Raw genomic sequence first — 143,309 nt, 5'->3', positions numbered from 1 at the left:
TGGTCTCCTCCACTCACCTCTGGGTAAATGATGGTGCTACAGAAAATAGTGGAAAATGTGGCAGAAACGGTCCAGCTCTTCCTACAGAAAAATTGGCTTGTTAATTTAACTCTCGGCTCGTGTCCACCAATGCGGAGGTGCGTTACTTGTCCACAGGGGAGGTAACGCTTCGTGCGAATTTCCCACCCAGTTGTAAGTTCTCAGTCCAGCTCGGTGATTCTTCTGCTGAAGGCTCTACGGGGCACCTGGGCCATTTCAGCGTTTTTTTATGAAATCGGAGGCGGTTGCAGGGCCGTCGGGTGGTAAAATGGGACCTTTTGCACTTTTATATCTAATAAAATGTTTTCTTCCTCTGCTGGTTAAGGTGACCAGGTTTGTGTGATTATGCCGTGATGTTTCCTCGTGCCTCGTGATTCTTATTATGAACCAAGTTGAGCTGTTGGTTTCGGAACATTCGTACCTTCCGGAATTGTTGAGGTGCTACAGCTGGAAGTATTTTTGTCCGCAGTGGTGTGCTTCGATGCCAAAATCAACTTCGATGACAACGCAGAATTCCGTCAGAAGGATGTCTTCGCCATGGATGACATGACTGAGAGCGACCCCACCGAAACGGAGGCGGCCAAGTATGACCTGAAGTACATCGGCTTGGACGGGAACATCGCCTGCTTCGGTGCGTTTCAGCTCGTACAGATGCAACACTCCAACCGTACAAATATACACGTAAAGTAACATGGAAAGACCTGACCGGTGCCTTGGAAGCCACCAAAGTGACGACTTGTCCCTTTATTGAGACGTCTGTCACAACACTTACGTTACGACGTTAGTTGGGGGGAAGCGGCTTCTCCGGGCTGCCGACTGCCGAGGAGGCGGGGCATTCTAATCAATTTTCAATCAATTATCCCTCCCAGTCGGACAGATGTTGTCCTCCATCTGTTGGCGCAGTTTAATTCTCCGAGCTCATCCAGCCTCCTCCCTTCCCTTCAGTCAACGGCGCCGGCCTCGCCATGGCGACCTGTGACATCATCGACCTGCACGGCGGAAAGCCCGCCAACTTCCTGGATCTCGGAGGCGGGGTGAAGGAGAGCCAGGTGTACCAGGCCTTCAAGCTCCTCACCGCTGACCCCAAGGTAAGGAAGAGGATGTTTTTAGGTGTCATTGTTATTAAAATGATCTAAATATAATTTACTGTCTTTATAATGAGTTGCGTTTTGGTTTGGTGAATTTTGCCAATGGCAGACGTATGACCAGCATTATGGGTTCGTTTTCTTCTCATTATTCACAAAACACAATTGTGACGCCAAATAAACTCCAGGCACCTCTCCACTTCTCCCAGAGTGCATCACTTCACTTTCCCCTGGCTTCCTTGTTTTATAGACGCTCCGGTTAGTAGATTAATCACTCGTAATAACACCAGGTTTACAGTATTTACATGTACAGAAATGTCCTTTTTTTGGTATTTGAAATCATATTCAGTCCACAGTAAGCGTATTAAACACGACTGCGACTCGCTGGATTTTTCAGGACCGCTGCTCCTGATGTATCGCTTTCCTCCGCTCTGCACTTTTATCATTTTTCATCAATACGAGAATTTATCAGCACATCCTGGAGAAGTCCTGGAGCCACGAAAGGGACTTACTCACTACTTCATGCTCAGGTACATCCCATTAATCAAATTTAATGAGATATTACCTGCATCCACAACATGTATACACCAGGGAAAGAAACTACGTCCGTCACATAGAGATTTATATATTAGCGTTGTCAATCGATGCAAAAATGGACCAATTAATTTCACATTTAGCAATTAGACTGATATTTCTAGCTCTTACAGAGACGTGTGGTGTAAAGGAGCTCCGGATGGGGCGGTCTGGCCCTTCACTTGTTTGTCAGTGGGGTTTATTGCAGGTTAAGCGCTTGTTTGGACGAGAATGATTGGTTGCCGCTCCTGTCCTCCCTTCACGACAGACACGCCCACATTCAAGTGCTGCCATGACACCAAACTAGACGCAGCTGCTTATTTTAATTTTTAATTGAATAAAACGTCCTCGTTTCCTCCCTCTTCGACACAGCTGCTGTACAGGAAGTGTTAAGGCGGAATCATACTTGCTGTTCTCTATGTACGTACGTACATGCGTACGTGCAGCGGTCTGTATGCTGAGTTCTTTGCGTCAGTTCTTGTGCACGTACTCAAAAATGAATGGATTGCATTGCTGTTTTTTTTCTGTCGTTTGGTGTGTGGAGCTGAGTTGTGGTGATGGAGGTGGTGGAGCTCCTCCCCCCGTTACCTCCTGTTTCCTGACAGCACGTTAAACAATTATCAGTCGAAGTGATGCAGATGAGGGCGGCTGGAGGCCATACCTGGACGTCAGCTGTGAAATGCATTATGGGCCTTCCAAGAGTCGGGAGCAAAATCAGGCTGCTCTTGGTTTACAGCTTTTACCAGACAGTCTGTAGTTACAGGGACAGTCCCCCCCTGGAGACACTCAGGGTTAGGTGCCCTGCTCAGGGACACCATGGTAGTAAGTGGGGTTTGAACCTGGGACTTTGTGGCCTTAGAGGCGAGTGTTTCACCCGCCAGGCCACTTCCAGATGGTGCCTACTGCTCACTAAGGGTGACTGTTAAATACAGAGGACACGATTCACCGTGTCACCGTGTTCAATGTGTATCACAATGACAAAAACCTTCACTTTCACTTCTATTTCACATCTAGCTAAAGAAAGACGTGTTTTATGAAGATGTGAGGATCCAGTAGCTGCTAGAAGCCACTTACTGCCCCGTTTACTAGAACCTCACATAATGTTCTCAACACCTCTTGTGTAAGACATGATCATTCTTTTGGAGTACTGAGATGAGGGCCGTGCGACCCGAGAGAGAGAGAGAGAGAGAGAGAGAGACAGATGTAGGAGGAGGAGGATGATGATTCTGTTCTTCTGTTGTCACTAATGAACCAGTATAGTTACTTCTAGATGTTACTGAACACGTTTTATTAAAACTGCAGATTTGTGTACAGTGTGTACTGTCAGCGAACCAGTTTTTATTTATTTCACCATGCCTTCACCACGCCTTCACTTTCACTTCTAGCTAAAGAAACGAAGAGCCTGTTACGCAGCGCTGTGTTGGAGAACCTTCTACCCGTCAGATGATGTGTGGTGAATTGGTCTGGTTTTTAATTGAGACCAGTTAATCTAGTTTATATATATGATGGTTCTTATGCCAAATACATTTACATTTACAGCATTTATCAGACGCCCTTATCCAGAGCGACTTACAATCAGTATTTACAGGGACAGTCCCCCTGGAGCAACTCAGGGTTAAGTGTCTTGCTCAGGGACACAATGGTAGTAAGTGGGATTCGAACCCGGGTCTTCTGGTTCATAGGCGAGTGTGTTACCCACTAGGCTACTACCATCCTACTACCAACTGTTCTGTCATTATTTTGGTCACATTTGTAACTTAACACAATGACGTTCTATGATTAGTTGTGTAACCTGCTCAGTTATTTAACTCTGACAGATTCTGAAGGTCGGGGCCCTGAGATGTACCGTTTTCTCTAGACTGGGTGACAGAACCAGGTCCTGGTCACCAAATGACACGTTCCTTCAGTTTTTAAATAAGAGCCCTCTGCAGCTCGTCAGGATTTCGTGTTAAAAGGCAGCTTCTGTATCTCCAGCTCCTGTCCCAGCTCTGGTCGTCTTGAAGGAAAATGAACTCATTTTTCCCTCCGTTTCTGAGCAACTTGTTGTGGTTTTGTGTGTGTGTGTGTGTGTGTGTGTGTGTGTGTAAATCCTTCCCCTGCCTCCTTCTCCCTTTGTTCCCGTAAACCCGGGGCTCAGTGTGAGATTTCTCTCTCCTCCGCGGTGGTCTGATGAAAAGAAGGGTTGCTGGTATTTATGTCCTCGTCTAAAAGTTAATTTCATGCATTGTTCCGCGAGCCTCCCCGACCATTTGTGCGATTGATCCGTCTGCCTGCGGTCGGAATGCTCACCTATAAGCGGAGGACGCAGCATCCGGGACAAATGGCATTTCAGCCGTTTTGAATAGAGCCTAAATGGCTCCGTGCCCCATGGTGATTAGTGTATTCACATTTTATAGAGACTTTTAATTTTTTTATGTTTTGAATCAATGGATTTTTACCTCCTGTGACTTGTCCCCACTGATTCTGTCAAAGTGTCACTTGATTTGAAAAGCCTCTTTTTCTGTGGGCCTTCCTGTCAAGAAGATCAATAAGAAACTTGGGGTTTCATCTGGACTTATTAAAAGTCCTTCTTCCCTACAGAGAAGGGTTCTGTCCCCAGGCAGGGTCCTTCCAGAGAGGGTCCAATCAGAGGACGAGTGCAGAGGAGAGACCAGAAATTTACATTCCTTTTCGATTTATGTATTTGCTATTTATTCCCATAATTCCCGACGTTCTGACATCCGGAGGCTTGTGTGATGGCGTTATAGTATAAAAAGTGGTGAAGATCTGGAGCAGCTGTTCATCTTGAGCCGCGTGTTCCCTCGTTCGTTCTTTATTTGGAATTCTGCAGTGACGGGACAGTGACGGGACAGTGATGGGACAGTGACGGGATTTGCAGATTTGTGTCCTTTTAAAAGTACAAGCACAGTTATGACTACTCACGCCTGTAATAGCGTCCTTATGGAATTACTTTTGATTGTTATAATGATGTATAATGACTAACTTGCTCTTATTTGAATCATTAAAGGTGATTATTGGCTGTTAGTAGATGGTGGCTTTTCGCTTCTTTTAAGTATTACAGCTCCTGTCCTTGTTGTTTGGGGTTTTTAAACCTGCGTTCAGACAGAAAACATCCTTTATCCTTGCTACACTACCTCATTGGATAATGGATTAATTATTAAATTAAATGTCCATGCGACCCAGAGGTGTCTCGTTGCTTCATGTCTGAATTGTTCAGACGCTGTAGCTGCTCAGCGTTTGCCTGGAAGCTCCGAGGTGGGGACAGAATATGACAGGACCTGTTTTGTGTCTGTTCTTTAAATGTCCCTTTCATTCTTCAGCGTGTAAGTGCGGCAGACTGGACCGGGGGTCAAGTTGTGGGTCAGGTCACAGGTCGCAGGTCATGGGCTCGCGTGGAGCAATTTCAGGTTTCATTATCGTTCGTCCGCCGGGCCAATTGGCCTTTCAACAACCGTGGAAGAAGATCATTGACCAAGTGACCAGCACTGGCTGCTGCTTTTAAAAGCTCCACAGTAATAAATCCATCGTTTGACTCTTCCCCGCCCCTCGAGACTGGAGCCTGATGGAGAGATTTCTACCTACAGCCCTGTTCTCAGAGTCTCTCTCTTTTTTTTTCCAGATATTTGGCAAACATTTTAATGGAATGAGAAGGCATTTATAACCCAGTGTGTTTTATAAAAGGGTTGAGTCAGGAAGAGCATCCGGCATGAAGTCATTGTCATTGTGAAACACTGCAGCACAGCGTTTCGAACCGGCAACCTCCCGATTACGGGTCCTGGTGACCCGCTAGGCCCCCACTGCCCCAGACTGGTTTATTCAGTGTAACGACCCCTGACGGGAGAAGCTGGAAGGAACCAGACACGGCACACTTCCCGCCCGGCTGCCCTCTCCGCCGTTTTCTCTGTATGCAGAGCCACACCGACAGCAGTTCACAGAGATTATTGTCACCGTAATTGGCTTTTCTCGGCCCGAGTTGATACGAGCCACTTGTCTGATCTGTACACCTCTTTGCTTCTGTAATGGGAAAGGCGATGAGGCTCACCTGAAATATTCCTTTCATTACAGTTCAGCAGAAACAACCGGCTCTGGTTCCACTCGTCATGTTCTGTCTGCTGGCTTCACATATGACGAGGGGGGAAGAAGAACAGTGGCGCTCTGCATGATCCTCATTCAAATAACCAGTCAATAAAACACACATACACAGTGACACTGGATCTGGAGATTTATTGGGACTGATGTACAGTAGAGGCCATAAGTTACACACACCTTCTCATTCCACGTGTTTTCTTTATTTTCATGACCATTTATGTTGGTAGATTCTCACTGAAGGCATGAAAACTATGAATGAACACGTGGAGTTATGGACTTAACACAAAGTGGAGACCTGGTCTCCACAGTCACCGGACCTGAACCCAATCCAGATGGTTTGGGGTGAGCTGGACCAACAAGTGCTAAACACCTCTGGGAACTCCTTCAAGACTGTTGGAGAAGCATTTCAGGTGACGACCTCTTGAAGCTCATTGAGAGAATGCCAAGAGTGTGTAAAGCAGTAACCAGAGCAAAGAAACTAGAATATAAAACATGTTTTCACTTATTTCACCTTTTTTTTGTTAAGTACAGAACTCCACGTGTGTTCATTCATAGTTTTGATGCCTTCAGTGTGTCTAACTTTTGGTCTGTACTGTATCTACCATGAATTTGTTTATTAATGAATATCAGCATTTTTACGATCAGCAAACTAATTCTCAGCTGCAATGAATTCATCAGTATTTTGTGGAAGCACCACTAGATGGCGCTCTCTGAACATCAACGTAATGTAGTCCAGGCTTGCAGATCTCATTGCTCCTCCTCCTGAGTGGAGCAGTGTGTGGGGACGGTACCTTGATCAAGGGGACCTTGTGGCACCTTGGTGATTCGGCATATGAACTCGCAACCTTCTAACTGGGGCAGTGGTTGCCTAGTGGTTATCAGAAGGCAAACAGAAGGTTGCCGGTTCGAATCCCGATCTGCCAAGGTGGCACTGAGGTGCCACTGAGCAAAGCACCGTCCCCACACACTGCTCCCCAGGTGCCTGTCATGGTGCCCACTGCTCACTCAGGGTGATGGGTTAAATGCAGAGGACAAATTTCACTGTGTGCACCGTGTGCTGTGCTGCTGTGTGTCACATGTGACAATCACTTCACCTTTTTTTTTTTTTTTTTTTTCTAATCCCAGGGGGGATACGATGGGAGATTTTGTAAGATCTGGACTCCAATTTTTCAGTGTGCTGTCAGGCCCCGTCTGCCGCCCCACGCCGGCGTCTCAATAAAGTCCAGAAGCGATTACGCCGTCCATCAGCGGCCACTAGCAGCAGCATCAGCCACCAGATTGATGTTTGACAGAATAATTAGAAAAGTGTCTCCACCTGAGTCTTCTGGAGCTCATCTCTGGACGTCTGGGTGCAGGGGGTCGGTGAAAGGTGGGCGGCTGTCAGGCCGGGTGACCCCCTCACCCTTCATGGAAACGTGTTCATTAGTGACATCAGGGGCTCCTGCTGCAGGTCTTCTTACCTCGACAGCTCCGTCTCCTCCTGTGGATTTTAGTGCCACGGCCAGCATGTCTGACTACCTCACCGGAGGTGGCATGTGGGCACTAGTGAGGTAGTGGGATCTCCTCCAGCCGAACATCTGGTCAGCTCACATGTCCATGTCCAGCGGTTATCTTGACTACGTCCATCTGTTTGCCCTGCATTTGATGGTTTCTGTCCAGACCTCCAGGAGCTCCAATGTGGACGAAGCCGGTTCTGTTCATTTAATAAATTGCTTGTTTGGTCTGAGCCCAGTCGCCCAGATGGTAAGATCAGAATAGCCTTCCATCCATCAGAATTAAAGCTCCTCCAGCTTATTTCATCCCGACTAAATGACTTCTCCGGCTAAACAGTAGTAGAAAGTGGATCTATCATGATCCTCCTCTGCCTCCGCCCAAATACGCTTCCTCTGGGGCGTTTTATGGGTTCCGTGGGAAGCAGTTACAGCTGTAGAGCGCTGTTAACGGGGGCCATAAAATCTGAACGTGTGTGTGTTCAGACGCAGCTGGTAGAACGATGTTCCTGGTTAAATGTCTGCCTAGCTGTGGAAGCTTAGGGATTGATGCATTTTTTTTTTGTCTGAAAAGGTTTCCATTGATGCAGATCAGCATTTTCAGATGAACAGATGACCCAAAACTCTGTAGGTGGAGTGACTTGTCAGTCGTACCTGTAGATCTCAGATCTTCATACGGCTATGGAAGTCCATCTGGATTTTTCTCAGGAAAGAACACACAAACTCCCAGGAACTCCTGGTAAAACCATGCGAGGCATCACCTCACGTGACATGCTCGGGTGAAGTGTGGATAATTGCATGAGAAGTCCATCAGAAGCATTTAGCGGTGGTCATCCTGGAGTACAAGTGGCCTGTGATGGGATGGCGAATGTCACACGGCCACAGTACATGCTGTGGAAAAGCGTGATTATTCAAGACACTAATGAATCAGCAGTAATGAAGTGGCGCGGCAGTGGTATAGAAGTCACCTTCTTAATCCACCTTCTTTTGGACGAATCATGTGGACTTCAGTTAATTGTCACTTTTTAATGTGCATTAGAAGCACAGGCTTGTCGGAGCAGAGAAGATCCGATCTTGTGGTGGAAGTGGCCTATAAAAGCGTCCCTGAGTGTGTCCAGGGGGACTGTCCCCGGAGCTGCTGACTGATCTGGATAAGTATGGCCGGTCGTGCACCTGTTATCAGGTGGAGTTTACAGGTTGTGAACGGAGGCTTTAAACTGAAAGGCGGCGATTTGACTTGCAAAAACGCACAGCTGCCCTTTAAAAGGCTCATTGGCTCCCAAGATCACGTGCAATCGTAACTGGAATCGTTCGGATAATTGACCTTCTGTGCGAATACATTAGAATGAATTAATTTTGATTGGCCGTGTAGCTTCCTGAACAAAGTCAGAATGGCGCTCCTTTATATGCGGCGCCGGGTTTGTTGTGCCCGGTCTCGGAGGTGATTATGGATCCCGTTATGCATTCCTCCACGTTAATAAAGTAATTCCGGCTCGCCTTTAACTTTCTGGGTTTTCCGACTTTTCTCTTCAGAAATCAAGGTGTGAATTCAGACTGACATCTTCAGCACCACTGGTGGAGTCTCAGTGATAAACGTTTAGACCATCAAAGTGGAGTCAAGATTTTGCACAGTTCTGTATGATGTATCTGCAGATGCTTTTGGTTCCAGCGCTCCGATCAGTTCCATTCGTATCCGTGTCCAGACTCTGGTCCTGGAGCAGCTCACGGGCCTGGTGGTTGAGGGTTGAAGATCCCGTGATTAGATATATTCCTCATCCTCTCCACAAAGGGTTAATATTACCGTCAGTCTGCCACCGGCATCTCGTGGGAGGAATAATGTGCCCGTGGTGTTTCTTCAAACCGCCCAGGCAGCTCCCTGTATTGGAGATCTCGAGAAGACTGCTCAAATACTTGACAGACGTGAGAACATCTGGCGTCCATCACTCCATCTCATCGCTCGAACAGTGTTTCACTCTCCATCCTTCACCACCTCTTTAATATCTGCGTCTCGCTTGTTCTTCAGCGTTAGACCTCCTAGGTGGGCATGTTGGCGGATGTTCTGGGATGTTCTTGTCGGGCTTCACGCTCTCTGATCTGATTAAAAACGGTGAGGGACGTGGTTGAATGGGACCTGGCGACCACCAGCACGTTCTTCATTTAGATCCTGCCACGGTGGAGCCGCGCTGTCATCTTCATAACATGTGTGTGTATTTTGGAGCAGGCGGGAAGTGAGTTGTGCCTGTTGGTTTTTACGTCGCCCCCTTGTGGTCTCCCAAAACTGTCAATCAAGACCAGACGAAAATGGTGAAACACTGCAGCACAGCACATGGTGACACAGTGCAACGTGTCCTCTGTATTTAACCATGACAGGCGCCCGGTGAGCAGTGTGTGGGGACTGTACCTTCATCATGGTGACCTCATTGGCACCTTGGCGGTTCGGGATTCTACCATCTGATTACGGGGCCGCTTCCTTAACCGCTCGGCCACCGCAAGTTGTCTGATCAATTTAATAGTGATGTCCTCAAAACCACATGGAGAAATAACTTTCTGAACTCCACAGACAACATGTGTACCATATTTTCAACGTTCACTACGTTCTTTTAGAAGCAGCTGGAGCGATGCTGAACTGGGACCCATCTGATGCAAAATAAAAAATAAAGAACTTTCCTTCAATGAAAAGCCACCAGCAGGAGAAGAGCTTTGGTCCGTCCATCGATCGGCGCGTTTTCCTCGCTTGGCTCCTGGCGAGGTCGGTGTCGAGACGGCTCTGTGTTGGTGAGCCCATTTTTGGACATAATGCTCCATCCCTTTCACCGTGGGCCGAGGAGGAGCTGCCATGCTTCAGCAGGCCGGGTAATTATTTCCCCCTTATCCCCTCTTGTCAGGCCCAATTCCGGCCTTCAATAGGAGCGCGGGCCTTGTCCTCGCGCCCGGGCGGCGACAACGGGATTGTTAAAGCAGGGGGAATGGGATTGTGAGGGGAAAAATAGCTTTTAGATCTGAGGAGATATTGCCAAAGGGAGGGTGATGAAAGCATCAAAACCGGAGCGGTGGCTGGAATGAAGCTTTTTGTTATTGCAGGAGAAATATCTCCCCTACTTCCATGTTGTTGTAACGTGGCGCTGGGGAAGAAGTGTCGCTTCTTGCTGTTAATGTTTCATCGGAGACTGGCTCTGAACCCCGACCTCTGAACCCCGATCGGAACGGTGGCAGGAGAACGGGAGGACCGTCTGCATTCAACAGATAAAGCAGAACAATGGCGCTAATAGTCCGCGGAGAGATGAGTGCCTGTCTGTTCTAGAACAATCTGCTCACCGTGTATTAAAGGGCGGACTCCTTCCCATGTGTTGTTGGACAGGGGACGCCGCTGTCCACCGTTAGCGAGGCGGTGAACTTGTGTTGGGACGGCAGCGCACCACAGGCAGCCTGGCAGCATCTCTATTATTTCGCTTAAAAGTCGGCCAATTCGCTTGCCGTGTTGTAATCGTTTCATTCGGGGCTCCTGTGCCGGATGGGACGCGGTCCTCAGGGCTCTTTACCGGGCAATGCCCACAATGACCTGCACGATGCCACCATGTGAAACGTAACAACCGCTCTCTCTCTCTCTCTCGTGTTACATCATCTAAGTCGCTGGTTATTACATTACAGATTATTACAGATTTTACCATCAGTGTTACCGTCAATGAAGTAGTCAGTTCTGGTTCATTAGGACTCAAACATACATAAATCGAACTATAAGAACGTTCCAAGTTAGTTTAGGTATTCTCTGTTATAATTATATCTGCCTCAGCATGGCTGTACGTTGTGTAGAATGTTGAGCTAATATCTATTATTGGTTTATCAGTATTTACTGTCGAACCACTAGATGGCGTGCAAAGGAACAGTGATTCACAGAAGACTGATATCGCCCCCTGGTGGTCTCCAACAGCTGTTACTACATTGTTTAATGGAAAACCAATTAACGAATTTCAACGTTTTCATATTTAAACAACACATCAATGCCTCAAAAACATCAAGGCATTGAACCAGCATGCCAGTCAGTTGTGGGTATAATGAGATGTGTGATTTCTTGAAACCCGTGTATTACTTTGTTGATGGGCGTGTGATGGAGAGTGATGCATGTTCATGCTGATGTTGGTATTATTTAGTGATTATCCTGGTGAAGAATGCGCCGGGTTCCGCCAGTGAGCCTTTACCAGTGCCAGCAGGATAAATAGTTTTTTTTTTATAAGTTGAAAGCTGCGAACGGCGTGCAGAATTCAGCTGAAGGGCCTGATCTTCACATCCACAACTGAAAGAACCTCGACAGGTTATTCAGCAGCTGACTGCCATGACCAAATTATGCAAAATTTGAATCATTCATGGATTCCTGTTGGAGGAACGCTGGTGCAGGAACCTTCAGCCTCCACTTTAGTTCATTATGCTGATAAATAACTTGCTTATGGTCGTCATGCAGCATAAATTCACGGTCAGTGGCAGCTGTTTCTATCCACACTTTTATTATCCTATATGTCTGGTGTTTTGGTATAATTTCTAATTATGCTGTTTGTCTTTATGATTTATTTTTGTAATAATGCAATTTTTATTATTGTTCAATCTTGGGCTTCGATTCAATTCTCATTCTGTAATAAATAATTTGGTCCATCATAAAAAACTAAATTATATTATTTGATCTGCGGAGGTGGATCGTAACAAAGTAAATATTTGACTCCATCCGAGTCCCAAATTGATGGGATTTATTGTAATGCATCGATAATAATAATTGAATCGTGAGTCCAGTGATGGAAATTGTGCACCTGCAATGTTTTGTGCTTCTGATCATTTTAATTTCTGTCTTTGGTTACGAGACTGATGTGCCAAAATTGACTGATTTGAAGGCAAATACTTCACTTCTTTTACACCGGTTTTAAAGTGGGATTTTTACTTACGTTGGAGTACATTTGGACCTTAAGTATCTTCATCCACTGCTGATTTCTCAGTTTTCTGCTACCATTCGATCCATCTTAATTTAATGCATACATAAATAGATCAGTTAGGATTCTACTTTTCTATTTTGATGTGCTCCAAGTTTGACTGCTGCTGATGCGTACATCATAATATTAATAATTTCTTACTGACACCTGTCAGTAGTCGCTGCTCTAGGATCGACCTCGTATTGGCACGTTTTCGCTGTCAGTGGTGACCGCCTCGCTGGACCTTCTGAATTAGAATGAGGGACGGGTGACCTGCACTGTGTCACCTGGCCGCTGTCCATCGGGAAGATCCGGTGAGGGTGTGCGAGTACCGTACAAGCCGCGTTTACCGCATGTCAGTGAAATACAGAAACCGTAATCCCGCCATCGTTAATATACAGCGCTGCCAGTAGGCAACGCCTGGTGGGCGCGGCGCGGCTCTGATCTCCACTGCCCTCTAGTGTCCGATGGACTGTAGTGCAGCGGCTTCCTGAAATCAGACATCCAACAAATCCCAGATAAACATTCCCTTTTGGAGGATCAGCAGAAGACCTCACGTACATCTAGAGTTGCTGTGTGTGTGTGTGTGTGTGTGTGTGTGTGTGTGTGTGTGTGTGTGTGTGTGTGTGTGTGTGTGTGTGTGTAAGGCTTTTATGCCAATTGATGTGAGCTGCAATCTGAACTGTTACATGAACTGAAGACTTGAAGCACACACACACACACACACACACACACACAGATGTAGACACACACATACGCACACACAGAGAGAGAGAGAGCGAGAGAGAGAGAGAGGGTTCTCACCCAGCACATTTCTGTTTTGTCATATTCCATTCCTCTCGTCTGAAATAAGCTCAGACTTGGTGTGTGTGTGTGTGTGTGTGTTTGTGCGCGTGTGTGTGTTTGTGCGTGTGTGTGTGAGACACGCTGATGTCGCCGCTTCGCTCCCCGTCTCTTCGACTGGATGTGTTCACCCCCCTGGTCTCCCCCCCGAGCCGTTTTTTGAGGGTGCGGCGGCCCTCTGTTCACGCTCATTTTTTTACTTTAGCCGGAACGTCACCACGCTGCTTCTCCGGAGTGTTCCGTCTGCTGACCCATGTGACCCCGGATGTAAATTCCGCAGCGTGTTCGTCTTCGCAGGAAAAAGCTGCGGTTTCATTCAGCCGATGGAGTCCAGGAAGAACCAGAGTCGGAGTCTCGTTTCTCCACCTTCGTTACCGCCGCCATTGAGTAAAATTTTGTTTGCGTGCAGGTGGAGGCCATCTTGGTGAACATCTTCGGCGGGATCGTGAACTGCGCCATCATCGCTAACGGCATCACCAAGGCGTGCCGGGAGCTGGAGCTGAAGGTGCCGCTGGTGGTGCGGCTGGAAGGTGGGCCTGTCGCGCAGCACCCCGTTTTTTACCGGTTCACCGCGCTCGGGATCAACAAGCCAGCGCAGGACACGGAATTACATCCAGAAGTTGGGTGGTAATCGCACTTACTACCACCCTGTCCCTGAGCAGGACACTGAACCCCGAGTGTCCCCGGGGGGGGGGACTGTCCCTGTACCAGGATAAGGGCGTCTGGTAAATGCTGTAAATGTAAATACTCATCAGGTAGTTTTGTGTTGGTTTTGTTGGTTGAAATGAGCAGATATCTGGCACCGTAGCTGCAGCTGCTGCTCCTGGGACATGTGACGAAGAGACATTCGTCCAGAATGCGGAAGTGGGTGGTGACGGCTGTCAGTCACGCCTCAAAGTTCATTTTCTGGGTGTCTGAAATACTAAAGTGAAGTAAAGTGAAGTGATTGTCACATGTGATACACAACAGCACAGCACACGGTGCACACAGTGAAATTTGTCCTCTGCATTTAACCATCACCCTGAGTGAGCAGTGGGCACCATGACAGGCGCCCGAGAACTACAGAAGATCTAAAATCTTCATGTTTTTTTTTTTTTTTATCAAATGTTCACCACATCTTACACTCGCTGGTGGAGTGCTCACACAGACTGTGAAGAAGGTGTGTGTGTGTGTGTGTGTGTGTGTGTGTGTGTGTGTGTGAGCAGCAACATGTATAAATATGGATTAGACCTGTCACCTTTTGTGTGCTAATGCTGACACTCTTGCTGTGTGTCAGTGGCGCTCTCTGCATGACCTTTCACCCCTGCGTCTTCATGATTACGCTGGTGTGGAGTTTGTGACTGTGGGTGTCGGCCCATCTGCTCGTTAGGATAATTGGCAGAAAACAGCTGACTGCTGAGTCCTGTGAAAAGCGTCCAGTCCTCCTGTCCACGAGACTTGCGTCTCTTCATTTGTCCCCTGCAGTTCTCTCTCTCTCTCTCTCTCTCTCTCTCCGTATCTCTCTCTCTGCGTGTGAGTCTCTCTCTTTTTCTGTATGTTTTTCTATCTCTCTCTGTATCTCTCTCTCTCTCTCTCTCTCTGTATCTCTCTCTCTCTGCGTGTGAGTCTCTCTCTTTTTCTGTATGTTTTTCTATCTCTGTATCTCTCTCTATCTCTCCGTATCTATCTCTCTCCCTTTTTCTCAGTGTCTCTCTCTCTCTCGCTCTTGTGTTTGAGGGGTCAGGAGTTACAGCAACTCTGAATTGATAAAGCTGATCTGCTGCAGATCAATACGTTGTTCTGTTCAGTGATGTTGTCCAGGTCCCTCTAGTGCCACTAGAATGTCTCTGACCTGTTGATGTGACTCAGGACTTCATGGTCCAGACCACACTGGACTGAGATCTGGGGCCTTCAGAGGTCAGAACCTCAATATCGTCCTTCAAGCTTGTTTGCTGTGTGCCAGGCAGGTTTCTCCTGCTGAAGAAGTGGACATATTTGGTCAGCTGGAGGACACCGCCTGCCATAATGGGGACATTAAATCCATAATGTACAAATCATGAAATAAAATGAATAAATAAAATAATTCCTTGTACACCCCGGGCGAACGTTCCTCACGGTATATATAACCTGCTCCAGGTCAGTGCCCCGCCCCTCCCGCCCTGCCCCGCCCCCCGCGGGCAGCACCGCTGCAGCTCCGCCAGAGGCGGGAGGTGAGAAGGTCTCTGGCAGCACCTAGTGGTGGATCCACCACCGTAACCCACGTTCATACACGCAGCCGCTTACATCAGCCTGGTTATAATAATCATATTCATATTTTACTGGAATCATGCACAGTGTCTGGAAAACAACAATCTCATAAAGTCTTTCATTTTTTGTGCTTGAATGTTTTGAACTAAACAAAAAAAAAAAAAAGTAATGAAAACGAACAACTTTTTTTTTTTTTTTTTTTTTTTTTTTTTTTTTGGGGGGGATTAATTTACATTTACAGCATTTACCAGACGCCCTTATCCAGAGCGCCTTACAGTCAGTAGTTACAGGGACAGTCCCCCCCTGGAGGGACACGATGCTCAGGGACACGATGGTAGTAAGTGGGGTTTGAACCTGGAACTTTGTACTTTTCTGGTCTCGCCCCCATTGTCAAAATATTACATTTCCGTTTTCTACTAGTGAGACTATAAGCCCCAAACACGCCCCGAACACGCCCGACGTAATAAAGTCTGAGAGAAAAGACGCCGCAGATTTCCGTCTGGAGCGATCTCATGAGATCACTGGTTGCCGCAGTAACAGTTTTGTGGGGTTTTTTAGGGTTTGGGGTCCATTTCCCACTCAGTAGGGAGGCTGCCTGGTTTTCAGGGCGCGGCCTCTGTTTCGGGCACGCCTCCTCCCGCCATCTGCTGCACGTCTCTTTTGGTGTTTTTAAAGTGTGTGTGTGTGTGTTTTCTGTACAGGGACCAACGTGGAAGAAGCCAAACGGATCCTGTCTGAGAGCGGCCTGCCCATCACCGCCGCCCACGACCTGGACGATGCTGCGAAGAAAGCAGTGGCCAGCATCGCCAAACACTGACACACGCGCACACACACACACACAACACAACACACACACACCAGGTCATAACGTGTGCCAGCTTCACCGTGTGTCTTTATCATTTTTATCGCTGAGCATCTTCTCTCCTGCGTTTTAATTCCAGGACATGACGTGTGGTGGCGACCGGCGTCCTCGTCTCGTCTCGCCACCATTTTGTGCTTTATTTTCGCCTTAATAAAACTTTTAATGGTGTGGCGTGAGCGCGTTTTTCATCGTACACACGAACGTCTGTCCCAGTCCTAATAGTCTTACAGTTTCATTATATTGATCTTATAAAGTTTAAATAAAAAAGCTATTTCACACAAAGGTGACTTTCCTGGCCTGTGATTGGTTGAATTTTATTTTTTATTTTTTGCCCCTGAGAAGAAATGATTAATCTGAATCTTTAACCGGTTTAGAATATAGAATCCAGGGTAGAAATATTGAATATTTATTTACCTGCTTACTTTTGGAACGTAAGTGTGTGTCTGTGTGTCTTCACGACTCAGATTGAGGACATCCAGATGCGGGAATTATTGGTTCCTGTAGGAACGTGCCATGTTCTCCCTCTGGGGTCACCAGGACCCCGCCCAGGTTTGGTTGGTGGCCGGGGACGTTAATTAAGGCCGGTTTTTATGCCGCCAGTGTCCCCCGGCGCTCGCCTGCTTTTATTTATTCCTGTAATTGTCCATTTCGGCGCCTGAAAGGTTTTATTTTAACCTTCAGGATGGATGTCGGAGCCGTAATTGGCGTGTTATGAATCTGCCGTTAGCCGTTAGCGCTCTGGAACCCACCGCGAGGCGCCGAGGTCGAGCTCCGGATTCCGCCAGGTATTGGTTATTTATTGGCCAATTTGGACGCAAACGCCGCTAATATATTAGTTCATAAAAAAGCAATAGTCTTGTAAATTGGGCGCGGCGCTTGTCGGGCGGCCTGTATTTACACGTCCCGCCTTGCTGATTTTCCCGCGCCACCGCTGACCTCCCAGTTATTGAACGCTTTCCACACACTTCCAATCTCCAACCACAAAAAGTGCATTTATTTTTACTTCTCTGTCCAAGGAAAGCCCTCGACGTGTCCACGGAGGACTTTTACCTCTGGAGGGGGTGGAGTTGATGTCCTCAGTTGGTATTCGGGTCTCAGCGTCTGGCCTTGGTTCACAGATCGGCAGAAAAATCCATTTCTGCAGCTGGTTTGTCTGCTGAAGGACTTAAAAATCAATTCAAATTACCTCCAGCACCATCTTAACACAGCCAAACTGAAGAAGAAATACCTAAAATGTGAGTTTAGGTTGAAGGCCACATCCATGTTCCTCATGCTGCTGGATGAAGATGATTGTGACGTTGGTGAAGGATGGACTCTTCAGGAGTGATCCAGACTCTGATAAACATCTGCAATCAAACTGTGCTTGGTTGGCCTCACTAGGGTCACCTAAACCAAAAAGCATGGGCTTCTGAAGGAACTCCTGGCTTCTCCACTCCAATGACCATCTGTCCAGGGTCATTATCTGAACCTAGAAAAGGAAGAGATTCACTCTTATAATGTAGAAGATGGTGAGAAGGTGAAATTCCAGAATTAGTGGTACCATGACCTGGCCGGGTCCATGGAAGAGCCTCCATGGCTCCTCGTTCTTGTTCCCGTCCCACCGCTGGAGGTCCAGCATGCATCATCATGGCTGTTCATTAACTAAAAGAGCCGAACTCTCAATCCGCTCCCGGCTTCACACTCTGCGACTTTTCAAATATTTGCCCGTTTGGTTTGTCGTCTGGAACCTTCTGACGGTGCATGTGTGCATGTGTGTGTTTGCGCTTCGCTCTGATCCAATTAACTACAAAGCCGAGTCCAGAGAGAGCGAGAAGATCAGCTGACGACTGACACTAATTAAAAGCTCATTTCCTGCGACCCCTCGCTAATTAAACGTGAATTCTGTAGAAATTTACCTGCTAATTAGATGTTGCGGAACCCTCACGCTCTCCAGGTCCACGTGGGTCATTGTCGCCAGGCGGGTTGAGGGCCGAGGTGTGGTGCATGCTGGGAAGGGGCCTGTCGGCAGTGATTTGGCGGCGTGACGAGCAGGTGATGGAGTTTGGCGTCCGCGCTCGGTCCCCCGCGTCTCCCCGCTTTGATGACGAGTTACCTTCTGTCACGTTGCTAGGTGACTCGTGTCCCTTCGTCCCGTCTTGAGAAGCGTTAGTCCTCAGTTGACTGGTCTACTGAGCTCTTTACAAGAACTGGGTTTGGGGCGGGGCTCAGAACCGACCAGGTAAAACCCGCATTACGGGGGTCACGCAAGGTCAGCGGTGCGGAGAGAGAATCCGGTCCGGTTCTTCCTGCTGAAATACGTGTTCGGGGCTCAGAACCGACCAGGTAAAACCCGCATTACGGGGGTCACCCAAGGTCACCGGTGCGGAGAGAGAATCCGGTCCGGTTCTTCCTGCTGAAATACGTGTTCGGGGCCCAGAACCGACCAGGAAAAACCCGCCATTACAGGGGTCACGCAAGGTCAGCGGTGCGGAGAGAGAATCCGGTCCGGTTCTTCCTGCTGAAATACGTGTTCGGGGCCCAGAACCGACCAGGAAAAACCCGCCATTACAGGGGTCACGCAAGGTCAGCGGTGCGGAGAGAGAATCCGGTCCGGTTCTTCCTGCTGAAATACGTGTTCGGGGCCCAGAACCGACCAGGAAAAACCCGCCATTACAGGGGTCACGCAAGGTCAGCGGTGCGGAGAGAGAATCCGGTCCGGTTCTTCCTGCTGAAATACGTGTTCGGGGCCCAGAACCGACCAGGAAAAACCCGCCATTACAGGGGTCACGCAAGGTCACCGGTGCGGAGAGAGAATCCGGTCCGGTTCTTCCTGCTGAAATACGTGTTCGGGGCCCAGAACCGACCAGGAAAAACCCGCCATTACAGGGGTCACGCAAGGTCAGCGGTGCGGAGAGAGAATCCGGTCCGGTTCTTCCTGCTGAAATACGTGTTCGGGGCCCAGAACCGACCAGGAAAAACCCGCCATTACAGGGGTCACGCAAGGTCAGCGGTGCGGAGAGAGAATCCGGTCCGGTTCTCCGTGGTTCCTTCCTGAGTGACCCCTCCATTACAGCGGTGCGGTACGGTCAGCGGTATGAATCTGGTCCGGTTCTCAGCGGTTCCTCCTACTGAAATACGTGTTCGGGGCTCAGAACCGACCAGGTAAAACCCGACATTACAGGGGTCACGCAAGGTCAGCGGTGCGGAGAGAGAATCCGGTCCGGTTCTTCCTGCTGAAATACGTGTTCGGGGCCCAGAACCGACCAGGTAAAACCCGCATTACAGGGGTCACGCAAGGTCAGCGGTGCGGAGAGAGAATCCGGTCCGGTTCTTCCTGCTGAAATACATGTTCGGGGCCCAGAACCGATCAGGAAAAACCCGCCATTACAGGGGTCACGCAAGGTCAGTGCTGTGGAGAGAGAATCCAGTCCGGTTCTTCCTGCTGAAATACGTGTTCGGGGCCCAGAACCGACCAGGAAAAACCTGCCATTACAGGGGTCACGCAAGGTCAGCGGTGTGGAGAGAGAATCCGGTCCGGTTCTCCGTGGTTCCTTCCTGAGTGACCCCACCATTACAGCGGTGCGGTACGGTCAGCGGTGTGGAGAGAGAATCCGGTCCGGTTCTTCGTGGTTCCTTCCTGCGTGACCCCACCATTACAGCGGTGCGGTACGGTCAGCGGTATGAATCCGGTCCGGTTCTCAGCGGTTCTTCCTGCTGAAATACGTGTTCGGGGCCCAGAACCGACCAGGTAAAACCCGCATTACAGGGGTCACGCAAGGTCAGCGGTGTGGAGAGAGAATCCGGTCCGGTTCTTCCTGCTGAAATACGTGTTTGGGGCCCAGAACCGACCAGGTAAAACCCGCATTACAGGGGTCACGCAAGGTCAGCGGTGTGGAGAGAGAATCCAGTCCGGTTCTTCCTGCTGAAATACGTGTCGCTGCTTTGATTGCATTTTTATAGACGCTCATTCGCAGGGACAAGTAATGTAAAAAAAACACCGTATTTGCCCACTCCTGTCACATCGGTTATTGTGGAATTAATGAATGTACAGTGACAGTCCTTGGGAAGAACAATGACAATTCCGCTTCAGCAAATTTACCCAGCAGTCCATCGGCGGCCGGGACGAGAGATGAAAACGCGGAGGTCAAAATCTCATCTCCTCGCCGAGATTAAACGTCGTCTCGCCGAGCAGCGCGGCTTCATTCAGGCTGATTTCCTGGACCCTCCATGCAAATTGAGGTGTGATTAGTGGCTCGGTGGGGTTTGGACACTTTGTCCCCCGTCCCAATTATAACCCGGGCGGGCCTCCCGTATGACATCCTGCGTCCCTGCATCTGATTCCTGATGATCGGCTTTCACTAAAAAATCATTTTATTTGTTTGCGCCGCTAATTACTGAAAACTGGCAACGCACAACCTGATGTTCCGGAAGGAAAACGCAGGAACTGAATAATCTGGTGAAATTGTAATGAATTCTCTGATCATTAAAAAGCTGTTTTTTCATGGAGGGTCCGGGTAGGATGAGGTTTCATGGGGAGTGCGGGGTGGTAGTGACCTAGCGGGTAACACACTCGCCTATGAACCAGAAGACCCAGGTTCAAACCCTACTGACTACCATCGTGTCCCTGAGCAGGACACTTAACCCTGAGTGTCTCCAGGGGGGGACTGTCCCTGTCACTACTGATTGTAAGTCGCTCTGGATAAGGCCGTCTGGTAAATGCTGGAAATGTAAATGTTTCATATTCATTTGCTCTTTAACCTTAAATGATGCAGTCTAATGCAGACCAAAGTCAGCAAATTCACCCAACAGAAAAATAGGAATAAAGAGAAGAGAAAATGAGAGAGAATATTAATAGAGAACATTCTTATTAATAATTAGAACAAAAATGAGATGCATCTGAAAGCAATGGAGAATATGTGTTTAATGAACAGTGAGAGCATGTGGACGGACCAGAATCGTCCTCTATGCATCCCAAGTCAACTGATTATTGGTTATTTTCTGATAAAACGATACAGAATTCATGTCCTCTGCTTGTCCCCCATGATGACACACTTTTTTTAGCGTTTTGTCAAGGTCACAGAGGCTCCGTCCCCTCGCGCCGGACTCTAATTAGGACAGAGGGCGTCATGCTGTCATCGCCTGGGGACTTTTCTTTTAATAAGTCCGGATATTTATCACTTCCTCGCCTGATCAATAGGGATTGTAGTTTCACCTCGAGTCAGGTGTCATCTCTGGACCAGGCTGGAATTCCATGCTCGCCGCGTGGGGATAATTATCCAGGTTTTATTTTTCGTCCCCTACCGTCCCCACCAAGCGTTCTGGATTAATGTGCTGCAGGTACGAGATGCGTTCTTGAGTACAGTTCATTCCCGCTTTACATTTATTCTTGATTAGCGGTTCATTGTATTACAAGTAAGAATTCTATTTGTCTGGTAAATGCGTTCGCGTGGCTCTCGGGGACACTGTGGACCCTCTCCTGGTCTGGGGGTCTTCTCTTCTTTACTCCGGGACGATTTGACAGGCTGGGACGGATGAGGCTCTTCGGGGTATTAATTACTGGCTAATTACGTAAACTAGCACGCTACATTAAGTGCCTAATTTCGCAGCTAATGTGCGAGCAGACGGGCGACGGCGCGGCTGAAGGCGGAGGCCTTGCCGTCTCCGCCCCTCGTACCTGCGCCGGCGCCGCCCATTAGCAGCCTGCTGACCCCCGGAACGTCCAGCTACGCCTTGCATATGTTCCTGCCCGCCTCATTTGTCCATTTAATATTAATATTCTGGAATGAATGCTGTTGTTGCCATAGCTGCTGTTATTTTAGTGTATTATTGGTGCTCAACTTTGTCTTGTTTCCTTTAATAAAAAACTTCCATCATCTGGGATCAGTTTCTCCTTCACTTGAACTGATTTCTGATTTCCCACGATGTGGGAAAAACTGGTTCTAATTAAGATGCATGAATTATTGAAGTGACTCCGCGCTAATTAACATTCTGACAACAGCGGTGCGGATGACGGCTGCCAGCAGGACACCGGGGGCCGGTGACGAAGATGAAGGGCCGCGTCTGTTCTCCAGCCTCACACCACCGGTGACGCCCAGTCCACAAGCGCTGACATTCGTCTTTCGATCGAGCTTTTATTTCCATGAATGAGATCCTTACATGTCGGTGTGAGTTGATGCCGCGGGTTCGAGAAGATCATTTCCACCCTCTTCTCTCCTCACCACCATGGTAATACATTACACACCTCATATTCGCTCCCAGGTTGGCTGGGGTTTCGGGTTTTGGGGTTGATCATTATTGCCACCATCATCCCCCAAAACCTGCTCCATCCACCATGAACCAGTCAACACCACCAGCCTGCACCATCTTTTCTCGGTGGAGGCTTCTTCACTCAGGAACACTTTTACTTCCTTTCACTGATTATTCAAATCGTTCAAATTATGGTTTTATTGTTTGGGAAAACCAGCTCCTTGCATGACTGGTTTAAATTAGTAGATAATCATTCAAACTTTTTTTCATCACCAGCCAGCAATAAATTCCATCTAAAGTGGGTGTGGCAGAGACAATCTTCACTGATTAAGGATGATGGAAAGTTTGTTTTCCTTCGGCGAGAAATTAAAACTGTATATATGACACAACTGTCACCAAAACACGTCCTTTAATATCATAGAAATAATAACAACATGAAAAAGTGATTATAAGAAATATGTCCCAGAAATCTACACACACACACACACATACACACACCCTGTCATGGTGCCCACTGCTCACTAAGGGTGATGGTTAAACACAGAGGACACGTTTCACCGTGTCACCGTGTGCTGTGCTGCTGTGTCTCACAATAACGATCACTTCACTTTCACACAACCCCTCACACACACACACACACACACACACATATAGTACGGGCCAAAAGTCTGGACACCTTCTCCTTCAATGTGTTTTCTTTATTTTCATGACCATTTACGTTGGTAGATTCTCACTGAAGGCATCAAAACTATGAATGAACACGTGTGGAGTTCTGTACTTAACCTGACCTCCACAGTCACCGGACCTGAACCCAATCCAGATGGTTTGGGGTGAGCTGGACCAACAAGTGCTAAACACCTCTGGGAACTCCTTCAAGACTGTTGGAGAAGCATTTCAGGTGACGACCTCTTGAAGCTCATCGAGAGAATGCCAAGAGTGTGTAAAGCAGTAATCAGAGCAAAGAAACTAGAATATAAAACATGTTTTCACTTATTTCACCTTTTTTGTTAAGTACAGAACTCCACATGTGTTCATTCATAGTTTTGATGCCTTCAGTGAGAATCTACCAACATAAATGGTCATGAAGATAAAGAAAACACGTTGAATGAGAAGGTGTGTCCTTTTACATTTACAGCATTTACTAGACGTCCTTATCCAGAGCGACTTACAGTCAGTATGTACAGGGACAGTCCCTGTACACACACACACACACACACAGAGAGAAGACATTGCTGGTTTCCTGCAGAGATGCCACAGTGAGCTCCTGGAGCCATATTTCCACATTCATCACATCACCAGCTACTTTATTAGAATATTATATGGTTTATTTATAAAAGAAGGATTGATTAAATTACAGGAAAGGTAATATCTAATGTAAAACAACACAAAGTAATAGGAATAAAAAAAAACAGTGTCTGCTTATTGATTAAAGGTAAATTTACATCGCATATAGATCTCCTGTAGTGGCAAGGGTTGCATGTCTTGTGCTTTTTATGTGATGTGAATATCTTGGCTAAAAGTGAGTCAATGGGGTAGATTTCCATAATAAAATGGACAATTTAACATTTATTACCGAGTATTTCTATATAACATGGAGCAGCGAAATGTTATAAAATGGACGTGTTTCTAATAAAGTGGCCAGGGAATGGGTCTAAAAGGACATTTGGAGTAAGATATGATTACAGATCTTGCAGTGGTGTGGAACTTTTGGCTGCTGATTGGTTTAAACAGGTCAGAGGTCAGAGGTCAGACTCCGCGACATGGCACCGAGGTGAGATGTTTACATTTCTGCTGAGCTGGAGCTCCTGCAGACCCTATCAGAGTTGACAGGGATCAGAGAGTAGGAGTCCCAGGAGAGAGTGTCATCCTGGTGATGTCATCCATCAGTCCCCCAGCGTCCAGCAGACGCCCGAAAAGCGTGAATAATTCATCATCAACCATCCGGGCCACCACCAGCCTGCCACTCTGACCTTACAACAGTCCATGTGCTCTCTGCATGAACTTCTAATCCATTATACACTCCCTCCACCCCAGTCAGTACAGGGAGGGGACGGTAAGGTCCACTCATCACCAGTGACCTTCTCAGGACGTGCTGGAGCAACATGGCTGAGGACCTGCTGCCATTCCATGAAAACACAACTCATAATTACAGGTTACAGATTTAAACTCTATTAAATTTTCAAAATGATGAACGATCCATGTGAAAGGAGGGAAAACTCCTTTCATTTAGTTTTTCTTGACAGTTGTTTTCTCGCCTGTGGCGAGACGCTGCCGTTCATTGTTGTTCTTATTTCTTTTTATTATTATTACTATACGCATCTCCTCCTACAGCTTTCAACGTACATCCACGAAACTTTACACATTTATCCAGGTGCTCCGCCCGGATGCCACACTCGTTTTCGGTGCCGTAGACACCCATAACTTGCATTAGCATTGTTTACATTTGCGTTTGCATTCAGCGCTTCTCTGAGTTCCCTGATGTGTGGATCTTTAACATCAGCATCAGCAGCCCATGGTCTTCCAAGGTCTTCAGCACCTCAGGCTGCCATTTGTTTGATCTGTTGCTGTGAATTCATAGCAGTGGGCCTAGATCCTTGATCCAGCTGTGGGCTGAACATTTCATAGAAACAAGACTGGTTCATAAACCCCACCTAAAACCACAGCTTCCAGCCCACCAACACCTGGGGCAGTGGTGGCCTGGCGGTTAAGGAAGGTTGCCGGTTCGAATCCCGATCCGCCAAGGTGCCACTGAGGTGCCACTGAGCAAAGCACCGTCCCCACACACTGCTCCCCGGGCGCCGGTCATGGTGCCCACTGCTCACTCAGGGTGATGGGTTAAATGCAGAGGACAAATTTCACTGTGTGCATCGTGTGCTGTGCTGCTGTGTATCACAAGTGACAATCACTTCACACTTTACTTACATCTGCGTGGAGGAGATAAATGTGTGGATGGAGTTTTGAGTGATAGTTGCGAAGTTCACCATCCCCTGTGTGATGTTTGAGGTGGACAGGAGATAATGACGGGAACTAAAGATAGCCTCTGCCCCCCGACCGAGATGACAGGCCCACCCTCCCAAAATATCCTCATCCTCGCACGATATCGATCGCATTAACGTGACCTCACACCACGATCAATGGCCAGCGGCCGCCGATCTGCGGTTCAGGCGGAGACGAAGGACTTCATCTCGCCGTCCACAACCGGGGCCCAGGTGCCATCCGTGCGCGGCAAAATGAGCCCGGTGACAGCCTATTACAAGCAAATGTCTGGAGTTAAGAGGGACAAATAGCAACTTTGTCTCCTTGGCTTTTCCTCTGGGAACATCTGGCAGGAACCGGGATTCGGATAGCTGTGTGTGCATCAGGTGTGTATCGCGCAAAACGTACAAAACACACAACACAATTCCTTCTTTAGAAAGGGACCAGGTCTATTTCAGGAAGCTCATCTGAGCGGACTGCGATGTAGACGAATGTAAAGACATCTAATGAGTCTGAAGCTGGTAAATTACTCAGTCCTGAGTGAATTCTAATGTTCATGGGCTGTTCTGCACATTGTAAATCGGTTTGGATTAAAGTGATTATGATGTAAATTCTATTTAAGGCATCTGCACAACAAGGACAATATGTCAGTGGACAGAAGAAGCCCTGAAAGCTCCGTCCTCTGTTCTCAGACCTGGGTCCTTGTACAGTACTCTGTCCTACTTGGGTTAATGATCTAAGTCATGGAGCACCAGGGGACACCAATGCTGCAAGGGCCTGAAAGTTCTTGTTTCTTGCTGCATTCCCATACTCCATCATGATGTCGTGCCGGCAGATGAACTGAAATGTAGAATTTTGGGGCTGAACTTCAGCAGCTGTAATTCTGCAGTTCTGTGGTGTCTTCGCTTACCGGAGCCATGCCTCTGTTAATCAGGCTGTTGTTGGGGCGCTGCCTTGCAGTAGACCCACTGAGGTGGACCTATGGTCTACCCAGACATGAGTAGACCCACCAAGGTGGACTCGTGGTCAATCCAGGCACAAGTAGACACACTGAGGTGGACCTATGGTCTACCCAGACACGAGTAGACCCGCCAAGGTGGACTTGTGGTCAATCCAGGCACAAGTAGACACACTGAGGTGGACCTATGGTCTACCCAGACATGAGTAGACCTGCCAAGGTGGACTCAGGGTCAATCCAGGTATGAGTAGACCCAATGAGTATGGCCCACTGTCTACCCAGGCACAAGTAGACCTGCCGAGGTGGACTCATGTACAGTCCAGGCATGAGTAGACCCACTGAGGTGGACCTATGGTCTACCCAGACATGAGTAGACCCGCCAAGGTGGACTCGTGGTCAATCCAGGTATGAGTAGACCCAATGAGGTTGTCCCACTGTCTACCCAGGCACAAGTAGACCTGCCGAGGTGGACTCATGGTCAGTCCAGGCACGAGTAGACCCGTGAGGTGGACTCTGCTAATAACTAGGATTTTGCTGGTGGGAGCAGAGACATAGAAATGAAAAAGATTGAAGTCTCAGCCCCAAAAAAATGACATGTCACCTTTGGGAATAATCACAGTTTCACTGTGATTTTCTAATTCCTCTAATTCCACTAATAACCAAGAGCAGAAATCATCTGAAATATCCAATCTGCCTGATGTCTGGCACTGACAGGACTTGTCCCAAGAATGCCAGGGTGGCAGCTGTAAGAGGACATCTGATGCCACCCCCCGTTTCAGCAGCCAATTAAGCTCCCTAATTAGTATTCGCGTGATCAATGTAGAGTTCATGCAGACCGGCACCATCCTCCACCCTGCAGCTGGGCTTACAATATTAAAAATAATAATCAGGTAATTAACGCGTCTAATAACACAACAAAGTTATCCCGCTTGTATCCTCCCGAGACGAGACACGGCGTCCCCGTCTAAACGCGGGGACGTGCCCGCGCTCCCACGGTGGCAAACTGAGGGATTAGGGCACAAATCCTTAAAGCAACTCCGGAGTAAATGTATTAATATGATTTACATAGAGATAAAACGTCCCCCGACCGAGGACGCCGCACTAAAATAAGGCCGCTGACAGCAGCCATGCGTTATACGTGCCACGCCCGAGGGCTGCCGGGCCTCGCGGGACCGCTGGCCTGAAAATGACACAAAGTGAGGAAAGAGGGCCGATGCAGAGAAATCCGTCATTTTCACCGCGGGGGGACCGCTGTGTGGGACAAAAAATCGTTGGTGGACTGATGTTGAGAAAAGCGGTATTCCTCGCGGGGGCCTCCGTTTATGGATTTTATTGAAGCCACCGGCGTGTGGATGCTGGTAAATGTATGAACCTTCTCTTCGCTGTAATTAGACCTATCTGTTTTCATGATTGAAAATCTGAAAGATTTCTGGTTTTGCGTTTCAGATTCTCGAATTATTGGGTGAAAAGCGCCCCCGATTTATGCTGCTTTTGTGTTTCCACTTTGAAAAGGCCGAGAAGTAGCTGACCTGAAGGAGACCACGGGCCTTCACGTGGCACCATAATGAATCAGCGCCGCCTCAGTACTCCGCTTATGCCAGGAAATTCAGAGCCACGATACCGTATTAATTACCCCGGCAGGGATGGAGAGCAATATTTAATATGCGCATCTTCATTTCAGCTGGTCGTCGTGTCAGCAGCAATCACATCAACACACTCGTCAATCAATAAAGAAAACCTGGAGAGACGGACACTAAATTAGAATCCTAATGATATGTTCGGTAACAATAATATTGTCTGAATGTGATAAACAATTTTCAATATTTAACTGCTCAAAAAACCTTTTAAAAAGGGAAACAGTTACAGTTATGAACGGTATGTCCTTGTTTCAATCTGGTATTTTTATCATACTTACGTGAATATAGTTCGCGTTTAAACGTCTGATCTCCTGTAGAGCAACAGTGACATCTAGTGCTGAGCAGACCCGTGTGAACCATCTGACCAGCTGAAGATCTGCGTTGTTTGAGGCGGAGCGGCGCGCTCCGTCCTCTAGTGGACTGTGGATCTATGTCCTCCGCAGCTCCTCCGGAGGCAGGTCGCGGTTATAGATGCTCTCTGGAAACAGGGTCACCTCTGCGCTGAGCGGCTGGACTGACAAAGTGCAGTGTTTTCTAATTAGAAGTTCCGCTCCATCCCTGGTGGTCAGAGCCTGACGCTCGTCACGCTGCACCCACGGGTGCTTTCTGGCACAGGGAGGCTCATTAGCGCCAATTTGCATTGTCCCAATCAGATGAGGATAAACAGGCCGCCACACGACCCGCCCTGGGGTGGCAATCTTCTCTCATAAGAGACAGGTGTAGAGACGTGGACATCCCCGCCACTCCAGCCCTAATTAACGAAGGCCGCCGAGCTTCGTCCAGTAAATTAGCGGCGGCCATCTTGGCCGGCCTGGCGCTTCTGCTCGTGAGGAGACTTCACCAGGTGGCATTCAGGATGACCGGAGCGAGTCCAGCCCCGGTGTGACATATTGCGGTAATAAAAAGCTCGTCCTCTGGGACCGTCATGCCGGACTAATTAAACACTGCGCGAGCCTGTTGCCATGGCGTCCTAATACATCTTCTGGGCCCTGTGTCAACGTACATCTCCCGTCTCCGCTTCGGAAAAATAAACCGTCATGTGCTGCAAGGTCGTTACCACAGAAGGTCCAATTACGTGGGACAATCAAGTGGGGGGACAGGTGATGGACAAGGACTTCAGATGTAACGAAGATCAATGGCGACTAATGGGGCTTTATTACACAGCAGGCTCCACCGGCAAGTTCTGCTGCGATGTGACCACTGCTTCACGTCTGCTGTGAAGATGCCTTCAAAGAGAAGACCGACTCAGAATGGAACCTTCAGTCGTTTCCAGTCAGGACTCCTGAACCCCCCATAATTCATCAGAACACAAGCCATGATCCAAACAGAACAGAACCTTTTCAGACCAGGAGCAGATTTATTTTTGGTTTTCTCTTGTTGTCAAGGTTCAGATCGCTGGAAACAGGTTGGAACTGGTGACATTTTCTCTGATGGCTTCTTTATGGGCAGTGACCCTCATAACGAGGACGACTCCACATTTCAGAGATCCTCTCGGGGAATATTAATGGGCAAGTCCTACAAGTCAGCACCCGTCACTCTGGGGTCACCACTCATCCATCAGCACCCATATGCTGCCCATTAAATTCTGGTCACCTGCCTGACGGGGCTGCACCATCCAGGTGACCCTGTCCACATCTGCTCAGAGACCTGCAGAGGACTTCACCTTCCAAACCGAAACGAATGTGATGGAGCTGGAACGACTGCACTTTCAGGCACTTTAATGGCGTTATTATTATTTTTATTATTATGCAGTATTCCTCTTTCCTGTGTTTCAATAAATATATATTTGGTGGCGGGAGAAAAAGACGAAGCACCTTTGGACACTTTTTTACACTTTATAATGAAGTGTAAACGAGAACAGAACACGCGAGTATTCTTCAGTCTATAATATAATAATCACATAACCTTCTTTTAATTGGGTTTGTTTTTGTCTGTTCTACTTGGTGCTTGTACTATATTGACTGTGTTTAATAGAATAACATTATAAAAGAGACTAAAATACAATTTTCATTTACTAAAACTAGACTTAAATAGTCTGACTAAAATAAGACTAAATTGAGTCTGGACGTGATGAAGACTAATAAAGACTAAATTGACAGCTGGGCGAAAGGACAGGACTAAAACTGAAATGAAGACCGGCCGCTAGTCGCTAGTTAGCTGCATGGGGCAGCGGTGGCCTAGCAGTTAAGGAAGCGACCCGGTAATCAGAAGGTTGCAGGTTCGAATCCCGGTCCGCCAAGGTGCCACTGAGGTCCCCTTGATGAAGGTCCCGTCCCCACCCGCTGCTCCCCGGGCGCCTGTCATGGCGTCCACTGCTCACTCAGGGTGACGGTTAAATGCAGAGGACACATTTTGACGATCACTTCACTTTGCTGGAGACGAGGAGGTGACGACCCATCCAGCCTTCTCATGGAGACGGACGGAGGGTTGGTGTGGGATGAGAGGCGGGGCTGAGCACCACCCGACCGCCGCCCCTTCACCCGGCCACGCCGGCCCAGTCAAGAGCACATAATAAATACACTCCATCACCGGCGAGGCCGGCCGCCAGGAGCTGGGAGAAGCCGAGGAAATTAATTATAGATGCACGTTAAATTACTTTCGTCTCCTCCCCTGGTCCAGAGGCGGGACGTGGAGGAGGCGATGACTGATTAAATGGAGTTTCAGTACGTCCCCGAACAGCGTGCCGCTCGCCGCGCTCCTCGCGGTGCAGTGATGTCACGCGTTCGCTGTGCGAATAGATAAGGTGCTGAAAGAGGCACTGGGGCAGAGACCCACAATGCATCACTGCTCTGAACTCTAAAACGGGGACCAAAAAAAAAGAACCCGAAGAAGCGATTTCCAGTCGTTTTTTTAATAAAGACAGTAGAAGAACAGCCTGACATTTCCTCAAACTCAGGCTTCACTGTGACACTTCACACATCTGGGACACGGGCGCCACAGCCTCAGGAACGTCCACTCAGCTCCGTCTCCAGCGGATCAGCGTCCTACCAAACGGCATGGATGTAAAACCCTGGACTCGGTGGTCCCTCGGATCCGGAACATTCTTCTCACCATACGTTCTGAAGCAGAAAACAACAGGGTCCCAGGTTCAGTACGGGCTCATTAAGCATAAAGGACAAAGCCTGGGCGGGACAGCGGGGGGGCGAATTAAAATAATAAAAGGGACGCGGCGTCTCCTGGGCCCCTCCCGGTTAATTTATGGACGCGCGGATCTGCTGAGTGAGTACGGGACAGCGCTGGACTCGGCCCGCCGGGCCGGAACATCCGGGTCCTGCTTCATTAGGTGGTCACGCCCTTTGCGATGACATTTTGAAACTTGTTAACGGAGATTTTTAATTGTTGTCAGTCGAGCGCTTCGCCCCGACCGCCGAATAAAAACATGAAATATACAACCAGCATACGCTATATATTAAATACAGGGGTCGTAGTGCAGGGGTCATAGCGAATGAAGTGCACACACGGTGCACACAGTGAAATTTGTCCTCTGCATTTAACCATCACCCTGAGTGAGCAGTGGGCAGCCATGACAGGCGCCCGGGGAGCAGTGTGTGGGGACGGTGCTCAGTGGCACCTTGGCGGATCGGGATTCGAACCGGCAACCTTCTGATTATTGGGCCACTTCCTTAACCGCTAGGCCACCGCTGCCCCATAGCGCAGGGCTCCTAGCGCAGGGGTCGCGGCACAGGGGTCGTGGCGCAGGGCTCCTAGCGCAGGGGTTGCAGCGCAGGGGTCGCGGCGCAGGGCTCCTAGCGCAGGGCTCCTAGCGCAGGGGTCGCGGCGCAGGGCTCCTAGCGCAGGGGTCGCGGCGCAGGGGTCGCGGCGCAGGGCTCCTAGCGCAGGGCTCCTAGCGCAGGGGTCGCGGCGCAGGGCTCCTAGCGCAGGGGTCGCGGCGCAGGGCTCCTAGCGCAGGGCTCCTAGCGCAGGGGTCGCGGCGCAGGGCTCCTAGCGCAGGGGTCGCGGCGCAGGGGTCGCGGCGCAGGGCTCCTAGCGCAGGGGTCGCGGCGCAGGGCTCCTAGTGCAGGGGTCGCGGCGCAGGGCTCCTAGCGCAGGGGTCGCGGCGCAGGGGTCGCGGCGCAGGGCTCCTAGCGCAGGGGTCGCGGCGCAGGGCTCCTAGCGCAGGGGTCGCGGCGCAGGGCTCCTAGTGCAGGGGTCGCGGCGCAGGGCTCCTAGTGCAGGGGTCGCGGCGCAGGGCTCCTAGTGCAGGGGTCACGGCGCAGGGCTCCTAGCGCAGGGGTCGCGCTCTCCACTGGTTTCCGGTGTGTGTGCCGGTGACGGAGGATCGGAGCGGGCACCTGAGAGGCTGCAGGAGGTAGAACGCGTCGGGGCAGCGCAGGACGAAGACGCCGGCGCTACGCGTCCTCCGGTCCCTCCCGCCGCCGCCTGTAGTTGTAGCCGTTCATGGCGAAGAGGAAGAGGCCGGCGGCCAGCATCATGGCGCCACACAGGAAGTACATGTAGCGGTACTCGCCGAAGACGTCCACCAGGGTTCCTGCGCAGGGGACAGCGTGCGGCGTTAACCGATGACTCGCGACAGATTTTCCACCAGCTGTCCACCGAAATATCACCATTAATATTAGAAACGAGCCGCGCGCTCGACAGTCGCGGAACCCACATGAGCGGCCGGGCGTGGCCAGACGGAGGGCAGGCTCCAGGTTACATCAACCAATTAAAAGCACCATGATGAGGGAGCGCTGGCCGTCTGCCGGTGACCGGCGGCGGCCCTTGATTGGCGCGGCGGTAATTGCGCCCATCTGGTGGAGTCACCTGCTTTTTTGGCGTCTTCATCGTTTAATCATCACACAGGTACTTTAATGAGTGGCGGCTCATCTGAGATTCATTAGACACAAGAAGCACGAGGCTAATTGCAGCCGTTTGACCGGCCGGGTCCTCATTACGCCGACCTGCGGAGGAGAGCGCGCAACACGTGGGGAGACTCTTCTTTACCCCATTAATTCCAACAGGGTCACACCACACAAGCCGGGGGCCCCACACGTTCCCCGCTCATTAAAAAGAAGAACATGTTCTTCCAGAAGAACACGACCGGCATCCAGAAACTCCTCGGCGGAGGTGACCTGTGTGTTTTACCCACTAACAGCTCCAAGGTGGCAACCACAAGAGCCAGGGAAGCCTCCGGAAGGAACAGCTTCTCCTGGAGACACGCTCTGGTTAAGATGGGAAGAAGGGGCTGATGGGAAAGCGTGGAAGGCGCAAAGAGACTTCATTACGGCCCGCGCCTATTTAGCTGCGAAAAATGTTCCATAATTTGCGTGGAGGACGAATTCTCCAGCGGGCGCCGCTTCTTTATGCCACTAAGTAACCGTGACCAATTACAGCCTTTCTCTGGGGCGAGAGAGAGAGATCCATTCCGGTAATGACACCCTGGGCAGAACGTCCACGTCCAACCTGAAGGACACAAATAAAACCAGTTCCACCTTCTACAACGTTCCAATTCCACAATCTGCAGGTCTAAAACAGGACGAAGTACGAGCAGGTTAACGTAATAAGTAAGAAGAATATTTCAAACTTTGAACGCCCTTATCCAGAGCGACTTACAATCAGTAGTTACAGGGACAGTCCCCCCCCGGAGACACGAGACGGTTAATTGTCTTGCTCAGGGACACGATGGTAGTAAGTGGGATTTGAACCTGGGTCTTCTGGTTCACAGGCGAGTGTGTTACCCACCAGGCTACTACCACCCACAATTAAACATTGAATCAAAAGAAAAAAAGACTTTTTGCATTTAGTCGTTTTCTTATTGTGTGTCTTTTTCAGGCATCTTTCACTTTGATTAGAGCCTTTCCAGTAGCAAGGGGGTCACCTGGAGACAACCCTGTCAAAAAATGGACGTAAAGGTGCTTAAGAGAGACCAGAACGATGATAATCAAACACATTTTTATAACATTTACGGAGGAATACAGTAAAAAACCCACTAAAATCAGTTTGTGCAGATGTTTGCACCGCTCCATGTTCTTACCTCCAATAGGTGGCCCCAGAAGAACTGGACAGCATTCAATGATGGTTACCAGACCTACGGCGCTGGAGAACCTCTCTGGTCCGACCAGGTCCATCAGACACTCGAAGAGTAGGGCGCACACCATCCCAAACGCGATGCCAACAAAGATGGCGTAGACCACCAGCCCACCATACCCAGAAGCAAGGGGGCATAACAGGTGGCAGATGCCACTGTAGGAGATGGCAAAGCTAAAGAGGTACTGGACTCGGGGGCGCATCCATTTGGTGTTGGCCAGAAGGCCTGTGCCAGGTCTGGCAAACATGTCCACCATGGCCAGGATGGAGAGCAGAAAGGCAGAAGAATACTCATCCACCCCCTGGTGCTTGGCATAAGGTGCGAGGAAGACAATCGGAGCGAAGAAGCCGAAGAACATGAGCACGTTGCCCACAAGGTAGATGACGAAGCCTCTGTGCTTGAAGAGAGAGAAGTCCAGAAGCTTGCCGACATTGTCCATGCAGGTTCTCTTCTCCTGACGGCCCTCCACCCTCGGCTGGTCCGGGCGCAGCGGCCTCATCAGAGAACCGGCCACGCAGCAGTTCAGCAGCACGGCGCCCAGGATGAAGAAGCTGTTCCGCCAGCCAAAGCGATCAAACAGGAACTGGTTGAGCGGCGCCAGCGTGCAGAGGAAGACTGGACTTCCTGCCATGGCCAGACCGTTGGCTACCGGCCTCCTGGCCTGGAAATACTTCCCGATTATGGTGAGAGAAGGCTGGAGATTAAAGGAGAGGCCGAACCCTAAACAGAGAGGAGAGCCAGCGTTACTTCACCGTTCAGCGGGGCTAGCGGGCGTGGCCCCGAGATCTTCTGGTCGTCAGAAATCATTTACGTTTATTAAAGTCTAAAAAGTCATTCATGGAACTTTATTTCATTCCAGGAACAATTTCCCCATTTAAATGACAATATATGAAGGTCAAGATGATCCATTCCGTCGCTAAAAATCTATTAAACAGCGTTTCATCGTCTAAATGAACATCTCGGCTCCAAATGAGACTCCAGATGAAGACAGAGCTGCACGTACTAGAAATTCATCTCTTAAAACCCAATCACCAACATTTTTGCCGCTATGTTTTCCACTTTTTTTATTTTATTATCGAATGAGGTCCAACTTAATATTAGGCAATTTTATTTAATTCCGTAAGCTCCTCTTATACGGACAGAGTAAAGTGGCCGGTCAGAATAAATACAAGCGACTTCCAGCCGGCGTGTAATGAGACCCGTGGAGGGCCATCGGGTCCCCTGCGGGCGGAACCAGGGTGGCGGGGGACGCTGCTGCTTTAATTACACCCACAAACAGCAGCCCAGACCCGGTCTGATGATGAAATCTACCAACGATTCGGCACATGATGCACACAAACCAAGGATATTCTCATAACCTTCATTTTTATATTCATCATGTTATTGTATTTTAGATTTATTGCATTTGTTCATTTGTCCATGAAACAAGATTTTATCACTTAAGTAAAATCAATTTCTGTAAAAAGCACTTTGAGCTGAAAGCTCCCTCGGAACCTTCAGGACCTTCAGGACCCTGCCACGGAACTCCAACAACGATGATTTATTATAAGAGAATTAAATGACAGAATTTAAACTATCGGGGAAAACTCACAGGTTATTTTCATAACCTTCATTTTATATTTATCATGTTATTGTATTTTAGATTTATTGCATTTGTTCATTTGTCCATGATACAAGATTTTATCACTTAAGTAAAATCAATTTCTGTAAAAAGCACTTTGAGCTGAAAAGATGGAAACTGCTCCATTCCGGGTCCCTCAGGACCTTCAGGACCCCGCCGTGGAAATCCAACGACGATGATTTATTATAAGAGAATTAAATGACAGAATTTAAACTATCGGGGGAAAACCCACAGGTTATTTTCATAACCTTCATTTTTATATTCATCATGTTATTGTATTTTATATTTATTGCATTTCGTTAATTTGTCCATGCTACAAGATTTTATCACTTTCTGTAGCACTTATAAACAGAATAATAGTATTAATTACTGTATTTCTATTACTGTTATTATTGGAGATTCCCAAAGGAAAGCAGCGCGATTACACGATATTAAAAACCCCACAGCACAACGCACAGGAAAATATGTAACAGAGGGATAATAAATACTGAAATACCTCCAACGACTCCAACGCACACATACAAATGTGTAATGGTAGTGGCAAAAGAAGCGGTTACCATAGCAACCCCACACATAACTCCTCCCGCAATGACCACGGGTCGGCTGCCGTAGCGATTGACCAGGATGCTGCTGACCGGTCCTGCGGGGAGAAAAGTGGAGGCAGGATTAGCCCTATTTACTCTTAATAAGGGGGAATTAGGCGGTAACGCAGTTCAGAGATTTATAGATTCATAGGTTGTAGTTAATAGTTTTTCTGCCGGATACATCCTGACACGACAAGTACGGACCATCAATCAAACAAGCGTCAGGGCGGCAATAACCGAAATGGTGTGTTTACAGACACAGAGCAATAATGGATATTAAATCAGGGCGGTTATTAAAACATCAGGCGCCGGAAGACTCAAGGACGCGGCATCTGGAGCAGCCAGCAAGTTTTCCGTGTCTGATATTAATAAGAGGAAAATATTCCAGCACGGGACTTTTCTCTTTGATTCATGAATCCCGTCCTGGCAGGGCGGCGTCCCATCGCGACTCTTCACTACCGGAGTCAAAGTCTTTCAGACAAGGTCACCACGGTATTCCCACAGGGCGGCGGGCGCGGCCAAAACGCACTGAACCCCAGTCTGATGTATTCCCCCTGTCTCTGCTTCTCTTTGGGGTGACATTGCTGGGAACAACGTGGAGGACAACATGATGGAGGCCACGCGCCTCTGCTAATACACAAGGGGACATTCCGGGTCCCTCGGAGCCTTCAGGACCCCGCCGTGGAACGATGCCGATGATTTATTATCGGAGGATTAAATGGCAGAGGTTGAAAACTCCCGAGTCGGCTCGGGGGGTCTGGACCCTGGACTGCAGGATAAGGACGTCAGCTCTGATCCTGGTCTTTAGGCGTCGAGCTGATTCAATCAGGCCTGATAAGAGCAACACAAAGTCCTCAGAAGAGGTTTCACATGAAGAAATTCAGAGAAGTACAGATCAGTTCTTCATATTTCATGATGTTTGGTGCTCCACACGTGAGACCTGCCGCAAACTGGTCAAACTGGCGGTTCCACCCTGAGAACGTACCTCCAGCGTACATGGCCGCCAGCATCAGCGACGAGACCCAGGCGATCTCGCTGTAGGAAACGGAGAAGTACTCCTGGATCTCCTTGAAGAAGATGGTCAGGGCTTTGGGGAAGGCGTACGAAAAGCCGATGGAGATGAAGGCCCCGAAGACCACCGCCCATCCCCAGCCGCCATCTGGAGGAGGATGTTCTACAGACATGATGGACCTGTTTTAAAGAGTGAAGAGATGGTCATTGTGGTGACGTCACGGTGACCCAGTGGGCGGATTCGAACCCGTGTCCGATTCCGAACCACCACCGTGATAACCGCGACACCACAGCCACGTAAAAAGCACATGGCGCCAGCAGCGGAGCAGAATCTCGTTTCCGGGTTTAAAAACGACTTTAAAATATTTCATATAAAGAACACGTGACCAGAGTGACGTCGACGCGGCGCCAGTTGGACCCACGTGGTCGAAGTTCTCCTCCTTTACTTTACTTCCTCCTGGTTCTAACTTGTTCTGTGTTTTTAATATACGACTTTTTGCTAATGGTATTAACGGCAGCGACGCATTTATAAAAGTGCAAAAAACTAAAAAAACGAGTAAATAACGTGCAAAAAAGCCAATTCAGTCTGTCGTGGCGGCGAATTAACACACACACACAAATAACATTAATAAAAGTTGTAAAAGTTGAAGTGACCTGCACGTAAACACGGACCTCCGCACAGCGCGACCCTCCAAAACAGGGAGGGGACCTCAGCTGACGTCACCGAGCCCGCACCACGTGACCAGGCCGCGGCTGGTCACACGTGATCAGTTATAGATCAGTGACGTGCTGATACAGCTGATAATATACCATCATCATCATCATCATCAGCTCAGACAGAAGCGAGGTCATCTCCATCTCCACCAGGGTCTCCTCTCAGGCCAGACTTGCTCTTCTTCTCTACCCCGCGTCCGTTTGGTGTGGAAGGAGAACCTCAGAAGAGCCACCTGAGAAGATCTGAAGGCCCCTGTTCAGTGGAGAATGTCTCTGGTCGTCTGTACCACAATATAAATCCGATCCGCAAATGGACAGAAAACCCCAGCGTGGCGTTTCATCATTTTATTCTCAAATTATGTGCAATGTGAATTTCACAGTAGAGATCAATTATTAAACCAAAGTCTCTTTTTATCATCATCATACAAACAAGGGAACGAAAAGCGGAAAAAAAAAAAAAAACAAAAGAACTTAAAAAAGCGAACGGAGAAGAAGTGAGCGGAAAGGAGGTTTTCATACGCGCGGCGAGGAGCTCAGCTTAATGCACCGTACTGCCGTGTTTCCATAGTGAAGAGCAGACGGTAAAAGTTTTGCTTTTCTCACATTGATCTTAAACAGAAATAAAATTAAAAAAAAAAAAAACCTACAGATAAACGTCGAAATATAAGGAGAGGGAAACCAGAAGCAAAAAACACGTCTATTATAAAACCGAACGGTAAAAAAAACCTGTGCAAGTACAGCAAACATTAGAGTACAGTATTTTACACATAAACCATTTAAATACAGTACTGTATGATCAGTAGAAATCCTGAGAAGTGTCCATCGTCCAGGGCGGGTCGCGGAGAAGTAGTGCAAACCACGGGACCCTGCGTACGAGAAGAGGAGGGACGCAGCGCGGCCGCACCAGATTGTCGGAAAAAGCAGCACCGGCGAGCCGGCCGTCCTCCGTGGCGCGGACGCAGGGACGGACGTCTCCGCCTCGCCGCCAGTAGGCACGAGGGACGCCAGCACCAAAGCCCCGCCCACCGGCTAATGCACTTGCAACAAGGAGCCGAGAATATTAACATATTCATAATTTCAGTCCTTCTGGTTATTGCTGCCAGGCTCGGCCTGGTCACGTGACCCCGCGGCCCCCGCGCGGGCGGGTTCGTGCACCTTCCCTCCAATATGGAGACGTAAGTTCCCTCTCGCGGCAGAAACAAGACGGAAAAAAAAAAGAAAAACCAAGAGGGCCGCCGAACGTCCCTCGCCGTACCCGTATGCATATATACTCTCATATACGTACTCTACTATGGACATTCCGGACGCTGGCGCCCCGCGCGAGGCCTCGTAACGTACGTTCCTACAGGATAATTGCACTTAAAGTTGGCGGCGGGGGCGGGGGGGCCGGCGTAGGCTGCCAGGGGCGGGGCTAGAGCACCTTCTGCAGGCACTGCGGGTACAGCTTGGCCACCACGCACTCGAAGTGGCGGCCCAGGTCCCAGAGGCGGTCGGGCGTCTCGTACACCTTGGTCCAGCGGTCCGCCTGCTCGTCGTACTGGTACAGCGAGTTCTTGCGGCTGGTGCGGAACACGTGCTCCTCCACCATCACCTGCGTGGCGCGGACGAACAGGTGCAGCCGGCCCTGCAGCAGCAGCGCCTTGATGTACGGGCTGGCGGCCTGGTCGAACGGCAGGTCGCGCTTGCAGCTCCAGGCGTTCTGCTCGATGTCGTACGCCTCCACGGTGAAGGTGCGCTGGTGGTTGCGGCAGATGCCGGCGATGTAGTAGATGCAGCTCCGGTGCAGCGCGGCCAGGCCCTGGCTCCGGGGGACGTTCATGGGGGCCAGGTGGCCCCAGTAGTCCTTCCGAGGGTCGAAGCAGAAGAAGTGCTCTCCTGTAAAGCGGCAGAGGGCGTGATTTACGTTATTTATCAGGAATATTTACAGAATTACACATAGATAAATACATTTACATATTCATTTCTTCCCGTTATTTCCTCTGTTTATATCCACTTTCTGCCGTGACAAATGCAATTTCCCACTTTCCCACAGGTGCAGTGGGGGCCTAGCGGTTAAGGAAGCGACCCCCGTAATCAGAAGGTTGCCGGTTCGAATCCCGACCCGCCAAGGTGCCACTGAGCAAAGCACCGTCCCCACACACTGCTCCCCGGGCGCCTGTCATGGCTGCCCACTGCTCACTCAGGGTGATGGTTAAATGCAGAGGACAAATTTCACTGTGTGCACCGTGTGCTGTGCTGCTGTGTATCACATGTGACAATCACTTCACTTAACCACTTGCGAGACTAATAAAGTTGGAACTTATCTTAATATATACGCGGGTGGGCGGGGCTCTTCTCCATCCAATAAACAGACCTTTCACTGTCACTCACTCTGGACTCCGTCCCACCCAGAATTTTTTACGCTTTTTACTTTGACTCCTTGTTACACATATTTTATGCTAAAAACGTAAAAGTGTAATATTATTTGGTCATGTTTGCAATATTTGCATATTGGTTCACTGTTTACTTGCAATATCTGCAATATTGAGGCCTGTACAGTCGCTAAAGCGTCTGACTGCATATCGTACCGCGCACGACTGTCAATGCGAAAATATCGGCAAAAAGGACGTGCAGTGGTGCCGGCCGCGTTTTTGAAAATTGGAATGTTCTGTTATTTACATTCACGGCATTTACGGGACGCTCTTATCCAGAGCGACTTCCAGTCAGTAGTGACAGGGACAGTCCCCCCCCTGGAGACACTCGGGGTTAAGTGTCCTGCTCAGGGACACGATGGTAGTAAGTGGGGTTTGAACCTGGGTCTTCTGGTTCACAGGCGAGTGTGTTACCCACTAGGCTACTACCACCCAGTAGTTACAGGGACAGTCCCCCCCTGGAGACACTCAGGGTTAAGTGTCCTGCTCAGGGACACGATGGTAGTAAGTGGGGTTTGAACCTGGGTCTTCTGGTACGTAGGCGAGTGTGTTACCCACTAGGCTACTACCACCCAGTAGTTACAGGGACAGTCCCCCCCCTGGAGACACTCAGGGTTAAGTGCCCTGCTCAGGGACACGATGGTAGTAAGTGGGGTTTGAACCTGGGTCTTCTGGTACGTAGGCGAGTGTGTTACCCGCCTCACCCGTTCTTGTCTGACTTCTGTATAGAAACTAGAACAGAGTGAATAAAAGGTTGTATTCATAGTTGAACCAGAACTGACCGCTTCACCACGGCAACACGGCAGCAAGTTGTAAGTCGCTCTGGATCAGGGCGTCCGCCAAACGCCTTAAATGTAAATAAAAGTGAAGTGATTGTCACATGTGATACTCAGCAGCACAGCGCACGGTGCACACAGTGAAATTTCTCCTCTGTATTGAACCATCACCCTCGGTGAGCAGTGGGCGGCCATGACAGGCGCCCGGGGAGCAGCGTGTGGGGACGGCCACGTCGTGGGAGTTGGGGACGCGGCGCCGGCTCACCCTGCAGGATGTAGATGCGGTCCTTGTGCTCCACGGCGCTGTGGAACTCCATGGCCACCGGCATGGGGCTGACGGCGGTCCAGCGGTTGTCGCGGGCGTCGTAGCACTCGACGGACTTGAGCGCGTTGCGGCCGTCGCCCTCGTAGACGCGGCCGCCGAGCGCGTACAGCTTGCCGCAGCAGTGCGCCAGGCGGCAGCCGATGCGGGCGCGCAGCAGCGGCGAGCGCGGCAGCCAGCGGTTGCCGGCGTGCTCGTAGTGCCAGAAGTCGCTCTCGGCGCGGTGGTCGATGCACACCTCGCTGCTGCTGGGCCGGTAGCCGCCGGCGATGTAGATGTCGTTCTCGGGCGTCACCAGGATGCCCACCTCGCGCAGGTCGTTGGGCGGCTTGCACAGCTTGTAGACGCGCCCGGCGGCGGCGTCCAGGCACGGCACCGTCTGCTTCTTCCCCGAGTGCTTGTGCGCCGCGTCGAAGCAGATGACCATCTCCGACGCGGTCATGCCCAGGCGGCGCGGGCAGCCGCCGGTGCCGTTCAGCCGCGCCTCGGGCAGCGCCAGGGCCAAGGCGGGCGGGATCCGGTCCCGGAACGTCTCGTCCAGCAGCGGCAGCCGCACGCACCGGGAGAAGACCTCGGCGAGGTGGGCCTCGCGGCGGCCGCGGTCGTGCTCCAGCCAGCGCACGATGCTCTCGTACACGTGCTCCTCCTTCTCCACGTTCAGGTCGTCGTGGTCCAGGATGCGGACCAGCTGGTCCTGGGTCAGGTGCAGGAACTCCTGCTCGCCCGCCACGCACAGGAACTTCTTGCGGATGTAGTCCTGGGAGCGCTCGCGCAGCTCCTGGTGGCCGTAGGCGTCGGCGAACATGAACACCCCGATGCAGTTCTGGGGGTCCAGGCGGCTGACCATGAAGTGGGCGCACTGGTCCTGCAGCGCCGGGATCTGGAAGATGCTGGCCGCCGTGAACAGGGCCTGCACGTTGGACTCGGTCAGCGTGACGCGCGAGGTGTAGGCGTAGTCCAGGACCAGGTGCATGGACTCGTGCTCCACGCCCACGATGCGCACCTCCCGCTGGCTGCTCTCCGTCAGGCCGCTGGTGAACATGGATCTGCAAGCAAGGAGAAGAGTCAGCCGGCGCCCGACGAGCCACCGGGGCGGCAAAAGGGCGGTAGTAGCCCAGCGGGTAACACACTCGCCTATGAACCAGAAGACCCGGGTTCGAATCCCACTTACTACCATTGTGTCCCTGAGCAAGACACTTAACCCTGAGTGTCTCCAGGGGGGGACTGTCCCTGTAACTACTGATTGTAAGTCGCTCTGGATAAGGGCGTCTGATAAATGCAGCAAATGTAAATGCACCTGAAGTACGGGCTGATGGCGGCGAGGACGTTCCGGTGGCACGAGAACGTCCTGCCGTGGTCCACCTCCACCACGATGTCGGTGAGCTGGGACTCGTCGTACAGGGCCTTCAGCTGCTGGAGGATGTTGCAGGCGTGCAGGGCGTCCACGCCGTTGTAGCTCGAACTCACCGGAGTCCCATTCTGTACCTGTAACAGCTTCCCAGCCTCTGCACGAGTAACAAGGGGACATTTTAAACACATTCAAATTCAACGTGTCACATACAGATATGCAGTGAAATGCTGTGGCGACTGCTACAGACCTCAGTATTGCAAAGAAACAATGAACCAATACGCAAATATTGCAAACATAACCAAATATCACACGTTTATGTCTTTAACATAAAACGTTTTAAACGTTTCAGTAAAATCTCGTCCAGCTTCCCAACCTCAGCAGAAATAAGACGGCGACACTTTAAACACATTTTAAACGTTCCGCTAAACTCTCATCACTGGCTCGTCATTTGATCCCCGTCGAGCGGGTTCCGACCCCACAACTTTCTACACGGGACCCGGCGACACCGACCGGCGACACAAAGGACGCGGCGCCGGCGGAGACCAGCCGGCAGGCCCGCGGCGCGGAGCTCTTCCCCCGGCGACGCGACGACCGCACGGAAGTTAGCCGGCTAGCGCTACGTAGCCCCGGCTAACCCACCGGGAGGCGAGCCGGGCGGCGTGTTGTCATTTTCTCCGCCGGCGGACGACGCGGCCGTTTAAAGGAGCGGATGAAGCCGGACGGCGCCGCCCCGGCGCGGCTCGCCGAACTCTCGCCCCCCGGCGGCGCTCACCCGGTCGGCTAGCCGGCTAGGCTAACGCTAGCGCCGCTCGTCCCCCGACCATTCATTTCAGAGTCGGTCTTTCTGTCGGGAAATAGGGAGCCGCGTCCCGCATCAGCCTGCGGATCAGCTGCCGCCACGCCGGGCAGCGCCCACGGCGACTTTTCACACGCGGGACGCGGCGCGGCGACTCCCACCCAACAAGCGAAAGAGACAGAAAGCAGCTCTGACCTCCACCGGCAGCCATTCTCGCCCGTCTGTGTGAGCGCGGTGACCACGGGCCCCGGAAACAGGCGGCGGGGGCCGAGCGGGGCCGAGTCGAGCCGAGCGAGGCCGAGCCGAGTCGAGTGGTTCCGAGCCGAGCCGAGTCGAGTCGAGCCGAGAATGTCTAAGCTGCTTAGTTTGGTTTTTGGTTGCAGCTCTTCTGGGTGGAGCAGTTCATTTGTCGTGCACACTTGAACAGGCACATTTATTTATTTAAAGTGACTGCGTTTTCATTTCATTTTAATAGAACAAAATTCTCTAAATCAAAATTCCAGACGTAGATGTGATTCTTCTGTCTGCACATTTTGCCATCTTATATTATCTGAAGTGAAAGTGACAGCACAGCACACGGTGTCACTGTGAAATGTGTCCTCTGCATTTAACCATCACCCTTGGGGAGCAAGGGGACGGTACCTCAGTGGGACCTTGACGGGTCGGGATTGGAACTTGCAACCTTTTGATTACCAGACATAGATTACACATTATGAGAAAAATATTCATAATTTAAGGGTAAGCTGAATTACTTTGATAGAATTCTCGACCATTGAGGTAGACCTCAGGAAAGTAAGGTTGTAGACCTTGGTGTAAAACAGTATTTATGAAGAGGGGGGGTTGTGGTAGAATGGACCACGGAACCCCTAAAACCATGCCGTTGTGCCCGGGGCGGGGTTACCTAGTCCGTCACATGCCAACATACCACTTAATGTGCTCAGGTCCACGTATTTTTACTTCCTCCAAATCGCCACCCAATGCTGTAAAATGGCCAGAGGAGAGAGGAATAAAACAGAACTGCAATGCACACAATCGATTTCCCTTTTTTCTTCCAATTTCTTCCTGCTCAGCCCCAGTGTATTCTGTGAAATTGGCCCCGGCTGCTTCCTGGGGAACCTGTTATTTAATGATGGCTTCAGTTTAGGCTCAGCTCTCGATAGGCCCCGAATCTGCTCTCTTTATATACGTGCACTTTATCATCATGTTTCACCATGAAACTGCTGTTTATTAATTCAACATCTGGCATCAACAGGAACAGATAGAAGAGGCACATGTGGGTGACCAAGTGTTTCTTATTCCTCACTATTTCTTCTGTCCTTCCTATATTAATAACACATATATGTACATGCAAGTTTGTTATTTTGAAGCATGAAGCAATCAGTGGATTTTTTGGTTCTTTTTGATCTGCAGCTGTACAGTTTTCACACGGAAGATGACAGATTAACACGTATAACAGGGTTTAAATAATATACATGAACACATATACATGATGATAAATTTTTGTTTTCATGGTTTGAGTCCTAGTGAACCAAACTGATTAGTTCATTGATGGTAACATGAAAGCACGCGGTACATCGCTCTGGATATAGGCCTCTGCCAAATGTCATAAATGTAAATGTTAAAATGTACTATTGCTTACATCTGAGCAAAGGAGTAATCACACAACTAGCCCCGCCCTGTCTCTGATTGGCAGATCAAGTCGTTCTTAAAAGTCGCATTATGAAATAAAAAGTTTCCACTCCCACCATCTCCCAGCTCTACGAGAAACACCTCATCCGTCGAGCTCGGACTCTCACCACCCCACACACGCCCCGTTCTCCCTCCTACCGCCTGGCAGCATCAGAACTGTAACTGCCAGACACGGCAAGAGCTTCTTCCCACAAGCAGTCAGGGCTCTCAATGCACCGCCATCAAGTGAAAAAGTGAAAGACAGCAGCACAGCACACGGTGACACGGTGAAACGTGTCCTCTGTATTTAACCATCACCCTTGGTGAGCAGTGGGCACCATGACACACACATATCATACTGGAACCAGTCCACTGCACAAATGCTCAACCACTTACAAGCATCTTACATGATGTAGTTTTCTACTATTTGTAAATGTATTTAAATTTCATTTTAAGTTAGTTTTATATACACACACACGTTTATTTATTTATGTGTTCGCTTGCACTATTGGGGAGTCTGTGTGAAACTGTATTTTATTACACTCTTTACTGTTGTACTGACTATAAACGCCTCTTGAATCTCTCTTGAATCTAACACCCCTAATTAATACATCTAATATTATATATGTAACACATGTCATGTGTAAATAGGGTGTAAATATTATATACACCTACACTACATTACATTATACATTAATAAATGCAGTAAGAGTGAAATGGCGTCCAGGATTGAATACGTATTTAAGGTAACATGTCTGCTGCAGTTATGTGAAGTGTATAAGAATTCTCGATCTGGCTGTGAGGCACGGTGGATTGCGGAAGAGGCGAGGGAATGAGATGGAGATGGCAGGGGGTGTAATTGTACTTTAAATGTGTGTTTTTGTCAGAGATGTAGGTGATAGGTTATTATACGACTCCGGGGACCTGGGAGAAAGTGCCTGCAGGTGTTCGGAGGAGTTGCATGCCCGCCCTGCATCTTCCATGCCACCCAGGATGAGACGAATAGGAGCACAATAGGAGGCGCCTGTAAATACCATCGCGAGGTTCCCTCTTCATGTTTAAAAAGTGCCTCTCGACCCCCCGTCTGCGGGCCTGGATGGATCCTCGAGCATCTGCTCGGAGCGCCGCCATCACTCACGGGGAATTTTTCCACATAACGTCAGCAAATAAAAGCCGAGCCAGAAGAACGGGTGGCATATGTTCACGTCGCGAGGACTGTGCCAACACGACAGCGGTGGCCTAAATGGCCTTCTGTCTGTCATTTGCGAGAATAAAAACGACTGATTATTGATTTACTGATTGATTGTGCATCTCCACTCAGAACACCGAGTCTGTATTAAAACAGCAGCAGCACTTCCATTTAGAGACACATTTCCTACAAACGATCAAATTCCTGAAACCAGGAACAAAAGTCTCGTCTCACATACGAAGATCAAGGTATAGAAGATGTGGACATTTTCACAAATTTCAGTATAAAAACAGTAATAACAAGAATTATAATGACTATTATTTTATAACATAAGATGGAATTAGTCAATGCATTAAATAATTTAAAATTATAACATGTATAGTTATTCTGGAGTGAAAATGGCAAAAAATATTACATTTGAAACAATATATGTATTTTTTTCTATTTGTTTTATTTAATATTTTTAACATGTGTAAATTTGAATGCTGCATATGAAGAATCATGTTAACATGATAGTTTTGATGTTAACATGTCATCAAATTTATTTTTTTATGTATATACTGATACTTTTATTTTTAAAACTTAGATCCACTGTTTTTTCTAATAGGACTATTTATTTGTACAGTGAACTTTTATATTATACAGTCGACATGGTGTCTGTACTCTTGTCTGTAGCACTTTCTGCTGAGACAATGTAAATTTCTTACTTGTGGGACTAATACAGAATCGTCTCATCTCTCATTAAAGTATTTTTTTATTAAGTTTAAGTTTCTCAGCTGGCCTGACTTTAAGAAATGAAGGACAGGAGCCTTTATTACTCGGTCGGAAGTGATTGATTAAACGAACGGCCGGCCGGAGGGGCAGATCAGGCCAGGTGGGGGCATCAATCGGGTCAGCCTAAACAAGGACAGGGCATTTTAACACGCACCGACCTTGGTCTTTTTCTGCCAAACAACTGTAGAAAAATCTTCACCGTTTTACTCATTTCTTTTTATTCCCACATTCTGAATGTTTTTATTCTGATTCAGCTGCTGAGCTCTACAGAAGTTGACCGTGGATCAACACCGTCCACCAACCACAATGTTTGGCGCAGACAGGAAGTCGTGTCGCGTTTTCCCAGAACAAAATAAAATGAATCCGCCGGCTCTTCAGAGTCTCGCGTGATGGAACTAAAAAATACATTCGTGCACATTTTTACATCCAATCACACAGCAACTGCGATGCTTCACATGTTTGGAAGCCATGACGGTCGGTGGCGATAATGTTTTAGGAGCGGGGCGGGAAATTCTCTGGGCGGAAAAAGCATGAGAAGCGAAGGTAACATTTCCCCTTATGATGTCATGAGGGGACAAATTCCAGATCTGTGCTAAATTCAGTTCAGTACTCATAAATCCTCCTAAGTAAAGTAGCAGAATATGTTTTCGGTGATTTAGGTGAATCCACATTTTTTCAGGTCCTTGATTCGGAGGTGTCCACCCCTCAGTGAAGAAATGTCCATCACTGAGAGTAGGGACGTGGGAGCAGGAATTCTAATAACAAGGCTTTCAGTGTCAAAGGCACTGACCTGACGCATATACACACACACACACACACACACACACACATGCACACACACACACACCACACAACACACACACGCACACAACACACACGCCACTCCAGTGTAATAGTGTAGAGTCCGGAGCCCCGAGTGGACATCTCTTCTCAGGAGGGACTGTGGTGGGGAGGTAATTAATGTCTCCGCACCCGGGACCGGGCCTGACGCCTCCTCGCTCCTCGCTGAGGAAGAGGATTTGCTGGTGATTTGCCGGTTTATGGCCACATCCTCCTGGTTACTGGGAAGGCAGTCCAGCAACCTCTTCACCGTAAAAACGTCCCGGTCTTCTCTCCTTCTGTGTGATGTTATTACCATTGATGAGGAGTTAAAGAACATTTTCATGCTGGAAGCCAGATGTAGTTTTGATGCTTGTAAAGTGTCTGAGTCTGAATAATTAGCAGCATCATATAATCACCTTTGGCAACTTTGGTCATTATTTATAAAACATTTGTCTTATTTTGTCTTATTCTGTGTGAAACCTGTCATATCTGTCATGGACTCTGTCTTGTCCTTATGTCCATATTTTGAAGGTTGGACACAAATAAAGAAGTGAAATACATTTCATATTGTAATTCATGTGGACCATAGATCTCATTTATAAATCTTATTCATGTCCCTCTCAGTCAGATCAGATGTCCAGGTGATAATATTTTGATTATTTTATTTATGACATTTAAAAACAAGAAGTATGAATAGTATAATACTATACGAACAGAATTTATAAGGTATGAACATCCTATCAGCGCAGATTCTTTGGAGGAGCAACATTGCCATCTATCATCTGAAAGCAGCATAACATCCACAAATACTTACCACCGTGATGCAGATCCTGATCCCGAATGGTGGAGACTATACAAGATTGGGGTGAATCATCTCCTCTGATTGTCATTGTGAAACGCTGCAGCACAGCACATGGTGACACGGTGAAACGTCCTCTGTATTTAACATCACTGGTGAGCAGTGGGCACCATGACAAGCGCCCTGGGAGCAGCATGTGGGGACGGTGCAGAGATCAAGGGGACCTTGGTGAACCTTCTGATTACGGGGCCACTCCCAGGGTGGCCGAGAGTTAAATGCTGATGCTTGCATCCAGTGTGACATCCACTAACATAAAATCATAATAATGTGGCACAATAAGGCCCGGCGTCCCACCGCGGCGTCCTTGTTCACTTCCATGGTGGCCAGTGGAGCTGCAGCAGTAGGCAGGTTCAAGATGTTCTGAGGCAGGTAATGCCAAGCAAACGGTCCGCAGCGCGGAGCTTCCAGAGCCTCCTGCTGCCCCACAGTGTCTGATTAAGGGATCCTTCTTACAAATACTGTTTTCTGCATAAGGTCACAGGGCACTTGGACCATGAATACTAATTTAACATTCTGAGTTGGGCTGCAGCAGAAAATCTTTCCTCAAGTTAATTGGAATGACGCATTGACTCTAAAACAACTCTGTGTTCACTAGATTACACTGTATTGGTAGCAGGGAACCAGTGTGTGTGTGTGTGTGTGTGTGTGTGTGTGAAAAAGCTCATTAATGCATGTTCACTCACAGTAGAGAAGTGGGAATTTGATGAAGCAGAAACTCAAAACCAGGCTGGTTCCACGCTGCAGCCCTGAACGCGGCCCGCATAATCACGCAGCACACGGCCCAAAAAGAAGAATATATATAATATATATTAATATATATTAATGCTCAGGCCTCAGAGTGGAGCACAGAGAACAGTGCGCCACACACTCTTCCCTAACAGGCCCCGACAGCTGGAGATGAAATAGAAATTTCTATATCAAACACCTACACAACGGAGGGGTGACCTTTGATCAGCCGAACGTTTGATGTCCCGACATGAATTTTGCATCAGAGGAGCGCGGCACGGACCGCTCGGCGTGCGGCTAATGCTCCCGCTGGCCGAGGGCGCCAGAGGTCGCCGGCCTTTTTTAAGGGAATAACGGGCACTTTAACGCCGACGCTGCCATGGCTCCTTATTTGAAGTGCCGCAGTGAAAACGGGCGCTCTTTAACAGACGGCGCGCAGCGGGCCGCTCTTCATGCGGATTAAAGTCAAAGGAAAAGTACAGCGCAGTTGGCAGCGCAGCTCCATCGAATTGCGGTAAATGTGGTGGCAGCCTAGCGGGTAACACACTCGACCCAGGTTCAAACCCCACTTACTACCATCGTGTCCCTGAGCAGGACACTTAACCCTGAGTGTCTCCAGGGGGGGACTGTCCCTGTAACTACTGACTGTAAGTCGCTCTGGATAAGGGCGTCTGGTAAATGCTGTAAATGTAAAATGTAAAAAAAACGTCCAATTATTCACACACTTGCAGAAGCCGCTTGTCATGGCAACGCCTCATATGTGATATGAGGCGATATGCAAACTGCAGTTATATCCTCTCAACATGAAAATTCACCGAAGTTTCACACACTTATCATCTCAGTGACATGAAATTCCATATTTCTTCAGTCATAATGCACAACTGTACGACACTGATAAGAAATACTAAATATAAGACGAGTCACCCATGAAGATTCAAGATGGGTTTATTGTCAGAACAATGAAATAATGTGTATTGAAATAATGTTTCATACAGACCCCCATAGTGCAATCATAAAAGAAATAAAAGAATATATGTATATACACACTAAACTAAACTAGAGTAACTGAAAGTAAAGCTTAAATACTGTACAGGTTTCTCTGCAGGAGAAAAGTAGAACTTTTCTGTACAATGAACAGGTTGAGCAGGACATAACTGGACATCATCATGTAGGATGCTTGTAAGTGGATATGTTGGATATTTCAGGACACACAATACAAGACAAACATGCAAATGTGCAGGAATGTGCAAAAAGAGCAGAGATGTGCGAAGTGAGTTGAGATGTCAAAATGGGCTGGAAGTGTACGGACTGTTGAGTTCATCAGCGTTCTGGTGATGGCGGTGCATTGAGAGCTCTGGCTGCTCGTGCGAAGAAGCTCTTGCCGTGTCTGGAAGTTACAGTTCTGATGCTGCGGAACGTCTGCCAGACGGTAGGAGGGAGAACAGGGCATGTGAGGGCTGGTGTGAGTCGGATGAGGTGTTTCTGGTAGAGCTGGGAGATGGTGGAAGTGGAACCCCGATGATGCGCTCTGCTTTCTTCACTATCCGCTGCAGGGCCTTCTGCTCAGCGACAGTGCAGTTCTAGTAGCAGACAGTGATGTAGGAGCAGAGAACATCTCAACGGTCCCTCGGAGGTTGGCCTTCTTCAGCTTCCTGAGGACGTGTTGAGGTTCCAGGAGAGGTCGTCTGTCATGTGCACACCCAGGAACTTCACGCTGCTGACAGCAGATCCATCGATGTGCAGTGGGGTGGGAACAGTCGGTCCCTAGAAGGTGAGATCAGCGTTTAGAGCAGAGCCAAGACCAGAACGAGGAAGTAGAGTGTGCGGCAGCTATCAACCACGCATACTGGCCCCTCCCCTTTTTAAATACAGATACAGAAGTTATAAATGATATTTCATTTTTTAACTCTGCCCATGTTCTACCAGGAAAATACGTCCCTGTGGGCCTGATACGGATCAGATTGCATTTACACAATTTATTTGATCGGTCTTGTCCAGACTGGGATTACATTTCATCATTCAAACCAAAACAGCAGCATCAGTCAAGCCAGCTGCTCAGGAGGTCACCCTGCACCACGTCACAGATTCAGAATAAAGAGGACCTGCAAAAGCCCAAACCAATCAATGGACAGATGAGGCGGCAAGGGAGCGTTTTCTACCCGATATGCAGATTATATTCACCTTCACTGCATGCTGCCTATATTTACGGCTTTTACAATCAGAGCATCTAACAGTCAGTAGTTACAGGGACAGTCCCCCCTGGAGACACTCAGGGTTAAGTGTCTTGCTCAGGGACACAATGGTAGTAAGCGGGATTTGAACCTGGGATTTAAGTGTCTCACCCACCAAGCTCCTACCACCCTGTTTATCTGACTATCTGTGTGTCGGAGTGGAGGAACTAACTACTCAGCCAGACCCTTTTCTTGGTGTGGACTTGTTTTAAAACAGTATTTTAAACGGGGGAGGGACCTGTAGGCATGATTGACAGCTCTTGCACTACCTACTTTCTCATTCTGGACGAATGAAATGTTTGTTCAGAGACCCTTTACCAATAATGAAAAGCAGCCACTTCCTGACTGAACCAGAAAGATGAAAGTGAAGTGATTGTGATATACAGCACAGCACATGGTGTCACGGTGAAACGTGTCCTCTGTAATTAACTATCACTCTTGGTGAGCAGTAGGCACCATGACAGGCGCCCGCTTCCTTAACCACTAGGCCACAACTGCCCCATGATATGACTTCAGACAATATTTCTAGATTTTTTAGGAACAAATCCGTCATTTTGATCAATATTTTCATTGGCAATAATTACATCCCCATTCTAGAAATTATTTACACTTTTAACCATGATCTTTGTTGGGGTGGATGAATAAAGTTGTCTGACGTTGGAAGTGGCTGAGGTTATTGCCCGTCTGTCGTAATCCTCTCCTGACTGCAGCTCGGCTCGAGACGTAGAGGGTACTCTCAACATCTTTATCTTAACTACAAATTGAAGTCCGTAGTAGGCATACGAAGACAGAACCGTGGTCTGTGGGAACAATAATCCAGGATATCTGTAGGTGAGGAGAGTGTAAAGTGTTATGATGAGGGTGAAAAGTCTGATTTTGGCTCCATGTAGAAAGCAGATGCCAGATTTACTGGAAGCCTGGGGTTCGACATGAAGCAGCTGCTGCCTCCGTTCCTGAGGTGACAACACTGGATCTCTGTACAAGTCTGACATCAGAAAGAGACTGGAATCAATGGCATGACATCATATTCTGGCCCTGAAACTACTGGAATAGCTTCAGTTAATCAAAGGCGGAGAGGTGACCTTGATCACTCTTCACCATAAAACCGCTCGCCTTCATCCCTCTTCACCATAAAACCACTTGTCTACATCACTTCACCGTAAACACACTCGTCTTTATCACTCTTCACCGTAAAACCGCTCATCTACATCACTCTTCACCGTAAACCCACTTGTCTACATCACTCTTCACCGTAAAACCACTCACCTTCATCATTCTTCACCGTAAACCCACTCATCTACATCACTCTTCACCGTAAACCCACTCATCTACGTCACTCTTCACCGTAAAACTACTTGTCTACATCACTCTTCACCGTAAACCCACTTGTCTACATCACTCTTCACCGTAAAACCACTCACCTTCATCACTCTTCACCGTAAACCCGCTCGTCTACATCACTCTTCACCGTAAAACCGCTCGTCTACATCACTCTTCACCGTAAACCCACTCAGCTTTATCACTCTTCACCGTAACCCACTCGTCTACATCACTCTTTACGGTAAACCCACTCATCTACATCACTCTTCACCATAAACCCACTCGTCTACATCACTCTTCACCGTAAACCCACTCATCTACATCACTTTTCACCGTAAAACCGCTCATCTACATCACTCTTCACCGTAAAACCGCTCATCTACATCACTCTTCACCGTAAACCCACTCGTCTACATCCCTCTTCACCGTAAAACCGCTCGTCTACATCACTCTTCACCGTAAACCCACTCAGCTTTATCACTCTTCACCGTAAACCCACTCGTCTACATCACTCTTCACCGTAAACCCACTCATCTTTATCACTCTTCACCGTAAACCCACTCGTCTACATCCCTCTTCACCGTAAAACCGCTCGTCTACATCACTCTTCACTGTAAACCCACTCAGCTTTATCACTCTTCACCGTAAACCCACTCATCTTTATCACTCTTCACGGTAAACCCACTCGTCTACATCACTCTTCACAGTAAACCCACTCGTCTACATCACTCTTCACCGTAAACCCACTCAGCTTTATCACTCTTCACCGTAACCCACTCGTCTACATCACTCTTCACCGTAAACCCACTCGTCTACATCACTTCACCGTAAACTAGTTTGGATGAAATAAGACTGGATTCTCTGTGTGCAGAGTACAGGTGCAGTTTACATTTAACCAGAAGAACAGAATCATAAGAGAAAAAAGTCAACATTGCAGCATTAGCATAAATGTTTACTCCGTATTATTGTAAAACGGGTTTAGTTGAACGAGTGATGAGTTCTTTTGCTTTTTGGCTTGTCTGTTTCTGGTTGGGAATGTTTCTAGATTTCGGTGTTTGGTGGTCATTGCAAGCTGGTCAAACCCAACACATCAAGAGCTGAGCAGTCAACACCAGCTGATCCATCAGAAAATAATCACCTTCTGAGAAGCACAAGATGATGTCTGTGTTCCCCCCAGCTGAAAAGTATTCCTGGTTACGTGACGTGTGCAGTTGTTCGTTCAGGGGCGGTTGTGTAAATTGAAAGGGTGTGTGGGTGCAGCAGGTGGGAGCAGAACGAAGACCACACCCACACACACACACACATTTCACGCCTCAGCAGCAGAGAACTGAAGTGAGAAACGGGGTGTAATAAACCCACAGAGGGTTTTCAGCCCAGACCTGCACTGCACGAGACCATCTGGTAATGCGACTGTTACAGCCGAGTCTTTATTTAATGTACCAGTTTACCAGGGTTACATCATATTGGGTATGAATCATTTATTATTACCATGTATTAACAAATTAATACGTTGTGGGGCAGTGGTGGCCTAGCGGTTGAGGTCCCCTTGATGAAGGTCCCGTCCCCACACGCTGCTCCCCGGGCGCCTGTCATGGTGCCCACTGCTCACCAAGGGTGACGGTTAAATACAGAGCACACATTTCACCGTGTCACCGTGTGCTGTGCTGCAGTGTCTCACCATGACAAATCACGTCACTTTCACTTCATGTAAAACAAACTCAAACTAAAAGCCCAAATAAGCTTACGTATGCATAATTATTTGTTTCATTTAAAAGATGAATTAAATATTACAGAAGTAAATACAGTTTGTTGCTAGAAACAAGAGCCTGAAAAAGAGGCTCAGATGGCTTCTATGTAATGCATCCATTAGATATGACCAGCAGGTGGCGCTCCCGCCCCATTTACACTCATGTCTGGCGGGACGGAGGCTCGAAAGAACAGAACATATTTAATGAATTCGGAAAGCTGTTCCTCACCAAACTCTTTACATTAAAGAAGTCAAAATGAATATTTTATTCTCCTGATTACTCCAGACAAGGAAAAACCAGACAGACGTTAAATCAACTCCATGTTGGAGATAAGACAGGAAACAGGTGTGAGCCTTGACCTTGAAATCTCCAAAGGTTCAATCCCTCTCCCACCGAACCCATGACGTTCTCCTGGGGACTGCGGGCTTTAGCTGATCATGGAGCACAAAGGATACTGATCTGGGATCAGATTCGGCTTATCCTCTGCACTAAAGCTCCACGGCGCGGCCTGCAGACGTCTGGATCCCGACGTGCCACTGGGAGGCATTACGCTGAAATATCGCGTTGTTGATTCATAGAGTCAGATTTGGGGTTAAGCCTGGACAATGGGCAGTAAAAGTTTGGAGGCCCTCGGGACGGGCCCCTAACAGGCCCGCTCTGCCCCCCCCTTCAACTTACCTCATCTGTCAGCGCTCGCTCGTATCAGCCGCTGCTGCTTTCCTCATAAGGAAAAGATTCATTCAGCAGATTATGGAGGCTGGATAAAGTGCTCGCTGTTAACTGGTATCTGAAGGAACTTCTCGCTGTTTAACCGCCGACGGTGAAGATCCTGGATGATGCCCGGCACTGTTCTCAGACCTGTGGCTGATGCTCCAATGCAGCGAATTGTGTGTCCCTGGACAAAGGAAGGCCTGTGACAGACCAGAGCAGGAGCGAACATCTCGCACAAGAACATGTAGAAGTGGTCGGGCCGCCTCGGTGTGTGTGTGTGTGTGTGCGTGTGTGTGTGTGTGCGTGCTTGCCCGCGCGTTGGCCGAGTTAAATGGTGTCGTGTTGCAGGACTATGTGCTGACACGGCGCGAAGGGCTACAGGTCGCACCTGGCGTGCGAGAGGAGCTCACCAGCTGCTGACACACACACACACACACACACACACACCAGCTTCTTCACTGCATGAACACTAACACGTACACATGCTCTGCGCAGAGGTCGGGGATGCGGCTGCACGGCTCCCCAGCGAGATGCATGTTTCGCCGCATGCATTTCCCAGCTGTCGTTCTGAACAGCCAGTCGACTGCAGAACTGCGGCGAAGCAGGAAGTCGCGGAATCGGTCCGTCACGCGACTGCCTTTCATTGGACAAGAACGACTGGCCACGCCTGCTGACGGCGTGGAAATAGCCGCCCGGACACGAGGGGGACGTATGAGCGGAATTCTTCTCGTATGGGGGCGCGGCGTGTGAAGGAAGGTGCTGGTGAACGTTGGGAGCTTATCAGCTTGTGAAGGAGAACGCAACGTTCTGCTGATTCCTCACCAGCACCCAGGAAATGAGAAGAATGGAAGGAAGCTTCATTTAAAGTGAAGCAGCACAGCAGCACAGCACACACAGTGAAATTTGTCCTCTGCATTTAACCCATCACCCAGAGTGAGCAGTGGGCAGCCATGACAGGCGCCCAGGGAGCAGTGTGTGGGGACAGGACCTTCATCAAGGGGACATCAGTGGTACCCTGCCGATTTGGGATTCGGCAACCTTCTGAATACGGGAGCCACTTCCTTAACCGCCAGGCCACCACTGCTCATGTTGAGCTTGATATCGATAAAGTCCAAATCACACCGATTAACACACTCACACCAGGAACGTTTCATAGAAATCCAGCATCTTGGACACAGAAGGTGTTTTGATCCAGTGACTGTTGGGAGTCAATCAATCAATCAATTTTTTAACAACACACACTAGCACATTCGTATTTAACCGTACTTCACAGCGACATTATAAAGTTAAAGTGAAGTGATTGTCACATGTGATACACAGCAGCACAGCACACGGTGACAGTGTGAAATTTGTGCTCTGCATTTAACCATCACCCTGAGTGAGCAGTGGGCACCATGACAGGCGCCCGGGGAGCAGTGTGTGGGGACGGTGCTTTGCTCAGTGGCACCTTGGCGGCTCGGGATTCGAACCGGCAACCTTCTGATTACGGGGCCGCTTCCTTAACCGCTAGGCCACCACTTATTCTGTGGCCCGTAACTGGTCACCCCGACAGGAAGCTGACCGGGAGATAAAGGCGGGAGAAATCAGAAGGGACAGCGTTGTGCGCGTGTGACCGCGGGGACGGAGGAGAACGTTGCTCTGGGTCGGGTGAAAGTATGTGAGCCCGGGTGACGCGTCACCCACAGATGTTTGTTTTTCCCATTTTGCCGGTATTGACATAGCTGTTCCCTCGTTCCGGCCTGTCCTGTCCTTCCACAAACACGCCCAGGTGCATGCTGGGAGCCTAGCCGCCAACGAACCATGTCCCTGCAAGCCTGCTCGGCGGAACTTGGCCTGAAGGATTGACGGCTTTCAACACTTCTCTTCTGGAGAATCAGAGGAGAAGAAGGTGTGTTGGGGCAGATGCAGTCCAGCTGCTCCTGCAGAACAATGGGGCTTGTTGGTTCCACGCTGAGCGAACCCTCTTGCTTAATTTGGGATTTTGTGCCAGTGTTTGGTGTGACATTTCGCTGAGAGCTGAGAACTGGAGCCGCAGCTGTCGTCTCCGGTCTTCCTGGTTCCAGATGCTCAGATGCTCTGCTCGGCCTCAACAAACTGCTAAATACCATCGGATGCAGCGTTTCTCCGGCCAGATGAACCAGCTGGCCCGTCTGGACCCATGTTTCCTACGTATGCTGCAAGGAGACCTTGTTGGGTCATTGTCCTCAATGTCACTCCTATGGACCACGGCGGGGTCGTGTTCCCCCGCCCGGCTCCAGCCGCCTCTGCTTATCAGATGAGGCTTCCACTTCAATTTGCAATTTTAATGAAAACCAGACACCTGCGCTGCAAGCGATGGGGACTCTGTGGACCTCCACCAACACGGCCGGGCGAGGGAGAAAGGAATTTTGGCTCCTTCTGCCCTCCCCCCTATCAGAGGAACTGGAGCTGCGGCCGTGTCCAGTTACCAGAGACCCACCAGATTGGATTTTCAGATGGGTGACGGCCGTGGGGGAGAAGAAAGGCCCTTTCATTCTCCATGCAGCTACAGCGATCTTCTCACATGGTGAAAGAATCACGGGACGATGTCTGCTGTTTGGCCCCCCGGGGAGACCTCTGAAGCTGTTTACTGGGGGACCAGTGGAGGGAAGGAGGGGGTCCATTACAGCAGGTTCTCCCTCTCACACGCGGCCCTCAAACATTCCACCAAACGTTGAGAAGTTCCACAGCAGACCGTTTAAAAGCTCGGAGCGGAGAGTGGCGGCAGGTGGCCTGCCGGAGAGTAAACGGTGACAGGAGACCAGGCCGGGCCGCCATCGTGCTGAGGCAGGTGGGACCGCGGCCTGTTTGTTTGTGCGCGCGTTGCAGGGGTCGCCGGAGGGGGCCGGTTAGAAGAAACATCTGGAGAACCCCTTTTCGGTTGCTATGGCGATGACACGCAGGGGCTTTGGCTGCAGATGGACGTCGGGCCTGGGCTTTAGATTATGGGCCAGAGGTGACGGTCGCCACACGAGCTGCAGATGACAACGCGGGAGAATCAGTGATGGTGTCAGTCAGGTCAGGTGACCATCAGCAGCCGCTGAGAGGAAGACGAGCGAAGCAGCTGCGTCCCCCCCCCCCGGGAACCGGACCGAAGCCAGGTAGAACTGGGGAAAAGTTCACCATCTGCTTCTGTACACCACGATAGCACCATGTCGGCTTCTATACGTTTCCCTCTTATATATCTACATAACATCATTCCGAGCCGTAATTATTCCCCAGCGCCGCTCAAACGCCAATTTGTCACCACCTTGCAGGAAGTGGTCCCGTGGGGCCGCGAGCTAATACCAACGGGCCCGTTTAATTGAGAAGTAAGTGCTTGCAGGAATTTGAAACCCCCGAGGTACGGCGGCCGGTGGGCAGCTCGGGGAGGCGGATCTTGGCAGATGGAGGACAGGCGGGCTGGTTGATGCAGGCATCCGTCACTTCAGCAGGTGTTCGCGATACTCAAAATGGATCAGAGATGACCTGTGCACTGAAGATGAATCGAAAGTCAAATTATAGTAAACTTGGAGCCAAATACAATATTAGTTAGTGAGTACTTAGTTTTGAATCTTCTCTTAACAGTGATAAGAAGGTTGGTTATAATTATAATTATACTATAATTAAATATTATAATTATTGTTAAAAATGGCATGAAACTGCATAAAACCGGGTGTCTGCTGTGCAAAGAGCTTCTATGAACCAGAAGACCCGGGTTCGAATCCCACTTACTACCATCGTGTCCCTGAGCAAGACACTTAACCCTGAGTGTCTCCAGGGGGGGACTGTCCCTGTAACTACTGACTGTAAGGTGCTCTGGATAAGGGCGTCTGGTAAATGCTGTAAATGTAAATATTCTTCAACATTATTCTTCTGAAGGAGCTTCAGGAGTTGTCCTGCACGCTGCTTCTTCACTTATGACGGTGTTGAGCAGCACATGTCCCTCCATCTTTAGCAGACAAAAGGATGTGATCTGAAGAACAGAATCCGAGTCCAGGCCTGCTTTTTATGTCCCGGGGATGTAACTGGACACGATGCAGCAAATCTCATTCTGAAGTCATAGTTCTAGTCAAAATATTAGAAATGACACGTTCTCCCTCACGGCTTGAATCTCTCAGTGGGTTCTTCTTTATTCTCGGTAGTTGCAGCGCGAGGCATCTCGCTTTCCTTTATCCTGCTGCTCAGACCTGCCTTCTGACAGGGTGGTAAAACTTCAGGACATTTTATGGAATCCATATCTGTACCTGCATGAAGAGCATCAAGATTCTTCAGATTATCTTCTGTGAAGGTCTAGGAACCTGAAACAAGGTTTTATTTTGGTGTGTGTGTGTGTGTGTGTGTGTGTGTTCCATGCCTTGGCTTCATTTACAGTGTCGGACAGAGTGAGAAAGTGCCAGTTTGTCAGAAGATGAGATCAGTAGAGCAGGAGGTTGGGGGCTGCAGGCGGGTGCAGCAGGGGATCGGGTGGTGTTTGGCTTGGGGCTTTAGGAAGTATCGTATGTGACACCTCCAGGTTACACCGAGCCGCAGCGAGGACTGGATCCAGGCTCCCCGCTCTCCAGACCTGCTCCTCTTTCCATCTCCAGCTCTCCTTCTCTCCATCTCTCCACGGAGCAGAGATGACGCTTCGTTAATTGATAAATCCATGTGTCCATTCAAATGAACCCAAACCAACCTGTACAATCCTTAAATAATTCCAATAAAAGTGAGGGGCTGAGGGACGTGGACCTGCTGCTCTGGACACGGGAGGAGGGTCTGTACACCGAGGTTTCACCCCCCGGTTTCTCCTGGAACGGGATGACTGACAATTTCATTTTTAATTATTCATCCGGCCCTCGGCGTCTGAAGGTCAGAAGATGATCCGCCTGTGCTACCCCACGGCTGGGGAGAGGTGGCATTGTCATCAAATATTTATTTACCCGGTGTGTTCCACGAACACCGTCTCCTGGCTTCAGGGTCGGAATTCCAGCACAATGTCAGAAAGTGGGCTTTTTGGACATCACTGTACTGGGGCGAAAGGTTATGGGGTTATTGATACGATGTAGGCTGAAGGTCCCCATAATTCCGAGCTGTGACCCCCAAACGATGGCGCTGATGATGAACAGGCGCGATATGATGTTTGGAACGGCAGAGCCATGACCTAATCAGATCCTGCTCCATCATGTTCCTCCTGGCCGGCGTGGAAGCATTACTCACACGCGCAGGTGCTGTGCTGTTTGTTCTTCTCTGGCAGCGAGCGCTCTGAAGGTTCCTCGGCTTCGGAACGCGCCATCGTGACTCATTAACGGCTCCTTGTCTGAGGGTTTTGCAAGAAGCGGGTTGTTGTGCAACAGAACTGAGGTGAGAACGCTGGAGTTTAGCTGGTGTGTTAACGGTGTGTGTGTGTGTGTGTGTGTGTGTGTGTGTGTGTGGAGAGAGACGAGTCCGGACCTCGTGTGGTCGACGAGTAAAACATCAGCGCCTGATGCGTCTCATGAGTGTTTATTTGCCTTCCGATGAGCTTGTAGTCCAGCAGTCAGGAGATGTAGACGTCTGTGTGTGTGTGTGTGTGTGTGTGTGTGTGTGTGTGTGTGTGTGTGAGATGAAGTGCACATGCTTGATTGCAGCGTGCACCTTGAAGCTGGATGTGTTTATAATTACGCAGGTCACTGGGCCCGGGGTCACAGAGGCGGGGCTGACCTTTGCTGCAAAGTCCATCATTTCCATTCGAGCCGAGATCCAGCATTTCCCCCGTTCTCCTGCTCTCCTCCCGAACGAATATTAAAGACCGTCTATAAATCGCAGCTGCTAACGACAGCGTGCCACTGCTGAACGGAGGGGTCAGAGGTCAACTGCGGTGCTAGCGGTTTGTTTTATTCTGGGAGCTCAACAGGTGAGCAGGGGAGGGGCGACGCTTCTAAAAACAAGGAGAACACACACACACACACACACACACACAGTCAAATGTTGTGATGGGCGCAGGAGCAGCGCTGCACCTGTGTTCGTCCAAAAAATTATTATACGAATATAAATACCCGCGTTGTTGGATTATTCGCATTATCTAAGGCCTTTCCTCATGATAATAACATGGAGATAATTCTACCACTAATATCTCCTGGCTGAAGATGGGTTCCATGTGGGAGGTCATGATGTTCTGGCTGCTGTGTATATATGCAGAGGGATGGACGTATGGAGGATCAGCTTTTCTATGTCTGTGGAGATGAACCCCACCCCACCGCCTCCTCCTCCTGAGGTAATGCTGTTTAAACGAGTAATAACGTGTAATGGTGGCTCCTGCCGAACGGATCTTCTGAGGAGACGCCTTCGTTACGCTGGTATATACATACATATATACACACACCTGATACTATCCCGTTTTTCCCAGAGATGTGATACGAATACGGCGTCTCCGTGTCCTGTTGGTCCACCAGCTCCGGTAACAGCTTCATATAAACATGTGGGTGACGGCTGGTTGTTGGACCGCGGCCCCTCTTCTCCCAGCAGAACCAACAGGAAGCGGCGGCCTAATTGGGAAGATTAGCGGAGCTTCTGCCAGCTGTTGGAGAAACGCGGGAAGGCGAGGAGATGTGACCTCCTGCAGCACGACAATTACAATCTTGCGAGGAATTCTGGCAACACCACGACTGATGGGATGTGGGGGTCACGACATCTAGGATCAGAAGGGCAGTTTCCACCACATGGTTCCATGAATAAATGAAAAGAACCAGCTGACATGAACCTGAACATGAAAGTGAGCATCATGGGTTCAATATTTGCACATCATGTATAAATATGATAATTCAGAAGATGACTCCCGCGCTCCAGGGAGGATCGTGTACTTCAACACAGGTCCACGTGTTATGATGAATTAAAAATCATTCCCAAGTTCCGGAGGAGTTCGCCTTGTTCCATTTACACGCAGGCATGGAAGCGGAGCTCTAATTAAGAGTCCTGAAGCTTTTCTGGGAAAAGCCTCCATTCATCAGTGAGCAGAATGGCCCTGCCTGTCCAAGTGCTTACAGCTGGGCTCTCGCTGGCCCGGGGGCCCGGGGCCGGTGGGACTGAATGGCCCTGCTGTGTCCAGCTCAAGTGCTCTTGCTGGTGGGACAGATGTATTTTCCGGAGCAGAGAGGGAACGTTTGGGATTATAATCCCAGTGCTCGTTACTAATCTGTCCGACTGACTGTTCATCGTGAGGACTTCGCGGGGACCCACACGTCCAGTTCACCCCGGAACATTGTAATTCAAGGCACATCTCGGCTTCTGTGAAATCAAGTACTTGGCATTGATGTTCCTCTGAGTTCCTTTCCTCTATTGTTCTCAGGTTTTGCACTCTCTCTCTCTCTCTCTCTCTCTCTCTCTTTCCCCCCCTCGTTCCCACAGCGGTGTGATTTAGAGCATGCCTCCCAGCACAGCAGCGTGGGCCGCCATTCTGCATAAGGTGGCAACCATTATCCCATTAGCTGCAGCGATGGCCGGCGGGCCTGGAGTCGCAACCCCGGCAGATGTGGCGCGGCCGCGTCGGCCCCGTTTTACCGAGCTGCGGATTCGTCCGCGCCGCGGCTTCATCAAAGCACGCTTATTTTTTAGGTGGGGTCGAGAAGTCCGGAACGGATTATTACCTTCAGAGAGGCTTTTTAGGGGGGTTTTCTTTAAAAAAAAACTCCCAGAAATCTCCTGCACCTGTTTGGACGTGGACTTGGATTGGCTGCATCGGCATGGACTTGGATCGGCATGTTTGCGCTCGGCTCCTTTGAGCCCCCCCGAATAATGAACTTTTCTGCCGGGTTCATTACACCATGCTAATTTCTATTATGGCCGATTAAATGCTGCCCCGCCGTCCGTGTCCCAGCCGCAGCGAGGAGCGGCCCCCTGACAGCCCCTCACACCCCATTCAGAGCCCTTCTATTCAGGCCCCGGGAAAAGGGCCCGGCAGCTGCAGCTGCTCCGGCTTTCGCTCAGGTGGAGAGAAAGAGGCGAAGCGAGGGGGCTCTGTCCTCCATTATACTCCACCAAGAAGCACAGCCAGGTTTTAATACGCCAGATTCGTGTCTTTACAGTCCCTCGAAGGGGTTAATTTAGTCGAGGATTCGGTTTAATAAGTGTCTACGAAACTGGCCCCGCGTCTACATACATGCGGCATATTTAACCAAAGTCATGACGCGCGGCGGCGTGCTCAATTATTAACCCCGGTGAGACGTTTTTAACTGTGGAGGGTTCTTAATGAGCCACTACTATATATTAGATGTGAATAAGATGCACCAAAGCACCACTTTTCCCTGTTTGGTGGATGACTGTGAAGTCGGCAGCCGTGTGAACCCCAAAGCCACTGAAAGTCCCCCCGAAACGCTCCACCCCGAAAAACAGAGCAGAGTATTGAGTTTATAGTGACCCCGCCCCGCTCCGCCCACACCCGCCCACTGAGGCCTAATTGGAATTTCTCCACACCAACCATGCAGTGAAGATAATGTAATGATGGACCCCCCCGTAATCTGAAATAAATGTCACCGTGACCGGGATTTACGTCCAGGAGCCGGTCGGCGAATGTCAAATTTCTCATTTTACAACCTCATTAGATTCAGTAATTATCAGAAAACATATTCTGGTGCCGTTGATGCTGAGTGTGACGTAGTAAATATGTTTTGCTCCTTAAATGTTGCACTAAAGTCTACGTTTTAAATTCAGTTAATGCGTTTTATAGGAGTGTGTGTGTGTGTGTGTGTGTGTGTGTGTGTGTTTGAGAAAGAGAGAGTAAAAGAAAGCAAGAGAAAGAGAGATGGCGCAAATGCATTCAACCCAAAAACACGGAACAAAGAATGCTGCCAGACAAAAGCTCCTTCACCTCCCGGCAGCCCAGCCGCACAGAAGTCACCTTTCAGTGCCGCTCAGCCCGGTACATTCCTCTCCTGGGGCAGGACAAAAAGCGTTCCGGGCCACCGCGTCCTTTATGAAATATTCTATAGCGGAGGGCCGCTAAAACAATCACCGGCGAATAGGAACAGAAAAACATTCCACCTGATTCCGCCGCTGACCCCGCCGAGCACCCAATCGGGGCCCTTCAGCCGAACAGGTCGGGGAAGAAGGCGTCGGGCGTCGCTGGCTTCATTAGACACACAGCGGCGGGAAGTGTAAATGTTGGTACACGTACTCCGTCCGGTAAAAAAGCAGGAGGAGTCTGCGGAGCTCCAGGCGCTGATTACGTGCCATCGATTACCGAAAGCAGCAGTGATTTATGATAAAATCCCGGATTATCTTTATTAACTGATGATTAAGGACGCCTGCTTCCCATTATCCAGGTATTTCCACGCTCCGGCACAGCCATTGAGCGAGAGCGCGAAGAACTGGCCTCGTTTCACGCCTCTCCGTTTTATTGTTGATGAATGGCTGCAGCAGATGGCTCCGGATCTTTGAAGATCCCAACATGCCGAGCATGATGAATTGTCTTGGGCCTGAGACCCAGGTCCCCTCAGACCTGGAGAAATCCCCAGCCTGAACGGTCCGACTCTCCTCCAGATCCTCCACGCTTCACACCTTTCTCATCCCTCTCCGGCCAGATGGCACAGACGGGGTCCCTCATCTGGCACACGAACTGACCCCCAACTCTGCCTGGTGCTGGCGTAGAGAGAGAGGAGGAAAAAAACAAGGAAGAGCTTCTGCTGCGGAACATTCCTGAACCCATGGCCTCGCCGGGCCTAAGATTAACCCTGCCGCTCTGACCCGCATGTCACACAAAAGTTATTTGTACACCAAATAATTTACAGCTGGGCCGCGTTCGAATAAATCACCGGAGGAGACGCGTCAATGGTGCCCCGAAAATAGTCCTCCGGAATACCTGCACCGCATGCCACTTCGGCGAAAGAGCAGGAAAGGCAGCGGCGCGTGGCTGGGATGGCACTGACTGGGGTGACACGGTGAAGGACAGTGGTGTCCAGGTGGCGTCCAGCTCAGGATGCATCATCCCTTCTGAGGAATCACTTCGGAGACATTTCCATGTGAGATGCATGATGGTGGACCTCTCACTTATTACGTAATAATATTTTTTATTTTTAAGTGTTAATTAGATTTTAATAGACTAACATGTTCTTGTTCAGGTTGCTGTTGTCATTTTTTTCAGATTAAAAAGCGCAGGAGAACCGCGCAGCTGCGCCTTTAAGGCCGGAAGGAGGCGGGGCGCGTTCACACCCGGGGTGGGAAAGATGGGCGGGGCCTGAGCGCTGTGAGTGACAGATGGCTCCGGCAGAGTCCAACTATGGGCCGCCTGAGAATTCCAAACGGGCCAATGGGAAGGCGCGCTCGCCCGCCCCTTGCGGTCGGCCAGCCAATCGGCGCGACGGGTGGGCGGGGCCTGCGCCGTCTCCAGCGTGGGACGGAGGACGCGGGGAAAGAAGGAAAGTGAAGCGCGGAGGAGGAAGACGGGATTTCGGCTGGAGTTCAAACTTTCCGCTTCGTGACTGGATCCCGCGGACAAAACCTGCTTCTGGAGACCTGGAAACTTTTTTTGGAACTTTTAGGAACCGGGCCGGGACCGTCCGGGGAATCCGAGGATCTGCCGCGACTTGGGAGCATGTTGGTGGGACGCGGTTCGGTCCGTGGCCGTGAAACGGGACCTCTTTCTCCCCCATCGCCCACCGAGGCGTAGAACCCGAGCACGCCCGGACCGCACGGACCCGTTTCAGCCTTTTAAGGAGAAGTTGACCGGGTCTCACCCCGGTTCGGTTCCCGGGACCGGAGCCATGCGGCGGCGCCTTCCTCTCCGTCCCTTGCCCGTGTGACACGTCGCGTTTGGACCGAACCTCCGCGATCCCAGAACCCCGGACCCCCCCGAGCCGAAGTTCCGCCACCGCAGACACTCGAATCCCGGACACAAAATGGCGGCGTCCGCGGCTCGGATCCTGCGCCTGGTTCTGGTTCTGGCTCTGGCGCTGCTCGGCCCCGGCTCGGGTTCGGACGCGCCGTGCCCGGGAAGCTGCACCTGCACGGCGGACCGGGTGGACTGCAGCGGTCTGGACCTGACGGAGATCCCGCGGGACCTGCCGAGCCGGACCGGCGCGCTGTAGGTCCAAGTCCGCACACTTATACGCGGTTCCGCTCGCCCGCTTTATTCTGGAATAAATTGTCCCGGTTCTGTTACTCTCGGTGGGGTCCGTCACCCCGAAAACGGCAGAATTTACATCCAATCTACTCACTTTATAAAGTTCTGACTGCGCGTTTTTATCGGGGTTCTGCAGGGTTCAACTTAAGGAAACAGGTGGTCTCCTGGTTCTTGAGAGAGTTTTTTGTATGTATTTTTATTTACTGGATCTCCTGGTCCTTGTGTGGTGGGTTTTATTTACTGGATCTCCTGGTCCTTGTGAGATGGTTTTATTTACTGGATCTCCTGGTCCTTGTGTGGTGGTTTTATTTACTGGATCTCCTGGTCCTTGTGAGATGGTTTTATTTACTGGATCTCCTGGTCCTTGTGTGGTGGTTTTATTTACTGGATCTCCTGGTCCTTGTGAGATGGTTTTATTTACTCGATCTCCTGGTCCTTGTGAGATGGTTTTATTTACTGGATCTCCTGGTCCTTGTGTGGTGGGTTTTATTTACTGGATCTCCTGGTCCTTGTGTGGTGGTTTTATTTACTGGATCTCCTGGTCCTTGTGAGATGGTTTTTGTACAGACCAAAAGTCTGGACACATCTTCTCATTCATGTTTTCACTTATTTCACCTTTTTTTGTTAAGTCCAGAACTCCACATGTGTTCATTCATAGTTTTGATGCCTTCAGTGAGAATCTACCAACGTAAATGGTCATGAAGATAAAGAAAACACATTCAATGATGGCCTGTAGTGTATTTTTCTTTAGTGGATCTCCTGGTCCTTGTGAGGTGTTTTTGTGTGTGTGTGTGTGGATATTATATATAAATTTAGGGGATCTTTTGGTCCTTGCGACACGGTTTTTGTATGTATTATTTTATTTAGCGGATCCTCTGGTCCTCATTATTTTGTGTGGAGTTTTTGGGGTGTAAACTGTAGGGTCCCTCGAAGCCCATTGAGACGTACTGTATGTGATTATGGGATATATAGGAAGTAAATGTTGATGATGTGCTATTTTTGGTTGAGGTTGCCTGCTTCTCTGTGGATTCGAGGTGTTCCGAGCAGCTGTCACCTGTGAAACGGGACGGGGAATTGAGCTGAAATGGTGGCATGTTGTGATGTCCACTTGTGTGGGAGAAGATTTAAACTCCGGTTCACAGCCCAAATGGTCAATGTCATGGTCAGGGTTTCTAGTGACCCCTGTGTATTGATCATTTATCATTTATCATTTACGGCATTTATCAGACGCCCTTATCCAGAGCGACTTACAATCAGTATTTACAGGGACAGTCCCCCCTGGAGCAACTTAGGGTTAAGTGTCTTGCTCAGGGACACAATGGTAGTAAGCGGGATTTGAACCTGGGTCTTCTGATCCATAGGCGAGTGTGTTACCCACTAGGCTACTACCACCCTATTGACTACTACCACCACATTGATGCATCTAATCAATAATCAGTTTTTTATCTTTTAATACCGTGTAACATTCACCGCGATGACGAAAGAACGGATTCCAGTGTGAAGGGCAGGAAACCAAACCGGTTTACGTTTGCTCTTCTCTGATTGGGAGCAGAGTGTTCTCGTTCAGAACATAACTAGAACCGATACATTTAAAACCCGTAAATGGTAGATGACGTATCCGAGTCGGAGTTTGAAGGTCTGGAGAAGGTGTATGCAGGGCTGCTGTAGTTATCACCCGCGTTCTGCTCTTTGATTCGTCGTAATTGGACTGTTAGTATAGTTGGATATTTATCAGATTGCTGTAATTTGTTGTATTTGACATTTTTGTCCCATCGTACCGTATCTGGCCGGCAGACGGATTTAGAAGAGCAGGATTTAGTAGGTCCTCCGCCGCTGATGTATGTGGCCGTAAACGGCGCTTTATGGCAGGAAGAAGCGCCGCGCTGTGCCGTCTTCATAAACGGCCGCCGCTGACATCACTTCACACTTCCAGAGAGCGAAGTTCACGCGGCGCTTATCAGCGGCGAAGACGGGCAGATGAAGCGGGAAAATGAGCTCACTTGTCTGTCTTTACCCGCCCTGCACAGCTAGTAACTTCACACCAAGGCGGTTCCAGCGCCGTTCCTCCTGCTCTCATCTTCATTTTCATTCACTTCCAGCCATCACTGACATACACATTTCCCTTATACAGGGACAGTCCCCCCTGTCTTGCTCAGGGACACAGTGGTAGACTACTACAATTTGTCCAGAAATACTCAATATGCGGATGTTCCAATTTATACTTCCAGAGTGTAATTATGGTATTTTGGATTTAAAAAAGCAGGAAAAGAGGGGTGGTATGAAGGAGAGGAGCACAAAGTCCCAGGATCAAACCGCACTTACTACCATTTTGTCCCTGAGTGTCTCCAGGGGGGGAATGTCCCTGTAACTACTGATTTGTCATGGCCTGATCTTGGAGGGCCAGTGGACGTACAGATTTTTCATGCAGTCACATGAATCAATCACATTATTATTAGTATTATTATTGATAATGAATAGGACATTGGCGTGGTGGTGGTGGTGGCGCTCTGTGGGAGGCAGCCTGTTAGGACTAGGGTGAAAGGGCCTTCTGTCAGTGTGGGCGTGTAGTGTGGGGTTGGAAGTCGGAGGTCAGGTGGGGTCAGTGAGTGGGTGGCTGAGTGGCATTGCCCCCCCTCCCCCACTGTGCCCCACCCGGCCCCCAGCAGAACTTTGTCAGCTGTGGAGAGTTTGGAGAGGGACCGATCTAACCAGATATATCACTAATAAAGCAGACAGTTCTTTTGTGTGTGTGTGTGTGCGTAAAGGAAAGAGTTCACTTATCGCTCCAGGGTCATACAGTAGGTGTGAAAGTAATCTGATAAGATGGAGGTTAAAATCCAGCGTGGAGGAGGAAAGAACTGGGCCTTGTGTAAACACTACCTCTGCAGGCCAATCAGAGTAGCTGCCGCTCCCCGACCTCGTTTCTCACCAACGAGAGATTGAGTAGCTTTTACTCTTTCACTTCCTCCCTCCCTCCCTCCCTCCCTCACCTTACTACAAAAGCAGCCCAAACCAACAAAACCTCCCTTTTTCATTGGGTTGCAGCCCTTCTTCTTGTATCTGTCATGTTGAGAGGAAAAAAAAAAAGGATAGCAGAATTAGTGTATTAATATAGCGTGGAAGCAATATGTGGTGCATCACCATACTGAACACTGTCAAAATCACCCTGGAACGATGGCATCACCATGACTGTTCATTCTGTCACCTTGCAGCATCTTCCACCGGGTTCAGGGTGTCAGAGGGAATATGGTCATATATTGCTTCATCATTATATTATAGTGATGAAGTGCAACTGTTCTGTACAAAGTGGCCTGGTTCGGTACGACTGTTCTGTACAAAGTGGCCTGGTTCGGTACGACTGTTCTGTACAAAGTGGCCTGGTTCGGTACGACTGTTCTGTACGAAGCGGCCTGGTTCGGTACGACTGTTCTGTACAAAGTGGCCTGGTTCGGTACGACTGTTCTGTACGAAGCGGCATGGTTCGGTACGACTGTTCTGTACGAAGCGGCATGGTTCGGTACGACTGTTCTGTACGAAGCGGCATGGTTCGGTACGACTGTTCTGTACGAAGCGGCATGGTTCGGTACGACTGTTCTGTACGAAGCGGCATGGTTCGGTACGACTGTTCTGTACGAAGCGGCCTGGTTCGGTACGACTGTTCTGTACGAAGCGGCCTGGTTCGGTACGACTGTTCTGTACGAAGCGGCCTGGATCGGTACGACTGTTCTGTACGAAGCGGCCTGGTTCGGTACGACTGTTCTGTACGAAGTGGCCTGGTTCGGTACGACTGTTCTGTACGAAGCGGCTCGACTCGTCGCCTGGTTTGGCACGACTGTTCTGTACAAAGTGACCTGGTTCAGTACGACTGTTCTGTACGAAGCGGCATGGTTCGGTACGACTGTTCTGTACGAAGCGGCATGGTTCGGTACGACTGTTCTGTACGAAGCGGCCTGGTTCGGTACGACTGTTCTGTACGAAGCGGCCTGGTTCGGTACGACTGTTCTGTACGAAGCGGCCTGGTTCGGTACGACTGTTCTGTACGAAGTGGCTCGACTCGTCGCCTGGTTTGGCACGACTGTTCTGTACGAAGCGGCCTGGTTCGGTACGACTGTTCTGTACGAAGCGGCCTGGATCGGTACGACTGTTCTGTACGAAGCGGCCTGGTTCGGTACGACTGTTCTGTACGAAGCGGCCTGGTTCGGTACGACTGTTCTGTACGAAGCGGCCTGGTTCGGTACGACTGTTCTGTACGAAGCGGCCTGGTTCGGTACGACTGTTCTGTACGAAGCGGCCTGGTTCGGTACGACTGTTCTGTACGAAGCGGCCTGGTTCGGTACGACTGTTCTGTACGAAGCGGCCTGGATCGGTACGACTGTTCTGTACGAAGTGGCTCGACTCGTCGCCTGGTTTGGCACGACTGTTCTGTACGAAGTGGCTCGACTCGTCGCCTGGTTCAGTACGACTGTTCTATATGAAGTGGTCTGCAGATGTTTTATGCGTTTTCGCAGGTTGTGGTTTAAGCGGCTGGTGGAACGCGTTGGTTTTGCAGCCGTATCTGCTGCTGCTGCTGCTTACCGTAACAGATTAGCGGCGGGTGGCGCGTCCCTCCAGTGGAATTCCTGCCTCCCAGCACAGCCGACGTGAGGGAACCCTGCAATTTTTCACTTTGCTTCAGTATAATTAGGTAATTGCCTCCTGTTACAGGGACGGCAATTTTGCAATCCATGACACAATGGCGGTGGGTGATTCTGCTTGTCAAAGCAATGGCTTCAGGGCAGAACACACATACAGAGGCCATCTTGTTCCTCATTTGTCACACTTTTACAGCCAGCAGAATGTTTCTGCTGATCTGATCGTTTGTGAGCCGAGTCCTGCACTTGTCCTTCTGAGTTTCTGCTTTCCAATTCCTCCTGGTGTGAGATGTTGCCCATCTTCCTGAACTACTCCTGTGTTCCTCCCAGGTGTGATCACTACATGAACGATCACCTGAGGCCTGTTCAGACCTGCACTGTTGTCCGTGAGAACATGCGTGTTGGAATATGTTGGACTGGGTTCAGGAGCTTCTGAGGACCGGTCCCTGAAACATTGGTCCCTCACCTCAACCACCATGGTGGAATATTTGAATATGGTTCTTCATCAGCAGTTTAGACGTACACATAGTTGTATTTTGCCAGGTGTGTGTGTGTGTGTGTGTGTGTGTGTGTTTGACCACCCCAGCAGCTCTGATAACGTCCTCCAAGTCCTTGACAGCTGGTGAGACGCAAGAGATCCCTCTCCAGCACTGAAGTATGTTTAGATATCGTACCGTAATCAATCACCAGCATTTCAGCAGCGTGTCCCTCATGGAGCTCACAGCTGACCAGCTGCTCTGCCGCCCCCCCCCCCCCCCATCACCACGCACACCAACAGCGTTTAATTATCTCTGTGTAACGATCGATTTCTGCGTCTGAAAGTGTATTTAATTCTGTGAGTATCTGCAGTGACCTGATCCTCCTGGCTTTCTCTGTCTTTCTCTATCGCCAGTAACCTGAGCCACAATAAACTGGCAGAAGTCCAGACCGACGCGCTGTCCGGCCTCCCCAGCCTGCGAGAAGTGTGAGTATCCCGGTCCATCTCCACCTGCAGGTTCACATTTACAGCATTTACCTGTGCCAGGGACAGTCCCCCCCCCCCCCGGAGACACACTCGGGGTTAAGTGTCCTGCTCAGGGACACGATGGTAGTAAGTGGGGTTTGAACCCGCTAGGCTACTACCACCGTGATACGCACGTTACCATCACCGCCAGTCTTCAGGTTGGAAATCAGCCAGTAGGAGTTCAAGAGAATAACTTTTTTTTTTTTTTTTTTTGGGGGGGGGGGGGGCCTCCAAAGTTAAAATGTGTTTGTGGGTAATGTTACATTTTGATTCTATTTATTGACGGACCCCCTCAGTCACCATGTGGTCTTGGTATTTCCATAGAGGAAATATCTCATCCAGCTAAAATTCCCGCTGCTGGAGCTGGACCCCTGTGTGAACTCCGACCCCAGAGCTGGGAACGCTTCCACCACCTGCTTTCTCACGAGCTCGGTCCGTCCAGCCGATAAACACAGATCCTCACAACATGTCTCATGTCTTCGTGTGCAGGAGGTTGGACCACAACGAGCTGACTGCGATCCCGTCTTTCGGAGACGCGTCTTCCAAAATCGTCCTGCTCCATCTGTAAGTACCCGGAACGCGTTCCTTCCCGAGTCCGAGCATCACGGTGTGCGGACGCTGCTGCTGCATCCACAGTGCTTCACTCGGCCCATCGTGAACGTGTCCCTCACGGGTGGAGATCAAACCCGGCCTGCAGGGATCGCCTTCGCTGGCATCCCGCTGGAGATTTACTGCCCTATTTGGGGAGAGTGAATTTCTGAGTGTGTGTGTGTGTGTGCAGTCACACAGAGCTGTGAGCTCTCTGCCCTTTGAATAGTCTCTCACACACACACACACACACACACACACACACACACACACACACACTCTGCTGTGACCCCCATCCTCTCTGGTCGTAGAGAATTTCCAGTTTCAGAGCGTGAAGGTTTCAGTTTCCCTGCCCTCCATCGGCCCGGCGGCCCATAATGCCGCAGGGTTCGGATATGTGCCGCTACGACAGTAAATGTTATTGCAGGGGGTGGCCGGAGTGGGGAATTCGGAGCAGCTCCGTGTTTTGGAAGATGGGGGGTGGGCTTCTTTTTTTGGTCTGGGTCGATGCCTGTTGCTATGGAGGGCTGTATGTCTGCAGTGCATGCTGGGAAGACATAACTTCTCAAAGCTGCACAGCTGAAAGCAGCAGAAAGCCACAGCTGCCGTCGTCAGTCACCGAGCTTACTGTAAACGAGAGAGGGGCGGGGCCAGGCATGTGTGACATCACCCTAGTTACAGCCAGAGACCCCTCCCCCTCGGTCCGCACCCCGGATCCTGTTCGGAGCGCGCTGCTCCACCAAATTCCTCTCCACTTGGTTCACCGGCTGGAATGTCGTCAGACGGCAGCGTTCCGTGTTCTCCTGGAGCGGCGGGTTTATGGTGGAAACATCACAGTAGGCTGCAATGTAAATTATTGATTAACCAATTCATGTTTACAGAACTGCATCTATGATCCCCAATAATTATTATTTTCATAAACATTATTTCACAACGATGTTAGAAAATGTTAGAGGGCCAGTGGTGGCCTAGCGGTTAAGGTAGCGACCGGTTGCCGGTTCGAATCTCGATCCGCCAAGGTGCCACTGAGCAAAGCACCGTCCCCACACACTGCTCACTCAGGGGACACATTTCACTGTGTGCACCGTGTGCTGTGCTGCTGTGTATCGCTTCACTCTCTCAATCACTCAATCAAAAGGGTTTTCACAAACTAGTAGTTATGAAATTAAACTAGTATAAAATAAAAGCCGCTTCGGATGGCTGCAGTGTTAACAGTATTGATCTTCACATTATCAATTATTATTGATATGTTGTCCAGCCCTCTGTAAACGGGCTTTTGATGCGGCTGAACGGGCCTCTGTGGTTCTTGGCAGCTCGTGTGGTCCTGAACGGGCCTCTGTGGTTCTTGGCAGGTCCAGATCTTGGCCGATTTTTCTCATCTTCTCACTTCTGGAGTCCATCAAGCAGTTAAGCCAATCACAGCGGCGCGGAGCAGCTAACGCGCTAATCCCCGGCTTCAACCGGGATTAATCAGTGGAGCCAGATCAAGTGCGGCGGTCCCACCACACAAACAGTCACACGGGTGACGGGCGGGGCTTTCCCCCCTCCAGATCAGCAGCTGTTGACCCCCGCGGACCCGCCGCTGCGGTGAGCCTCCGCTTCGCAGGAACTTCCTGTAGGGCCCCGGGGCCAGGACTGGTTTGTTCAGGTGTGGAGAGACCCAGACCCCCTCGGCCCGGCTCGCTACTTACGAACTATCGGTTTATCACGTTACGTGGTTATTTTACATATTACGTCTGGTAACTCCTGGTTGTCGGTATTTCGGTAGGTCGCAGGGTGAGACTGGTTACCCTCCTGGTAGACTCGGCCCGGCTCGCTACGTACGAACGATCGGTTTATTACATTACGTGGTTATTTTACATCTGGTAACTCCTGGTTGTCGGTATGTCGGGGGGTCGCAGGGTGAGATTGGTTACCGTCCTGGTAGCCTCGGCCCAGCTCGCTACGTACGAACGATCGGTTTATTACATTACGTGGTTATTTTACGTCTGGTAACTCCTGGTTGTCGGTATGTCTGGGGGTCGCAGGGTGAGACTGGTTACCCTCCTGGTAGACTCGGCCCGGCTTGCTACGTACGAACGATCGGTTTATTACATTACGTGGTTATTTTACGTCTGGTAACTCCTGGTTGTCGGTATGTCGGGGGGTCGCAGGGTGAGACTGGTTACTGTCCTGGTAGCGTCGGCCCGGCTCGCTACGTACGAACGATCGGTTTATTACATTACGTGGTTATTTTACGTCTGGTAACTCCTGGTTGTCGGGGGGTCGCAGGGTGAGACTGGTTACCGTCCTGGTAGCGTCGGCCCGGCTCGCTAAGTATGAACGATCGGTTTATTACATTACGTGGTTATTTTACGTCTGGTAACTCCTGGTTGTCGGGGGGTCGCAGGGTGAGACTGGTTACCGTCCTGGTAGCGTCGGCCCGGCTCGCTACGTACGAACGATCGGTTTATTACATTACGTGGTTATTTTACGTCTGGTAACTCCTGGTTGTCGGTATGTCAGGGGGGTTGCAGGGTGAGACTGGTTACCGTCCTGGTAGCCTCGGCCCGGCTCGCTAAGTACGAACGATCGGTTTATTACATTACGTGGTTATTTTACGTCTGGTAACTCCTGGTTGTCGGGGGGTCGGGGGGTCGCAGGGTGAGACTGGTTACCGTCCTGGTAGCCTCGGCCCGGCTCGCTAAGTACGAACGATCGGTTTATTACATTACGTGGTTATTTTACGTCTGGTAACTGCTGGTTGTCGGGGGGTCGGGGGGTCGCAGGGTGAGACTGGTTACCGTCCTGGTAGCCTCGGCCCGGCTCGCTAAGTACGAACGATCGGTTTATTACATTACGTGGTTATTTTACGTCTGGTAACTGCTGGTTGTCGGGGGGTCGGGGGGTCGCAGGGTGAGACTGGTTACCGTCCTGGTAGCCTTGGCCCGGCTCGCTAAGTACGAATGATCGGTTTATTACATTACGTGGTTATTTTACGTCTGGTAACTCCTGGTTGTCGGGGGGTCGCAGGGTGAGACTGGTTACCGTCCTGGTAGCGTCGGCCCGGCTCGCTACGTACGAACGATCGGTTTATTACATTACGTGGTTATTTTACGTCTGGCAACTCCTGGTTGTCGGTATGTCTGGGGGTCGCAGGGTGAGACTGGTTACCGTCCTGGTAGCGTCGGCCCGGCTCGCTAAGTACGAACGATCGGTTTATTACATTACGTGGTTATTTTACGTCTGGTAACTGCTGGTTGTCGGTATGTCGGGGGGGTCGCAGGGTGAGACTGGTTACCGTCCTGGTAGTGTCGGCCCGGCTCGCTAAGTACGAACGATCGGTTTATTACATTACGTGGTTATTTTACGTCTGGCAACTCCTGGTTGTCGGTATGTCTGGGGGTCGCAGGGTGAGACTGGTTACCGTCCTGGTAGCCTCGGCCCGGCTCGCTGTGCGTGAAGGTAAATAACGGGAAGTGTCTGGAATTCTGGCGGACTGAAAAGACGATCTCTCTCCTCGCCGAGGCGGTGGAACTGGACCAGAACCCAAATAAATGGCAGATGTGGCGAGACGGCGACCTGCCGCTTTCTCAGGCTGCTGCAGGGGATTGTGGGGAGGAAGAGGGCTTCCCTGGAGGAACGTCTGCCTTCCACAGCTGTCTGATTATCCGTGTTAAACCTGCACGTCTACAAACGTCTACAAACGTTCTCATTAGAGCAAAAAACGGAATCCTTTTACTGTTAAATAATTTACAGGACGTTTTTTTTTACGCGAAGGACCGCTTTGTCCCCACGCACACCGTAGCTGAGCTGCTCCGCTTTCCCCCTGCAGGCAGCATAATAAGATCAGCAGCGTGGACGGCCGGCTGCTGAAGCCGCTCGTCGCCCTGGAGACGCTGGACCTGAGCAACAATGACCTCACCGAGCTGCGCGCCCACTGCTTTCCTGCCGGCCTGCGGATCCGCGAGCTGTGAGTGAACTAGAACTTTCTACAGAGATGTGTGGTAGGTGTGAGGGTTTAATTCTCCAGTATTAATATGCTTCAGGTTCCTGGCGAGCAATAAGATTGTCCAGATGGAGGCGGGAGCGCTGGACCGGCTCTCCAGCAGCCTGCAGGTTCTGCGGCTGAACAGGAACCGCCTGAGCCAGATCCCCATCAAAGCCTTCCAGCTCGGTCACCTCGCTCAGCTGTGAGTACCTGGACGAGGGCTGCTGATGCTTTTTACGTAGTGGATTACATCGCAATGAAGTCGGTTTTTGCTCTGCTTTGTAGCGGCTGGAAATGCTGGAGCTGAAATGCTGTATGGACGCTTTGATTTGTCCCAATGTGCAAAAATCGATAATCGAATCGTGACACCAGTCAAGGGTCACACCTCTGCGCGAGACTGACCTTCAGTCCAGCTGTAGTACCAGATACGTAAATGTCCAAACCAACTCTTCTGTTTCCATAGTAACATGCCGGGTTGTAGAAGACGTGTCTGGCCTGAGGTCCCCTCCATCCATACCTCAGCACTCGCTGCCTGGCTGTAACTGGACCCGGCTCCTTTGTAAATCAGGGCTCCCACTTTGTCTGCCCTGTGATACACGTCCCCACCCCCCCACCCCCCCGGTCCCAGTGGCCATTGTTCCCCAGGTGGCCGGAGTGACACCGAATCTCTGGCTGCTTGTGGCAACATGGAGTGTACAATGGCCGTCCTTTAGATGCTGTCGGGCGGTGATGTCACGGCTCACACACCTGGTGCTCTTGTGTGTGATGTAGCAGGAATACGATACGAATGGCCTTTTTTTGCCCGTGTTTATTTGCTGTGCTGCGCCCATGATGCTCAGCTGTCACTCGAGTGTTTGGTTCCACTGAAGGGCTGCTGTTTTGTGTTGTGGGTACATCTGTCACACTGGCTTTCAGGTGGATGATGTGGGTGTGTGCCTTGCCTGCAGGGAGCTGAGCAGAAACAAGCTGCGGATGATTGAGGGTCTGACCTTCCAGGGCCTGGATGGCCTGGAGGTGCTGAAGCTGCAGAGGAACAACATCAGCAAGCTGACAGACGGGGCCTTCTGGGGTCTGTCCAAGATGAGAGCGCTGTGAGTTCCTCAGCAAATTCATGGTCTTCAGAACAAGAATACAATACATTATAATGCAGATACTGCAGTTATAAAGAGGAAAAAGCATTTAAAAAATACAGACGCTGCGGCCGTGACTAGTAAAACATACGTTTACGATATAGAAATACAGACGATGCGGCTGTTACGCATAAAAAACACGTTAACGTTACAGAAATACAGACGATGTGGTCGTTACGGGTAAAAAGTATGTTAACGTTCCGGGTAAAAAGTACGTTAACGTTACAGAAATACAGACGATGTGGTCGTTACGGGTAAAAAGTATGTTAACGTTCCGGGTAAAAAGTACGTTAACGTTACAGAAAAACAGACGATGCGGCCGTGACTATTAAAACGTACGTTTACGATATAGAAATACAGACGATGCGGCTGTTACGCATAAAAAACATGTTAACGTTACAGAAATACAGACGATGCGGTCGTTACGGGTAAAAAGTATGTTAACGTTACGGGTAAAAAGTACGTTAACGTTACAGAAAAGCAGACGATGCGGCCGTTACGGGTAAAAAGTATGTTAACGTTACGGGTAAAAAGTACGTTAACGTTACTGAAAAACAGACGATGCGGCCGTGACTATTAAAACGTACGTTTACGATATAGAAATACAGACGATGCGGTCGTTACGGGTAAAAAGTATGTTAACGTTACGGGTAAAAAGTACGTTAACGTTACAGAAAAGCAGACGATGCGGCCGTTCCGGGTAAAAAGTACATTAACGTTATGGGTAAAAAGTACGTTAACGTTACTGAAAAACAGACGATGCGGCCGTTCCGGGTAAAAAGTACATTAACGTTACGGGTAAAAAGTACGTTAACGTTACTGAAAAACAGACGATGCGGCCGTTCCGGGTAAAAAGTACATTAACGTTATGGGTAAAAGGTACGTTAATGTTACAGAAATACAGACAATGCGGCCATTATGCATAAAAACACATTAACGTTACAGAAATAGACCATGTATGTAATGAACTTACATGAACGTTCATTTTACTGTTGAAAAACACTTATGTAATTATGCAACAATGTCTCTATTAATTTATGTAAACTAATCAATTAATAGCCAAATGATTTAAATAACGTAATTCTACTAAAATAATTATGTGTCTTGAATAATGCTCCTAATTGTTCGATGATAATCTTCAGGCACCTGGACTACAACAGCCTGAGGGAGGTGAACAGCGGTTCTCTGTACGGCCTGTCCTCCCTGCTGCAGCTCTTCCTCAGCAACAACTCCATCTCCCACATCAACCCCGACGGGTGGAGGTTCTGCCAGAAGCTGCGTGAGCTGTGAGTGACAGTCCCAGGCCCCGCCCCCTCTGGATAATAAACCCCCTTTATCCCTAAATGAGGGGCAGATTGGCAGCCCTTAAGCGCTTGAAGAGCTCGTTTTATTCACCTCTCAAAAACGTACACAGCCAAAGCGTGTAATCTTCTGTCGGGATGAATAGCCGACTTTTCCCGTTCTATGAATGAAATATTGTCCCAGTTTCCCCTCGGGCTGAGTGTTCTGTACCACACCCACACGCCGGCTTCCATTAATACAAACCACAATTAGCCTTCCGCACCTCCCTGATGGTGCCGCGCTGTGGCGGTGGGTTGATAGGGTTTTATTAGAGGGTTTTACGACGTCTCCGTCCACAGGACTGTCCCCGCGCTCGGCTCTGATTGATTCCCCTGAGTGGCCACCACCCCAAAAACTGTTCCTAATAAACTGGCCGTTTTCTAACTGCCCGCAGGAACCTGTCCTACAACAACCTGACTCGTCTGGACGAAGCGAGCCTGGCGGTGCTGGGAGACCTGCACACGCTGCGTCTGGGACACAACGCCATCGGCCACGTCACCGAGGGGGCATTCCGGGGTCTCCGGACCCTTCGCAACCTGTAAGTCTTCATGAACCCCAACAGAAAACCCTGAACTCGCCGGGCTCGATCCTGCATTTATTCGTCCTCGTCAGGGACAAACATTTTTAAAGCTCTTTCGTTTTTCCCGTTTTTGTCTGCTTGTTTGTTCCCACTGAACTTTGATCCACATGTGGCCTCCCAGGAGGATCTGAGTGGGGACAGGGGGGCGGGCGGGTCCCCGAGATCTTTCTCCAGCAGTACTGGAGGCTCGGAGTATACGAGGTGCAGTGCGAGGTGTAATAAGGGCTGTGAGGTAGGATGGTGCTACTCCATGTTTGGCTTTGTAGGCCAGCATCAGTATTTAGAACCTGATGCGTGCAGCTACTGGTGGAGGGAACGTAGCAGAGGGGCGGTGTGGAGAACTTGGGAAGGTTGAAGATCAGTCGTGCAGCTGTGTGCAGCTACTGGGAGCCAGTGGAGGAACGTAGTAGAGGGGCGGTGTGGAGAACTTGGGAAGGTGCTGCTGCGTTCTGTATTAGTTGTAGAGGCAGGATGGAGCTGATTCTGGGGTTTTGGGAGCCGGTGGAGGGAACGTAGCAGAGGGGCGGTGTGGAGAACTTGGGAAGGTTGAAGATCAGTCGTGCTGCTGGTCCTGTATGAGTTGTAGAGGTCGGATGGAACATAGAGGTAGACCAGCTAGAAGGTAGTTACAGTAGTCCAGTCGTGAGGGTACTGAGGACTGATCCAGGATCTGGGTGGCCTGGGTTGGTAGATCAGGGCGGATTTATTCCGTATTTCCCCCCGTTTTCCTCCGCCGCTCTCGGCCAGCTCTAATTGAATCAGCCGGGCGGCGCAGCGTCCCGTCGGCGCGCTAAGCGGAGTGGGGGAGCTTTAATTGGAGCGCGCGTTTGGCCGGGGGTAGAAGTGCCGGAGCGGCCGGGTCCGGGGCCCGCGGGGTCAGCCCCCAGTGGCCCCGCCCTCCTGCGCCATCATTAACAAGCCGGGCCCCATTCATGGCCGGCCAGCCAGAAGGAATAGGAAATTGGCAGCGGGGGCTTTCAGGGTCTGAAAAGTCTTTTAACGGCGCCCAGACAAAGCGGAGCGCTCAGGAACGGCACCATTGTCTTCTGCCTCTTTTCTTCACAACGTTTCTTTCTTCAGGATTCAGGGAACTTTCTGTGTGTGTGTGTTTTTAATATCCGAGTATTCCAATTAAGCTCATTCCAGTTCTTCATATCCGAGTGTCTGCAGAACATGTTCTGCAGATGTAAATGTTGACTGTGAGATGTGCTGCTTCTCCCTGCTGATGGATGTGGGGACGAGAATGGGGAAACGGGCTGGGAAATGGGGTTTGTTAAGATTTTGGAAGCTGCACCTCCATCTCATCGCTCCCTCCCTTCTGCTTTTCTTCTCTCTCCACAGGGAGCTGGACCACAATGACATTTCAGGCACTATAGAGGACACCAATGGGGCCTTCGGTGGACTGGACAGCCTCAGCAAGCTGTGAGAGTCTCCCTCCATTCCTCCCTCCTTTTCTTCTCCTTCCCCCAACTCGGCGTGTTGTATGGGGTCCTTTCAGAGGTCGGCCATTCTTCCTCCCCCAGCACTCCGCCTTGCCGGCAGGGGTGCGCTTATCCGCGCGGCCAACAAATTCCCACTCGTTTCCCCCAGTAGGCGCGGAGCGGCGTGAGCAATCCGAGGCTAGCGGGTGAAAGGTCACAGAACGCGCTAGTGACGTATTTATGCCTCGTCACTCGTAATATTGTAATATAGGGGTGGTAGTGGCCTAGTGGGTAACACACTCGCCTATGAACCAGAAGACCCAGGTTCAAATCCCGCTTACTACCATTGTGTCCCTGAGCAAGACACTTAACCCTAAATTGCTCCAGGGGGAGACTGTCCCTGTAACTACTGATTTTAAGTCGCTCTGGATAAGGGCGTCTGGTAAATGCCGTAAATGTAAATGTAATATTTAAATTGGAGCGAGAACCCAGACTGCTTCGGTCCCCGGGGTGGGGCCGTGAGGGGTCCCTCCGCCTTTCTCCCGTCCCGGGACAGGACGTCAAAGTAATGGCCGCATGCTTTGTGTCTGTCCAAACGGGATCGGGAAATATGTGGTGGAGAGGATGATGGGAAAGGGGCCGTCACGCCGTCACCCTCAGAGTCAGGGGCGGGGCCAAAGGTGAGGTCTCTCTCCTGCCTGCCTCTGGCTGACCTGCGGCTCGGACCCCCGAGGCTCGGACGTCCCGCTGACAGGCGGCACCGAGGCCTTTCCCCGCCTCACTGACAGAAGCTCTCCGCTCCACGGGCCCCCCGGGTACCTCCCAGCGCCATCTTCCTCCCCGCAACGCAAATGGAAGGTTCTGGACTCTAGAACAAGATATAGAACAAGTGAAATGGACTAGAAGGTTTCAGTAAAAGTCGGTCCCTGTGATCCCTCTGGTCAGGAAACGGGGATTTCGGGAACTTCCCCCTGGATTGAAGTGTTTGGATGCTGGGGTCACCTCTGTGAATCGGGGGTCTGTTTTCTTCCTGCCGGGGGGCTGGTGGGCTTTTGAAGACCGGATTAGACCCCCAGAACGGGGCGAGCAGCTTGTTCACTGTTTGAACCCGGCTCCTGACAAGGCTACTTTTATTACTTTACAAGCCGCGTTGTCTTCCACCGCGAGGACGTGGCTCCGCCCTGTCATCGCTATTAAATTCTAATAAAGATAAAAGTGCGCTTTGAAGAGCTGCGCGCCGGGGCCCCGAATCCGCCCCTCGCCTAATCTCTACACAGTTCGGATTTCCAAAACCTCCATCCCGCCGCTTATCAGATTCAGCCGCACTAATTGTTCTCTTTTCCCATCATGCCCCCCTCCCTGCGCCGCTCACCGCCGTCCTTCTGGTGTGGAAATGGCAGGACTCTGTTTGGAAACAAGATCAAGTCGGTGGCCAAGAAAGCCTTCTCCGGCCTGGAGGCCCTGCAGCACCTGTGAGTTTCCCAGCATGCCGCGCGGCCCTGCGGCGGCTGCCAAAAGTGGCTGCCTGAGAGGCCTGCTAGCGATTTAATAGCGTCTTTGTAAGCGGAGAAGCCGGCCGGCTTCGGGGGGCCAGCTGCCTCCGTCCAGGGGTGGTAGTAGCCTAGTGGGTAACACACTCGCCTATGAACCAGAAGACCCGGGTTCGAACCCCACTTACTACCATTGTGTCCCTGAGCAGGACACTTAACCCGAAGTTGCTCCAGGGGGGGACTGTCCCTGTAACTACTGATTGTAAGTCGCTCTGGATAAGGGCGTCTGATAAATAATGTAAATGTAAATGTCCTGGTCCCGGGGTGGAAACGGGACGTTTGGAATCCCGTTATAATGCAGAGAGTAAATGGGGGAAAAGAGCTAAAATAGAAGGTGTGGTGGTGGTGGCCTAGCGGGTAACACACTCGCCAGGTTCACCCCACTTACTACCATCGTGTCTCCAGGGGGGGGACTGTCCCTGTAACCACTGCCTGGATACGGGCGTCTGGTAAACGCTGTAAATGTAAATAAAGACGTGTTATCTGCCATCCAGGAACCTGGGAGGGAACGCCATCCGTTCCATCCAGCTAGAGGCTTTCTCCAAGACGAGGAACCTCCAGACCCTGTGAGTTCCTATCGAGAACGGGGACGTCTGTCGGGACGTTTTTCGGGAGTTTTCACCCCCCCTCGTCTCTGCAGGGTGATCCAGAGCGACAGCTTCCTGTGCGACTGCCAGCTGCGCTGGTTCCCCGAGTGGCTGGTGGCACGGGGCTTGCAGGGCGGGGTCAGCGCCACGTGTGCCCACCCCGAGAGTCTTAAGGGCGCCAGCCTGTTCAGAGCGCCGGCCGAGCGCTTCGTGTGCGGTCAGTACCACTCCACGACCTTTAACCTTTCAAAGACACGCTGATGCCGATCAGCCTGTAAGTGACGGTGACGATGATGCTGTGACCTGCAGACGACCTTCCGAAGCCGCAGATCACCGTGCATCCCGAGTCCACCATCTCGGTTCTGGGGAAGGACGTCCGCCTGACCTGCACGGCGGCGAGCAGCAGCAGTTCCCCCATGACCTTCGCCTGGCGCAAGGACCAGGAGCTGCTGCGACACGCCCAGATGGAGAACTTCGCCCACGTCAGCACTCAGGACGGCGGGGTGATGCAGTACACCACCATCCTGCTCCTGCACCAGGTCACCTTCTCCCACGAGGGGCGCTACCAGTGCGTCATCAGCAACCACTTCGGCTCCTCCTACTCCAACAAGGCCCGCCTCACTGTCAATGGTAGGCTGACGAGGTTCGGGTCGGCTCGAGCTCGTGCACTACCATTCTTTTCCATACGATTTGCTGCTTGTAAATTAGTTTTTCGTAATTTCCTAATTGGTAAAAGGGCTTCGCATGCTGGGAATTAAGTTTTAAATGTACTTTTTTTTTTTTTATTGAAACGGTCGTTTGATGTGTCGTTGGCGTATGGTGATTTGTTTAATTATCGCGAGAGAGACGTAGATAAACCCTGATGACCCGCCGTGCCGCTGTTCCCACAGCCTTAAAATGATCTGGAATGTTCAGCTGTGAAAAAGCTGCGATTCCAGTGATGCAATGAATAGAATGGGAGAGGGCGGTAGTAGCCTAGCGGGTTACTACGAACCAGAAGACCCAGGTTCAAACCCCACTTACTACCATCGTGTCCCTGAGCAAGACACTTAACCCTGAGTGTCTCCAGGGGGGGACTGTCCCTGTAACTACTGATTGTAAGTTGCTCTGGATAAGGGCGTCTGGTAAATACTGTAAACGTAAATGGAACAAAATGGGGCGTCCAGTCATGGTTGCCAGACCCAGCCGTAGCATGGCGGGAATCTCTCCAATCTGGCCTGTCGGTGTGTCCAGCAGATGTGGACTGATGCCCGTCTGTAAATTACAGTTTCATTACAGAGCGTGTGTGTGTGAGTTTGTTTGTGAGCGAGTCTGTTTGTGAGCGTGTCTGTTTGTGAGCGTGTGTGAGTCTGTTTGTGAGCGTGTGTGAGTCTGTTTGTGAGCGTGTGTGAGTCTGTTTGTGAGCGTGTGTGAGTTTGTTTGTGAGCGTGTGTGAGTTTGTTTGTGAGCGTGTGTGAGTTTGTTTGTGAGCGTGTGTGAGTTTGTTTGTGAGCTTGCGTGTGTGAGCTTGTGTGTGAGTTTGCGTGTGTGAGCTTGTGTGTGAGTTTGTTTGCGTGTGTGAGCTTGTGTGTGAGTTTGTTTGCGTGTGTGAGCTTGTGTGTGAGTTTGTTTGCGTGTGTGAGCTTGTGTGTGAGTTTGTTTGTGTGTGTGTGTGTGTGTGTGTGTGTGTGTGTGTGTGAGCATGTGTGAGTTTGTTTGTGTGTGTGAGTTAGTTTGTGTGAGTGTTTTTGTTTGTTTGTTTGTTTGTGAGCGTGTGTGAGTGTGTTTATAGTTGTGTGTATGTGTGTGTGAGCGTGTGTGAGTTTGTTTGTGTGTGTGAGCGTGTGTGAGTGTGTTTATAGTTGTGTGTGTGAGTTTGTTTATAGTTGTGTGTGTGAGTTTGTTTGTGTGTGTGAGCGTGTGTGAGTGTGTTTATAGTTGTGTGTATGTGTGTGACGCTCTGCTCTCCTTCGCTCAGTGCTGCCCTCGTTCGTGAAGATGCCTCGTGACATCACCATCCGCACCGGCACCACGGCCCGCCTGGAGTGTGCCGCCAAGGGTCACCCGACTCCGCAGATCGCCTGGCAGAAGGACGGCGGCACCGACTTCCCCGCTGCCCGCGAGCGCCGCATGCACGTCATGCCCGACGACGACGTCTTCTTCATCATGGACGTGAAGCCGGAGGACATGGGCACGTACAGCTGCACCGCCAAGAACACGGCGGGCACCGTCTCCGCCAACGCCACCCTCACTGTGCTGGGTATGGCTCTCTCTCTCTCTCTCTCTCTGTGTGTGTGTGTGTGTGTGTGTGTGTGTGTGTGTCTGGGGGGGGGGGGGGGGGGGTTGCCAGTGGAATGTTGTTTTGTTTGCTGCAGCTGTGGCCTTGTGCTGGGGGCTAAAGGTCAAAGGTCAGCAGAGAGGTCGCCTAAGGGGCACGAAACTCACAGAGCTTTGTGTGTCACCATTTCTGGGACGTTCTCTGAGAGGGGGTGTTGGGTGGTGGCAGGAAGTTGTGCACCCTCCCTCTCCAGTTGAGATGGGGGCGGGGTTAGTAGACATGTATTTGATTTTAGATCATATTCATATTTTAGATCATATTCAGGATCCTATTCATATTTTAGATCATATTTTTAGATCATATTCAGGACCATATTTTTAGATCATATTCAGGACCATATTTCCATATTTTGGATCATATTCAGGACCATGTTTCCATATTTTTAGATCATATTTAGGACCATATTTCCATAGTTTTGGATCATATTCAGGACCATATTTCCATATTTTTAGATTATATTCAGGACCATATTTCCATATTTTTAGATCATATTCAGGACCATATTTCTATATTTTTAGATCATATTCAGGACCATATTTCTATATTTTTAGATCATATTCAGGACCGTATTCATATTTTTAGATCATATTCAGGACCGTATTCATATTTTTAGATCATATTCAGGACCATATTTCCATATTTTTAGATCATATTCAGGACCATATTTCCATATTTTTAGATCATATTCAGGACCATATTCATATTTTAGATCATATTCAGGACCATGTTTCCATAGTTTTGGATCATATTCAGGACCATATTTCCATATTTTTAGATTATATTCAGGACCATATTCATATTTTAGATCATATTCAGGACCATATTTCCATATTTTTAGATTATATTCAGGACCATATTCATATTTTTAGATCATATTCAGGACCATATTTCCATATTTTTAGATTATATTCAGGACCATATTCATATTTTTAGATCATATTCAGGACCATGTTTCCATAGTTTTGGATCATATTCAGGACCATATTTCCATATTTTTAGATCATATTCAGGACCATATTTCCATATTTTTAGATTATATTCAGGACCATATTTCCATATTTTTAGATTATATTCAGGACCATATTCATATTTTTAGATCATATTCAGGACCATATTTCCATATTTTTATATTATATTCAGGACCATATTCATATTTTTAGATCATATTCAGGACCATATTTCCATATTTTTATATTATATTCAGGACCATGTTTCCATATTTTGGATCATATTCAGGACCATATTTCCATATTTTTATATTATATTCAGGACCATGTTTCCATATTTTGGATCATATTCAGGACCATATTTCCATATTTTAGATCATATTCAGGACCATATTTCCATATTTTTAGATTATATTCAGGACCATATTCATATTTTTAGATCATATTCAGGACCATGTTTCCATAGTTTTGGATCATATTCAGGACCATATTTCCATATTTTTAGATCATATTCAGGACCATATTTCCATATTTTTAGATTATATTCAGGACCATATTTCCATATTTTTAGATTATATTCAGGACCATATTCATATTTTTAGATCATATTCAGGACCATATTTCCATATTTTTATATTATATTCAGGACCATATTCATATTTTTAGATCATATTCAGGACCATATTTCCATATTTTTATATTATATTCAGGACCATGTTTCCATATTTTGGATCATATTCAGGACCATATTTCCATATTTTTATATTATATTCAGGACCATGTTTCCATATTTTGGATCATATTCAGGACCATATTTCCATATTTTAGATCATATTCAGGACCATATTTCCATATTTTTATATTATATTCAGGACCATGTTTCCATATTTTGGATCATATTCAGGACCATATTTCCATATTTTAGATCATATTCAGGACCATATTTCCATATTTTTATATTATATTCAGGACCATATTTCCATATTTTTAGATCATATTCAGGACCATATTTCCATATTTTTAGATCATATTCAGGACCATATTTCCATATTTTTAGATTATATTCAGGACCATATTCATATTTTAGATCATATTCAGGACCATATTCATATTTTAGATCATATTCAGGACCATGTTTCCATAGTTTTGGATCATATTCAGGACCATATTTCCATATTTTTAGATTATATTCAGGACCATATTCATATTTTTAGATCATATTCAGGACCATATTTCCATATTTTTAGATTATATTCAGGACCATATTCATATTTTTAGATCATATTCAGGACCATATTTCCATATTTTTAGATTATATTCAGGACCATATTCATATTTTTAGATCATATTCAGGACCATGTTTCCATAGTTTTGGATCATATTCAGGACCATATTTCCATATTTTTAGATCATATTCAGGACCATATTTCCATATTTTTAGATTATATTCAGGACCATATTTCCATATTTTTAGATTATATTCAGGACCATATTCATATTTTTAGATCATATTCAGGACCATATTTCCATATTTTTATATTATATTCAGGACCATATTCATATTTTTAGATCATATTCAGGACCATATTTCCATATTTTTATATTATATTCAGGACCATGTTTCCATATTTTGGATCATATTCAGGACCATATTTCCATATTTTTATATTATATTCAGGACCATGTTTCCATATTTTGGATCATATTCAGGACCATATTTCCATATTTTAGATCATATTCAGGACCATATTTCCATATTTTTAGATTATATTCAGGACCATATTCATATTTTAGATCATATTCAGGACCATGTTTCCATAGTTTTGGATCATATTCAGGACCATATTTCCATATTTTTAGATCATATTCAGGACCATATTTCCATATTTTTAGATTATATTCAGGACCATATTTCCATATTTTTAGATTATATTCAGGACCATATTCATATTTTTAGATCATATTCAGGACCATATTTCCATATTTTTATATTATATTCAGGACCATATTCATATTTTTAGATCATATTCAGGACCATATTTCCATATTTTTATATTATATTCAGGACCATGTTTCCATATTTTGGATCATATTCAGGACCATATTTCCATATTTTTATATTATATTCAGGACCATGTTTCCATATTTTGGATCATATTCAGGACCATATTTCCATATTTTAGATCATATTCAGGACCATATTTCCATATTTTTATATTATATTCAGGACCATGTTTCCATATTTTGGATCATATTCAGGACCATATTTCCATATTTGGCTGTGTTGTCGTACAGAGACGCCTCACCTGGCGCAGGACCTGGAGGACAGGAGCGTGGTGGTGGGGGAGACGGTGGCGCTGCAGTGTAAGGCCCTGGGCAGCCCCGCCCCCCGCATCACCTGGCTGCGCGGCGACGAGCCGCTGCGCCCCGGCGACCGCCACCACTTCACCGCCGGCAACCAGCTGCTGATCATCCGCAGCGCCGCCCTGGACGACGCCGGCCGCTACACCTGCCTGATGTCCAACACGCTGGGCACCGAGCGCGCCCACTGCCAGCTCAGCGTCCAGCGCCGCGCCCACGCCTGCCTGGCCGCGCCCGGCCCCAGCACCATCACCGTGGGGATCATCGTCATCGCCGTGGTAACCAGCATCGTGGTGACCTCGCTGGTGTGGGTTTGCATCATCTACCAGACGAGGAAGAAGGGCGAGGAGTGCAGCATCACCAACACTGGTCCGTCTCCATGGAAACGGGCCGCCTGCAGTACACCACCGCGGCGTTTTCCTTCTCTAACCTTCTCCGTGTGGTTCTCCTTGCAGATGAGACAATCATCCCTCCTGACGTCCCGAGCTACCTGTCCTCGCAGGGAACGCTGTCCGAGCGCCAGGACGTCTGTGTCCGGGTGGAGTCGAGTGCAGGGTCCCAACCCAACGGCCACATCAACTCTAACGGTACGTCTTCCTCGCTTCTGAAGATCATGTTTTGAGGGTGTATCCTGGTGAGATACTCAAAGTTCTCCACACGTTCCTGCAGCCTTCGATGGGCCTGTCTGCACTGACTGTCTGGAGAACTTCTCCTCCAAGCCCCCAGAGTTCATCCAGCATGAGCTGGACTACCAGAAGAGCCACCCTCCCACGGGGTACAGCAGCGTCCCCACAGAAGACATGATGGGCACCCCCAATGGTGTCCGAAGGGAACCTCAAGCCCCGACCTTCCCCAGCAACCACGACCGGAAATGTCCTGGTGGCCCAGAAGGTGAAGCAGATGAAGACTCCTCCACTTACTGCATTATTACTCCATACGTCAACTTTCATTTTTCTTCTCAGGTTCCTTCCACCGACATGGTCAACCACCCTCTCTGTCCCTGTCACTCGTCACCGACTGTGGGTCAGAGGTCACACAGACTCTCCTGTCCAATGGACACGTTCCCCGAGACGCCCTGAGCGACTGACGCTGTCCCCACCCCTCTTTCTCTGCACTGAGAGCTGCTACCTCAGACCGGGAGGGGCGCCGAGGAGGAGGGAGGAGGGGGCGGAGCTTGTGCGGGCGCGGTTCCACGCGAGCGTTGTGGCTGTATATAAATCCTTAAATCTTCCCAAGGGAGCTTTCATTCGTAGAAAAATGTCTTGCATTTGAAGCATGCAAATGTGGGAAATATTGTACAGCGGGAGGGTGAGTGCTAGTGTCCCATAAAGATTGTACATAAGAGTTTTCATATATGAATATATAAAAAAAATATATAACTTTTACAAAGAGTATTTTGGTTTTATTCTGTGCATGAATAGAACGGAGTGATGCTTTTTTTAATAATGAAAATCAACTGTGGTGCCTTAACACATGAACAAAGAACGCAGGAACCCGAACCCCAATAATGGACTTTTTAAAAAAAAAAAAAAAAAAAAACAACTCCTGCATTCTGTCACTTTTTTGAAGGAAGAGATTCGATATATTTGTGAAATTTTTAAGCACTTTGCTCCGATTTTAAGTTTTTAAAATGCAGATAAAAGGTGGAATCAGGTCTCTTCCATCTGTTACAGTACCGAGTTCTCCCCTCCGTTCTTCTAGAAGCTTCAGACATGAACGCGGCTTCTTCCAAAAGCAACTCTGGTTTCCTTTAACGACAAGAAAGAAGCGCGACGTTGCCAAACTCGAAAAGGGAAAAAGCTGAGACCTGGACTGACTTGAAAGGAAGGGACATGGGACCTTGCAGGCAGGAAACGGGACTTTTATTCTGTGAAGATGCTAACTTGTGAAACGTAGTCCTACCAAATGTGAGCTGACCTCTGGTTCCTTTTTTTTCTTTTTAATGTCTCACTTTAATTTATTTTAAGAGAGAGTAAAAGTCCTCTAAACGTGGTGTCTAACATGGCTTGTGTTTCATTATTAAAGTCACATTTGCTACTTCAAATGAAGCTTCTCTCTCGTGTTCTGTTTTATGGAGAAAATAATATGGATATTGTAGGTTCTGTAGGGTTTAAGGACAAGTTACTCCTTCTGCTGCACAACCTTCTTCCAGATGGAGGTTGAAGTTGAGCGTTATAGTAATTTCAGACAAAGTGGGTGAGGTCCTGGTCCATCGTTTTGATGTACAGGACGCTGTGATGGAATGATGCAGTCATGGTCTTAAGATGCTGCAGTAAATGACAGTTCTTTTGGGACCAGATACATGTGTGTAATGGTGAAACGCACTCCAGATATCTGCAATAGTTCCTCCTGTGAAGACCGGGGCTCTAGATTAGACCAAACATCTTCATCGTACACATCCATGTGGGTCCCTTGTAATGTTCTGCATGTTCTCCGGTTGTCCAGTCGGAGGCGGAGAGAACACATTCCAGATTCCTGCCTGCTGATGACGACAGGGCTGGAATGGCCACCAATGTCCCCCCCAGCAGGATGGTGACAGGCCTGACAAGGATCCACACCTGTGGCCTCATTTGTCTCCAGGAGAGTGGCATAATGGTAGAGGTTCCTCAAGGTTAAGTCAAGATAGGATTTACTCAAGGATCTCATGGGCGAAAAGCCTGAATTACAGAAGGTCATGTAAAGGGTGCAAATGTGGACCTCGGATTCAAATCCAGGCCTTGTTTTCAGATCTTTCATGATTACTGGTGTCAGACCTTCACACCTTAAAGACCCTGAGATGATGGTGAACAAAAAAGCCCAGAAAGCAGCAGTTTGAAAAGAACAACGTTTAATGTGGAAACCATGCAAACGTGGTCATACAGCAGATACGTGAAGTCCGGTCCACGCCACCAGGTGTCCATCTGCGCCCACAGGAGGACCAGCTCAGACTGGGACCGCACCTTCACCCGTCCGCCCAGCAGTCAGAGCAGGGTGTGGCGGACCTTCTCGTACGCCCCCAGGAAGATGAACCCGCCCACACTAATGAACGTGATCCTGGGAACGCTACCTGCGAAGAGCCTGGGATGGACACACGTGCAAAGTTGATGAGAATGAGGAGCTCCCTCAATGACAGGAAGGTGACGGGGGGCGCAGCCGGCCTGCGGAACCGGGGTTCTGCTCGCTCCCACAGCTGTTTTCGGTGTTAAAGCCGGCCCCCGGGGGCCAGCCAGCGTGACTGGGAATGGCCCTCTCTCTCTCTCTCTCCCCAGGAAGGAACCGGGTTCCATTGGGAACCACTGGGAGCTGTGACCATGAGGTGACCGGAGCACCAGAGTCCACGTTTCGAAACGGGGTCACAAGCGGCCGGCCGCCAATACGTCAGTTTCGCCAACTGCACGGCCGCGTACGGTGCCGAGCATGTCGGGATCTCCGAACTATTCCGGCCATTCCGAGCGCGCTTCGGAGCGCCGGCGTGTGTAAACGCTGCACCTGGAACAAGTCAGCAAGGACGCGTGTGTCCCCGGCTGCGCCGCGCTGCGACTGGGGGTCAGTGTCGGTTTTTAATCTGTAGCCACGTCACTGCTGTAGCTTTTGGGGACACGTTTAAGTCCCTTCCTGTCCCTGTCCCTGGGGCTCTGACTCTGCACAACACGTCACCTCCGGTCACTGTTAATAAGGCTAAAAATAAGCGATCACTTCCCAGAGATCTGGAACCCGAGCTGGCCGCGTTCAGGGTCCGGCGTGGGGGCGTGGCCAGACCCTGACCGCTGCAGCGAGGGGTCGGATCGGGACTCCGGGGCTCTGCGGACACATGGAAGCATTTTCTGGCCTCGCTGGGCCGATTGAAGCCTCGCCCCGTACTTTCAGTCTAAATTCATATCGGAATACCCAGCACATTTCCCAGAATTCCCCTGGCTGGTCAGCTGCCAGTCTCGGCAGTATGTGTGGAATATTTTCAGACCACCTACCAGCCAATCACAACTGAGGGCGCCAGACTTACCCAGACACGCCCCGACTCCGCCACACTCCGTACAGGACCGAGGGGAGGCTGCCTCTGGCCACGCTGGAGCCGGCCTGAGGGGACAGAGGGGACGAGTGAAGGACCATTAACGCCTCATTAACGCCTAATAATCAGAATCATGTAAATAATAACGGTTTATTAACGTTGTAGAACGTCCATTTCAGACATGTTCTACCAGGGATTTACACGCCCGCGGCGGGAGACGGATGAGGGTGTCACCGCGTCCCCAGTGTTTGTTCCTCACATTCGGTCTGGGAGGCATCAGCAGACAGGAGTTTTAAACACGGCGAGCGCGGCGTCGTACCTTCGCCAGCATGATCCTGGTCTTCGCTACGTCCAGCGGCGTGGTGACAAATGCAGCTACTGCACCTGCACACACACACACACACACACACACACACACACACACACACACACACACACACACACACACACACACACACACAGACAGAGATCAGGGATGTGGAAACTCTGCAGCTGCTGACACTGGCTGGTGTGGTGGAGATAAATCCAGTGAACTGACACACCGACTGAGGTCAGGAGACCAGGAAACATCTACCCACCCCGACCTGAACATACACTATTATTACAACACAAAACCTCAACATCATGTGCTTCAGTCGGACCCGCCCCTTCTGGACCAAGACCCCACCCACCTCTCCACTCCAGGCCAAGTTGGAATGATGTGAAGGACACCCCTAAACCTGCTCAGAAGGCCCCAAAACAGGAAGACTGTTATATAATATGGATTATGGATGCTGAGTGTGAACGGAGAAGAAGCCAGGAGGGATGGAGCACTGGAACACCGAGGGGCTTTTAAATCACGTCTCATAGTTGAACGAACCGGGTCATCGCGACCTGGGTGTGTGTGTGTGTGTGTGTGTGTGTGTGTCTAATAGTCTACAGAAGAGGCTGCGTCACATCACTAATGGCACTTGGTCACACACAGAGCTTCTTCATAAATCACAGAAGACTCAATAAAATATTGAGAAATGTGTACAAATTAAATGTGAGCAGAAATCTGCTGGTGTGTGTGTGTGTGTGTTTGTGCATCGGTTTTCATATAATTGTGTGTGAAACCAGTTGCTAGAATCAATGAAATCTGTGCATGTATCTGGTTTTTGTGTATATAAAGTCCCTGAAAAGTCTTTTCTCTCGTGTTCTCTCAAGTGCCACTGAAATACACAGTACAGGCCAACATTCAACGTGTTTTCTTTATCTTCATGACCATTTACGTTGGTAGATTCTCACTGAAGGCATCAGAACTATGAATGAACACATGTGGAGTTATGTACTTAACAAAAAAAGGTGAAATAAGTGAAAACATGTTTTATATTCTAGTTTCTTTGCTCTGATTACTGCTTTACACACTCTTGGCATTCTCTCGATGAGCTTCAAGAGGTCGTCACCTGAAATGCTTCTCCAACAGTCTTGAATGAGTTCCCAGAGGTGTTTAGCACTTGTTGGTCCAGCTCACCCCAAACCATCTGGATTGGGTTCAGGTCCGGTGACTGTGGAGGTCAGGTCTCCACTTTTTGTTAAGTACAGAACTCCACATGTGTTCATTCATAGTTCTGATGCCTTCAGTGAGAATCTACCAACGTAAATGTTCATGAAGATAAAGAAAACACATTGAAGGAGAAGGTGTCCAGACTTTTGGCCTTTCTAATCAAGAAATGTCTAATTTTATTCCCAACAGCTTTTGTAATAATGTTTCAGTGCAAAAAGAAACAGTCACAAAGTATTCTGATATTGGAAGCCTGGTAAAGCCCATTGAGTCAATTTTTGCAAGGCATTTTTGCCCGGGGAGCAGTGTGTGGGGACGGTGCTTTGCTCAGTGGCACCTTGGCGGATCGGGATTCGAACCGGCAACCTTCTGATTACGGGGCCACTTCCTTAACCGCTAGGCCACCACTGCTCACCAAGAGTGATGGTTAAATAAAGAGGACACGTTTCACTGTGCTTCAAAATGACAGTCACTTCACTTTCACATCGTTATGCAACCGCCACACAGCTGCAGGTCCGTATACGAGATGCGAGGGGTACAAGGGATTCACCTGGTGGTTTCCAGACAAACCATCCGCAACGGCAACCAGACGACCAAGACCATGTGACCTGAACTATCGACCATCCTGCTCACTGATGATTATCGAGTCAGCGTTGCTGGAGAAGGCGAGTTGAGCGATACGATCAGGTCAACATGGTCCCCAGGGGTTTACTTTGGTGGAGGAGGTGCAACAGTCTGGGCATCTCCAGTCAGCGCAAAACAGATTTGGTTATTGTACATGTCTCAGTCACTGCACGTCCTTACCTCAGAGACATCATAGAACCCATCATCATCCCCAAACTTTCTGTTCACGGATGATAATGCTCCACCACATCGTGCCAGAATTGTTGAAGCAGAGACTGAATGATCGTACCCCACCACCACCACCACCACCACCACCACCACCACCACCACGTGACCTGGCAGACCTGCGTGTAGAGCTTGTGGAACACGTTGCCTCAGGACATCATGAGGCTGGTGAGACGTCGCCGTCAAGCTGTCATTGTGGCAAATGGTGGAAACACCCGCTACTGACAATGTCAATTTTTGTTATTTGGGGTGATCCCTGTCCCTGTCTACATTTTTGGGGTAATAATATTAAACTGGTGCATCTTGAAAATTGTGTTTCTTCTCATACATTATTAGTAATATCAAAGGGAACTTTGAATTACAATTCAGAGCAAATAGGAAAAGCACTCATGAAATTAACAATGTCCCAAACTTATTGTGAGTAGAGTATATATTTTTTATGTATATTTGTGTGTGTATCTGTTTTATATATATATATATGTGAGAGAGAGAGAGAGAGAGAGAGAGAGAGAGAGAGAGAGAGAGAGAAAGCTCAGCCAGGTGTGGTGGCTTGCGGCCATGCTCTGGGTCCTGCGGGTGTCATGTCCTCTGCATGACGCCACTGCAGCGCGTCTCAGCCGCTCTGAATTATGGGTCCCGCGTGGAAACCAGCACAGGAGGTCAGACAGCTGGGATGGACCCCGTCCCCACTGACCGTCCCCTGCAACTCCGCCTTCAGCCTGACTACATTTTCTATACAACAGCCAATCAGGCGCGAGTGACAGCGACCGATCGGCCGACCTGCTGGAATGGAACGTGAATCCAGAACACTCCGTCCCCTCCCCGTTTCCCAGGGATCCACATAATCCTCCCCACCTGCAAACGCTCCACACAGCGCAGCCTGCCAGGAGTGGACGGGGCGACCTTCCCTCCACGACCACAGACTCTGAGGGAGAGAGAGGGAGATGTTCTTCACAGTTCAACCACAACATTCTACTACACTGAGATTAAACCCAGGATGATGTTCATTTTACATCAATTCTGGAATATGCCAGGTGATTATTTCACTATTTATGGACCAGACCTGACAGGATTAGTGTAAAAAACAGCATTCACCCAATTTACTGCCCATATTCAATAACGCTGCAATATTTCACGTGTGAGGGCGGGCCGACGCGACAGAGGAACCTTCAACCCAGCTGAAGTTTGGTGATGAAGCTGCACTCCCAGGTGAAGGTCATTCCATTCTACATCATGCTGGGGAGCAGAGGAGTGTGTGAGCAGGAACGCTTCAGAACATCCAGAACCTCCAGAATCGAGCTCGTGTTCATGTTCCAGTCAAAAGGAAACTTTCTCTCTGGGCAAATTCCTGGAATATTAATGGTGTCCCAGCCAGTCTTGTTTGTTTGTGTGTGTGTGTGTGTGTGTGTGTGTGAGAGAGAGAAGGGCGGGGCTGCAGGTGATCTTGCACCTGTGAGCTGCTGATCAGCCTGAGGGCAAATGCAAGTGAAGCAAAGCATGAAATTATTGTAAATATTTCACACCCACCCACACACTGTATTCATATATTTGTGGGAATCTTGCACACCACAGTAATACAGGGTGTGTGTGTGTGTGTGTGTGTGTGTGTCAGGACTGAGCTGGGGAGCATCGTGTGTGTTTCATTAGTGCAAATCTGAGCACACACACACACACACCTGGACAGAGGAGTGTGTCATGGGTCAGTTCTGGGGCGTGGTGAACTTATGTTGCCATGGTGATGTTGCGAGAGAGGAACACACACAGGTGACTTGTGTTCCATGCCGTAGATGCACTGACTTCTTCAGAAACAGATCAGGTTCACGTGGTAACCTGGTAGCCCCGCCCCCACGTGCAGATTAGCAAGGAGAAATGGCGGAAGGCGGAGCTACAGACCTCCAGCAGCAGCAGTTTCACATTGTCAACAACGTCTTCTTGGTTGACGTGACTGAGGCCAGCGTTAGAGATGGAAGAACCCAACATCTGCTGGATTCCAGAGCTTTTTTCAAATGTGAGAAGATGCTGAAGAGCCTCATGGCGAGTTTCATCCAAACGAGCACTTCACTCCACCCAATCATAAACCATCTAATGACCAAGGAAAAATGAGCAGAAACACCAGAAACATTTTTCCTACTCTGATCAACTTCCTGCTGAGAAGATGTTACATGTGAATTCTGGTTAAAAGTGTACATGGTCAGATGAACACTGGGAGCTGGAAGGACATCAAACATTTGGCTTCAAACAGCCAAAAACAGTCCAATCCATGAAGTGGCGCACAAGATCTGATGTGTTCCCACTGGAAAGTGTTCCTGCTGGCAGATGTTTGTAGAAGAACACAAAAAGGCCTTCAGCTGAGACTCGGCTGTCACTTCACGCCTCTGTGGCCGTTATGGAGCGCGGTTCTGCACCAGCTTTGTGCAGATGGCCTGGAGAGAATGTCTTTGAAAGTGTGACAAGAAGGGGGGGCCATGAAAAGACGCCTCTGATTCTCAGAGAGGAACGTGGTTCCGTCACCCCACAGCTGCCAGCACCATTGTCCTCCGCACCAGGATTCCGGGCGGCTGGACCTTCCACTCCAACGTGACTGGAATCTTCTGTTTTCGCTTCAGAGACGTGATGTCATTCGCAAAATTGAGCCGCGCTGAGCCCGGGCCCCGGGGCCGAGGCTGCAGACGAAGCGGGCGGGGCAGCGGGGTCACTACAGACGACGGCTCCTTCAAATCAACCCTGCGGTGGCCACGGCCGTAAACATGCCAGAGGAGCGGCGCTACGTACCTTCAGGTACTCCCACAGCGGGAACTGGACCAGGGAGAACGGGATCTGCAAAAGGACATAAAAAGACGTCTCACAGAACCGAAGATGGAAAAGACGTGAAACACGTGAGGTTATAAACCTAAAAAGTGACAAAACCAGGGAGCTTTTGCTGTGATGGCAGCATTTACATTTACCGCATTTACCAGACGCCCTTATCCAGAGCGACTTACAGTCAGGGTGACAGTAGTGACAGTGTCTTGCTCAGGGACACGATGGTAGCAAGTGGGGTTTGCACCCGGGTCTTCTGGTTTATAGGCGAGTGTGTTACCCACTAGGCTACTAGCACCCTATTTCACCCTCTCGTCTTCTGTCCACCAGTTTCCAACAGTCCTGGAGGTTTATTATACTGAACTCCTTCTGATCATTCACTCATGTTAATGATCATCTCATCGAGCGGCTGACGGGGATGACGATGGTGAACAAAGCCGCCATGAAGGTGAAAAGGGGAAAAAACTGATTCATCAAACACTTCTCAAAGTGCCCCTAGAATGGGAGTTTCAGTCCTGATGGACAGAGAACATCTCCCGTTACACCCCGCACACGTCACCACGTCACAAGGTCACTACGAGACGTTACGGGGGTGCAGGCGAGGCGGTGGCGAATGCGGGCGTTAAACGAAACTGGCCGTGGCCCAGAGACCTGTGCCATATAATGTTGGGGATCAAGGTAAGCGAGGAGCCATATTTAAACCGGTTTTACAGTGGTGAAAGAGATTTTGAATTACGATGATATCAGATGCAATGACGACTCGACTCATTACTCACTAGCAGATCACTGAAAATAAAACAGCTTCTAACTTTTCAAAGATAATAACGGTCCAAATCTCCTGGATCTGTTTGGAATTTGACGTTTCCTGGTCTGCACCTGGTCACCCGCTGGAGAACCCTGCTTCAGTTTAGGGGAGCGTGGAGTTCGAGGCACAGATGACGCACACTCGTACTTTACACACTCGTAGCAGCCTGAATGAGAACTTCTGAGACATCCTTCAATCCACAAGCTCCTCAAACATCTGTGTGTGTGTGTGTTTGAGGGGTGGAGCTTCACACATGAATGTTAGATGTCTCCGTGTGTGTGTGACATTATCATTCCCTGTGACCGTCAGGGAGATAAAGACCAAGTTTCTTGTCACTTTGTCCCATGGAACGCAGCGGTGAGGACATTAGTATTCTGGTGGGCCCTCGTCTGACGTGGAGCGTAACGCGCGTCGATATAAAGTGAAGCTGAACCTGATCACCGAGGCTGCGGCCACCTGAAATTTGACTTTAAATGGCTTTAATAGGGCAGCCGTGCCGTCTGCATTCTGATGAGAAGTCCAGATCCAATCAGGAGGCGTGTCTGGAGGCGGTGAGAGTACACACACACACACACACACACACACACACACACACACACACACACACACACACACACACACACACACACCAGCCGGAGGACAGCTGGACACAGACCCAGACGAGGAACCTCCCTCAGACCTCAGCAACACAGGTCTGAACGTCCAGGAACGTCCAGTGGAAGTCGGAACGGTTTCTGGCACTTCACTCGTTGGAAAGAGAGTCTCAGGAGGAATTTTTGGAGATTCGTGAGGAGAAACATCAGCTCCAGCGTGAGGGGAGGGAACAGAGACTCATAAAGGGGGGAGGTTGAGCAACAGGACGCAGATGGGACTCAGATGGTGAAGCAATCAGCGCGGCCTGATTCAGCAGAACACGGCACGGACCATCACATGAGAAGAAAACCGAGCATCTTCACCCAGGACCCTTTCTAAAGATCGCCAGTAACGGTTCTCCAGGTTTATGGCCTCGGGTGTGGTCATTCTTCTGGGTTCTGGTTTTGCAGGTGCTGGTCTTGTCCAGCCAAGACTGTCAAAAATCACATCTGTCCATTCCTTTCAACCTGCAGGTCAGCCCCTGCAGATGAAAGGCAATTTCGAGAAGAAAGTGTAAAATATGGTGGGCGGGGCTAAAGAGAACTGATGTCTCCACCTTTACTCTCATTTTTAATTTCTCCATATATGGGGTCACAGCAGTGAACACCACGCCCCCCACATACCTCGGGGTCAGGGGTCGACGCTGAACAGGTGTGAGTTGGAGAGGACGTTCTCCAAGCTCTCTTTTCTCTTGCCAGGCCACAGAATTGCGGCTGGATGGCTGATTAATTCTGAATTTGGTTGGAGAGGAATTTGTTGTTGGGTCTAAGCTGGGATCAATAAATCACAGAACACCACCGGATCATCAGCTAAGTCGGAACGTGAGCAATTAACCACGGCGGTCCATCCCCCCCAAAAACTCTGTTCTCTTTCATCGGCACGGAGCCAAATCAACCTCCAAACGTCCTGAATGCTGAAATCACACTCCACCCACTTCGACACACACACACACACACACCAGATCAGTGGAGAATCTCAGCACAGAGCTCACAAACACAGAATGGCTGTAATGGAGGGGCGTGGCATTCTGAGGAATCATCGTAAGTGCTAATCCAATTTCAGAAGAAGATTTGATCTCGTTCCTGTGGGACCCAGACATTTTACTCCTGTTCAGGTATTTGTGTGTGTGTGTGTGTGTGTGTGTGTGGGTGTAAATGTTCATCAGTGCACATGACCGTAACCGGAGAGCTGAGGCTCCACCCTCTCCAAGCTGCCCCGCCCACGTCGTGTGCTCGCCAGCAAATTCCACCTGACGGCTCAGAACGCCTCGGCCTGCAAAAGTGTGTTTAAACAAGCAGAACCCCAGATCCCGCTCCGGAATGTCTCCCTCGGCCAATCACGGCGCAGGCCACCTCCGGTCCCATCAGCCTGCAGTGCTGCACCAGGCAGGACGAGCCAATAATATTCCTGACAAATTAAGACTTGTCTTGAGGTGTGTGTGTGTGTGTGTGTTCGGAATCAAAATGCTGGCAGGCAATCAGGAGAACAATTCCAACACGATGAGAGAAACCGTTCCCAGAAAAAAAGGGCAAAATATTTATGTCGTGCGGTTCGGAAAAAAACGCCGAGCTGCAGCCGCAAGTGACGGCGTTCCACGCGACAATCAAACAAACAAGACAAAGTGCCGCATCAAGCTGCTACCAGTTCACACACACACACACACACACTTCAGAGCACGCTGAGTCCTGGAGGTTTGGACCGTTATTATCTTTGAAAAGTTAGAAGTTAGAGTCGAGTCTTCATTGCATCTGATATCATCATAACTGATTAAAAAAATGTATGAATGCAATAAACGAGTTCCCGCTTCATCATGACACGTGATGCCCCGAGAGGCAGGAGGACGTTCAGAGATGTTGTTTTTTACGGAACTCCCCAGACAGACACCAGAAGTATCTGCTCGCTGCTCCTCTCCATGTTATTTCTGAAGTTCTCACAGACATGACTTCCTCCTGTCAATAGGCCACATGGCCAAGTGTAGCACAGCATCTCCACCCCAGACCCACTGGTGCTGCTTTTCTAAATGTGTCAAGATCCAGATCATTCTGTACTCATCATCTCAAAGATCTCCCATCAGAAGAAAAGACAGAGGGAAGGAGGGAGGGAGAGAACACGGACACAGCAGCGTTCCAAGAATCCAATTACTGACCCAGAAAAAATCTAAACAAACACACACACACCAGAATAAGATCTGGTTGGATTATGGAGGTCAGGACTCTGAGGAACATGGACGGAACCAGAACAACAAAACTCCCTCAGGCTCAGCGGTGCTGCAGACAAACACTCCATGTATGGAACTCCCTCCGTCCCACACAGCTGATTCAGCGGCGTCCTGACACCACCTCCACAGGGCAGTGTCTCCAGCAGGTGCAGCCCACCTCCTGGTCCATGCATGTGTGCCCCCCCCAAATAAGGTTTAAATCCACAGGTTCTAACGAATTTACAGCACACAGCTCTGCTTTCTCCTCGACCCTTTTCAGGTGCAGCGTCTCCTGCACGTCTCATTAAAACGTGAGGAGTTCAGAAGGTTGAGCAGATCTTGGAACCAAAGTGAAGTCTAGGGTCAAGGTTGGAACCGAACTTTCAACTGTTAGACAGGAAGTGTCTTAATCGTCAGCATCTTCCTGGAGACGTCCTCACCTCGTCAACCAGCGCCAACCAGCTGATTTATTTACAGTTTACAGTTACAGCATTTATCAGACGCCCTTATCCAGAGCGACTTACAATCAGTAGTTACAGGGACAGTCTCCCTGGAGCAACTTAGGGTTAAGTGTCTTGCTCAGGGACACAATGGTAGTAAGCGGGATTCGAACCCGGGTCTTCTGGTTCATAGGCGAGTGTGTTACCCACTAGGCCACTACCACCTTATTTATCACAGCCAATAGGATGAGAGGAGCCCAGCCAGGTCTCACACACATTCCTGCTCGGGTCAGAGGTCATCGGGCCATTTGGAGAGCCCCACTTACCCAGTCCAGAATGTCCACGCAGACCCCCACAGCCCCTTCTCCTCGCCGCGCCATTGACCTTTATTGGAAACACATGTGACCGCGATGGTTGGCTTACATTGTATTTTTGGTGACATATCACTACCGACTGGGAGTAGAATCAATGACAATCAGCTGCGGCTTAAACCCCAAAACACGCCCCATCCAAACCCACTCATATCCGAGCCGGGACAGCAGCGTCCCACCGAGACGGAGAACGAGGGAACACGCCGACCAACAGCCTGTCAGGCCTGATGAGAACCAACCGGCACGACTCCACCACAACACACAACCTGCAGGGCCTGATAAATCACGGCAAGGCGGCGAACAGACGCTGGTCCCGTACGAGTCCCTCGCCAGAGCTGATTGTCTCTCGGGTCTGGGGCGCATGTGGATTACATGAGCAGTGATTTAGGGGCGAATATAAAGTTACAGTGCAGGGTGCTGCAGTAGAGTCACGTACCGTATACCACGCACCACAGTGTCCCTGGCGTGGAGCACGAACTCCATCCTGTCCACCACCCACCATATGAAGCATGTATACAGTGGACAACAACATTTATTTCTACATGAAAACAGGGACTTATGAGCAGAAGAGATCCCTGCTGTGTGGGTCTGTGCTCCATATGGACCAGGGACAGCCTGATGGCAACACGCTAATGAAGACACGCGTCCAGGTTCTGGGAAGAACCGTCCCTTCAGACACATGGTGTAAAATATCGCCCTCATTTGCCGGGTGAAAAACCAAACGTCCCACCCGTCCACCGTCCACCCCTGGCAGCCAGGATCAGATGAGCGAATGTGGACCAGAGAGGACATCTACAGAGTACGAGCAGAGTGGTCCCTTCAAATTCAAAACCACAGCATTGCAAATATTGCAAGTATACACTGAACCAATATGCAAATATGTGGAAGGTGTGGAAGTCCAGAAGTGATTGACAGTGAAAGTGCTTTAGTGTATTAGTGTTACGTCCTTAAAGTGTTGTGTTTGTTGAGAGCTCGTATTATTACATTAAATATAACACTGTAATCCCATTTTCACCATTATATTAAATTACAGTAATACGCTGTTACGTTTTTCGTGCGAATACGACAGAAGGAGCTGCAACTCCTCCTCCACCCGCCCGAGCAGAACGTGCTGCGAGCGCCACGCTGCAGCAAAGTAAACTGTGGGTTAATCCAGACAAATTGGGCTGGTGCCGCACGGGCCCCGAGGGCGACGCTGCCTCGCGTCGGGTGGAGGAGGGCCGCCCGGACCTGCTCAGAGAGAATTCCCACGTGCTCCACGCGCCGAGCTTCCGTACCTCTACGCTGCAAGTCCTCCAGGCCACCAGCTCACCTTCCCACTCATCTCTGCCCAGAAGAAGCGCTGATGCTCAGGAGCCCATGGAGATTCGGGGAACGTGTTACGCAAGGAACGCCAAGCCCATAAATCATCGGGGCTTTTGTTCTGCTGAGCCGCCAGCACCCCGTAGTGCAGGTGAGGGACCTGCCAGGAGGTGGTGAAATCAGAGCGAAGATGGACGGGTGGCACGGCTGTCAGAACAGCAGGATGTCTCGTGTAAGACAAGTGTCGTCATCATTGAAAGATTTAGGACCATTTAGAAATGTAAAAGGGGACAAAATACGTATATAATATTTTAAATGACAAACAGGTACAATATGGCAACCTGAGACATTATTTTTGAGTGATATTACACTCAAACATAACCCATATTAATAACAACAATAAATATATAAAAAGTTATATCCTTTGTCTGACCCCTAGTGGCTAAAGTGCTCAATGTGACAGAAAGTGAAGTGATTGTCACATGTGATACAGCACACAGTGCACACAGTGAAATTTGTCCTCTGTATTTAACCATCACCCTGAGTGAGCAGTGGGCAGCCATGACAGGCGCCCGGGGAGCAGTGTGTGGGGACGGTGCTTTGCTCAGTGGCACCTTGGCGGATCGGGATTCGAACCGGCAACCTTCTGATTACGGGGCCGCTTCCTTAACCGCTAGGCCACCACTGACCCAATGTTGATGAACACCAGTTTCAAAAATAGTTTCAAAAGCCGGTCGCTTTCAATTAAGACACTAAAATTCTGAGCATCTCGACAGGCAACCAAGTAGATTCATCTTTTCAGAGCCCCTTCAGGACGACTTGCATCCAGAAAATTACTAATTAGGTGGATTAGATGGATAAAACGAGGGCGGAAAAAAAAAATCCTACATCTTAATTTCTCCAGAAATCAAAACGTTTTAGAAAAAGACGCTGCAGCACAACACACAGTGACACGGTGAAACGTGTCCTCTGTATTTAACCATCACCCTTGGTAAGCAGTGTCCACCATGACAGGTGCCCGGGGAGCAAGGTTATTATAGTTAACGAAAACGAACGATAAAACTAAAACTAGAATTGAAAAACCATTTTCATCAACTGAAATAAAGAGTTAAAGAAAAAAAAAAAACAAAACTAACTGAAACTGTTTTGTGTGTATACAAAACGAACGATTATTATAGCAAAAACGTCCTTCATTTTCGTCTTTGTAATAAGCCTTTTGGGTTGAATTAAAATCTATTTACTTCACGCTGCCAGTTTTAAGCCAGGTGTTTGTCCAGTATGGTAACACGTGGTCTGTGACGTCATGTGTCCATAGTCTGTCCGTGACGCCGCCGGCTAGCCTGGTGGCTGCAACGAAAGTCGGAAGAAAGCGGCAGAGTCCTATTTGGGATTTCTTTGATTATGACAGTGTCAAAAATAAAAGTAAGTGCCTTGTTGTAGAAGCAGGTGATACAATATGTGGAATACTTCTCAAGGGGAAAAACCCCACGAATCTGAAAGTCCATTTGAAAAGCTCACACAAAAAGGCGAACCAAGAGTACCTGGACAAGCCAGCCTCTCGCCCGCCCTCCGCCGAAAGAGAAGCGGTAGCCAGGCCAGGTAACATGGGAAAGGAACGTGATACGAGACCTTCATCAAGGGGACCTCAGTGGCACCTTGGCGGATCGGGATTTGAACCCTCAACCTTCCGATTACGAGTCCATTTTTCCGTACCTGCTAGGCCACCACTGAGCCAATTACATAACATATGCATTACATAACGAACAGTAATATTGGGTCTGTGCCCCGTTCAAGAAGCTCAGTCCAGGGCTAGGCCTTAATTAACACTTATTACACAATCATGTGGTGGGAGGCTTTATTTAGTGGCTATAAAATTCATCCTTGGACCCCCACCACGTCTGTACGGTTCTGAATTCAGACCTCAGTTATTGTTGAAGGTGGAGATAAAGGTGGAGCGACGTGTCATTACCTCTCTGAGCACGGTGCTCCCGTAGCCTCGATAAAGCCCGCGGAGACCCTGGGTGAGGGATGAAGTGAGGTTAGATGGGCATGCAGGAAATGCAGGATGGACAGTCCTCCAGGGAAGGGGGGGGTTACCTCCTCTCTCAGGGTGGACAGCAGCACCCGGTAGGTGTTGGTGGAGGGAGACGCCTGCGTCCTCTGCTTCACCACTTCGGTGGGCACACGGACCAGGCAGGCCACCTGCAGGACATGTCACAGGTAAACAGAGCCCAGTACTTAATAAAAAGTGGAGACCTGACCTCCACAGTCACCGGACCTAAACCCAATCCAGATGGTTTGGGGTGAGCTGGGCCAACAAGTGCTAAACACCTCTGGGAACTCCTTCAAGACTGTTGGAGAAGCATTTCAGGTGATGACCTCTTGAAGCTCATCGAGAGAATGCCAAGAGTGTGTAAAGCAGTAATCAGAGCAAAGAAACTAGAATATAAAACATGTTTTCACTTATTTCACCTTTTTTTGTTAAGTACATAACTCCACATGTGTTCATTCATAGTTTTGATGCCTTCAGTGAGAATCTACCAACGTAAATGGTCATGAAAATAAAGAAAAAACATTGAATGAGAAGGTGTCCAGACTTTTGGCCTCTACTGTATATGTGTGTGTGTGTGTGTGTATATTTACAAAACCGCTAAACACATAAAAATCACATTACATTAAAAGCAAATATGTAATAAATCAAATGTCTCCGCATCCTACTGGCTCAGAAAAGCGCTCAAGTTAGACAGGAAGCCATGTTCTACAGTGCCAGTCAACTGCAGGCCCAGCTGTTCTTACTGGTAAAAATGACCAATAACTACAAGATGTGAGTCATTGAGAGAGAGGGGACAGCAGGTACAGGTCCCTTCACTAATGTCCCATCATTCCTGCACTTAAACAACTCCTATCCACCAGCCCCAGGACGCGCCACTTCGCCGTCTGTATCTTTAAATGCTAATGAGGAGGGGAGAGGCGGGACGAGGACGAGAGCGGCCTATAGAATCAACACCATTCACCAACCACAGTGTTTGGTACAGACAGGATATTGTGTCATTTGGAAGCCATGACAGTCGGTGGAGATGATGTTTTAGGGGCGGGTGTAAAAAGCGTGAGAAACAGGAGGTGACCTTTCCCCTTATGATGCCATAAGGGGAAAAATTCCAGATCCGACTGTCTGAGCTGCCGCTCTCAGAACGGTGAAGCAGAACGACCAAAACTCTTTACATCGACCGCCATTTCTAGCCACCGCAGGACCGTAGACAGACTGGAGGAACTCGTATTAATGTTCAATCATCTCACAAAGTCACATTTTCATGTCGGGGACCTTTAAATGAATCCTGTGGATGTTTTCCACCTTGCTGTGATACGATGCTCACAACAGCCATAACAAGAGTGTAGAGCGCCACCAAGAGCTGACCGAGCTCTACCATGTGATGTGAGCGCCGCCGAGTGTCAAGTCAGGGAACAGCACCGCCATCTGCTTGAGATCCAGGGTGACAAAGCTCGTTTCACAGATCTCCTGTAGTTGAGGCCCCTCTGAACATTCAGAATCAAAATTCCTGCTTTAATCGAATGGGGGCGCTGCTGCTCACTCAGACCCCAGCTGGTTGGAGACCCACTGGATGCCCCAGAACAGTGATTGGAACGCTGGACTGTAATATGGGGACTTTTTGAAAGATCCTGACCAGGGGGACCGTCCCTGTGCTGTGGCCAGTTCAGAAACGGTGGTGAAAATGGGGCAGTTAGAGAGACAGAATAAATGTGAGGCGACGCGTGGATCATTTGTGTAGCCGCACTCCTCCCGAGTCGCGTCACGCTGTATTTTCCACCACGTCCCCCAGAGACGAGGTTTATAAATGCAGAAAAAAGAAAAAGTCCTTTAACTTGACAAATGAGCTTTCAGCACAAACATTGCGAGAATGAAGATGAATGTGCTGGACAGCAGCAGTTCTCCACCCCGACAGCAGTGAACAGGGTTTTTCTACACAAACACACAACAAACATCAACACAAATATACACACACACACACAAACCGTACACACACAGCACACAACAACCAAAGATACACACAAACACACACTACACAACGAAGCGAGGAAGTGTGACCAGTGGTCATGAAGTGGACTCTAATAAGAAGGGTGCCACTGATGTCCCCTTGATGAAGGTCCCATCCCCACATACACTTTATTCTTTAGACCATACTGAATTTTTGCAGTAGACTATGAGGTTCAGTATGGAGCGCGGGAAGGGCCATGTTAACAAATATGTTTAGAATAAACCCTCTTTAACCATAATTATTATTGACTATTTCCATCAGGATACTCTATAAAGTTTCATAGAAAGCTATAAAATCCATAAATCAGCAGCAGCTGAATGCTAAACGGCTCAGAGTCGACAGAGACGCCAAACACATTTACAGCATTTACCAGACGTCCTTATCCAGAGCAACTTACAACCAGTAGTTACAGGGACAGTCCCCCCCTGGAGACACTCAGGGATTTGAACCTGGGTGTTCTGGTTCATAGTCGAGTGTGTTACCCACTAGGCTACTACCACCCTACACCGTTCATTCAAGCTAGTGACTCTATACAGGCAGCACTCAGCATACAGCGTGATTTCAACACGTATTCAACATCAGATGGCGATAAATCATTTTATGCAGAAACGCAACATTCATTCAATTTGTTGCTGTCCGCTGCAAAATATCATACAGCCGGACGGAGTTTTAGGCAACCAGGTGCACTGATGAATCCTACGCGTTCCATTTACAGCATTTACCAGACGCCCTTATCCAGAGCGACTTACAGTCAGTAGTTACAGGGACCTAAGTGTCTCCAGGGGGGGACTGTCCCTGTAACTACTGACTAAGTCGCTCTGGGTAAGGGCGTCTGGTAAATGCTGTAAATGTACATTTTTGATGAAGCTGCACATGGTTGAGCCGGCATCATTTATCCCGACGCCAAGCTCTTTGCAAGTGAAAGTGAAGTGATTGTTGTGGTGAGACACACCACAGCACAGCGGTTCGAATCCCCTTGATGAAGGTACCGTGTCCACACGCTGCTCCCCGGGCGCCTGTCATGGTGCCCACTGTCACCAAGGGTGGTGGTTAAATGCAGAGGACACGTTTCGACGTCTCACCGTGTGCTGTGGGTAGCTGGATCACCCACTTCTCTATCAAATCTGCTCTGGAAATGTGGACACGGTACCTTAATCAAGAGAATTCGAACCGGCAACCTTCTGACTACGGGGCCGCTTCATTAACCACCAGGTCACCACTGCCCACCAAAGTACTACTGCCAATCATTGAAATGACATAATGTAAGAAAACCGCAGGCGGACTGATTTTCCCTCCCTGAAATCTGTGCATTTCTCCCGTTTTTTGGTTATAATGTCCTCAAGTGGCCGTTCGTCTGTCTGAGGGCTTTATAACCAAATACGGGTGAACTCATGACGTTGCGCGGATTTCAGGGAGGTAATAATTCCATAAAATGAACATTGTTTATGAACGTCCATGTCATTATTGGAGCGACTCTCTGAATCAGAGCCCAACTTTCAAAATAAAGACAATAATTTAAAAACAACTGTGTTAATGTATAATAATTAGTTAAATAATGCAATATAATAATGAGTCAATTTGCACATTTTGTGCACATACATGCACAAATAACCAGAACCCCCCCAACGGCACACTTACCACTTCTCCAAGAGATGCAGCCATCATGTGGCTGACAGGAGCCATCGGTGCTGCCATGAAGTCACCAAACAGAGTCTTGCTGGTCTCATAGGTGACAAAGAAGGCGGCAGCTGGAACCAGAAAATCCCCAAATCCTGAATTCTACCCTGGGACTCCTTCTCAGGATTCATGACATTCCTGCTCACACCGTCCTCATAGGCTGGTATCTGGAACTACGTAACTTGAAAAGTTCACATCTCCCACCCTCCTGAGCGTGAATATTAGTTCTGGTTAATTCCCTCATCAGCCAAGTTACAGCACCATTACGCCCCGTCACCGAGTACAGAACATTAAAAACCAGAAAGACATTCCTGGTACAATCATAAAGCAGTTTTATCTTTAATCCGCTCTTATAATCTTAACGTTAAACTCTGAGAGAAAGATGCAGCTGTTTGTGGAGGTTTAAGGGTGACATGAAGATGTACTGGTGCAGGTCTCACCGCTGGGGAAGGACCCGGCTGCTGCAGAAGGGACCCCGGCGTAGATCCCTCTGAAGCCCCCGGCCTTCTGGAAGCCCTGTTGGCTCTGCAGCCTGGTCTTAATGGTGTCCAGTGGGAACAGTGCGAGGTCAACACACATCCCGGCGCAGCCACCTGCCTGCAACACACCCCCTTCATGGAAAACGCGGCTGTGCAGGAATATGCAAACCACCAGAAACGAGCAGCAGATGCAGCCGCTGGAGTTCTGCTTAAAAACCGACCAGAAGCGACGCGGTGAACTCTCTCCGGTCCATAACGCCGGTCACACCAACGTCCACTTTCTCTCCGTCGAAAGCACGTTTACCAAGGACGCCACCATGTTGGAACTGATGGCGGCCGTGTCACGTGACGTTTACATTTCAGATCTGCAGATTCGCTACAGTCGACACTTTCTTACATCCTATAAATACAAGTTTTATATAATCTATGAATCTACCTCCCCAGGTGTACATTTACAAATGATTTAATGCATAAACGTGTCATAAAACAACTGCACCGTGCAGGGTTGACCAGTATAACCAAGATGGAGTCCAGCTGTGATCTCTTCATTTCCAGAGCAGATTTGATAGAGAAGTGGGTGATCCAGCTCTTCCTGGATGATCTCGTACTTTCTGTACATGTCTTCCCCCTCATTTTATCCCATTTTATCGGTTACTGTCAGCATGAAACAATTAGTGTTGCTCATCCAAGTTCTTTGCACCGTCCACGATGGACGATCAATCATCATCATCGCCGTTCCCTGTCAGTCCCCCCCAGACGCCCTGATCTTATTAATGTCCCTGTCTTGTGTTTTTATAGCTGACACTTCTGTCATTTCTCAGGTTTCTACTAAACGCCTCTTTCCTCTTCCCATAGTGCCACCTAGTGGGCAGCTAAATTCAGGCCACTTTGAGATGAAAGTCCTGAATCTGGACATTTCCATATGAAGCATTTATCCAGAGTGACTTGCGCTTCTCCAACCTCAAGCCGTTCTTTGTTGTTCTCGTATGAAGCTCCTGGACTACAGATTATAGAACGAAGCTCTGAAGGTTGTTCTATCGTTCAATATCGGAAACTTTTTACGTCTCGGTATTCATAATTGCACCATATATCATCACTGAAAGCCCGACAGAAAGCAGCTCTGTCACCTTCAGCATGGTCACAACCTCCTACTACCCCCAAACGACAGCTTTTAATGACTAATTAATATGCTAATTTACAGGAAGCACTTTATTGATAATTGTCCCCTTTGGCTAAAGGTATCATTTCATATTCAGTAATTGTTTTATCATATTTTCACATATTTTTTCATACTTTTGTGCTAGTTTGACTGTGTAGCGTGCAACATGTTCTGTTACTGCCTCCGTTTTTGTGAAATATTCTTATGTTATATTAATGTATTTTTATATTGTATTGCATGTTTCCTGCTTCAGTCCACACTTGAACCAGAGCTGGAGAGAAGAAGGTCGTGAATTGGTGAATAATATTAATATTCTCCTGTTGCTTAATATCAGACATGAAGAAAACAGACACAGGATACTTCTAGGAATTTGTGGATGGGAGGTACATGGGCGGGTGGTAGTGGCCGAGTGGGGTAACACACACATTATAAACCAGAAGACCCAGGTTCAAACCCCACTCAATACCATCGTGTCCCTGAGCAGGACACTTAACCCTGAGTGTCTCTGGGGGGGGGGGGGACTGTCCCTGTAACTACTCTGGATAAGGGCGTCTGGTAAATGTAATCCCAAATGTAATCTAAATCTAACATAGAGGTAAAATGTTCAAATGCAGGATCCCTCTCGGCCAATCAGAACGTACTATAATATTACATCAGAATAAGAATGTGCGACTTGACGAGGGTGCTAGTAGTCTAGTGGGTAACACACTCGCCTATGAACCAGAAGACCCAGGTTCAAATCCCACTTACTACCATCGTGTCCCTGAGCAGGACACTTAACCCTGAGTGTCTCCAGGGGGGGGACTGTCCCTGTAACTACTGACTGTAAGTCGCTCTGGATAAGGCCGTCTGGTAAATGCTGTAAATGTAAATGTTGACGAACATCTGCAGTAACCTCTCCAGTCCTGCAGGCGGCGCTGAAGTGCCACCACCGATGCAGATGCAGTCAGAACACACAGTTATGATAAGTTTTTTAATAAAATATAACTTAATTGGTCCGGATATTTTATTATGCACCACTAATTCATAACACCTGCTTAGCAGATGATGTTTGGGTGCATAAATAGGCGTGTTCTCCAGGAGAACATGCTGTAGAGCATTTCCGTCCAGGCTTCAGCGGCCTGGATTCCGTGTCTCATACAGGAATTCTGGATTTTCAGGGCTGGCGATGGTGTTGCCAGAACTGCAGGTGAATAAAATGCCTCAAAAAGCCAAACTAGTAAACCTGTTGAGTTCTGTGCGACTGCTGAATCAGGGTAAATGCACTAATTACACTGAGCTGGTGTCACAATATTCCCGCCACCAGGGATCATGGTCTGGCCACCGCCTATAACAGCCGGGTTCCCACTGGGCTTCCGCCGCCAGGCTGTGTTCCCCTGCCAGAGATTTATGGGTAAAAAGCGCTTGGCGATGCATATTCTGGCGCTCGCAGAACACTGCAGGAACGCTGGGTTCCTCAGAGCTCAGAACGGACCTGCACCATCACCCACTGCACGCTGTAGGGAGGACATGCAATTTCCATGATGCTCCAAACGTGTTGGACTCTGCCGTCATTGTCTCAGTATTAACACCGGCGCTGATGTTTCCAGTTCGTATTAAAGAGTCTTACTAAAAGTACAAGACCACGTGAATTTCACGGCGTAGCACAGCCTATTAAGAAGAAGCAGTAATAATAATAAGGTTAATAACGTAATTTCCCCCTCCGCCCCGCACCATGACCAGCCAACAGGGCCGATAATCACCAGGTTAACAACCTCAGTCCTCGACAACGTAAAAAGCGGCATTCTGGGGACAGTACCTCGGGTTTGGGTGACTTTAACAGCTCGGACGGCTCGATCGGACGGAATTCGGAACTATCGGCCTTCCATCATGCTGGTGAAAGGTGTTATCTGTGGACACCAGTGATGTTTGCCTGGAGTCAAGTTCACGATGATGTAAACGGAGGAACCGGATAGTCGACTGTGGTCGGAATTCCAGTGGAAACATCACACATGTTATTTTACTATAGTAGAATATATTAAACACAGTTGGTCTCCCACCGTGTGCCTTGTGTCATCAGCACAAAATATGTCTGGTAAACCATAACATTCCCAATCCGCCCTGATCTGGGTGGTGGTAGCCTAGCGTGTAACACACTCGCCTATGAACCAGAAGACCCAGGTTCAAACCCCACTTACTACCATCGTGTCCCTGAGCAGGACACTTAACCCTGAGTGTCTCCGGGGGGGGGACTGTCCCTGTAACTACTGATTGGATAAGTAAGTCTGGTAAATGCTGGAAATGTAAATCCGGTGCCTACAACACCTCAGTTCTCAGGCCAGAAGGTGTTTCGGTGCAGATCTGAAGAAGCCGCGCCCAGGAAGGAGTTCACGTGGAGCTCGCGGTCTGCTTGCTGCTCACCGGCGTGGATCATTCGCTCGCCGGAGTTACATAAGTCCATTGTCTATGTGTGTCGGGGATGAGTGTGGAAGCCACCTAAACGTCATGAAATATTCACCCAGCCGCTGTGCACACGGTGAATGAAGAGAAGATGTCGTATTAAAAATGGGCTCTGATGCATAAAATACACGTTTTGCCTAATGTAGGCTGTGCAGGAGCACAAGTTACGTAAAGTAAGAACTCCACTTCCATGTGTAGATGCATCGTGCACCTTCAGAGTCCCCAGAATCCCCCAGTAAGCAGAATTCGGGGGACTGTTCTGAATTAGCCGGAGCCCCTTGTCCATATGCCTGAAACCTGATACACCTCTGAAATATAGAAGTGGGGTTCGGCTCGGGCCCCCCGCCCACGTGATGGGGGGAGCGTTGCTCTTATTCTCCTCTCCTAACGGGAAGCCACGTTAACAAGAGAAATGTGCCCAGATTAAGGGGCTAAGACAGGCCGCTTTAACCACACCCACTTTTTATCACCGTCTGCCATCATTTATTTTCCTTTGATGGATCGCAACGATGACACGGACACCCTGGGCGGGACGCATGTCCTCCACAGATCGTTCTGACTTGTTCCAGCGCTGTATGTATGTGATGTATGAGTATGAACATGTCCACTTTCCCTGATTTAGAAAACCTGTGCACGGGGGTCCCGGTTTTCATAGGGGCCCTTTGTCCCAGGCCTCCTTGACGTGGGAAGAGGACGGAACCACCTGCACTGTGACGCCCTTCTGAGCAGGACAGGAGAACAATACAAGATCAGCGTCCCTGGAACCCATTACCAGGCCTCTTCGGACCCTGGTGTGGAGGAAGATGGTCTCTGAAGAGCTGTTCCTTCGTGGACACGTTTCTTTTTCTTACGAAGGTTACGATGTGACACGTCGATAACTTGAACTTCCTAAAAGGCGGCAGACGCCAAGTCCATATAAAGTCATGCAGAAATCCGTCAGCCTGGTGTGTTTTGGAGCCACTCCAGGACCCACAGGAGCTCGCTGGCTTCCACGCTCTGGAGGAGGAGGAGCCTGTCGCGGTGAAGTCTGTCCAGAAGTCATCGTGGCCTGCTGCGATTTTCTGTTTCGGTTTAGAGAGTAATTAAACGTCATTTAAGAAGCCATTACAGCGTCCAGGGTGTGATGGATGTCCTCTTCTAACTTATTGCCATGTTTCAGTAAATAACATTTCGTTTAGCTGACATTTTATCCAGAGCGAATTAAATTTGTGCTGCACAATGATTCGAATCTAATGCCAGCGTGTGCTGTTATGTCACCGCGTAATTCTGCATGGACATGGCGACGCCTCGCTCTCGGCTAATAAAAAGATGACCAGATCGTCCACCTCATGATGGACAACATGTCTTACATTCACATTTACACTTAAGGCATTAATCCAGGACAACTTCATGGTGTTGATGAGATTGTTGTCCTGATGGGACTGATGGTACTGACATCACTTCATCAGCAGGTCCCAGTGTTAGGTGTGGTACAAATGTCTCCATCATCGATTGATCCAACCATAGCCACTCTCAGGCAAACCCCACTTCATCGCAGAGATGAATAAGGTGAAAAGTTTGTGAATGGACATCACATCATCATTAAACATCATCATCTTCCTCAAACATGCAGATCGAGTAGAGATTGGAGAACATCTGCATGGGCTTTACCCGTACTTCTGGTATTTGTTCTGTTTTCGTATCACTTTAGTGAAGTGATTGTCACATGTGATACACAGCAGCGCAGCACACAGTGCACACAGTCAAATTTGTCCTCTGCATTTAACCATCACCCTTGGCATGTGGGGACGGTGCTTTGCTCAGTGGCACCTCAGTGGCACCTTGGCGGATCGGGATTCGAACCGGCAACCTTCTGATTACGGGGCCGCTTCCTTAACCGCTAGGCCACCACTGCCCCTTTAGCCACTTTTGCTTCCTTACCAATAAGTCAATACACTTAACCAAGTCCCTAGGGTAGCAGCATTTTCATTTGTGTTATTAAGTGCACTGACATGCAGCATTTCATTCACTGTGATGGATTCCTGCTCCTCTCAACACATGCTGCATTTCAGTTTCATCTCCTGAGAGAAAAAATATCTCCTTATAATGTAAAGACTGAGTCCTTATTCGGATAACATGATTTTCAGAACGGCGAAGCACACCGAGCAAAATCCCGAGCAAAGACGCAAGGCTGCACAAACAGTGAAGTGAAGTGATTGTCACTTGTGATACACAGCAGCACAGCACACGGTGCCCACAGATTCATAATCACGACTTACGGACCGGATCATGAGAGTAATGAGTGTGTGTGTGTGTGTGTGTGTGTGTGTGTATATATATATATATATATATATATATATATATATATATATAAATAAAAAAAGGGTGGTAGTAGCCTAGTAGGTAGCACACTTTCCTATGAACCAGAAGACCCAGGTTCAAACCCCATTTTTCTACCATTGTGTCCCTGAGCAAGACACTGTATCTGTAAGTCACTCTGGATAAGGGCGTCTGACAAATGCTGTAAATGTAAATGTAAATGAGGACGAGACTCGAGGCGTGTCTCTATAGAGGAAGGTAATGAGGTAGAGACTCGGGGCGTGTCTCTAAAGAGGAAGGTAATGAGGTAGAAACTCAGGGCGTAACTCTATTGAGGAAGGTAATGAGGTAGAGACTCGGGGCGTAACTCTATAGAGGAAGTGTAATGAGGTAGAGACTCGGGGCGTGTCTCTATAGAGGAAGGTAATGAGGTAGAGACTCGAGGTGTGTCTCTATAGAGGAAGGTAATGAGGTAGAGACTCGGGCGTGACTCTATAGAGGAAGGTAATGAGGTAGAGACTCGAGGCGTGTCTCTATAGAGGAAGGTAATGAGGTAGAGACTCGGGGCGTGTCTCTAAAGAGGAAGGTAATGAGGTAGAGACTCGGGGCGTAACTCTATAGAGGAAGTGTAATGAGGTAGAGACTCGGGGCGTGTCTCTATAGAGGAAGGTAACGAGGTAGAGACTCGGGGCGTGTCTCTATAGAGGAAGGTAATGAGGTAGAAACTCGGGGTGTAACTCTATATAGGAAGGTCATTTGAAGTGAAGTGAAAGTGAAGTGATTGTTACACGTGATACACAGCAGCACAGCACACAGTGAAATTTGTCCTCTGCATTTAATTCATCAACCTGAGTGAGCAGTGGGCAGCCATGACAGGCGCCCGGGGACCAGTGTGTGGGGACAGTGCTTTGCTCAGTGGCACCTCAGTGGTACCTTGGCAGATCGGGATTCGAACCAGCAACCTTCTGATTATGGGGCTGCTTCCTTAACCAGTAGAGACTCAGGGCGGAACTCTATAGAGGAAGGTAATGAGGTAGAGACTCGGGCTGTGTCTCTATAGAGGAAGGTAATGAGGTAGAGACTCGGGCCGTGTCTCTATAGAGGAAGGTAATGAGGTAGAGACTCGGGCCGTGTCTCTATAGAGGAAGGTAATGAGGTAGAGACTCGGGCCGTGTCTCTATAGAGGAAGGTAATGAGGTAGAGACTCGGGCCGTGTCTCTATAGAGGAAGGTAATGAGGTAGAGACACGGGCCGTGTCTCTATAGAGGAAGGTAATGAGGTAGAGACTCGAGGTGTGTCTCTATAGAGGAAGGTAATGAGGTAGAGACTTGAGGTGTGTCTCTATAGAGGAAGGTAATGAGGTAGAGACTCGGGGCGTGTCTCTATAGAGGAAGGTAATGAGGTAGAGACTCGGGCATGTCTCTATAGAGGAAGGTAATGAGGTAGAGACTCGGGCGTGTCTCTATAGAGGAAGGTAATGAGGTAGAGACTCGGGCGTGTCTCTATAGAGGAAGGTAATGAGGTAGAGACTTGGGGCGTGTCTCTATAGAGGAAGTGTAATGAGGTAGATGGGCATGTCTCTATAGAGGAAGGTAATGAGGTAGAGACTTGGGCGTGTCTCTATAGAGGAAGGTAATGAGGTAGAGACTTTGGGCGTGTCTCTATAGAGGAAGTGTAATGAGGTAGATGGGCATGTCTCTATAGAGGAAGGTAATGAGGTAGAGACTCGGGGCGTGTCTCTATAGAGGAAGATAATGAGGTAGAGACTCGAGGTGTGTCTCTATAGAGAAAGGTAATGAGGTAGAGACTTGGGGCGTGTCTCTATAGAGGAAGTGTAATGAGGTAGATGGGCATGTCTCTATAGAGGAAGGTAATGAGGTAGAGACTCGGGGCGTGTCTCTATAGAGGAAGGTAATGAGGTAGAGACTCGAGGTGTGTCTCTATAGAGGAAGGTAATGAGGTAGAGACTCGGGCGTGTCTCTATAGAGGAAGGTAATGAGGTAGAGACTCGGGCGTGTCTCTATAGAGGAAGGTAATGAGGTAGAGACTCGGGGCGTGTCTCTATAGAGGAAGGTAATGAGGTAGAGACTCGGGGCGTGTCTCTATAGAGGAAGGTAATGAGGTAGAGACTCGGGCGTGTCTCTATAGAGGAAGGTAATGAGGTAGAGACTCGGGGCGTGTCTCTATAGAGGAAGGTAATGAGGTAGAGACTCGGGCGTGTCTCTATAGAGGAAGGTAATGAGGTAGAGACTCGGGCGTGTCTCTATAGAGGAAGGTAATGAGGTAGAGACTCGGGCATGTCTCTATAGAGGAAGGTAATGAGGTAGAGACTCGGGCGTGTCTCTATAGAGGAAGGTAATGAGGTAGAGACTCGGGCGTGTCTCTATAGAGGAAGGTAATGAGGTAGAGACTCGGGCATGTCTCTATAGAGGAAGGTAATGAGGTAGAGACTCGGGCGTGTCTCTATAGAGGAAGGTAATGAGGTAGAGACTCGGCGTGTCTCTATAGAGGAAGGTAATGAGGTAGAGACTTGGGGCGTGTCTCTATAGAGGAAGTGTAATGAGGTAGATGGGCATGTCTCTATAGAGGAAGGTAATGAGGTAGAGACTCGGGCGTGTCTCTATAGAGGAAGGTAATGAGGTAGAGACTTTGGGCGTGTCTCTATAGAGGAAGTGTAATGAGGTAGAGACTTTGGGCGTGTCTCTATAGAGGAAGTGTAATGAGGTAGATGGGCATGTCTCTATAGAGGAAGGTAATGAGGTAGAGACTCGGGGCGTGTCTCTATAGAGGAAGGTAATGAGGTAGAGACTCGAGGTGTGTCTCTATAGAGAAAGGTAATGAGGTAGAGACTTGGGGCGTGTCTCTATAGAGGAAGTGTAATGAGGTAGATGGGCATGTCTCTATAGAGGAAGGTAATGAGGTAGAGACTCGGGGCGTGTCTCTATAGAGGAAGGTAATGAGGTAGAGACTCGGGGCGTGTCTCTATAGAGGAAGGTAATGAGGTAGAGACTCGAGGTGTGTCTCTATAGAGGAAGGTAATGAGGTAGAGACTCGAGATGTGTCTCTATAGAGGAAGGTAATGAGGTAGAGACTCGGGGCGTGTCTCTATAGAGAAAGGTAATGAGGTAGAGACTCGGGCGTGTCTCTATAGAGGAAGGTAATGAGGATTTCAGGTGTGTTGTGGAGTCGAGGTAAACAAGGTAATGATGATATCGAGTTGGACATGGAGAAATTTAGTTTTTAGCTGAGTAATGTAAAGAACTGGTCCAATTAATCTTCAAAATGTAATACTGAGCAAAGAAGAGTGAAGAAGGAATGTTCTTCATTTTTGTGTTTTCTCCTCTGGTTCTTAATCTTTCATATTAATAAGACCAGACTGTAATAATAGTGCTGGTGATGTTATTTAGATCACCATTATAATATGATACAGGGTGATTAATGACCCCGTATTAAAGCCGGCTTCTCAGTAATCAGATATCCCCTCTTCATGACTGACATTCATCTGCAGGGCAGCACCAGGCCCTTCGCTGCTGCTTCAGTTCAAATGAGGGATTGAGTTCATTCACACGGTTGATTTGAAGAATTCACTGGAGTTGTGTTGAAGTGTTTTTTTCTTACCGACGTACACCCCTGACGTTCAGTGGTGCACACGAATGTTCTACATTATTAAAAGCTTCCTTCCGATCGTCCCTGCGCTCATGTATGCATGTACGTATGAAAATGTAGATAAAACAGAAAGCGAATATAAACTCTTATAACGGCCTGATATAATCTCTTAATTAAATCACTTTAGTGCCAGATCGTTGGGCAACATGAAAAGCTCGGTGGAGATCAGCAAAAACTCAAAACAAGGCAGCAATTTTTCAGCCACAGGCTACTTGTGGAGTAAAGGCCGCTATTAATTTCATTCCTGGTACACCACGTCTGCATGACTGATGTAGCTGGCTGCTAATATTCAACCAGCATTATTTATGAAGAATATCAGAGGGCCTAAATTGATTTTGGGCGATTGCAGCATCAAATTGTGCCTAGACAAAATAAGTTGTCAGCCATGAAAAATGGGCCCGTGTGATGGATAAAGTGAGAAAAACCCCACGCCGCCTTCATTAAAGCAGGTACCAGGACGCCTGGCCACTGTGAAGGCCAGTAGTTTCATCCTGGCTACAGATCTGACATTTCTGCATAATCCATTCATATGGAAGAGAAGAACGGCCTGAATCTTCACGTTAGAAGAGTCTTCACGTCAGAATGCGCACGTTATGTAAAGGAATGTGAAATGTCCCCACCCTGCTTAAAGCAGGAATCACTCCGGTGCTGGTGACACGTTGTGACAGGAATTTGGCCGCGGTGGTTCCTGACGGGCAGAGCTCTCGACAGTACAGGAGAAGGACGAAAGAGGAGAAAAGCTCGAGGTTATATTTCATCTGTCCAAAAGACCAACGGAGGAGACTGTTCCAGCTTGAGTGATGTTGACCAGGCAGCGTCCAGCTGATTGCTCACCAGCATCTTGTAGCTCCGCCTCCAACTGGCCCCACCTTCGGAAAAACACGTTTGAAAGTGTGGTGGGGAGAATGGTGTAGAAGCAGCACGAGTAAACGAAATAGATGTAATAAATACTTCTGTATAGATCATTTATGTTTAATATCTCGTCTGGATCATTTGAAGGGGGCGATTTTCGATTTTAAATTGGGAATGACTGTCTGAGACAGGGGGTGGGCGGAGCCATGGAGGGGGCGTGGTCAGCATCCACCTTGGGGGATTTTAAACAGTAGATGGCATCTTGAGACACTATTCTCATTTTACCAATTTACGTTTCATGACAGAGCAGACAGAGAAGCAGAATCTGACGCTGCATGGACTCCACACGCCTCTGAAGTACAATATGATCCATGTCCCAGCATGATGACAGAACGTTCCAAAAACTTGCTGCAGACCTGGAGGCCAGTCTCCTCAACATGACTCCTTCTCCTCGTTTTATATCATCGTGATGCGGTTGTATTCAGGCAGACGGCTCTGTGGACGTGATGATCAGAGGAGAAGTTAAAAGTGCTCCGTCTCCCATTCCCATCCAGGCCAATGGTTCCACTCTTCTGGGATGGTGCGTACGTCCACCGTTATTTTTAGGCTTTGAGAGCTCATGTGCTTTTCCCCTGGTGAGCTGTACAGCCCATCTGATCCCATCAGAGAGCAGTGGACCAAAAACCACAGCGGAAAACATCTATTACTGCTTTATATTTCTGACGTCTAGTCTCAGCTCTACTCGGTCAGGGTGGGAGCTGGACATGACAGCTGGATTTTCCAAGAAATGGAAATTCCGAAATCCCCATAGGCCTCGTTTGACCTGATGAAAACTGAGAGCAGGTATCAGTCAATCACTAACGAAGGGAAGGTTACGGGGAATTACGGGGAAGCGGCCCCATAATCAGAAGGTTGTCGGTTCGAATCCCGATCCACCAAGGTTCCACTGAGGTCCCCACACACTGCTCCCCGGGTGCCTGTCATGGCTGCTCACCAAGGTATTAGAGTGTTTGTGTGGGGGTGTGGTTGTGTACATATGCGAGTGTGTATGTGTGTGTGTATGCGTGTGAGTGTGGATGTGTATATGACTGCTTGTGGATGTGTGTTTGTGTGCATATGTGTGTGTGTGTGTGTGTGTGTGTGTGTGAGGTCTGTATTGTAGTGTGTGTGGTTCCCGGGAGGGCTGCAGTAGTGTGTGTGAGGTCTGTATAGTAGTGTGTGTGTGTGAGAGAGAGAGAGAGAGAGGTCTGTATTGTAGTGCGTGTGTGTGTGTCTGGGTCTGTGTGTGTGTGTTTGTGTGTCCATGTCTGTATGCGTGTGTGTTTGTGTGTGTGTGAGTGCTTGTGTATGTGTGGGTGTGTGTTTGTGTGTCTGTGTGTATATGTATGTGTTTGTGTGTGTGAGTGCTTGTGTATGTGTGGGTGTGTGTTTGTGTGTGTGTGTGTGTGTGTGAGTGCTTGTGTATGTGTATGTGTGGGTGTGTGTGTTCGTGTGTGTGTGAGAGTGCTTGAGTCCATGTGTGTGTGTGCGTGTGTGTTTGTGTCCGTGTGTGTATGTGTGTGTGTGAGTGCTTGTGCATGTGTGGGTGTGTGTTTGTGTCCGTGTGTATGTGCGTGTTTGTGTCCGTGTCTGTGTGTGTATGTGTGTGTGTGAGTGCTTGTGCATGTGTGGGTGTGTGTGCGTGTGTGTATGTGTGTGTTTGTGTGTGTGAGTGCTTGTGTATGTGTGGGTGTTTGTTTGTGTTCGTGTGTGTGTGTGTCTGTGTTTGTGAGTGCGTGTGTATGTGTGTGTTTGTGTCCATGTGTGTATGGGTATGTGTGTATGTGTGTGTTTGTGTGTGAGTGTGTGTGTGTTTGTGTCCGTGTCTGTATGTGTGTGTGTGAGTGCATGTGTGTGCGTGTTTGTGTTGTGTGTGGGGGTGTGTGTGTATGTGTGTGTATGTGAGTGCGTCTGTATGTGTATGTGTGAGGTCTGTATTTTAGTGTGTGTGTTTGCCCGTGTGTGTGTGTATGTGTGTGAGTGTGTGTTTGTGTCCATGTCTGTGTGCGTGTGTGTGTGTGTGTGTTTGCGTGTGTATGTGTGTGTGTGAGTGCTTGTGTAAATGTTTATGTATGTGTGCGTGTGTGTGTGTGTGTTTGCGTGTGTATGTGTGTGTGTGAGTGCTTGTGTAAATGTGTATGTACGTGTGTGTGTGAGTGCTTGTGTAAATGTTTATGTATGTGTGTGTGTGAGGTCTGTATTTTAGTGTGTGTGTTTGCCCGTGTGTGTGTGTGTGTGAGTGTTTGTGTATATGTGTATGTATGTGTGTGTGTGAGTGCTTGTGTATATGTGTATGTATGTATGTATGTATGTGTGTGTGTGAGTGCTTGTGTAAATGTGTGTGTATGTGTGTGTGTGAGTGCTTGTGTATATGTGTATGTATGTGTGTGTGTGAGTGCTTGTGTATATGTGTATGTATGTGTGTGTGTGTGTGAGTGCTTGTGTATATGTGTATGTATGTGTGTGTGTGTGAGTGTTTGTGTAAATGTGTGTGTATGTGTGTGTGTTAGTGCTTGTGTATATGTGTATGTATGTATGTGTGTGTGTGAGTGCTTGTGTATGTGTGTGTGTGAGTGCTTGTGTAAATGTGTATGTATGTGTGTGTGTGAGTGCTTGTGTATATGTGTATGTATGTATGTGTGTGTGTGAGTGCTTGTGTATATATGTGTGTGTGTGTGTATGTATGTGTGTGTGTGAGTGCTTGTGTAAATGTGTATGTATGTGTGTGTGTGAGTGCTTGTGTATATGTGTATGTAGGTGTGTGTGAGTGTTTGTGTATATATGTATGTATGTGTGTGTGAGTGTTTGTGTAAATGTGTGTGTGTTAGTGCTTGTGTATATGTGTATGTATGTATGTGTGTGTGTGAGTGCTTGTGTATATATGTGTGTGTGTGTGTGTGTGTGTGTGTGTGTGTGTGTGTGTATGTATGTGTGTTGTGTGTGTGTGTGTGTGTGTGTGTGTGAGGTCTGTATTTTAGTGTGTATGAGCGTGTGTTGGGGCTTTAGGACCCTGCAGGTCGGGGCAGCAGCCAGGATTCCCCTTCAGGGTTCCCGGGAGGGCCGCAGTGCGCATGCGCGCCTCCCTCCCTCAGCGCGTCCCGATCTTCAGAGCGCAGAACCGAGCAGGACGGGACGGGACCGGACGGGACTTTAACGGAGTACCTGTTCCAAGGAGCGTCAAGTAAAAGTGGAGTAAAGTGCGCGGAAGTAGGAACCGGGCGAGTCGAGTGGATTAAAGATGTAAAGAAGGTGAAGAAGACGTCCAGCACTCAGTAGGACGGGCTTGATGCTTCAGAAGTGAAGCGCCGGGACAGGCAGCATTCATGCTTCCGGGGAAGAGGAGGAAACTTCTTCTTCTCCTCCTTCTTCACCTGTTTTAAAGCCGCCATGGCCAAAGTGCTCCAGAAGAAGAACCACTGGACCTCCCGAGTGACCGAGGTCGCCGTGAGCAGGGACGCCCGCGGGGAGCTGAACGTCCCGCTGCGCGGCGGCGCCGAGAGCGGCCAGTTCGCCCACGTCGGCCCGCTGCCGGACTCCCAGCGCGGCCCCCTGGCCGAGGGGGAGCTGGTGCTGGAGGTGGAGACCCTGTCCGTGTCCGGACTGCCCCTCTACGACGTGCGGGCCATCATCGCGGGCTGCCAGGGCGCCGTCCGCCTAAAGACCGTCCGGCCAGGTGAGCTCAAAAGTGGGGTTCAAATGGGCGCAAACAGGGTGGCGCCTCGATCAACTGGAATTTCAGGTATTTCTCCCTCAGACCTGCACGTTGCACGTCCCGAATATAATATTTCTACTGTGATGAGAGTGATTTGTCCTTCCCCTGGTCCGCGGTCTGGGGTCAGGGGTCAGGGGTGGTGCTCCATCCCGAATATAATATTTCTACTGTAATGAGAGTGATTTGTCCTTCCCCTGGTCCGGGGTCAGGGGTCAGGGGTGGTGCTCTGTCCCGAATATAATATTTCTACTGTCATGAGAGTGATGTCTACAGGAGCAGACTTGGCCTTCCCTGGTCAGGGGTCAGGGGTCAGCGTTTTACTCCGTTACAGGTGCAAATGTCCATATTATTACAGTAAAGGCCAAAAGTTTGGACACCTTCTGATTCAACGTGTTTTCTTTCATGACCATTTACGTTGGTAGATTCTCACTGAAGGCATCAAAACTATGAATGAACACGTGTGGAGTTATGTACTTAACAAAAAGTGGAGACCTGACCTCCACAGTCACCGGACCTGAACCCAATCCAGATGGTTTGGGGTGAGCTGGACCAACAAGTGCTAAACACCTCTGGGAACTCCTTCAAGACTGTTGGAGAAGCATTTCAGGTGACGACCTCTTGAAGCTCATCGAGAGAATGCCAAGAGTGTTCAAATCAGTAATCAGAGCAAAGAAACTAGAATATAAAACATGTTTTCACTTATTTCACCTTTTTTTGTTAAGTACATAACTCCACATGTGTTCATTCATAGTTTTGATGCCTTCAGTGAGAATCTACCAACGTAAATGCTCATGAAAATAAAGAAAACACCTTGAATGAGAAGGTGTCCAGACTTTTAGCCTGTACTGTATGTCATTTACATGTCATTTTTAGTGATGATGAGAACAGGAAGTTCTCTGGAATAATCAAATTCCGATCACTAATTCCACATTGTAGATGAGGACGTAGAAAGAAGGAGGTAAAAATTGTTTTTTTTTTTTTTGCTTGCTGTATAAGTTTGGATGGCGTATCGCTCCGGCGCGATTGCTCGCCTTTTCCTGTGGTCAGAGGAAGCGACTCCACTTCCTGTCCGGCCTGTTCTGTGTCGACTCGCTGCTTCCTGTAAAGCAGGGCTGGTTATTACAGGTATCAGATATTTAGTTAATGTAATTATGGGTCGGCCGAGTGAAAGTCCAGTTATAGTCATGTTGAAATCTAGAAGTGATGAAAAGATTCTAATACCGACTTCACTTTTCATTAGAACGAGACAGAACGTGTGGGGGTTCCTGGTCGCCAGGTCGACGCCCGTAAACCTGCCAGTTGGGAGGGGCTTCTGTCCTGGTATCTGTGGGTGATCACAGACGTCTGCATTCGGGGTTTTTTAGGAAATTGGGAATTTCTTCCACAACCCCCCGTCTCTCTCTGTCTCTCTCTCACACACACACACACACACACACACACACACACACACACACATATTTCCAAGGTCTTTGAAGATCCTGTGTGACCAACATTCCAGACGTCCTGGTGGGCTGCCCGGTGGTGACGGTGTCACATGGCGAGTGTGTGAGAGAACAGATGCCTGTAAAGGTGATAAGATCACGTCAGGTGGGCGGAGTCCGAGTCGGGGGGGTCCCGGAATAAAACTTCCGTACGGACGGTGATTCTGCATGCACACGCTTGGGTAAAATATGAGGCTTAGTGACCCAGTGTCAGCTTTGTTATTCAGAGGAGTGTGTGTGTGTGTGTGTTACAGGTCAGTGTACAGGTTTCTACTGCAGGTTACAGAGTTCTTGACTGAGTTGTTTTTTATATAAAAAATGTTGAGAGAACATATGTATTATAATGTGTATAAATAATTCATCCGGTGTAGTTTTTTGTTTGGTTTAATTTTACCTTGTAATTATGGCCGAGCCAACACTCCTGGGCTCTGAGGACACAAATCTCATTAAAGTACAAGGTTTTTTTGGGGACATCAGTGAGGGCCAGTTTTGATAAAGAAGATTTGGACAGAAGCTGCATGCTCTTCATCAGACCCTCCCCGCCCCCCCCAGAGACGCGAGTGGATCCGCCCCCAAATCCCACAAGTCCCGGCGTGGCTTCCAGCTGCCGTCTGGAACTTCAACTGAAAAACTGACTCGCTGGTTTGAAGCAGCAGATATTATAACATGGACTGAATGGGCTGTGTGTGTGTGTGTGTGTGTGTAGGGACGGGTGTTTGATTTGGTGTCTACCCTGCAAGTAAAAGTCTCAGTAGGGTGTGTGTGTGTGTGTGTGTGTGTGTAGGGACGGGTGTTTGATTTGGTGTCTACCCTGCAAGTAAAAGTCTCAGTAGGGTGTGTGTGTGTGTGTGTGTGTGTGTAGGGACGGGTGTTTGATTTGGTGTCTATCCTGCTAGTAAAGTCTCAGTAGGGTGTGTGTGTGTGCGCGTGTGTGTGCGTGTGTGTGTGTGTGTGGGGACGGGTGTTTGATTTGGTGTCTACCCTGCTAGTAAAGTCTCAGTAGGGTGTGTGTGTGTGCGCGTGTGTGTGTGTGTGTGGGGACGGGTGTTTGATTTGGTGTCTACCCTGCTAGTAAAGTCTCAGTAGGGTGTGTGTGTGTGTGTGTGTGTGTGTGTGTGTGTAGGGACGGGTGTTTGATTTGGTGTCTATCCTGCTAGTAAAGTCTCAGTAGGGTGTGTGTGTGTGTGTGTGTGTGTGTGTGTAGGGACGGGTGTTTGATTTGGTGTCTATCCTGCTAGTAAAGTCTCAGTAGGGTGTGTGTGCGTGTGTGTGTGTGTGTGTGTAGGGACGGGTGTTTGATTTGGTGTCTACCCTGCTAGTAAAGTCTCAGTAGGGTGTGTGTGTGTGTGTGTGTGTGTGTGTAGGGACGGGTGTTTGATTTGGTGTCTACCCTGCTAGTAAAGTCTCAGTAGGGTGTGTGTGTGTGCGCGTGTGTGTGCGCATGTGTGTGCGTGTGTGTGTGTGTGTGTGTGTGTGTGTGTGTGTGTGTGGACATGTGTGCTCTTGCATTCTCCTGATGAATTGGAGTCTGGGATGAGAATGGTCATTAACGCCTGTTTAATTGGCCGTCGTCTCATTTCTCACATGTTAATGAGTGCTGGGGGGCGTGGCTCTGTGATGGACGATGACGGAGGGGACGGGGGACACGGGAGGGGGGTCACTGCCGGAGGATAACACGCTGTGACACGCGCTGATCTTTCTGTCCAAATCCATCTCCCTCCCGTCTGCCTCTGGCCGTAAGAAGCGTGGGAGGTCGGGAGGGGCGGAGCTTCGTAATTTTGCTCTATCGATCCGCCGACGCTCCTCCACTCCGGTTCTATCGTGGCGTACGGGCTGCGGTGTGTGTGTGTGTGTGTGTGTGCGCGGCTCCGTAACTTCGCGTCGAGTACAATCATCTCATGACACGCCGATTCGCCGGCTGCCTCCGTAATTCCAACATGGCTTTCAAACGTCCACACTCATCCTCGCCGTCCAAGCCTGTCCAGATCCAGCACCCTGTCATGCCGTCTTCTCTACCTGCAGACAGTAGGATCAGGTGACCCCTGACCCCTCAGAAGGTTCCAGGTTCGAATCCCGACCCGCCTTGATGAAAGTCCCCACACGCTGCTCCCCGGGTGCCCGTCGTGGTGCCCACTGTCACCAAGGGTGGCGGTTAAATACCGAGGACACGTTTCACCGCGTGGTTTTAATACGTTCTTCAAGCAGAATTTATTAAACACTCGCTGAGCCGGAGGGGCAAGTTCTGTAGATGTGGAGGAACGTGCTCTGCTGGAGGTTTTATATCCGTGATGTATCACCTCATCTGTTTAATAGATACGGAGGAGCGTCTCAAGTATTCGTGGAATTTGTGCAGTAAAGGTTGGTGGCTGTAGAGGTGGGGTGCAGAACATCCGAAATCCAGGATCGTTCTGCCGGCTGACTTGCTTTGGTCCTTCTCTGTCTTTACAGAAAAATGTCTCTGAGACTCTATTAGAGCTGTCTGTGTCTCGGCACATTGGACATGGGTAGGAACAGACAGTAGATCGAGACATCGTGTTTATTTGGTGGAGCAGAATGAACGGTCGTAGATCTGATCTCCATTCTTAGACCAGTTTACTTTAGTCGGATTGGCCCAGAAGGTTGAACATTTTGTCCCCAGACCTGGATGGAAAAGCCGGTTACGTCGTGTTCAGAGTGGTGGAGTCTAACCACAAATGTTGGACCTTTTCTCTTTGTGTTGAGGTCCTCCACATTGTTCTGCGATGGTGGGATCAGAGCCTTGGACTCTGCTGCTGTTCGTCTGACATTTGAGCTCTGACTGTTTTCCCATCGCAGGGCGGGGCTTCAGAAACCGGCGTTGAAGCTTCGGCCTGACGCCTTGCGGCTGTTCGACTTCAGAAAATGCCAGGAATGCATCTGGCACAGTTTTTAAGTCTGGAGAGCGCAGAAGAACAAGTCCTCCACCTTGCTGGAATCTGGCCTGGCCGGTCGCCTCTCCCCATCTCCAGCTCGCTTGTGCTCCTCTGGCCCGCTTGTCGGGGAAACTGTCCCATTTCCCGCCAGTTCGGCATCGCGCTCATCCCGTAATCTGGAGCTCTTAGCGCCCCCGCGTCCTGCCAACATGAGTGACCCGGCCGCCGCTGCCATGCCGGAGATTACTGCACCGCGGGGGCAGGCACCTGCGCTCGCCAAACAGGTTCGGGCGAAACCGCGGCATATCTGCATTTCACCTGCCTGGGGGGCGGGGCCAGAGCCGGAATGTTCATTTACAGCATTTACCAGACGCCCTTATCCAGAGCGACTTACAGTCAGTAGTTACAGGGACAGTCCCTGGGACCCGGGACTTCTGGTTCATAGGCGAGTGTGTTACCCTACCACCCTACTACCACCCTACATGTTCAGGGCTGGGTGGGCGTGTCCGGCCTCTTTTCAGCAACGTGGAGCAGTCCCGGCGTAGGAGGTGGCCAGTCGGGCGAAACCGCGGCATATCTGCGTTTCACCTGCCTGGGGGGCGGGGCCAGAGTCGGAATGTTCAGGGCTGGGTGGGCGTGTCCGACCTCCTTTCAGGAACGTGGAGCAGTCCCGGCGTGGTAGGAGGCCAGTCGGGCGAAACTACGGCATATCTGCATTTCACCTGCCTGGGGGGGGCGGGGCCAGAGCCAGTTGGGCGTGTCCGGGCTCCTTTCAGCAACGTGGAGCAGTCCCGGCGTAGGAGGAGGCCAGTCGGGTGAAACCGCGGCATATCTGCATTTCACCTGCCTGGGGGGGGGCGGGGCCAGAGTCGGAATGTTCAGGGCTGGGTGGGCGTGTCCGGCCTCCTTTCAGGAACGCGGAGCAGTCCCGGCGTAGGAGGAGGCCAGTCGGGTGAAACCGCGGCATATCTGCATTTCACCTGCCTGGGGGGGCGGGGCCAGAGCCAGTTGGGCGTGTCCGGCTTCCTTTCAGCAACGTGGAGCAGTCCCAGCGTAGGAGGAGGCCAGTTGTCTCATGACACAGATTCCCAGATAACCTTGTTTAGATCTGTGTCCACATTCCTGGCGTCCGGCCGTGACTCCGGTTGGAATGTGGAGTTTTCGCGCCGCGCCCCGCCCCGCCCCGGGATTAATTGGGTATCGGTTTTACAGTAACGCCTCGTAATGTAGGTCTGGCAGATTAGAGGGTCACGCGTCTTTTCAAGCGCGGCGATACCAACGCGAGCTTCCATTAATCTCCTCAGCAGATTTGCATGCTAATGGAGATTTATTCTCGCTTCTGCTCTGAACGTAGGTGCAGATCCTACAGAGGTCTTGGCAGGTTGAAGTCATGGTGTACCATCCTGTCTAATGACGTCGTTCACGGTGCGTCATTTTGTAGGCCTGTAACAAAAGTGAAATCTCGATACCGACACAGAGGACGGTACTACAGGGGGAGGAAAAAGAAACGCAGGAACTTTTTAATCATTTTAAAAACTATTTAAAGAATAAACACCTACTAGGGCTGCACATTATATTGAAAAATTATCCTTATCGCGATAATAGTATAGTTGCAATAAATTAAATGTTTCTTTTTAGCCTGAATTAGATTTAATTAGATCAGATGAATATATATTACCTGTTTATTTTAGTATGATCATTACGTATATAAATGATTTTTTAAAAATAGCTAGTAATAATAATAACTAGAAGCCAAAATTCCAGGGGAAATTTTGATGGGCCTGTCCGGGCGTTTTTCGTAGGAGCGCGGGCATGGTAACATCAAAAATGCTAACAGGGCTTGGCCAAGGTGCTTCACATGAAATTTGGTGACGTTTGGAGCATGTTTAAAAATTAGCATGTTAGCATGCTAATGCTAGCATGCTAACATCAGAAACGCTAACAGGGCGTGTCCAAGATGCGTGACGTTAAATTTGGTGATGTTTGGAGCATGTTTAACAATTAGCATGTTAGCATGCTAACGCTAACATCAAAAACGGTAACAGGGCGTGGCCGAGATGCGTCACTGTAAATTTGGTGACGTTTGGAGCATGTTTAAAAATTAGCATGTTAGCATGCTAATGCTAGCATGCTAACATCAGAAACGCTAACAGGGCGTGTCCAAGATGCGTGACGTTAAATTTGGTGATGTTTGGAGCATGTTTAACAATTAGCATGTTAGCATGCTAACGCTAACATCAAAAACGGAAACAGGGCGTGGCCAAGATGCGTCACTGTAAATTTGGTGACGTTTGGAGCATGTTTAAAAATTAGCATGTTAGCATGCTAATGCTAACATCAAAAACGGTAACAGGGCGTGGCCAAGATGCGTCACTGTAAATTTGGTGACGTTTGGAGCATGTTTAAAAATGAGCATGTTAGCATGCTAATGCTAACATCAAAAACGGTAACAGGGCGTGGCCAAGATGCGTCACTGTAAATTTGGTGACGTTTGGAGCATGTTTAAAAATTAGCATGTTAGCATGCTAATGCTAACATCAAAACCGCTAACAGGGTGTGGCCGAGATGAGTCATGTTAGATTTGGTGATGTTTGGACAATGTCCCTAATAAAGCAGCCAAAGGACCAGGGGGTCTTAATAATGTGGATGATTGTCATCCTAATGAAGCTGCTGGTTTAATCTGCCATTGAATTACAGTGCTGTCGCTGCTGCTGTATCAGTACCCCTTGTAGGACCCCCTTTGCTGGCAATGACACAGTAGCAGTACCACTTAAAAGGGGCCCCATTTTACCAATGCTACCAATGCTAAAATTAGCATTCAATGCGTTCTAATGGGAAAATGACCCTGTTTGAGCGTTAATAGCTCGGCCACGCCCACTCCGATCGCTTATAAAAGTAATAGCACACCTCACACAATATAGTACTAATTTTTGATATATAGCATGCCGGTGTGCGTGGTTCGGTACGACCCGCATTAATTGCCGAAGAGCGAGGCTGAAATAATAATAATAAACTAGAAGCCAAAATTCCAGGGGAAATTTTGATGGGCCTGTCCGGGCATTGGTCACAGCCGCGGGTGTAGCCTCCTGAACTGGTGTCAACTTTAAGAGCGGGCGGTCCTATTAAAATGGTCGATGGGTCAGGCACACCCATGCAGTCGTGATGTTTGAATGATGTTGAAAAATTAGCAATTTAACATTCTAAAGCTAGCATGCTAACGTCAAAAATGCTAACAGGGCGTGGCCAAGAAGGATGTTGCCATAAGAGCATGATTCAAAATGACGTGGCAGCTTTTTGATTGTGTTGAAGGACAGTTATAGTCTTATTCTGTAGGATTTAATTCTTTCCATTAGAAATGCATTGAATGTTTGAGCGTTAATAACTCGGCCACGCCCAGTCCGATCGCTTATAAAAGTAATAGCACACCTCACACAATATAGTACTAATTTTTTATATGCAGCAAGCCAGTGTGCGTGCTTCGGTACGACCCGCATTAATTGCCGAAATGTGGAAAAACACAATAGTAACGTTAACACTAGAAGCCAAAATTCCAGGGGAAATTTTGATGGGCCTGTCCGGGCGTTTTTCGTAGGAGCGCGGGCATGGTAACATCAAAAATGCTAACAGGGCTTGGCCAAGGTGCTTCACATGAAATTTGGTGACGTTTGGAGCATGTTTAAAAATTAGCATGTTAGCATGCTAATGCTAGCATGCTAACATCAGAAACGCTAACAGGGCGTGTCCAAGATGCGTGACGTTAAATTTGGTGATGTTTGGAGCATGTTTAACAATTAGCATGTTAGCATGCTAACGCTAACATCAAAAACGGTAACAGGGCGTGGCCGCGATGCGTCACTGTAAATTTGGTGACATTTGGAGCATGTTTAAAAATTAGCATGTTAGCATGCTAATGCTAGCATGCTAACATCAGAAACGCTAACAGGGCGTGTCCAAGATGCGTGACGTTAAATTTGGTGATGTTTGGAGCATGTTTAACAATTAGCATGTTAGCATGCTAACGCTAACATCAAAAACGGTAACAGGGGCGTGGCCAAGTTGCGTCACTGTAAATTTGGTGACGTTTGGAGCATGTTTAAAAATTAGCATGTTAGCATGCTAATGCTAACATCAAAACCGCTAACAGGGTGTGGCCGAGATGAGTCATGTTAGATTTGGTGATGTTTGGACAATGTCCCTAATAAAGCAGCCAAAGGACCAGGGGGTCTTAATAATGTGGATGATTGTCATCCTAATGAAGCTGCTGGTTTAATCTGCCATTGAATCACAGTGCTGTCGCTGCTGCTGTATCAGTACCCCTTGTAGGACCCCCTTTGCTGGCAATGACACAGTAGCAGTACCACTTAAAAGGGGCCCCATTTTACCAATGCTACCAGTGCTAAAACTAGCATTCAATACATTTCAATGGGAAATGACCGTGTTTGATCGTTAATAGCTCGGCCACGCCCACTCCGATCGCTTATAAAAGTAATAGCACACCTCACACAATAAAGAACTAATTTTTGATATGTAGCACGCCGGTGTGCGTGCTTCGGTACGACCCGCATTAAGTGCCGAAAAAAGGCTGAAATAATAATAATAATAACTAGAAGCCAAAATTCCAGGGGAAATTTTGATGGGCCTGTCCGGGCATTGGTCACAGCCGCGGGTGTAGCCTCCTGAACTGGTGTCAACTTTAAGAGCGGGCGGTCCTATTAAAATGGTCGATGGGTCAGGCACACCCATGCAGTCGTGATGTTTGAATGATGTTGAAAAATTAGCAATTTAACATTCTAAAGCTAGCATGCTAACGTCAAAAATGCTAACAGGGCGTGGCCAAGAAGGATGTTGCCATAAGAGCATGATTCAAAATGAAGTGGCAGCTTTTTGATTGTGTTGAAGGACAGTTATAGTCTTATTCTGTAGGATTTAATTCTTTCCATTAGAAATGCATTGAATGTTTGAGCGTTAATAACTCGGCCACGCCCAGTCCGATCGCTTATAAAAGTAATAGCACACCTCACACAATATAGTACTAATTTTTTATATGAAGCAAGCCAGTGTGCGTGCTTCGGTACGACCCGCATTAATTGCCGAAATGTGGAAAAACACAATAGTAACGTTAACACTAGAAGCCAAAATTCCAGGGGAAATTTTGATGGGCCTGTCCGGGCGTTTTTCGTAGGAGCGCGGGCATGCTAACATCAAAAATGCTAACAGGGCTTGGCCAAGGTGCTTCACATGAAATTTGGTGACGTTTGGAGCATGTTTAAAAATTAGCATGTTAGCATGCTAATGCTAGCATGCTAACATCAGAAACGCTAACAGGGCGTGTCCAAGATGCGTGACGTTAAATTTGGTGATGTTTGGAGCATGTTTAACAATTAGCATGTTAGCATGCTAACGCTAACATCAAAAACGGTAACAGGGCGTGGCCGAGATGCGTCACTGTAAATTTGGTGACATTTGGAGCATGTTTAAAAATTAGCATGTTAGCATGCTAATGCTAGCATGCTAACATCAGAAACGCTAACAGGGCGTGTCCAAGATGCGTGACGTTAAATTTGGTGATGTTTGGAGCATGTTTAACAATTAGCATGTTAGCATGCTAACGCTAACATCAAAAACGGTAACAGGGCGTGGCCAAGTTGCGTCACTGTAAATTTGGTGACGTTTGGAGCATGTTTAAAAATTAGCATGTTAGCATGCTAATGCTAACATCAAAACCGCTAACAGGGTGTGGCCGAGATGAGTCATGTTAGATTTGGTGATGTTTGGACAATGTCCCTAATAAAGCAGCCAAAGGACCAGGGGGTCTTAATAATGTGGATGATTGTCATCCTAATGAAGCTGCTGGTTTAATCTGCCATTGAATTACAGTGCTGTCGCTGCTGCTGTATCAGTACCCCTTGTAGGACCCCCTTTGCTGGCAATGACACAGTAGCAGTACCACTTAAAAGGGGCCCCATTTTACCAATGCTACCAGTGCTAAAACTAGCATTCAATACATTTCAATGGGAAATGACCGTGTTTGATCGTTAATAGCTCGGCCACGCCCACTCCGATCGCTTATAAAAGTAATAGCACACCTCACACAATAAAGAACTAATTTTTGATATGTAGCACGCCGGTGTGCGTGCTTCGGTACGACCCGCATTAAGTGCCGAAAAAAGGCTGAAATAATAATAATAATAATAATAATAAATAAATTTTTTTTTTTCCCATTGACACTTTTTTGTTTTTTCAAATTTGTGCATAATCCGTAAATCAGACAGAGACAAACCATACGTCAAAAATTAGATCTTGATGAGATCTACGAGACACCATTAAAAACTTTTTTCTATGTCAAACCATCTGGACACAAAGTCCAAAAAAGTCCAATTTTGGACTAGGATAAGATACGCGTTCCGAAAACGCTTTTTGGCGAATTGCGCGCGGACCGTAAATCCGGCCGAGCCGAGCCATACGTCAAACCGTGCGGAAGGAAAAGCCGCACGACCTGATATGAGACTTGTGTGTGTGCTGTGAAGCGTTTGTTCGCAAATCTTAAGAAACCAAATTTTTTCACACTTTTAATGTTTTGATCACAATTTGTGGCCCTCCTGTAGTCCCCAAACAAGCAATCAATACGTCATTTTGTGCGGAGAGGTCAGGCCTTCGGCCTGACCTCTCGGTTTTTTTTGTGCGTCTGACGGCCTTAGCGTGGCAGCCACAAATGCGAGACATGGCATTTTTGCCCTTCTTCCCTATGTCCCATGTTTTCCTGACCACTGTTGCTGGTAGCAACACATCCAATATGTCAGATTGTGTGTCTCGGCGAGGCCTTCGGCCTCGCCTCGACTCCCGTGTCTCTAGCTTTTACGGCTGGTCACTGGGAGCCAAAAACGTGTTCCCAGCACGATAGTAAACGGTACTTTTTAAACTTTGAACCCGATTTGTGGGCGGGCCGTACGACCTACCAAAATAAACAATACGTCATATTGTGCGGAGTGGTCAGGCCTTCGGCCTGACCACTCCGTTGTTTCTGTACGTTTCACGGTTTTTGCGTGGCAGCCTTGAACGTAAGACGTGTCCTTTTTTGCTGGTCCCAGCACAATAGTAAGTGGTCTGTCATGCTGACAGGCCCAAACTAGAAGCCAAAATTCCAGGGGAAATTTTGATGGGCCTGTCCGGGCGTTTTTCGTAGGAGCGCGGGCATGGTAACATCAAAAATGCTAACAGGGCTTGGCCAAGGTGCTTCACATGAAATTTGGTGACGTTTGGAGCATGTTTAAAAATTAGCATGTTAGCATGCTAATGCTAGCATGCTAACATCAGAAACGCTAACAGGGCGTGTCCAAGATGCGTGACGTTAAATTTGGTGATGTTTGGAGCATGTTTAACAATTAGCATGTTAGCATGCTAACGCTAACATCAAAAACGGTAACAGGGCGTGGCCGCGATGCGTCACTGTAAATTTGGTGACATTTGGAGCATGTTTAAAAATTAGCATGTTAGCATGCTAATGCTAGCATGCTAACATCAGAAACGCTAACAGGGCGTGTCCAAGATGCGTGACGTTAAATTTGGTGATGTTTGGAGCATGTTTAACAATTAGCATGTTAGCATGCTAACGCTAACATCAAAAACGGTAACAGGGCGTGGCCAAGTTGCGTCACTGTAAATTTGGTGACGTTTGGAGCATGTTTAAAAATTAGCATGTTAGCATGCTAATGCTAACATCAAAACCGCTAACAGGGTGTGGCCGAGATGAGTCATGTTAGATTTGGTGATGTTTGGACAATGTCCCTAATAAAGCAGCCAAAGGACCAGGGGGTCTTAATAATGTGGATGATTGTCATCCTAATGAAGCTGCTGGTTTAATCTGCCATTGAATCACAGTGCTGTCGCTGCTGCTGTATCAGTACCCCCTTGTAGGACCCCCTTTGCTGGCAATGACACAGTAGCAGTACCACTTAAAAGGGGCCCCATTTTACCAATGCTACCAGTGCTAAAACTAGCATTCAATACATTTCAATGGGAAATGACCGTGTTTGATCGTTAATAGCTCGGCCACGCCCACTCCGATCGCTTATAAAAGTAATAGCACACCTCACACAATAAAGAACTAATTTTTGATATGTAGCACGCCGGTGTGCGTGCTTCGGTACGACCCGCATTAAGTGCCGAAAAAAGGCTGAAATAATAATAATAATAACTAGAAGCCAAAATTCCAGGGGAAATTTTGATGGGCCTGTCCGGGCGTTTTTCGTAGGAGCGCGGGCATGCTAACATCAAAAATGCTAACAGGGCTTGGCCAAGGTGCTTCACATGAAATTTGGTGACGTTTGGAGCATGTTTAAAAATTAGCATGTTAGCATGCTAATGCTAGCATGCTAACATCAGAAACGCTAACAGGGCGTGTCCAAGATGCGTGACGTTAAATTTGGTGATGTTTGGAGCATGTTTAACAATTAGCATGTTAGCATGCTAACGCTAACATCAAAAATGTTAACAGGGCGTGGCCGAGATGCGTCACTGTAAATTTGGTGACGTTTGGAGCATGTTTTAAAAATTAGCATGTTAGCATGCTAATGCTAGCATGCTAACATCAGAAACGCTAACAGGGCGTGTCCAAGATGCGTGACGTTAAATTTGGTGACGTTTGGAGCATGTTTAACAATTAGCATGTTAGCATGCTAACGCTAACATCAAAAACGGTAACAGGGCGTGGCCGAGATGCGTCACTGTAAATTTGGTGACGTTTGGAGCATGTTTAAAAATTAGCATGTTAGCATGCTAATGCTAACATCAAAACCGCTAACAGGGTGTGGCCGAGATGAGTCATGTTAGATTTGGTGATGTTTGGACAATGTCCCTAATAAAGCAGCCAAAGGACCAGGTGGTCTTAATAATGTGGATGATTGTCATCCTAATGAAGCTGCTGGTTTAATCTGCCATTGAATTACAGTGCTGGCGCTGCTGCTGTATCAGTACCCCTTGTAGGACCCCCTTTGCTGGCAATGACACAGTAGCAGTACCACTTAAAAGGGGCCCCATTTTACCAATGCTACCAGTGCTAAAACTAGCATTCAATACATTTCAATGGGAAATGACCGTGTTTGATCGTTAATAGCTCGGCCACGCCCACTCCGATCGCTTATAAAAGTAATAGCACACCTCACACAATAAAGAACTAATTTTTGATATGTAGCACGCCGGTGTGCGTGCTTCGGTACGACCCGCATTAAGTGCCGAAAAAAGGCTGAAATAATAATAATAACTAGAAGCCAAAATTCCAGGGGAAATTTTGATGGGCCTGTCCGGGCGTTTTTCGTAGGAGCGCGGGCATGGTAACATCAAAAATGCTAACAGGGCTTGGCCAAGGTGCTTCACATGAAATTTGGTGACGTTTGGAGCATGTTTAAAAATTAGCATGTTAGCATGCTAATGCTAGCATGCTAACATCAGAAACGCTAACAGGGCGTGTCCAAGATGCGTGACGTTAAATTTGGTGATGTTTGGAGCATGTTTAACAATTAGCATGTTAGCATGCTAACGCTAACATCAAAAACGGTAACAGGGCGTGGCCAAGATGCGTCACTGTAAATTTGGTGACGTTTGGAGCATGTTTAAAAATTAGCATGTTAGCATGCTAATGCTAGCATGCTAACATCAGAAACGCTAACAGGGCGTGTCCAAGATGCGTGACGTTAAATTTGGTGATGTTTGGAGCATGTTTAACAATTAGCATGTTAGCATGCTAATGCTAACATCAAAAACGGTAACAGGGCGTGGCCAAGATGCGTCACTGTAAATTTGGTGACGTTTGGAGCATGTTTAAAAATTAGCATGTTAGCATGCTAATGCTAACATCAAAAACGGTAACAGGGCGTGGCCAAGATGCGTCACTGTAAATTTGGTGACGTTTGGAGCATGTTTAAAAATTAGCATGTTAGCATGCTAATGCTAACATCAAAACCGCTAACAGGGTGTGGCCGAGATGAGTCATGTTAGATTTGGTGATGTTTGGACAATGTCCCTAATAAAGCAGCCAAAGGACCAGGGGGTCTTAATAATGTGGATGATTGTCATCCTAATGAAGCTGCTGGTTTAATCTGCCATTGAATTACAGTGCTGGCGCTGCTGCTGTATCAGTACCCCTTGTAGGACCCCCTTTGCTGGCAATGACACAGTAGCAGTACCACTTAAAAGGGGCCCCATTTTACCAATGCTACCAGTGCTAAAACTAGCATTCAATACATTTCAATGGGAAATGACCGTGTTTGATCGTTAATAGCTCGGCCACGCCCACTCCGATCGCTTATAAAAGTAATAGCACACCTCACACAATAAAGAACTAATTTTTGATATGTAGCACGCCGGTGTGCGTGCTTCGGTACGACCCGCATTAAGTGCCGAAAAAAGGCTGAAATAATAATAATAATAACTAGAAGCCAAAATTCCAGGGGAAATTTTGATGGGCCTGTCCGGGCGTTTTTCGTAGGAGCGCGGGCATGGTAACATCAAAAATGCTAACAGGGCTTGGCCAAGGTGCTTCACATGAAATTTGGTGACGTTTGGAGCATGTTTAAAAATTAGCATGTTAGCATGCTAATGCTAGCATGCTAACATCAGAAACGCTAACAGGGCGTGTCCAAGATGCGTGACGTTAAATTTGGTGATGTTTGGAGCATGTTTAACAATTAGCATGTTAGCATGCTAACGCTAACATCAAAAACGGTAACAGGGCGTGGCCGAGATGCGTCACTGTAAATTTGGTGACATTTGGAGCATGTTTAAAAATTAGCATGTTAGCATGCTAATGCTAGCATGCTAACATCAGAAACGCTAACAGGGCGTGTCCAAGATGCGTGACGTTAAATTTGGTGATGTTTGGAGCATGTTTAACAATTAGCATGTTAGCATGCTAACGCTAACATCAAAAACGGTAACAGGGCGTGGCCAAGTTGCGTCACTGTAAATTTGGTGACGTTTGGAGCATGTTTAAAAATTAGCATGTTAGCATGCTAATGCTAACATCAAAACCGCTAACAGGGTGTGGCCGAGATGAGTCATGTTAGATTTGGTGATGTTTGGACAATGTCCCTAATAAAGCAGCCAAAGGACCAGGGGGTCTTAATAATGTGGATGATTGTCATCCTAATGAAGCTGCTGGTTTAATCTGCCATTGAATTACAGTGCTGTCGCTGCTGCTGTATCAGTACCCCTTGTAGGACCCCCTTTGCTGGCAATGACACAGTAGCAGTACCACTTAAAAGGGGCCCCATTTTACCAATGCTACCAGTGCTAAAACTAGCATTCAATACATTTCAATGGGAAATGACCGTGTTTGATCGTTAATAGCTCGGCCACGCCCACTCCGATCGCTTATAAAAGTAATAGCACACCTCACACAATAAAGAACTAATTTTTGATATGTAGCACGCCGGTGTGCGTGCTTCGGTACGACCCGCATTAAGTGCCGAAAAAAGGCTGAAATAATAATAATAATAATAATAATAAATAAATTTTTTTTTTTCCCATTGACACTTTTTTGTTTTTTCAAATTTGTGCATAATCCGTAAATCAGACAGAGACAAACCATACGTCAAAAATTAGATCTTGATGAGATCTACGAGACACCATTAAAAACTTTTTTCTATGTCAAACCATCTGGACACAAAGTCCAAAAAAGTCCAATTTTGGACTAGGATAAGATACGCGTTCCGAAAACGCTTTTTGGCGAATTGCGCGCGGACCGTAAATCCGGCCGAGCCGAGCCATACGTCAAACCGTGCGGAAGGAAAAGCCGCACGACCTGATATGAGACTTGTGTGTGTGCTGTGAAGCATTTGTTCGCAAATCTTAAGAAACCAAATTTTTTCACACTTTTAATGTTTTGATCACAATTTGTGGCCCTCCTGTAGTCCCCAAACAAGCAATCAATACGTCATTTTGTGCGGAGAGGTCAGGCCTTCGGCCTGACCTCTCCGTTTTTTTTGTGCGTCTGACGGCCTTAGCGTGGCAGCCACAAATGCGAGACATGGCATTTTTGCCCTTCTTCCCTATGTCCCATGTTTTCCTGACCACTGTTGCTGGTAGCAACACATCCAATATGTCAGATTGTGTGTCTCGGCGAGGCCTTCGGCCTCGCCTCGACTCCCGTGTCTCTAGCTTTTACGGCTGGTCACAGGGAGCTGAAAACCTCTTTCTCTGTGCATTAGTAAACCACACTTTTTACACTTTGAACCCGATTTGTGGGCGGGCCGTACGACTTACCAAAATAAACAATACGTCATATTGTGCGGAGTGGTCAGGCCTTCGGCCTGACCACTCCGTTGTTTCTGTACGTTTCACGGTTTTTGCGTGGCAGCCTTGAACGTGAGACATGTCCTTTTATTGCCTTTTTCCCAGTGTTCCGGATTTATCCGGGTTTTCCAAACCCCCGTTGGTGGCACCGACTCGTCCCATATGTCAGATTGTGTGTCTCGGCGAGGCCTTCGGCCTCGCCTCGACTCCCTTGTCTCTAGCTTTTACGGCTGGTCACAGGGAGCCAAAAACTTGTTCATAGCACGATAGTAAACGGTACTTTTTACACTTTGAACCCGATTTGTGGGCGGGCCGTACGACCTACCAAAATAAACAATACGTCATATTGTGCGGAGTGGTCAGGCCTTCGGCCTGACCACTCCGTTGTTTCTGTACGTTTAACGGTTTTTGCGTGGCAGCCTTGAACGTAAGACGTGTCCTTTTTTGCTGCTCCCAGCACAATAGTAAGTGGTCTGTCATGCTGACAGGCCCAAATAACTAGAAGCCAAAATTCCAGGGGAAATTTTGATGGGCCTGTCCGGGCATTGGTCACAGCCGCGGGTGTAGCCTCCTGAACTGGTGTCAACTTTAAGAGCGGGCGGTCCTATTAAAATGGCCGATGGGTCAGGCACACCCATGCAGTCGTGATGTTTGAAAGATGTTGAAAAATGAGCATTTTAACATTCTAAAGCTAGCATGCTAACGTCAAAAATGCTAACAGGGCGTGGCCAAGAAGGATGTTGCCATAAGAGCATGATTCAAAATGAAGTGGCAGCTTTTTGATTGTGTTGAAGGACAGTTATAGTCTTATTCTGTAGGATTTAATTCTTTCCATTAGAAATGCATTGAATGTTTGAGCGTTAATAACTCGGCCACGCCCAGTCCGATCGCTTATAAAAGTAATAGCACACCTCACACAATATAGTACTAATTTTTTATATGCAGCAAGCCAGTGTGCGTGCTTCGGTACGACCCGCATTAATTGCCGAAATGTGGAAAAACACAATAGTAACGTTAACACTAGAAGCCAAAATTCCAGGGGAAATTTTGATGGGCCTGTCCGGGCGTTTTTCGTAGGAGCGCGGGCATGCTAACATCAAAATGCTAACAGGGCTTGGCCAAGGTGCTTCCCATGAAATTTGGTGACGTTTGGAGCATGTTTAAAAATTAGCATGTTAGCATGCTAATGCTAGCATGCTAACATCAGAAACGCTAACAGGGCGTGTCCAAGATGCGTGACGTTAAATTTGGTGATGTTTGGAGCATGTTTAACAATTAGCATGTTAGCATGCTAACGCTAACATCAAAAACGGTAACAGGGCGTGGCCGAGATGCGTCACTGTAAATTTGGTGACGTTTGGAGCATGTTTAAAAATTAGCATGTTAGCATGCTAATGCTAGCATGCTAACATCAGAAACGCTAACAGGGCGTGTCCAAGATGCGTGACGTTAAATTTGGTGATGTTTGGAGCATGTTTAACAATTAGCATGTTAGCATGCTAACGCTAACATCAAAAATGGAAACAGGGCGTGGCCGAGATGCGTCACTGTAAATTTGGTGACGTTTGGAGCATGTTTAAAAATTAGCATGTTAGCATGCTAATGCTAACATCAAAACCGCTAACAGGGTGTGGCCGAGATGAGTCATGTTAGATTTGGTGATGTTTGGACAATGTCCCTAATAAAGCAGCCAAAGGACCAGGGGGTCTTAATAATGTGGATGATTGTCATCCTAATGAAGCTGCTGGTTTAATCTGCCATTGAATTACAGTGCTGTCGCTGCTGCTGTATCAGTACCCCTTGTAGGACCCCCTTTGCTGGCAATGACACAGTAGCAGTACCACTTAAAAGGGGCCCCATTTTACCAATGCTACCAGTGCTAAAACTAGCATTCAATACATTTCAATGGGAAATGACCGTGTTTGATCGTTAATAGCTCGGCCACGCCCACTCCGATCGCTTATAAAAGTAATAGCACACCTCACACAATAAAGAACTAATTTTTGATATGTAGCACGCCGGTGTGCGTGCTTCGGTACGACCCGCATTAAGTGCCGAAAAAAGGCTGAAATAATAATAATAATAACTAGAAGCCAAAATTCCAGGGGAAATTTTGATGGGCCTGTCCGGGCGTTTTTCGTAGGAGCGCGGGCATGGTAACATCAAAAATGCTAACAGGGCTTGGCCAAGGTGCTTCACATGAAATTTGGTGACGTTTGGAGCATGTTTAAAAATTAGCATGTTAGCATGCTAATG

General features: G+C 48.6%; 5 protein-coding genes across 7 annotated transcripts in view; 2 read left to right on the top strand and 3 right to left on the bottom strand.

The window, feature by feature from the left end:
- suclg2 (succinate-CoA ligase GDP-forming subunit beta) overlaps window positions 1–16,441 on the top strand; it is a 41,771-nt gene extending 25,330 nt beyond the window's left edge. Inside the window, exons 8-11 of the mRNA XM_028998276.1 lie at window positions 509–670; window positions 985–1,127; window positions 13,481–13,601; window positions 15,999–16,441. Of these exons, the coding sequence (XP_028854109.1) occupies window positions 509–670; window positions 985–1,127; window positions 13,481–13,601; window positions 15,999–16,114 (542 nt within the window). The 3' untranslated portion in view covers window positions 16,115–16,441. The remainder of the gene's footprint in view (window positions 1–508; window positions 671–984; window positions 1,128–13,480; window positions 13,602–15,998) is intronic.
- Window positions 16,442–32,304: 15,863 nt separating this feature from the next.
- LOC114801037 (monocarboxylate transporter 2-like) lies at window positions 32,305–37,898 on the bottom strand. Its single transcript, XM_028998983.1, has 5 exons — window positions 37,854–37,898; window positions 37,174–37,379; window positions 36,101–36,244; window positions 33,930–34,703; window positions 32,305–32,444 (listed from the first exon to the last, which is right to left on the bottom strand). The coding sequence occupies exons 2-5, from the start codon at window positions 37,370–37,372 to the stop codon at window positions 32,305–32,307; spliced, it is 1,257 nt and encodes a 418-aa protein (XP_028854816.1). The 5' UTR covers window positions 37,373–37,379; window positions 37,854–37,898.
- Window positions 37,899–38,440: 542 nt separating this feature from the next.
- kbtbd8 (kelch repeat and BTB (POZ) domain containing 8) lies at window positions 38,441–43,821 on the bottom strand. 2 transcript variants are annotated; one of them, XM_028999389.1, is made up of 4 exons: window positions 43,765–43,821; window positions 42,720–42,927; window positions 41,366–42,468; window positions 38,441–39,788 (listed from the first exon to the last, which is right to left on the bottom strand). In XM_028999389.1, exons 1-4 carry the CDS (start codon window positions 43,778–43,780, stop codon window positions 39,325–39,327), a joined length of 1,791 nt encoding a protein of 596 aa, XP_028855222.1. In that variant the 5' UTR covers window positions 43,781–43,821; the 3' UTR covers window positions 38,441–39,324. The 2 variants fall into 2 exon arrangements, with proteins under 2 accessions (XP_028855222.1, XP_028855221.1); XM_028999388.1 differs by lacking the exon at window positions 43,765–43,821 and having other exon boundaries at window positions 42,720–43,246.
- Window positions 43,822–65,805: 21,984 nt separating this feature from the next.
- lrig1 (leucine-rich repeats and immunoglobulin-like domains 1) lies at window positions 65,806–91,158 on the top strand. Its single transcript, XM_028998699.1, has 18 exons — window positions 65,806–66,649; window positions 72,212–72,283; window positions 72,812–72,886; window positions 76,725–76,862; window positions 76,939–77,082; window positions 77,828–77,971; window positions 79,153–79,296; window positions 79,746–79,889; window positions 81,273–81,353; window positions 82,753–82,824; window positions 83,397–83,468; window positions 83,543–83,706; window positions 83,799–84,119; window positions 85,447–85,728; window positions 89,049–89,483; window positions 89,570–89,701; window positions 89,784–90,005; window positions 90,077–91,158. The coding sequence occupies exons 1-18, from the start codon at window positions 66,465–66,467 to the stop codon at window positions 90,199–90,201; spliced, it is 2,952 nt and encodes a 983-aa protein (XP_028854532.1). The 5' UTR covers window positions 65,806–66,464; the 3' UTR covers window positions 90,202–91,158.
- A 766-nt stretch (window positions 91,159–91,924) lies between these two features.
- On the bottom strand, window positions 91,925–110,567 carry slc25a26 (solute carrier family 25 member 26). 2 transcript variants are annotated; one of them, XM_028999553.1, is made up of 10 exons: window positions 110,450–110,567; window positions 110,190–110,346; window positions 109,711–109,820; window positions 106,115–106,219; window positions 105,987–106,034; window positions 98,243–98,287; window positions 96,326–96,395; window positions 93,419–93,483; window positions 93,094–93,167; window positions 91,925–92,171 (listed from the first exon to the last, which is right to left on the bottom strand). In XM_028999553.1, exons 1-10 carry the CDS (start codon window positions 110,480–110,482, stop codon window positions 92,075–92,077), a joined length of 804 nt encoding a protein of 267 aa, XP_028855386.1. In that variant the 5' UTR covers window positions 110,483–110,567; the 3' UTR covers window positions 91,925–92,074. The 2 variants fall into 2 exon arrangements, with proteins under 2 accessions (XP_028855386.1, XP_028855385.1); XM_028999552.1 differs by lacking the exons at window positions 91,925–92,171; window positions 93,094–93,167; window positions 93,419–93,483 and having other exon boundaries at window positions 95,586–96,395.
- Between the last annotated feature and the right edge of the window lie 32,742 nt (window positions 110,568–143,309).

Source organism: Denticeps clupeoides, chromosome 12, assembly GCF_900700375.1.
Source record: "Denticeps clupeoides chromosome 12, fDenClu1.1, whole genome shotgun sequence".
Lineage (NCBI taxonomy): Eukaryota > Metazoa > Chordata > Actinopteri > Clupeiformes > Denticipitidae > Denticeps > Denticeps clupeoides.
The sequence above is the reverse complement of the archived record's forward strand: the minus strand, read 5'-3'. Positions and strand labels throughout refer to the sequence as shown.

Coding starts and splice junctions, on each gene's coding strand:
- LOC114801037 (XM_028998983.1), bottom strand. CDS start 37,372: ATGTCTGTAGAACATCCTCCTCCAGATGGCGGCTGGGGATGGGCGGTG. Junction 34,704..36,100: donor GTGCGTTGGAGTCGTTGGAG/GTATTTCAGTAT, acceptor CTCTCTGTTTAG/GGTTCGGCCTCTCCTTTAAT. Junction 32,445..33,929: donor TCTGGGGCCACCTATTGGAG/GTAAGAACATGG, acceptor TCCCCTGCGCAG/GAACCCTGGTGGACGTCTTC.
- kbtbd8 (XM_028999388.1), bottom strand. CDS start 42,961: ATGTGTTTAAAATGTCCCCTTGTTACTCGTGCAGAGGCTGGGAAGCTG. Junction 42,469..42,719: donor GCCATCAGCCCGTACTTCAG/GTGCATTTACAT, acceptor CCTTGCTTGCAG/ATCCATGTTCACCAGCGGCC. Junction 39,789..41,365: donor CCGCATCTACATCCTGCAGG/GTGAGCCGGCGC, acceptor GCCGCTTTACAG/GAGAGCACTTCTTCTGCTTC.
- lrig1 (XM_028998699.1), top strand. CDS start 66,465: ATGGCGGCGTCCGCGGCTCGGATCCTGCGCCTGGTTCTGGTTCTGGCT. Junction 66,650..72,211: donor CCGAGCCGGACCGGCGCGCT/GTAGGTCCAAGT, acceptor CTCTATCGCCAG/TAACCTGAGCCACAATAAAC. Junction 79,890..81,272: donor CTCCGGACCCTTCGCAACCT/GTAAGTCTTCAT, acceptor CTCTCTCCACAG/GGAGCTGGACCACAATGACA.
- slc25a26 (XM_028999552.1), bottom strand. CDS start 110,482: ATGGACCGGAGAGAGTTCACCGCGTCGCTTCTG. Junction 106,035..106,114: donor TGTCCACCCTGAGAGAGGAG/GTAACCCCCCCC, acceptor TCCCTCACCCAG/GGTCTCCGCGGGCTTTATCG. Junction 96,396..98,242: donor CGCTGTGGGAGTACCTGAAG/GTACGTAGCGCC, acceptor TCTCTCCCTCAG/AGTCTGTGGTCGTGGAGGGA.